The sequence below is a fragment of the Hakea prostrata genome, chromosome 2 (genome assembly GCF_041222555.1).
Source record: "Hakea prostrata isolate BN-2017 chromosome 2, UWA_Hpros_2, whole genome shotgun sequence".
Taxonomy (NCBI): Eukaryota; Viridiplantae; Streptophyta; class Magnoliopsida; order Proteales; family Proteaceae; genus Hakea; species Hakea prostrata.
Window position 1 is genome coordinate 4,976,876 of NC_142601.1, and position 140,066 is coordinate 5,116,941.

The 140,066-nt window shown below is 37.7% G+C and overlaps 13 protein-coding genes, 5 non-coding genes and 1 pseudogene across 20 annotated transcripts; 10 read left to right on the top strand and 9 right to left on the bottom strand.

The window, feature by feature from the left end:
* Positions 1 to 370: 370 nt before the first annotated feature.
* LOC149023402 (ankyrin repeat-containing protein At5g02620-like) lies at positions 371 to 5,471 on the bottom strand. The gene is made up of 3 exons (XM_089143947.1): positions 4,523 to 5,471; positions 4,032 to 4,441; positions 371 to 2,055 (listed from the first exon to the last, which is right to left on the bottom strand). Exons 1-3 carry the CDS (start codon positions 4,836 to 4,838, stop codon positions 1,180 to 1,182), a joined length of 1,602 nt encoding a protein of 533 aa, XP_089000073.1. The 5' UTR covers positions 4,839 to 5,471; the 3' UTR covers positions 371 to 1,179.
* Positions 5,472 to 7,024: 1,553 nt separating this feature from the next.
* On the bottom strand, positions 7,025 to 11,870 carry ITN1 (Ankyrin repeat family protein). Its single transcript, XM_089143946.1, has 4 exons — positions 11,636 to 11,870; positions 11,049 to 11,540; positions 9,620 to 10,029; positions 7,025 to 8,596 (listed from the first exon to the last, which is right to left on the bottom strand). Exons 1-4 carry the CDS (start codon positions 11,655 to 11,657, stop codon positions 7,766 to 7,768), a joined length of 1,755 nt encoding a protein of 584 aa, XP_089000072.1. The 5' UTR covers positions 11,658 to 11,870; the 3' UTR covers positions 7,025 to 7,765.
* Positions 11,871 to 14,126: 2,256 nt separating this feature from the next.
* On the bottom strand, positions 14,127 to 14,198 carry TRNAG-UCC (transfer RNA glycine (anticodon UCC)). Its single transcript has one exon. It is a non-coding gene; the product is annotated as a tRNA-Gly (tRNA).
* A 3,123-nt stretch (positions 14,199 to 17,321) lies between these two features.
* Positions 17,322 to 17,393, bottom strand: TRNAG-UCC (transfer RNA glycine (anticodon UCC)). The gene has a single exon. It is a non-coding gene; the product is annotated as a tRNA-Gly (tRNA).
* A 5,847-nt stretch (positions 17,394 to 23,240) lies between these two features.
* LOC149023406 (3-ketoacyl-CoA synthase 12-like) lies at positions 23,241 to 29,109 on the bottom strand. The gene is made up of 2 exons (XM_089142746.1): positions 27,690 to 29,109; positions 23,241 to 23,293 (listed from the first exon to the last, which is right to left on the bottom strand). Exons 1-2 carry the CDS (start codon positions 29,083 to 29,085, stop codon positions 23,241 to 23,243), a joined length of 1,449 nt encoding a protein of 482 aa, XP_088998872.1. The 5' UTR covers positions 29,086 to 29,109.
* A 5,631-nt stretch (positions 29,110 to 34,740) lies between these two features.
* LOC149023407 (U1 spliceosomal RNA) lies at positions 34,741 to 34,900 on the top strand. The gene has a single exon (XR_016171862.1). It is a non-coding gene; the product is annotated as a U1 spliceosomal RNA (small nuclear RNA).
* Positions 34,901 to 39,170: 4,270 nt separating this feature from the next.
* Positions 39,171 to 40,465, top strand: LOC149023408 (transcription factor MYB114-like). Its single transcript, XM_089142789.1, has 3 exons — positions 39,171 to 39,348; positions 39,527 to 39,656; positions 39,771 to 40,465. The coding sequence occupies exons 1-3, from the start codon at positions 39,228 to 39,230 to the stop codon at positions 40,240 to 40,242; spliced, it is 723 nt and encodes a 240-aa protein (XP_088998915.1). The 5' UTR covers positions 39,171 to 39,227; the 3' UTR covers positions 40,243 to 40,465.
* Positions 40,466 to 41,725: 1,260 nt separating this feature from the next.
* On the top strand, positions 41,726 to 48,446 carry LOC149023409 (putative pectate lyase 4). The gene is made up of 5 exons (XM_089143948.1): positions 41,726 to 42,203; positions 42,796 to 43,147; positions 43,212 to 43,422; positions 44,843 to 44,911; positions 47,712 to 48,446. Exons 1-5 carry the CDS (start codon positions 41,927 to 41,929, stop codon positions 47,946 to 47,948), a joined length of 1,146 nt encoding a protein of 381 aa, XP_089000074.1. The 5' UTR covers positions 41,726 to 41,926; the 3' UTR covers positions 47,949 to 48,446.
* Positions 48,447 to 50,972: 2,526 nt separating this feature from the next.
* LOC149023410 (exocyst complex component EXO70H1 pseudogene) lies at positions 50,973 to 52,889 on the bottom strand (annotated as a pseudogene).
* Positions 52,890 to 61,169: 8,280 nt separating this feature from the next.
* TRNAR-UCG (transfer RNA arginine (anticodon UCG)) lies at positions 61,170 to 61,243 on the top strand. Its single transcript has one exon. It is a non-coding gene; the product is annotated as a tRNA-Arg (tRNA).
* A 1,940-nt stretch (positions 61,244 to 63,183) lies between these two features.
* On the top strand, positions 63,184 to 63,257 carry TRNAR-UCG (transfer RNA arginine (anticodon UCG)). The gene has a single exon. It is a non-coding gene; the product is annotated as a tRNA-Arg (tRNA).
* A 5,918-nt stretch (positions 63,258 to 69,175) lies between these two features.
* Positions 69,176 to 73,345, bottom strand: LOC149023413 (large ribosomal subunit protein uL29-like). Its single transcript, XM_089143950.1, has 4 exons — positions 73,239 to 73,345; positions 73,011 to 73,146; positions 72,754 to 72,910; positions 69,176 to 69,712 (listed from the first exon to the last, which is right to left on the bottom strand). The coding sequence occupies exons 1-4, from the start codon at positions 73,240 to 73,242 to the stop codon at positions 69,638 to 69,640; spliced, it is 372 nt and encodes a 123-aa protein (XP_089000076.1). The 5' UTR covers positions 73,243 to 73,345; the 3' UTR covers positions 69,176 to 69,637.
* A 13,177-nt stretch (positions 73,346 to 86,522) lies between these two features.
* Positions 86,523 to 91,386, top strand: LOC149023414 (caffeoylshikimate esterase-like). The gene is made up of 10 exons (XM_089142790.1): positions 86,523 to 86,672; positions 86,784 to 86,816; positions 86,898 to 86,991; positions 87,086 to 87,118; positions 87,208 to 87,354; positions 87,494 to 87,624; positions 88,817 to 88,954; positions 89,085 to 89,183; positions 89,572 to 89,860; positions 90,969 to 91,386. The coding sequence occupies exons 1-10, from the start codon at positions 86,670 to 86,672 to the stop codon at positions 91,013 to 91,015; spliced, it is 1,014 nt and encodes a 337-aa protein (XP_088998916.1). The 5' UTR covers positions 86,523 to 86,669; the 3' UTR covers positions 91,016 to 91,386.
* A 1,814-nt stretch (positions 91,387 to 93,200) lies between these two features.
* Positions 93,201 to 100,788, top strand: UXS1 (UDP-glucuronic acid decarboxylase 1). Its single transcript, XM_089143951.1, has 7 exons — positions 93,201 to 94,274; positions 94,394 to 94,541; positions 94,679 to 94,758; positions 99,103 to 99,186; positions 99,307 to 99,381; positions 100,160 to 100,252; positions 100,347 to 100,788. The coding sequence occupies exons 1-7, from the start codon at positions 93,639 to 93,641 to the stop codon at positions 100,548 to 100,550; spliced, it is 1,320 nt and encodes a 439-aa protein (XP_089000077.1). The 5' UTR covers positions 93,201 to 93,638; the 3' UTR covers positions 100,551 to 100,788.
* Positions 100,789 to 106,589: 5,801 nt separating this feature from the next.
* Positions 106,590 to 109,360, top strand: LOC149023416 (protein SODIUM POTASSIUM ROOT DEFECTIVE 1-like). Its single transcript, XM_089142791.1, has 3 exons — positions 106,590 to 107,361; positions 107,517 to 107,592; positions 108,303 to 109,360. The coding sequence occupies exons 1-3, from the start codon at positions 106,762 to 106,764 to the stop codon at positions 108,449 to 108,451; spliced, it is 825 nt and encodes a 274-aa protein (XP_088998917.1). The 5' UTR covers positions 106,590 to 106,761; the 3' UTR covers positions 108,452 to 109,360.
* Positions 109,361 to 113,847: 4,487 nt separating this feature from the next.
* On the top strand, positions 113,848 to 115,398 carry LOC149023417 (dirigent protein 9-like). The gene has a single exon (XM_089142792.1). The coding sequence runs from the start codon at positions 113,925 to 113,927 to the stop codon at positions 115,008 to 115,010; it is 1,086 nt and encodes a 361-aa protein (XP_088998918.1). The 5' UTR covers positions 113,848 to 113,924; the 3' UTR covers positions 115,011 to 115,398.
* A 136-nt stretch (positions 115,399 to 115,534) lies between these two features.
* On the top strand, positions 115,535 to 117,832 carry LOC149023418 (putative flavin-containing monooxygenase 1). The gene is made up of 5 exons (XM_089143955.1): positions 115,535 to 116,001; positions 116,095 to 116,332; positions 116,449 to 116,624; positions 116,711 to 117,069; positions 117,151 to 117,832. The coding sequence occupies exons 1-5, from the start codon at positions 115,546 to 115,548 to the stop codon at positions 117,497 to 117,499; spliced, it is 1,578 nt and encodes a 525-aa protein (XP_089000081.1). The 5' UTR covers positions 115,535 to 115,545; the 3' UTR covers positions 117,500 to 117,832.
* An 86-nt stretch (positions 117,833 to 117,918) lies between these two features.
* On the bottom strand, positions 117,919 to 125,820 carry LOC149023419 (uncharacterized). 3 transcript variants are annotated; one of them, XM_089143952.1, is made up of 5 exons: positions 125,279 to 125,820; positions 124,613 to 124,689; positions 122,478 to 124,451; positions 119,538 to 119,721; positions 117,919 to 119,451 (listed from the first exon to the last, which is right to left on the bottom strand). In XM_089143952.1, the coding sequence occupies exons 1-5, from the start codon at positions 125,406 to 125,408 to the stop codon at positions 118,820 to 118,822; spliced, it is 2,997 nt and encodes a 998-aa protein (XP_089000078.1). In that variant the 5' UTR covers positions 125,409 to 125,820; the 3' UTR covers positions 117,919 to 118,819. The 3 variants fall into 3 exon arrangements, with proteins under 3 accessions (XP_089000078.1, XP_089000079.1, XP_089000080.1); XM_089143953.1 differs by lacking the exon at positions 125,279 to 125,820 and adding an exon at positions 124,825 to 125,228; XM_089143954.1 differs by lacking the exon at positions 125,279 to 125,820 and adding an exon at positions 124,825 to 125,228 and having other exon boundaries at positions 122,478 to 124,689.
* A 6,074-nt stretch (positions 125,821 to 131,894) lies between these two features.
* LOC149023420 (protein SLOW GREEN 1, chloroplastic-like) lies at positions 131,895 to 137,412 on the bottom strand. Its single transcript, XM_089143956.1, has 2 exons — positions 136,132 to 137,412; positions 131,895 to 132,578 (listed from the first exon to the last, which is right to left on the bottom strand). The coding sequence occupies exon 1, from the start codon at positions 137,238 to 137,240 to the stop codon at positions 136,197 to 136,199; it is 1,044 nt and encodes a 347-aa protein (XP_089000082.1). The 5' UTR covers positions 137,241 to 137,412; the 3' UTR covers positions 131,895 to 132,578; positions 136,132 to 136,196.
* Positions 137,413 to 140,066: the final 2,654 nt, after the last annotated feature.

Here is a 140,066-nt window from a genome sequence, read left to right on the forward strand (position 1 = left end):
CATCAAAGTCCAGATCACCTCCTAACAGTTTTTACCACATAAATTGGGGTGGGACCTATTAGGTTCTCATTTCTTGCTAATTTTTAATATTTACACAATGAACCCACTCCTATATATGTGGTCAAAAACCCTTAGAAAATAACAATGTGTTCCCATAAGGGGAGGTGACCTAAACTCTTCTTAGTACACCTCCTTCCTAATGTATGGTGAAAAAGAGTGAGCGGAGCACAGCCCCTTGCCCCTATTCCTGATATGCATTGAGATCACTTGCATCTAAGTAGAACGTCCGTGGTGGTGGCTGGGCATTCAATGGTTGGACGCCATACCCAGACGTAGAGGATTTAAATCTCTCCTAGTATAGTGCTGGCTCTGTCTGAAATCCAACATTGGATTTAATATTTCTCTATTGGTAGTTTTTGTAACGCCAATCATACCCTTCCTAACCCAAGAACCCAAATTTCACCAAGGCTTTGAAAACAAACTAGACCAAGTTGTTGAGAGTCTTGAGACCGAGACTATATTCGCTCCACCCGTCCACTCAATTTTTTCCTCTCACAACCCACTTGATGAGGTGGCCCCAGGTGGAGTTGTGTTAGGTGAGCTGTGAGAAGGGACAAATGGATAAACCGTAGGAGTGGGTAGAGAGGATCTGTATCAGTTGAAACCTCAACTGGATTTCTAGGTTTTGACTTCTGAGGCAGGACCAGAGATTGCGGTGGCTGCTTAAGATAATCAATCTTGTGGATAGATTTAGTATGACTGCTGCAGCATAGCACAATGATCTAAGAAAAGGTAATCCAAGATTAAGTCTTGAAGCGAAAGCAGCTGTTTACCATGTATATAAGATGCCAATAGATTGATAACACTACAAAACCAACTTTCCATCAAAAGAAAAGATGTCGAAGCTCATGCATCAAGATGACAAAAACTTCAATGATATATCCATTGATAGAAATTTATAGTTCTGTTACAGTGAAGTTTGGAGCTAATTCAACTGGACCATGAGTAAGGAACCAGCTTTGGCTGCAGTGTGGTAGAAAGTAGAAACTATACTACAAGTTACAAGTTATATCCAGAAATAGATGTGCTAGAGCAAAATAAGATAAGAGGCCCAAGAATAGACCTGAGATGCCAGATAAGAGGAAAAAAAATACACTCTGGCATTCTGAACAGCAGATCTCAGATTGCATACATCTTCTTATACTCACTGTTCAAAAGCTCTGAATCTGATAATATTGACATGGACCATGACTGAGACTTGCTGCTCATTGATGACCTCCTAATGTTTCTCAAACTTGAGGCATGCCTGCGGTCTGTAGCTACCAAATAACACATGGTACCCAGTGTTGTTGTCATGATTATTGTTCCTACAACAGTCACCACAATAGCCAACCACCTCTGAGTGCCAACTACAACAAATCCCAATGCCGAAAATGCCACAGACACGAGAACACAAGCCAACCACATCAGCTTGTTAATAATTGCCACCATTTTTTTCTTGGCTTTGCTATCTGTTACTACAATTGAAGTCTGAACCACCACGACAGCTAGGGATATGAAGAGGGCAATGGAATCAAAGACAAAGAAAATCACAAAACCTGCTTGATTAGCAACATTTGCTGCCCCAAGGGAAAGCTTGGGAGGTATCTTTTTAGGGTCATCAACAAACTGGCCAGGGACAGTGAAGATGGCAGCAAAAGCTACAGTGGCAATGAGGACAGCAACAACTGTGGTGGAGTTAATTGCATTGTTGAGCCCCTCGGCATGCATTTTGTTGAGTCGATGGGCAATACCCTTCATGTGTCTCCTTGTGTTACGGGTTTGCTCTAGCTGGTAGTGGACCTCATGCTTTATGTCACTCACAGTCTGTTTCAGTTCCCGAGCTGTGCCTGTCTGTGGTGGCTTGATGTCCCTGGCACTCTGAACACCATGCTCTTGTAGGATCACCACCAGTTCAGAGTGTCCCATTTTCTCAGCAGTGTCAAGTGCTGTTTCCCCAGATCTGTTGACAGCTTTTTTGTCGGTGGTGTTGTGATCTAGTAGTTTCTTTACAATCTGCAGAAGTAGTCTGTAATATCAGTTGTTCTGTTTAGACCAAGTGTATCACATTTGTTTTCCACCATATTATAGAAAATCATATACTGATGCAGAACCGCGTGGAATATCAAAGTAAACTATAAATTTCTCCAAGAGAAAACAAAAGATTGGATCATCCCTACAGGCATATGTATGAGAATCAACCTTTAATCAGAATGGATTCAAGTCCTCATCCCTCTAGAAACAGCTCCAACCAAGAAGATCTCTCAGAACAAAACCTTACCCAATGAAAGCACAGATTAACTATCATAGATGGAGACTTTCTTCTAGAGCATCAACAGGTGCTATGTCTATAAAACGAGTGCATTACAACAGATGAATAATTTCAATGTAGTAATCTTGTTATTGCTTAGATGGCTTGAGAGGCTTCTTTATGAGTATAGCTTAATTCTGAGTCTGCATTTAGTTGGTGGGTGGCTGTGTTTATATCGCAGAAAATAGAAACGTTTTCTAGACTTGCCAATGTGATCCTATCTGCTGAAAATTTTAAGGATTTGGACTAACTACAGCAAAGCATTTGACAGTCTCAGTAAATACCCATCACCTAATACGAATTTTAATGCTGAAATGTTGTTTTATGATGAAAACATCAATTATAAACATAAAATAATTTTAAACTCTTTCACCTGAATAAACCTAGTTATTCAACTCCATTTATGCTTCATATTCTTTGACAATCCATGGGCTTCTAGCCTTTATACATCAGCAATTTCAAGATCCAATTCGGTTTGGTGTAAAGTTATACCTGTGTAGAACCTTCCATCTTATATCTGATTTTTTTTCCATTTTATTGTTCTAAATTATGTTAAAATTTATTTCTTTATTTTGCTTTTGTTTTGGGAATAGTTAAGGTCATAAATCAATTCAATACATTGAGAGCTTTTACATTCCTCACTCACCTGAAGGTCATATTTGAAAAGATTGTACCTCAAGGATTGGCTACTTGGTCTAGAATAGGCTATTAAATCGAGAGAATAGAATATCTTCCTAATCCAGACTCATAAACATGGCATGAAGTCATCAAGTTTTTAAATGAATCATGGCATTGCCATGCTCAGACAGAACAACTGCAAGGTAATTCTGGAAACCAGGGTAATCACTATCTTTGAGAAATTCATGCGACCTACTTTATCACTTATACATGCATACACATAAAAAGCTAGAAGAATTACAGCTATGCCTGGGTGCGTAGATAGAATTAATAAGTCCATAGCATCAGAAGATTAAGCAAGCTTAAAGGAAATCAAACCGAGAATCCGCAGTTATGAACTAAAAGAATTCTAAGCAACTTGAGAACAATGTAAATTGATGATACTATCACATATAATGTACCTGAAAATATCCAGACACAGATGGAATACTGGGAAATCCAAATTAGAGATGTCAGATTTTGTAGAAGTCACAGTTTTCTGTTTGCAGACCTAACTTTTTGAGATACTTATGTTGTATCTTCTCGAGTGAATGAATCTATTTGGTCTGTATATTGATTGACTTTGGAATTCAATCTACTTGATCTATCCTTGAAACCCAGAAACTAAGGAACTGACAGGTAAGGAAAGAAAAGAAAAACAATCACTCGGTGCTATTTCTGGATAAGCCAATCAGCATAATCCATACTCAGTTTTAGATAAATGAGAGAAACCCCTAACTGTGATCCCCATACCACCAAACTCCCCCACCCCCAAATCCCCCTCTATTTCTCTAGCATAAGAGCAATCAGATGTAGACAAAGTACATGGAACAAACATTGCAAAAACGATCTTCAATGATGAGGCAAAACATAAATGAGAACAGTCAAAACTAACAAGAGAATTCATCACCACTCAAAATTCCAAAACCTTATTTTCTTTGATTACTTCTCATAGTCTCTGCTACTAGCTAATCTCTCATCCTCTATAGAGAGAAAAGTAAGCCAAGTTACAAAAGCAATTCACCTCAGTTCGAGCCTTTCTGCACGCTATATGCAATGCTGTGTTGCCCTTGTTATCCACCATATTAATCAAAGAAGGGTCTGAGTTGATCAGCTCTTCTACCAACTCAACTTTCTGTCCTTTCACAGCCATGTGGAGAGCTGTCTGCCCCTTCTTATCAGTCCGCGCGGCGATATCAGGTTCCTTGCTCAGAAGGGCCTTTACAACCTCCAAATGCCCATTTCTCGCAGCTGAATGCAGGGGGGTTTTCCCATTGTTTCTAGCTATGGAAGCCAAGCTGCAACCTTGTTCCAACAAGAAATTTACAACCTCAATGTGGCCTTGAGTCGCAGCCGTATACAAAGCTGTGGTATTCGAGAGATCAACCGTCAGACATAGCTCAGGTACAGCCTTCAGCAGCACCTTCATCACCTCTGTTGTGTGTCCAAGAAGAAGTTAATTAACGCTGATTAGTAGAAAGAAGGAGAACAGAGAGAATTCAATGGAGACAGTACCTAGATTCCCTTGCTTGGTTGCATTGTGAAAAGCATCAAAACCGTTTCGGGCTTTGATGCTTGCAGAATCAAAATCACAGTACTTGATCATCTCTTCCACCACATCAACATTACCGTATTCAGCAGCCACATAAAGGGCCGTTTCTCCCGATTGATTCTGTTTCTTCAACAGTTCTCTCAGTTCTTCCTCTGCAGTCCCAGTGAGGATTTCCAGGACCACAGGTAGGTTCCCAGCTCTTGCTGCCGAATGCAGAGGAGTGTCGTCGCGTTTCCCAGTCAATTGTTTCGTCATCTTCTTCCCCTGGGCCGACTCCATCGGAACAATTAAAGAATAAAAACCTTACTTCAATCCTAAAAAGCACAAGAAATCTTCCACACGATAAGCCCACTTAGATCAATTAGAAAATTGACCTGGGATTTTGAAGAACTGGGTTTTTCAGTATCATCGTCGCTTCATGTCTCCAGCCATATGAAAAGCATGACAGATCGACATACAGAATGGAACCCAGAATAGTGGAGAACAACCCAGAAAGAAAAAATCCAAATTAAACGAAAACATCAACAATTGAACAGATTACAGATCTCAACAGGTTCTACGGAACCAGGTGGCAACAAAGGAAGTGTCGGACAAAAACCCTGAAAGTAAAATATCTGACTATAGAAAGAAAAGATAGCAAAATGGAAGAGAGGTCAGTGGGAAAGAAACACCACTGAGAAAAGGCAATGGCAGCCACGGTTGCGGCGTTGGAGGAAGACTGACCGTTGACGGACGGAGCGTGGACATCTGGTATCAATACCTAACTGCTGCTGTGTCACCATCGCTATCCACCAGACCTTGCGTGTGGATCTTCCATTCGAGAGAGCTCAGATGATCTCCTTCTCTAGGCCGCCAGTGAAGGGAAAGTTAATGCTATCAACGGTTTAAAGAATAGGATAGGAGGTCGTTACAGTGAAGAGGTAGTTCTATAGTAATATACTATAAGAGTTGTATTTTATAGTTGAAGATACTTACCAGTTTCTAGAAGCTGCTAGAATTTATTTTTTTTTTTGGGAAAAAGCTGCTAGAATCAGTTAAGAGTAAAAAAATAGTACCTTGAAGATGGTATATATGAAGTCTTGTATCAGAGAATGCTATGCTGTATGAAATTTGAGTTGGTTAGTATGGTGAAGTTTGTATGTAATGAAGTCTTTGTGATGGAGAATGTGATGTTGAATCCACTGTCAAATGCTCTATTGAGTCAAGATAGATTCGAGAAGCAAGAACTGATGAAGAGGATGATCCACTGATCCTAACATTTTGGCATGAGTAGCCATAGCTAGCAGTTGGGTCCAATCCCTCCAGCAACATCTGAAAACCATGAAGTGAATTACACATGTTGACGCGTTTATGGAACACTTTAACGCTAAAGATGACTTCTAGGAGCAGCATTGTTTCCAAGCAAAATCAAAAGATGAATTGGTCTTAAAGTCCTCTACTTTTTGATTCGTCTATGAATTAAAAGTCGTCTTCTAATATTCTTACTAAAATTTTTTTTTGAGTATTCGTCTATGAGATAAAAGTCGTCTCCTAATATACTTGTTAAAAAAATAATAATTTTGAGTATTCGTCTATGAGATAAAAGTCGTCTTCTAATATTCTTGCTAAAAAAATAATTTTGAGTTGACTACTTGGAGAAAAATAGATTTTTTTTAGGTGAAACACTCGTCTATTGAGGTGCAGCTGTCGAGAAAACAACATTACATAAAGACTGTAACCAAAGAACGGAAATAAAAAATAACATTACATAAGGACTTTAACCAAGAAATGGAAATGAAAGATAACATTACATAAGCACACCTCAATCTTCTCACTTTTGATTTCTCATTAAGAATGATCTTGCTGTTGATTCCGGTTCAGATAAAATTAGAATAAGCTAACTCAGGTCCTGAATTAAGCGATCTTAGAATTAGATTCCATATTTAACCCAAAAAATAAGAGAATATTTTCATTCGAATCAGTAAAAATCCTTTGTCAGATTCGTTGTTTTTGAAACCCTATCTCGCTCATCTCGCTTCCTCAACGAATGACCTTCAATTTTAGAAAGGATGTTTAAGTGAGACTGACCAAAAAAAAAGTATCTCCACTCATTTCTATACATTTCTCTGCCGATAACAGATGGATTATTAAATAAATTCTCCATGTGATTTACAGTTAGTTTTCTTACAAAATTCCCTTTATCCAAAAGCCACTCTCAGAAGGACAAACGTCTGTTTGCGCCGAAAGATTCTCGATCACATGTTTCCTCTAAATCGCACGAACGGCACAGATTAAAATACACATTTTCATATTCCTAGGACATGTGTGAAACAGAATTCCATGTGGATTCCGACTCTCCAAATGAAACATAATTTCCATCCACACCGACGGCTTGGAAAACTCTCTCCCATCATTCTACCATTCACTACCCCACAATTCCCTAGTGGAGAATTCGGTGAACACGGCTTTATATGGACCCTACAAGAAATGGGTGGATATCATTGAAGCAAACAAAACCAAATTCCAATTTCTCAAAGAGATTAATAGCAAAAGTGGATTTCAGAATGTGACTTAGGATTCCATTATATGACCATACGAAACAAATCGGAACACAAAGCAATGAATCGGATTTGATGATTTCCATTTCTTTTTCTCTCTCCTTTTTTATGTGATTCCCTAACAGATTAGTGAGTTCTTTAACAACTTTCTACGCCTTTAGAAGTACAATACATCACTAACTTGTATACATGATTAACTTTTCCTACTCTGGAATTGGAGCACTAATACCAGCAGAGGCTACAGAAAGCAACAACACAAAGTCATCTCTTCCTACAGGAGAGAACCTTCAGGCAGACTTCTAATCCCTGATTCCAAGTATCAGTATTATATTGATACATCAGTACTGAACATTGCATAAACCGATACAACTGTTTGTATCGGCCAATAGTAATACATCCTTCAACTGATGACTGATTTGAGCCAATGTATCGTATGGGCATGGACCAAGACAGATATGAAGGCAGATATTGACACCTACAACCATAATCTCAGAAGGTAGAGTTCAGAGATGAGAAATCAACTCAACACATTTTATATATACAGCGTGCCAAAAACCCTACAGCATATCTTTTCCTTCTTTTTTGGGGTGGGGGGAAGAGGGATTGGTCAGGCATTGCAAAATGAACAGATATAAATCAGTACCATCAATGTAGAATCTGAGGACAAACCTATAAGGCATAAATTGGATTGACCTCAGACTCAGATAATTCAGAGTGATACCAGGAGTTTGACCCACTCCTCCTTGAATGCTTCTCCTTCTTTCTGATCGATCGGGTTCGCTTGGATTTTACTACATAGTAAGTCATGGTGCCAAGAACTCCGGCCATTATGACCCCGCCAATGACGGTAACCAGAATTGCTGCCCACTCAGAATGTCGGCCGACCACTATGTATGAGGATGCAATAAATGCCACTGATGTACACACTGAAGCCAACCACATCAACTTGTTAATCACCTCCACAACCCGCCTCTCTGATTTTGTCTCTCCTCTAACCAGCGTGATCTGTACCACGACGACTGCCAAAGACGTGAAGAGTGCAACTGCATTAAATAGGAAAAAGATCTTGAATGAAGCACGTTTCACCATCACTGCCATCCCATTATTATCATCTCCACCAGGTACAGTGAAGATAGCTGCAAATGCTACTGTGGCAAAGAGCACTGCCACCACAGTAACAGAATTGGTCGCATTATTGATTCCTTCCCTGTGCAGCTTTCTGAGCTCCTTGGCAATCCCATGGACATTCTTGTTGGTTTTTCTAGTCTGCTCCAGCTGAGTATGGACATCTTTCTTGATTTCTGTCACCGTCTTCCTCAGCTCATCCCTTGGCTGGTTTAGCTCATTTGCTCTCACAGCACCAAAGCGGGCCAAATATTCCTTTATTTCAGCGGATTCTTCAGAAAGAGCGAGTCCTTCAGCAATGTCAAAGGCCGTCTTGTGTTCTCTGTTTAGGGCGTTGACATTTGTGTCAGGAAGATTCAAAAGCTCAGCCACAATCTGCAAGATGAGAGAAACCTTAATTTTATTAATTACCAAATCTTAACTTCTCTTCCTATGCAATTCATATGGGATTTTCATTTACATGAGCACCTGATTACAAAAACTAACCAACCCTCCCAAAATAGATGGATGTTCTTACTCATTTACTACATAGAAAATCACTTATTCCCTCCCCCCTTCAAAATCACCGAAACACCCACCCCAAAAAATAATAATAACAATAACAATGAAAAGAACAACAAAGCTGGGTCATTGTTTGGAGGAACCGTAAAAGGTTCAGCTGCCCAGGGTACCCATATTCAAGTCTAGAGAACAACCAGGACCATCACCAAATTCACCTCTCAAAGCAAAGATTTAAACTGGTTTCTTTAGAGAGAGAGAAAGAGAGAGAGAGAGAGAGAGAGAGAGAGAGAGAGAGAGAGAGAGAGAGAGACTTTCAGGAACACCAGAATCATCTTCTTTGGGTAAAACGGAAGGCCAAAATTTGAAGATGTGGAAGAGCGAAGGCGAACTTTTTACAGATCTTCTGAAATCTGAACAGCATTCCAGCTAAAACTTAACAATTACAACCATGGAAAAGGAACTCGCTATTAAGAGTTAAAAACTCTTAGCAACCAAATTGTGAGCAAGTGCCAACTATGTTGCAGTAGCAAGTCGTAAATATGCCACATATGTCAACAATGTAAAGGTACTCACTGATTTTCTACCTGGTCCATAGGTGCTAATGCGTTTTTAATCAGTTAGAATAGGAATCACCTCATCATTGCTGCAGAGGGATTTCTAAGTTCCTTTTAGAGAAATGTTCACATTCAAGAAATCATATGAGTTGATAAACTGATCCGACACACAGTATGTTAATCACACTAGCTAAATAGAGCACCAGCTCGTACAAAGAGCACTAATTTACAAACTCAGATTATCAAGTATATATAAACAGATTAATAGTCAACCATTTTGATTATGTTCACATGCATCAAGAGAAAATAAGAAAGAAACATGTGCAGTGCTGCCAAGGAATACCTCTGCTCGCTTTTTCCTGGTGGCCACATGCAACGCTGTGTTACCAAGCTTGTCAGGGAGCATCACTATGGCTGCATCTGCATCAAGAAGTAGTTTCACCACCTCACAGTTTACCCCTTTTACAGCCATGTGCAAAGCTGTCTGCCCTTTCTTGTCAGTCCTCCTTGCTAATTGTGGATCCTTTTCTAGTAATGCTTTTACAATTTCTACATGCCCTTGTCGAGCAGCCAAATGTAAAGCATTTTTTCCATTGGAACGAGAAATCTCAGGCAGGCTAGGATCCTTCATTAGCAATTCATTAACTACCGCCGAGTGTCCTCTATGTGCAGCAGATACAAGAGGGGTACAATTTGAGGGGCCTAGTGTCTTGCTTAGTCCTGGTTCATTTTCTAATAGCACCTGGACAATAGCTGCATAACAAGAATCATGTCTGAAAATACCCAGGATCATCTTTAACATCTTAAAGCAGAAAAAACAGTTGATGACAAGCTCAAGTCTGTAGATGTACGCCCACCAAGCAATTCTCTAGTTACAAATAAATTGTACAGCAGTTTCCTTAACACAGAAGAAAAGGGGGCTGACCGGGAAAAAGGGGGGAAGGGGGGGAGCAACTGTTCAACAGATTACTGGGGAAGTCTAGAAATTGCATAAGAAACATCAGCAAACAAAATTCAATTTGGAGGAGGCTTTCACATTAGATATACGGATATAAAGAAGTTTCCAAACAAATGAATTGGATCAAGTATCTCAAACAACAAATCAAATAAACTTCTCGGGTTCTGATCCACTACACCAGCAATACAAATTGCATAACAATTAACAAAAACAAAGAAATTTGATATTTTAACTCAACCAATGATGCCACAGAAAAACTCATGTGCAGAAGAGGCTTACATCAACCCAGTGAACTGCATGTTTAGATTTTTAGGCCAAAGTGAGAAGATTATACTATAGGCGGAAACTAATTGATACACTCTAAATTCTCTGGCATTAAAAGCAACAGTTGCCAATATATTATTAGCCATGGTTAGACAAATTATGATCAACATCAAGAGGAAGGGCAGACAGATCTAATCATCAACACGTGTGTACAGAATGGAACTTTTTCTTAGTATTCTCTACAACATGCATACTTTCGAATCCACTCCCCATTTTGGATAAAAAAGCATACTTCGAATTCAAGCTGAGTTAAACAGGCGTTTTAAAGAAAAAATTTTCTACATAAGTCTGCAACCTCAAAGGATGGTTTTTCATTTACTTAAACAACAGAGTAAAGAAGTGCACAAATAGATCCCGAGGGGGAATGAACAATCAGTCCACTGAGTTGATTTAAAACTCAGTAGAATTTCAGCAAAAAAAAGGGGAAATGGTTTTTTTTTCCCTTCCCCTTACCTAAAGGACTGAAAAGAAGAGGCAATAAGTAGATTACCATGGTGTCCTTGAATGGCAGCTATATGCAAGGGATCGAAGCCAGAGCGATTCTTCTTATAAATGCATTCCTTGGTCGAATACTTGAGAAGCTCCTTCACCACATCAAGATGCCCTTTATCGGCAGCCGTGAACAAAACCGTCTCTTCGAGCTCATTGACTTCATTCACGACCGACGACCTAATCTCCGCCACCTCAGCATCAAAATCAGACCCACTGAAGGTACCGACCATTTGGGCACCGATGGCGGCAAGAATCTGCTTCACAGCCATCAGATCACCTCGCTGCGCAGCCAAATGAAGTTCCGTGTCATTATGCCGACCGGTGACCTGTTTCACATACTTCTTCTTGCCTGCCTGATCCATCCTTTTACCGGAATTCGAAAGAACAAGAGCCGGCGCCGACGAAGCCGCCGTCGGCGACGGAGAAGGCGAAGGCAGAGGCTCGGCTGAAGGGCTATGGCTTATACCCTTCTCCAAATCTCTCTCCCTACCTTTAAAACCACAAAAGACATAAAATCAACAAATAAGTTCTTAAAGATTTAGCAAAAGAAAACGTTTTTAAACGGAAAAAGATCTGTAAATATACCTTCTTCGATTTCCAAACCCATGTTTGTTCTTTGGAAAAGACCCTAGAATTTCATCTCAGGTGGAGAAGATGAGCTGCTATTTCTAGGGTTTTGAAGGAGGGAAAGAGAGAGAGAAGATAAGAACAGAGAAAGGTTAGAAAAGGAAGGAGCAGCGAAGGAACAAACGGCAGCCGATGACGGAAAATTTGTTAGATTTCGTTTTCTGTGATGGTGTTCTCTATTGTTTCTTCCTTCTTTTTCCTCACTTTCTCTCGTTAACGACAAAACGGCCGATCCCACCAAACTGAGGGTCCGACCGCGTTCGTGTTCTTCGTGTTCCGGTTCACTTTCTCTTTGTTCGGATTCTTTATAATTGTGATTCTTCTCCTTATTACCCCTCAACCCACCACCCAAAGAAAGAAAAAAAACATCACAGTTCTCTGTAGTCAACTGAGGAGTCTTGCCTACAAACCAGCAGATCTCCTCCGCCAATTTATCTTTTTTTTTTTTTGGGTTTCCCCAAATTTAAAACCCCGAAAGAGGAAGTTAATGACATAAGCATGTCTTTTATAAGATAGCTTGGAGTGAATTAATGGAAGATTCGATTACCAAAAAAAAAAAAAGAAAATTAATGGAAGATTCGCATCTTGTTTAGTCATGCCAGTGGTTCAAAATATTGATAACATATTGCCATATGATTCAGACCTTCGACATGACATTGTCAATAAGTCGACGAGATATCATCAATTGTCAACAATTGAAAATTTGTCACTGTCGGCACTATATGGGGAGTATTGCTTGAATTTTTGACCGAATTTTTGTCCAATTTTTACAAATTTTATCTCGAGAAGCACATATTTCTTCTATTTTACATTTTAAACCTATTTTGCTCTAATATTCAACATTTACAAGTACATTTTGCTTCTTTATTATCGACTATCACGTTGTTTATGTCGATCAAGCGAGATTTTGCACATCTGTAAATTTTTTCTTCTCCATAGATAATCATACTTCTCCAACTGATTTTAAATATAAATAATTACAAAAAAAAAGGGAGAAAATAGGGAAACGGGTTTTGAAAATTATGGAAAATCTATATAATATTTCTCAAGTGCTACCCATGTGATTTTATCGTAAGTTTTGATGTAGTTAGCCTATTTTTTTGCTAAAAATTATTTTATATTTAATAATAAAAATTTTATAATTAGGTACTTAGGTACATAATTGTTTCTTTATATAGAGATAATCATTTTTATGTTGTTTAGTGACTTATGCAATCATTTTGAATGCAATAGTTATCATGTCTGTTAGTGAGAGTCAAAGGAGAGCAGGTTCACAGGATAGACAAGGATAGCCACAGGGCCCATATTCACAAGGAGGGAGAGCAAGTTCACAGGATAGACAAGGATAGCCACAGGGCCCATATTCACAAGGAGAGCCTCTGAGACTAACACCAAGAAGGAGGACTGATCCAACATAGTGTCTATTGATGGAGATAAGAATGAAACACACCATATAATTTTTGTGGGAATAAAATCTACTCAGGTAACATCATTAAGTTTAAAGGTCACATCACCGGGAGTTCGAAGCATGTGATAATATGCACAGAGGCCCATCAAGATGCAGTGAAGGTACTTGATGGCCCTAATTTTATCCTTGATGTTTGAACTCAAAGAATTAAGAAAATGGACAAAGATATGGTCAATCAAGGAAAGGGCCAAGGATATGGCCAATTAGGATGGAAATGAACTTAGATTAGAATATATAGGGTTGGGCTTGAGATTGCAAAAGCCTAGCCTAACCCAACCCTATTGCTGCCCTAATATTGGAGGTGAAAGTAAATGTAATTTTCTTTTCACGAAACCATCTTTTAATTTTTTCAAATTTACAAAAGTTTACTCAATTTGCAGGCTCTCTGCCGGACACCCCCACAGCCGCCGGTAACCACCACCTGACCCTCTCTCTGCCGGCAACCACCTCCCACCTTTCTTGTGCCTGAAACCACCACTGCTCACCACACCCTCTCCATCATATGGTTTTATTCTGTTGTTTCTCATTTCAATCCCGCGAATTGTGTTTTCATTTTTGAATCTTAATTAGTTACTTGATCAATGAATCAATTTACTAGTGCTGGTGCTTGAACACCATTGAAACTAAACCACCAAGATCATATTTTTTTACCTCGGTGACTTCGATTTCACAACCCAAACCAGAAACTCACGTTATAATCTCTACTTGTGGGTTCAAACCCTAATCCGACCAAAGTGCAAGTTTTAAAACCCATCGCATGATCTTCTGAAAAATATCGAAGCTTCTTTAGTTCTCCAGTGGCTGGATTCATGAGGTATCTTTGTATCCTTAGTCTATTGTATCTTGATTTTATATGCTCTTTGGAGTAATCTGTTTGTTTATCCTGAGATTAAAAAACAATAATTTTATTTACACTAACTATATTTAATCATTTGTTAAAGAGGGATTAAGATTCTGATTAAAAACCGGATTTTAACAAAATGCGTCTGCCGGGAGTCGAACCCGGGTCTATTGCTTGGAAGGCAATTATCCTAACCGTTGGACTACAAACGCTATGGATGTCAAATTTTTGTATTTAATAACATCTCAAACTACTCCTCCAATCTATTAAAGCTCGAAGCTATTTAATCTATACATAAAGTAGTGTTTTTTTTTTTGGGATAGGAAAAGAGCTTAATAAATTGTGAGAAAGCTAATGTCAAATCAGTAACAAACAAACTTTTCTACTATAAAAAGAAAAAGAAAAAGATCAACAATAAATTCATTAGACATGGATCATATATTGGAGTTGGACACGAAATAGTTGTAATAAATGAATACAAAAAAGTTGATTGAGGTGGTATAACAAAGTTCAAAGGAGGCTTTAAATACCCTTGAGTGGAGAAACAATTTAATCAAGATTGAATGAATTAAAAAAATTAAAGGAGACTCAAGATAACCTTAAAAAAATTGATGAGAAAAGACATACATAGTGTAGTCTTTGTATGTACTATTGTCAAAGCAAAATGTAGCTCATTTTTTTTAGGTACAAAGGGGCTTTATTAAGCTGGGGGATGGGGATATTGATATGCTTCAACAAGAGTTGAATCAACGACTTCTTTACTAAGAGTGTTGGTTTCCCCACTAGAATAGTTCTATGTAGGCAAAATGTAGCTCATTTAAGGAGAGTATAACCAACCTAGAGGAAACTGATAAACCAGTTAGTAGTTCTTATGCTCATTTCATTGCCTTACCATCAAACTACACCAGCTATAAGGTGGCCGAAGCTTTTATGAATGATGTCGCCAAGCTCCATGGCATCCCACGATCGATTGTTAGTGACCGTGATCCACATTTTCTCAGCTCCTTCTAGCAGGACCTATTTCGATTACAGGGCACCACACTCTCGATGAGCTCTGCCTATCATCCCCAGAGCAATGGACAAACAGATGTAAGAATATTTCTATCCAAGATCGCATAGATCGATTAAAAACACCTTAGTATGATAATGACACAAGATGATGATGAGCATACCTTTCTATGGTTCTATTTGAGACGAAGCGCAGCGGAATATCTTCTTTATGTCTCCCACTAGGAACAAACTTGAGGTGGAAGTTGATTCTATGATCAACTTGATGTTGGATCTTCTCCTCTAGACTCCTCCCTATTCACTGGCTTGATGGTATATCCTTTCTGACTAAGCAGATGTGATTGTGATTATGATTAGGGTTTAGAGGAGGGACCTAGCATCCTTTATATAGGCAAATCCGTTAGATCGTCCATCAAGATCTAACGGTTCCTATTAGCCCACACTAGCCAGTCCATATAAGAGTTCTAGTAACCGTATATTACCCATATCAGACCAATAAGAAACCAAATCAAAGTGTAACACAATCAATGAAGCCCACCTTATGTGGAATATTCAATTAATATTCTAACAACAGAGGCCTTAAATCATTGTCTAGAAAACTATCTTCGTTGCTTTGTAAGTAATGAGCCCCAATAGTGGCTGCAGTTCCTCGCTTGGGCAAAATATTCATACAACACCTCCCATCCTTTTCTTTGGCTTGTACACCCTTTGAGGCCTTGTATGGGCGAGCTTCGCCAATGCTGGTTTGATACATCCCCAATTCCTCTTCTAATGTGGCAGTTGACTCTGAGTTGCAAAACTGTGACAAATTACTCTACACCCTCAAGGACAATCTCCGCCGTGCTCAAAGTCGAATAAAATCGCAGGCTGATCGCAAACGAATTGATCGCGAATTTAACACAGGGGACAAGGTCTTTGTGAAACTCCATCCTTACGCCAGATTACCGTCGCCCGTTTCATGAACAGAACCTCTCTCGACGTTATTATGGGCTGTATTTGATAATCCGAAATATAGGGAAGGTGGCGTATGAACTACAACTTCTAGTGGGCTCTAGGGTGCACCTAGTTTTTCACGTTTCCATGTTGAAGCCCTGGGTTGGAGATCCGACCTCCTTCACGGAGATCCCTACCAATCATTCGACACCGCTGCAACCCAACATTGTCCTCAACACCCCCAAAGTTATCAAGGGCGGAACCATTGTTGCTCAAGCTCTGATCCATTGGCAAGGCTTACCTCCAAAAGAAGCCACCTAGGAAGATATCTCGCAGCTTTGCTAGCAATTTTCAGCACTCAACCTCAAGGACGAGGTTTTTTCTGCAGACCAAGGCAATGTCACGAGCCAATAGCCAGGTGGCCTTGTTGTGGCAAGAACCAAATCAGCCAAGAACCTAAACCGCCCAACATATTTGACCGATTATACCACTTAGAAGAATTCTCTAGAAACCATGTAACCACCTATCAGTTTCTATAAGTTAGCAGAATACGGAATGAGAAAGGAACAGAAAATTACTCTTATCCTGTCTCTTCTCTCATCGTCCTGCTCTCGTTCTTTTCTTTTCCCTCTGTTTCTCAGATCTAGATCTAATTCAATTGAAGTGTGACAGAGTGTCTAAACCTTTCTTCAACAACTCCGCTAGTCTCATGATTTAAAGCTTCCGACAATTGGTTAATCAACCGAACAAACTCCTTTCGATCAACACTGATATCTAACCATTTGTTATAGACGGATTTTCGTTTTGATTTCGTTGGAATCTGTTGAAGCTACGCCAAATATGCGTTGATCTTCTCTTTTTAACAGGCGATGTCACTGGCATTTTGTCTCCTTCTTCCACAACCGTTTGCAATATCCAACCCTCGCCATAGCCCACCAGAAGTGAAGTAGGACTGAACTGACAAGTTCATCCCCTTTTTTGACCCCTCAATATGCAAAGCTTGTGGAAATCCGGGGTTTCTTTGCTCCGATTGTGTTTTCCTGGGTTTAAAAAACAGGGAGCTCTTGTGTAAATTTGAAAAAATTAAAATAAAATTTTGTAAAAATTTCCTTTCACCCCCATAGGTAAAATGATAATTTTAAATTAAAAGCAAACAAAAAACCAACATTAGATGTTTTTTGTCATATTTCAAGTATGGGCACATTGAAAAAACTGAAAGATTGGCCACTTGAGTGTGGGCAAAATGAAAAAAAAAATCCACTAATGTATGATATCAAGCAAGAAGCTGACCAGCTAAGAAATGGACGACAGGAGAAGAGCAAAAGATTCAAATGAAATTAGAAAGAATCAAGATTGGAACCCTAAGATTCTGATTAAAACCCGAATTAACTAAATGCGTCTGCCGGGAGTCGAACCCGGGTCTATTGCTTGGAAGGCAATTATCCTAACCGTTGGACTACAAACGCTTGTTGTTTCAAATTGTTTCATAAAATTTCAATATCCCAATTTGATGATTCCCGACATTCACGATTTAGGGTGTCAAATGCAATCTCACTACTGGCCCAATCTATTAAAGCCATGGTACCAAATGTCGGCGACATATCGCCGACACACGGCGATATGTCGCCATGTCGCTGGGGGGCGATACGACACCCCCCAGCGACATCGACATCGCCAGAAGTCGGCGATTTGTTCGAATTTTTTTTAGTTTCTCTCTCTTCTCTCTCTTCTCCAGAGCTTCTCTCTCTCATTTTTCGCATTTTTCACTATATTTTCGTCCGATCTTCGACATCTACGGGTACATCTTGCTTCCTTGTTGCCGGATATCACGTTGTTTCTGTCGATCAGTAGCCGTTTCACACAGATCTGAGAGTTTTTTCGTCAAACAGGTAACCATTCTTATCCAAGTAATTTTTCACAAAATGCATGCTATATGATGTTGGATGATTTTGAAATTAATATATGTTGAATACCATGTGACGATCTACGATTTCACGGAGTCGGAATTTTTTTCCGCAAAGTATTTAATTTTTTTATTTTTGTGGGTAAAAAATGATATTTTGATTATCTTGTATGATTACTTTTTAAGTGATACAGGTGGTTGTATGATGATAGAAAAAACATATGTGGAACTCCGTGAGCCGATCTATGGACTCACGGAGTCGAAATATTTTTTGACCGAAAAATAAGTTATTTTATTTTTCAAAAAATATCCCGATATTAATAAAAATATCAATAATTATGAAAAATGCAAAAAATAGGGAAAAATGGGGGGAAATGTTTTGAAAATTATGGAATAATTATATAAGTATTTTTCAACTGTTGTTGGTTGTGTTGCCCATGTGGCTTCATCGCCGGTTTTGATATGGGCAGCTATTTTTATAATTATATCATACATGCAATATTCATAATTTCATATATGATTGTTTATATGTGTATAAAGTATAAACAATTATAATGATGTTGTTATTTGTTAATGTTATTTGAATGCAAAAATCATCATGTCTGCTGGTGGGAGTCGAGGGGAACCGGGTCTTCCCTGTGGTGGACGAGGACAGGGACAGGGACAGTGGTCAAGGACAGGGTCGTGGACAACCCGAGAGATCGGCAGTAGGAGGGAGAGACCGACCAAAGATGGCAATATTGTACGGCTATTGATGGAGACAAAAATAAACCGAGTGTAATTTTTGTCACAAAATAATATACTCAGGTGGCATCGTAGGTTCAAGGGTCACATCACCGGGAGTTCAAAGGATGTGACTAAATGCACAGAGGCCCATCCGGATGTAATCAAGTTACTCGGGGATTTACAAAAACAAAAGGGGAAGAAGAAAGATGATCGAAGGAAAGTCAATAGAGCACTAGATGATGCAGGGTGCGGGGGCCGTCATCATATGTGGATGATTCAGATGATGATAGGGATGTTGATCCCGTTGATGTGGACAGAGATCGGAGGAGAGGGATATGCGGCGGGCCATGGCAGAGAGCAGACGATTGCACCATCGGGGAGCAGGATATGGCCGTAGCTAGAGCTACAGGAGCTGGTCCATCTAGGCCTCACGGGGGCTAGACCTTCCGATTCTCGGGGGGGAGGGGTGGTGTATTTGGCATGTTTGGCGATCACGTAGTCGGCGGGCCCCTCATACATCGTGGTTCGGGACTGCTCGATGCCACTACCACGGCAACCATCCGATTATCCACGCCGTCCGCACCCGACCATGGAGCAAGATCCCGATACATTCAGGGAGAAAAGGGGCCAAGCAGCCCAAGATATCTCGGTGCATGGAAAGGTATGGCAAAGAAGGTAAAGAAGGCAATGTCAAAGTGGATTTATTACAATCACATCCCAAAGAACACAAAGACAGGTCCATACTATACGAATATGATTGATACTATTGCAGCGGCAGGCCCCGGATATAGTGGTCCCAACCCTACGAGTTGATGACCACCCTCCTTCAAGAGGAGAAGCAAGAGTCACAGGAGTATATTGATAGTATGAAACCCTTTTGGGATACTTATGGATGCACCATCATGTCCGATGGATGGACCGCCCCGACGAGAAAGTCCATCATCAACTTCATGGTATACTGTGATTGGAGAACTGTCTTCTTGAAATCGGTGGATGCTACCGGTCATACGAAAGACCACAGATATATCATGGGTCTCCCGCAGGATGTGATCGACCAGGTTGGTAGGAAGAATGTGGTGCAAATTGTCACCGACAATGGCTCCAACTATAAGAAGGCCGGTGAAGTGTTGATGGCTTCACCGATTATAACCTTATGTGGACACCTTGTGCTGCACATTCAATTGACCTAATGTCGGAAGGACATTGGAAAAATCAGCATTGTCCACAACACCGTTGAGAGTGCAAGACAGGTAACCAACTTCATCTACAATCATAACGTTGCTTTGGCAATGATGCGGAGATCATGTGGAGGTGAGTTGGTGCGACTGGTCCGACAAGATTTGGCGACAAATTTCGTCGCCTTGAGCAAAGATGCAAGATAAGAAGTCGGGCCTCGATCCATGTTTGCATCGCAGAGTGGTTTGATTGGGCTGGATCCAAGTAAGATAACTATCTACTATTTCATCTTATAAATTATTATATTTATATTATGAGTTTATGATTATCTTGTATGATATTTATTGTCTATTGACTTAATGAGTTTGTGATAATTCAAGACACGACCAATGGGCGCGCGCACACAAGACACAATATCATCCGATGATTTCCGGAGATGTGTTATCGTAGTGTTGCGTACCATAGATCCTATAGTAAAGGTCTTGCGTATGGTGGACTCTTCCTTGAGGGGACCCACTATGCCACACTTGTATGCATCCCTTGAGCGTATGAAGGATGCTATAAAGGCAAGAAACCCTAGAGGACATCGGGATTTCTTAGATATTGTCGATGCACGATGGACAACTCATCCGATGCATCCTCTTCATAGGGCCGGTAAGTAAATATTCGGGTTGTTGATTTGTAGTTGTAGACTTGTAGTCTTGTAGACTTGTGGGCTTGTAGAATTGTAGGTATTGGTACTTTGGTAGTTGGTACTAATTTTAAGCTTTTTTAATTATGCAAAGATATTTTCTAAACCCTAAGTATCAATATAGTCAACATTTAGGGTTGGACACAAACCTATTGGATGCCCCGATACGGTGATAACGAAGTTGGAGCCAGATGAGATGGTCCAATCATTTTGCCACAATGAGGTGAGACATTGGGAATTTCAAACGATTAGTGAGTTGTATTAATTGTTTAAATAATTTAGATAACCAATCAATACTAATGATTGTATTATTGCAGATCAAATTGTTTAGAGATGCATTTGGGTCTTTTAGTGGAGCTGGTGTCAGACGGGGCAGAGAAACCATGGATCCAGGTTAGATACTTATATAGTTAGATCCTTAGGGCTTAGATGCATAAATGTTTTGAGTCTTTTGACTTTTGAGTTTCTAACTTAATGTTTTTGTGATAATGAGCTGAATGGTGGTATCTCTATGGCAATAGTTCATCAAACTTACGAAGATTGGCAGTCAGGATCCTGTCTCGGACTTGCTCGCCTCCGGATGTGAGAGGAATTGGAGTACATTCAGCATGATCCACTCCCGTGAGGAGGAACCGGTTGGGAAGCCAACGTCTAAATGACCTCGTATTTATTCACTATAATATGAGGTTGAAGCTGCAATATGCCAGGGAGCAGGCTCAGAATGAAAGGCAATACATCAATCTCGATGATATATTTGATGTTGCCGAAGATGACCAAGATCCCCTCACTCAGTGGATGTTGGACAGGGGTGAGCCGGTATTGGACCAACTCTGGAGGGAGGCCCGACCCGTAACTAGCTCAAGCTGCAGGGGTTAATGTGGGTGAGTATATGGCCACCGAAGAGGGTCAAGCACATGCAGAGGCAGCTGCCACCGCTGATGAGGATTGGATGATGGCACCGAGGCACGGAGGAGCCGCAGGACAACACTCCCGATGACACACTCTCGCCTAGTCGACCGGTGGAGATGATGATGGTGGTGGTGGTGGAGGAATTGGAGAGCGTATACATGTTCCACTACCGGAGACACAGGAGCCCCCACCCCGGATACACCGGGGAGAGTCATTTTGATCATGCCACTCGGGATTATGATCATGGTGGTGAGTATCGCCGTGGTCGTCAATATCCCGATACGAGGCCGAGCCACCATCGAGAGGGGAGCTGGCCATGACTATGTTAATCCTTGGGATGCGGCGATTGCGTCAATGGGGTCCATGAGCTTGGATGAGTCCGTAGGCTCCACACCAGTTATTGGCCTACGGGTAATTATGGTGTCCCTCTCCCTCCTTCAGATGGACAGTATGATATGGGAATTAGTAACCCCTCTAATTCTTCGTATCATGGGAGCTATGGTGTCCCCTCCAGTTCTTCGTATCATGGGAGCTATGATGTCCCTCTCTCTTTTCACAATCGTAGTCATTCGTACCAACAAGGGCATCCGATGGCATGCAAGACGTTCCTTGGCCCTATTCTCACTTCCCTCAAATTGGAGTTCTCACGGCAGTGAAGATGACCGCTATAGAACTGCAGTGAATGATTACTTAAACAATTTTCAATATCGTATGAGATGGGATGAGTATGTGAATTTGTTGGGGGGGCATCAATGGAGACAGTCTGAGTCAGAGGAATTCGATCCACCTAGGCACAGTACTTGGTACTGAGACTGAGAGTTTCAGATTTTATATGGTTGGATGACTTTATGTATTACAAAGATTTGTACAATGAATTGTAGACTTTATATGATTTGGTTTTATGAGTTTTTAGGTTTTTAGTTTCGGGGCTTTCGTCCGCGTATAGTAAGACATGGGTCGATTAAGAACATTAGTTTAGGTAATGTTTTAGATCAAAATAACACTACCAATGTGTTTATTAGCCTCAAATTAGGCTACACATCAAATTTCAGGTCAAAATGACCAAAAAAACCCATCGAAACAGGGGTTCAATTTTTCATCGAACCCCTACCAAAAGTCGCCCGACTTTTGGCAAAATTTCGACCGTGTGTCGCCGTGTCGCCAAGGAGCGATTTTTTTTTTTTTTTTTTTTTTTTTTTTTTGGGGGGGAGGGGGAATAGTAAAAGAGCTCTATTAATTGTGAGAAAGCTCATGGTCAAATCAGTAACAAACAAACTTTTGTACGAAAAGAAATAAGATCAGCAATAAATTCACTAGACATGGATCATAGAAATAAATGAATGACAAAACTAAGAAGTGTTAGATAAATAAATGATGATTATATTCGAGTTGGACATGAAGTAGTTCTAAAAAATTAATACAAAAAAGTCAACTAAGGTGGTATAATAAAGTTCAAAGGAGGCCTCTAAATACCCTTGTGTGGAAAAACAATTTAATCAAGATCAAAAGAATTAAAATAATTAAAGGAGAATTAAGATAACCTTTAGAGAATTGATGAGAAAAGACAGATATAGTGTAATCTTTGTATGTGTGGTGAGAAGAATCGAAGAAAGTATTATGCACTATCCCTTTCCGTAGATTATTCAAATTCCTAATCATGTTTTGGGGGGGGGGGGGTTCATTTAATTTTAAACCATCCATGTAAAAAGGGTTAAAGCAACTTAAACCGGAGAAAACTGGACCCGGCTCAGCGAGTTTCGAGTGCTTTTTCTTTTCTAAGCCTACAACTACATGAGTCGACTCTGAAGGTGGAATCTAGATTGATTGGTTGCATTTTCATGTCTCTTCCCAATTCTGAAAATGACAACTTTCTTCACTGCCAACCGTTATTTAAGCCTTCCTTTCTAATTAAGTCACCTTCAGAGCATACTTTCTTTTCTGCCAATCGCTATCTACCGCTTCTTATTTTCTCATGTTCTTCGGAAAAGCTTTGAAACAGCTCAATAAAAGCTAGTACTGTCACCGGAGTCAATCCACGTTATTGAGACGATGATGCAGCCACAGCGACAGAGGGTTTCTTCTCTTCTTACCGAAAAAAAAAAAAAAAAAAGAGGGTTTCTTTTCTTAATCTTTTGATTATTAGGCTTTCTTTCAATGTCAAATATCAGCAAATATCCTTTATTTATTTGAAGAAAAAGTTTAACATAAAAACAATGGGTAGAAAGGTCATTGTAGCTCTTTTTGGTATTGAGTCGTAGCTATCCATTGTTTATAAACATATGATAGGTAAACAACATAGAGTCGAGATTTGATATCATTATCCTAACGTCAGTTCTACCGCATATTTAGGAGGGGACCCATTTCCAAATTCTGACAAAATAAACTAGAATACGGATAGAAGAACTAAACTCAACAACATATGGATGTGGAATGTAAACAAATTCAAGTTTAGATCCTCTACATGTTAGGTCTATGTTTTCCTCACACTTGAGGAGTTTCATCCATAACAAGTCAGTCTCCAAACGTGCAAATCATAATGCCATTTAAGAGGGTTGGACCCACTACAAGAAAATAGATTTTTGGCTACCCTTTTTCCTGTAATTGTCACCATATGTTTATTTTTGCCGACGCTTTACCCAAAACCGTCGCCAAATATAATATTCAGTATATGGCAACACATTTAAAATGCATGGGAAAAAAAAGGTTTTGGGCGACGCTTGTAATAATATGTAGTGGAAAATAGGTATGTTTGCCTACAAAATCGTCGTAGAAAATGAATATTTGCAACACTTACAAAAAGTGAGGGGGAAAATATATTTTCAGCAACGCTTGATAGAGAGTGCGTAGAAAATACTTAAATTGGCGACGATTTTCTAAAAACCATGGAGAAATATATTTTCGGCGATGCTTTTTAAACTGTCTAAACTGAATATTCTGAATAGCTTACCCATTGTACCTACCATGTACAATATTGGTCACTTCCAAAACTAATATGTGATATGATGCCAATACAGAGAACCATGATGTTGCAGATTCATCACTGAAACATGTATCTTTTCCTAAATAACCTACGGCCATATAAGTGTTGGGTATTTGATTTTACCTTGTAATGAGCCTCTCTTGTGGGCATGAAGGGTGAAGACTTCAAATGCATAAACAAGAGGGAACTTCCACTACCCAGAATAACAAAAATAAAGAGAGAAGTTTCAAACCAATCAAGTTCAATTGTAGTATAATAGGAGAATCCAATGTTTGATGAAGATGTGATGGTTGAAAGAAAAATAAATTGTTCCAAAATAGTTTGAAATAATTTTGTAGAATAAAACAAAGTTCATTTAACAAAAGATCTTAAAATGACAACATCAATCTTATTTATGTGAGGTTTGAGTAGAAAGCAAAAGAAAACATGATTGATGAGATAAATGTGGGATGTTAGTAGCCAAACCTAATATGAAGACAAAATTTGGATTTATTTCTATTCAAAGTCGAAACTCTGGAAGCATCGCACCACCCTAACCTTACTTTCGGTAGCTTTCTTTCAGTGGTAGATGATTTTTTGCTTCATTTTTGTTAGATGTTTCTACTTTATTTCTCTTCATCTTTTTCTAATTTCTTTTTTGTTATTTCTAAAAGGAGATCAAAAAAGTGAAGCAACGAAGAATCAGTGAGTGGAGACAACTCCTTTGGTACAATTGAAAGGAATAAGAAGAAGAAGAAGAAGAAGACACCTAAGATTCCACACTCCGAGGCTCCTAATCCACTTTACAAAGCTATGTTTCTATAAAGATATTGCAAATTCTTTTATATGTGAAGGTGTAGATGATACTTCCTCATGTCTCTACAACTTTGGTTATTATTATTAACTTTTGTATGGTTTATATCATAAGAATGTGACTGTATCTATGCTAAATTGTTCCTCAGCTTGCTCTATATATGTGTAATTATGAGATTGAAAATGAATTTGATTTTTTTATTGCCCTTGGACAACTCATGTTTGGAAAGGTGGACTGTTGGGAATGAATTGCAACTGTTATATTTATCTCTATTTTTATTTTGGTACATAAAAAATAGTGCATACATATTAGGATTTTGATAATTTTAAATGTTACTTATCACTCAAGTATATGTTTCTTCTTGCTTAGGAACAATGACTATTTTTTTAATTTAAAAAACATTTTTTGGCGATGATTTTATTTCTATCGTCGTTAAAAGTAAGTATTTATGCCTAAAGTTATCTAAAGAACCGTTTGCCAATAGAGTTTTCTGCGATAATTTTAAACTGTTGCCAAAAATCCAATTTTTCGCTTTTAAAATATTCGTCGCTAAAAAGTACCCATGCATTGGTACCGACATACCGTGGCTCAAAAGCTTTTTAACCACGAATATTACCATCGCCAATAATTGGATTTTTGGGGATGATTGTTACCATCGCCGAAAATATTTTCCCTGTCGGTGCCAAAAAATTGTTGCCTATTTTCTGCAATGCCAGTATAGATGACGGACGTGTCAATCGTAGGTAAGCGTAGCCCTTTATTTTTTTTGACGGTTTTGTTATTTTCGGCTACACTTATGAACCACCGTCAAAAATGAATTTTTTTTTTTTTTTTTTGCAGTGGCCCTCTTGTCCTTTTTTCGGTTTAATGCTGGACCTCTTCAGTTCACCAGGAACTGTAAAACTGGTGGGCCGTTACCATTTATTTCCCTTCAAAGAGATTTCCTCATTCGTTCACACTTTATTGTCTCAAAAATCGATTTAGATTTATGCTATTAGGGTTTTAATGTGAACCAAATCTCTGTCGATCAAAAATCTTAAAAGAAGCTTGTGACTAAGGCTCTTTTTGGTATCAATTCTCATTCTCTATTATGCCTATTTAAAATAAATAAGTACAATAATTCATTTTTAGTCAAGAATGAAAAATGGTTTGGTGAATTTTATCGAAAATAAATTATGAAATGGAAAATAAGTTTGGTGTCAAGATAAAAAATTGTTAAAAATGATAGTAAACAAGTGAGAAAAGAAGGAAAAAGTATGGTTGTTATAAAAGAATGTGTATTGACTATTTTACCCTCATCTTACTTATAGAACTTTAAGTAAACTTACACAAATGAAGATAATGAAATTCTCATCATAATCCATAATGGACAAAAAGTTCATTATGGATTTTGGAGGTTTTTTTATTATTTTAAATAAAAATAAAATTCAGAATAGATGCCAAACAATTTAAAATAATGAAAATTTCTCATAATTGACAATGATAATTGATACCAAAAAGAGCCTAAAGCCAACAAATGTTATTCTCTACTGGATTAACATAACGAGTTACCATTTGTTTTTCTTTTTTAGGCTAACATCAGTCAGTTCTGAAAGTAGAATCTTGACTGATTGGTTAACTTCATTCCCATTTTCTGTTTCTACTGGATTAACATTTGCACTCGGTTCTCCATAATCTTTTGAAATTTTCTCACGTCCATTCTTGATTTCTTAAATTTTTTTCTTCTGGCCCACTTTTCATGTGTAAAATTTCAATACTAAACCAAAGTTTAAAGTACTGGTATCGAGTATCGTATCGGTCAATTGACTCTAAAAGATATATCGTCTTGTATCAAGTATTGTATCGCTCTAGCTAATGTATTTTAGTGTAATTCAACGGAGAGACGTATCGAAATGTATCGTATCAGTTGGGTCAAATATGGATACATATCGATTAGTATCATATGATATCGTGGAATATTTAAACCTTGTACTTAACCCCCTCATGGTAAATCCTGGTTCCACTTCCTATGCAAGATTGCAGAACTAGTTCATCCATAATTAAAGTTTCCAAACTCTTCCAAAAAAACTCACTGAAAGTTTCCAAAACGAGCAAGTCATAATGACATTTAAGAGGCCTGGACCCTCTTCAATTCATGGAACTGTGAAACTGGTGGGCCGTTACCATTTATTTCCCTTCATGCAGAATTCCTTATATAGTTTGCTTCGTCCACACTTTATTGTCTCAAACATTGATCCAGCTTTATGCCGTTAGGGTTTTAATGTAAACCAAATCCGTTTAATTTATTGCAAGCAAAACGATCAAAACCAACGAATTTTCTTTCTTGAAATCTATGTCGAGGAACTTTTGCAGTAGATTACAATTACAGTGAAGCAGAAAAATCTTAAAAGAAGCTTGTGATCAAAACCAACAAATGTTGGCATCTCTAATGATAAACATGAAAATTAATTAACTTCTCTTCCAGTAATAATAATCTGCTTCTTATTCTGTACCTGTACGTGTTTATAAACTAGCAACACGCTTAGCTAGTTAAAAGCAAGCAATTTCAAGAACAATACTGTACGTATAATGGTTCAAGCTAGAGTAGTGAAGGTTTCAGGGTTCTCATTCATGATCCAACCAAACTTCTCCAAGAAAGGGTTTACTAGGGTTTCTGGAGGATAGCTACCAATGCATTCTCTCCATACATTCTCATCTTCCAAATCTTTCATCACCTCCCACACACAGCTATTGCACTTGAACCCAGAACCAAAGCTTATCATCAAAACCTTATCACCTTTCCTGAGTCTCTTCTTAGCTTCCATGTAACCCAGAACATACCAGAGACTACTCGCCGACGTGTTTCCGAACCGGTGAAGCGTCATCCTCGCCGGCTCCAAATCAAACTCCGTCAGCCCTAAGCTCTTCCCCACACCATCAATTACAGCTTTCCCACCAGGGTGAAGGCAAAAATGATCAATCCCAGTCTTGAATCTCACAGTCGGACCGGTTTTGTGGGTTCTTCCGGCTCTACCCTTGCTAGAACCAGCCCGTGACACAATGACGAACCGGATCAGCTCCGTTAGGGGTAGGATCTTGGGAGCCAAGGATTTCAGGTTCTCAACGAAGGCTTTTGTTGCAGATCTTGGCAAATTCTTGCTAAGGTGAAACCCTGGTCGCCCTAGCTCGTCTTCCATCTGAACCGCACACGTGTGAGCTTCGTCACTGGCTCCTAAGTGGGTTCGGACCAGACACTTGAGCCGTAACATGGACCGGTGCCGGAGATTTGGGTTGTTTGTTAACAGTATAGAACAACCACCTGACCGGAAAAGACAATTTGCCAAGATCATGGACTTGTCGTTGCCGGAATACCAGTTGGGTCCGATGGATTCCGACGTAACCACTATAGCAAGTGCTTTCTTGAAACTCTTGAAGATGTTCTGAACGATATTGATAGAGACAAGGCTTGCACTACAGCCCATGCCGGAGAGATTGAATACTTTAATGTCTTCTCTCATCTTGTAACGGTTGATTATCCTCGAAGCCAGAGAGGGTTCTGTAGAAAGCATTGAGACATTAACGACGAGAATGTGGATCTCCGAAGGTGAAACTCCGGTTCGGTGGAAGAGTTTGTCGAGGGTGTCGTAGAAGCATTCTTCCATCTCAGAGATGCCATCGAGGAGAGTAGGAGATTCTTCCCTACCCAGAATGACGTTTCTGGGTGCGTAAGTTTCTTCACCAATGCCAGAACTAACGATGGTTCTCAACAAGAACTTGTATTCATTGATGCCCAGATTCTTGTTTCGCTTGATGATGTTGCCGCAGAATTCTGTGTCTACCTTTCTATCGTCGGAGGGCTTGAAGCACTCATAGTGAAGTATGTAGCAGTTGCTGCTGCTGCTGCTGCTGTTTTGGTCATTCCATTGATCCACCAGCTTGAGGAAGAAGGACACTATTAATGGAAGTGCAATTAGAACTGCTGTTATCATCAACAGCTCCATGGACTAATGAATGACTCTGAAAGAGAGATTGATTTCTACTGAATTCGAAGTTGATATATATAGAGTTGGAGCTCGTGAAAATCAGGAAAATAAAAAATAATAATCAGAGATAGAACACGTGAAGATTAATATCACGATTCACGAAGGCTCACCAACTTCGACCTTCGAATTATTAACGTTTGGATAGAGGTTCAGTACTGCATATTAATTGCACAACACTGAGTTACGGTGAGGATCGATGGAGCTTCAGTGTTACGCATTAACTGTACGACACCAAATTGCATAGAGTGAGATGGAACGAATGGTCCACTTATATGTTTTTCTTTGAATGAATGGTCGAGATTCTAACTTCGACCACCCGTTCAATCATGACCATATGCTGCTAAGTGCTACGGCATTTAATACAGCACTGAAGTTGAACCCTTAATGCTCACCAACTTGTGTGAGCTTATCGCTGCATTTATGGAATTTTTAACTTTTGAAAGTACAATACATGTTCATCTCGTAGACCCCAGTGAATGGCAGAATGGAGTTTCACAGAAACAAATAATATCACTCTCGTCTCTCTCGTCTTGATTGTGGAATTGGGTGAAAGTGAAATTGATTTGAGAAATGACATGAGCTTGGGGATGACACAGCTAAGGAAGTAAAGGAGAGGCATGGAAGGTCATTAATTTATGAATTATTGGGAATGGAATGGATGTTCAACTGCTTCCAGGACAGCTTGAGCTTTTCCGGTTACCCTGCACTTATGCATTCATCTTGGGTACAGCTTTAAGTGCCAAGAATGGACTCTCTTGTTTTCACAAATGCCATCATTATGGGCAGCTTGAGAAGGTGGGGGATCTGGGTAGGCTGATGCATCTCTTGAGTCCAGATAAGCTACCTATTGAAGCAGCACTCTGTGCTCCCCCGACGGCTTTACCACCATAAATACAAGGTGATGATCCGGATTCGCGTCTCTTGTGGTGGTGCTTATGGTATCTAGCATTGGCTGCATGCTGATTGTATTAAATTTCAAATGCACAAAAGAATGATTTGATTTGGGTGAAGGAAAAATCGGTTTATTTTACTTAAGTTGGTATATTTTGCACATGCTCTTTTGCTCAGTTGAAATTTAATGAAATTCACGTGACGTTAATCCAACGTTCGACACCACAGACACCACCATGTTAGATACACTAGCCAAACAAAATTCGAGAGAAGAAGGGAAGTACAGAGAGACAGAGATTTGCATACATACAAGATTTCCTAAGTTTTAATGCCTCTATATAAGAGGCTACTATTGGTACGTTAAAAGTATATCCAAAATGAATCACATATTCCATTTCTACCTTTTACATAGAGAAATGGATGCTTGGAGAAATAAAATGGACATATACTTGGGTGGTTCTAAGGTGTGGATTTATCTATGAGTATCTGTAGATGATCCAATTTTCGTTTGGTCAGGAATATAAAGTAGCACGCTATTGAAGCACGATAGAGTATCATTTCATACAACAATACAAAGGAGGGTGACAAACTGATGATGTGAGCAGGATAGAAATACACACACAAACAAAGAGAGAAAGAGAGAAAACGATTGCAGATACATTTATGAATAATCAAGTCTATTTTTCAAAATCAAAACATACAAAATATTAGAGAAATAGTGGTTAAAATATAATTCTCCGAAAATAAAATAAAATAAAATAATGTAATTATTGAAAAAAAAAACACTCAAATAGGATTATGAGAAAAGAACTCGAAGAAAGAGATGTCAATCTATCCAACCCCACCTAAAATGAAAAATTGTGAAAAAAGTTAAGTTGTTGATGATGTAGCCAAGCATAGAAAAACAATTAAAGCTAAAGAGAAAGTTTCTCATCCAACCATCTTACCATACGAAATGCCCTTATTAGAAGGACTTCTCTTTGGTCTTTATTTGCTCCTATGTTGTCAATGAATGATTCACGTGATAGTGAGTGGATGTTACATCCTATTATTTTCTATATTCATCATTTAACTTGCTTCGTTGTTCTCCTTCGTTAGGAGAAAGTAGAGACCATGATAATCTGACCATGAAAGTGTACCTATTAAAGTGTATCCTATAAATAATAATATACTCTTTATCAAGATAAACTGTACCAGAAAGAAAAAACTGTATATAATTCATTACAGCATTATGGGTTTTATTACCTTTTTTTATTTTAATTTTTTTCTTCAAATATTACCATTTTTGTTAAATGAGAAGAGAAAATAGAAAAGTTAGGTGAATAAGAATGAAGAGAGACAGATTGTATGGTGCCCATGCCAAACAAATTAATGCGTAGACTGTCATGAGAATCTCATCGGTCCGTCAAATCGAAATCTCAGCCGAGCTTTTGATCTCGACCCTTGAAATTTAACAGTTGAAATTGAAACTCGCTTGACTGTCATGAGCATCATGCAAAACAATTTTGGTTACAGAGAAGGTTCTCATTATAACAAAATAAAGAATTAAATAGTTCCTCCCACAATTAATGAGGTTGGTAGTATATATATTTTGATATAAATTAAGTTGAGCATGAAATATCTATGTATTACCATGATTCTAAGCCTGCATGCTCTCCCTTGCTCCCTCTATTGGTGGCCCCTCTTTTGAAATGAACCTTTTATCTCACTTGTATGATATGCCATCTTACACCCACCTCCTATTAGTGCCTTATGCTCCACATTGAAGAATCTATACTTATGGGTATTTTTCCTTCTCAGAGGAATTTCCTCAAACAGGTAGTCCCAGCCATTTATTTGTCCAAATGAATAATGCCAGTTGATCCTTAGGTGGCATCATAATCTATGACTTAAAAGAGGTACCAATATGGGCCAAGATTAGATTTGTCATTTATACTATAGATAAGCAATTACTTTTGGCTGACCCAATTAAAGCCCAGCGTCTTCTAGACAGTCCAACTAGCAAGAGTTGAGTGGAGTCGCCAATGATGGGTTAGTAAAGGGGTTAAAGGCTCAACCTCCCACGGGGAGGTCTTGGGTTTGCACCCATTCGACGACATTAATTATCTCCTGCTTGATCCCATGATTACTTGCTCAAATATTCTTAGCAGCTTGCAATACTCAGACTCAGAACAATGGCTTCTTCAATCTTAATTTCCAATAATATTATCATTATTCATGCATGCATGCATGCATTTCTCAAGTTGTTTCACTGGTTTCCTCTTATTCAGTTCAACATACAATAAGACAAGCAATAAGAAGAACAACATATATCTCTTTTCTTCAGTCTATGATGAGGACGAAGGGAGCTTTAGGGTTCCCCTGCCTCCATAATCCATGCAACGATACTTTTCCATGAAAGGGTTTACAAGGATTTGTCGAGGATAGCTACCAATACGGTCTCTCCAAACATTCTCATCTTCCAAATCTCTCAGCACCTCCCACACACGGCTATTACACTTGAAACCTGAACCGAAGCTTATCATCAGCACCTTATCACCTTTCTTGCTAGGGTTGCAGCCCTGGGCAAATTCTTGCTGAGGTGAACTCCAGGTCTCCCGAGCTCGTCTTCCATCTGAAATGCACTGCCGTAGGCTTCGTCTCTGGCACCTTGGTGGGTTCGCACAAGGCACTTGAGCTGGAGCAAAGCTCGGTTTCGGAATGTTGGATTGTTTGTTAACAGAATAGAACATCCACCACACCGGAAAAGACAATTTACAAGCATCATGGACTTGTCATTGCTGGAATACCTGTTAAATGTAGATTTCACTATATATATTATCGAACACTGATGCATATACATATATGAATGAGAGATTGATTTTTTTCGAAGATTGAGACTGTATCACCTACCTGTTGGAGGAGCACCATTGAACATGGCTCATGCTTCACGTTCTGTTGTTGTTGGAGGTGTGTGGGCAGCATCGGCCTTATATCATTTTGAATGTTGGATTTTTCTTTGTAGTTTGGGTTTGGGTTCATGAATAGTAGTTGTGGCTTAGCATTTCTAAGCATATGTATTGTCTCTTGTAATATAACATTTGTAACGAGTTGTTAAGAGCAAAATATAGCGTACTTTTTATTTCGTGAAGTTCTTGAGCTCTTGATCAATCTCTTGCAATAACGATGGCCTCTCCCCCCTCTATTCCTTCTTGTTCATTTTTCTTGTTTTGTTAATCTCATGGCAGCCAAGCAGACCTACATTGTAGGTATGAAGCATCACAATAAGCCCTCATCCTTCCCTACCCACCACGATTTACACAACCCACCTTCAATCCCTCTCATCCTATCCTTCGTCCCTTCTCTACACCTACACCACTGCCTACCATGGCTTGGCTGCTTCCCTCTACCTTATTCAAACAAAGTCTATCCATCAATCCAACTCTGTTTTGGTGTGTACAAAGTCTCACCATGATAAAAACTCTTTGTTTTCTTACTTCTTTCTTCTTCTTTATTTTTTTTATGTTGTGGGTTTTCTACAACTCAATTTTTATGGGGAAGAATGGACCTCCATGGTTCTTTGATGTCACCATTTTTCTGAGAGCAATAGACAGATATAGAGAAAGTAAATAAGAAAATCTAGCAATGTTTTAAAATAAGAAAAAGATGGAGAAGTAAAGATGGGCTTGATGCCGGTGAATAGATGTTCCATAGTGAAGAGAGAAGGAGAGAGACGGAGAAGAAAGAGCTTAAACGATAAGAATTGTCTAGGTTTTAGTGGGAAAACAAATCAGAAAATCGTAAAAAAAATTTAAAATAAGAAAAATGAGAGAGGGTTGGCTGAGCATCAGGCCAGGGAAAAGGCACATTAGAAGAGTGAGTGATCGTGTCCTTCCTCACCATTTCTTCGTTGCTGCTTCAGTTCTCACCCGTGTGAGTACGAAATCAACTCAAGTTCGAGGGATACTACTAATGGCATGAAGAAAATGTCTTAGGCTGCATTTGTTTGCTGGAATAAAGGTAGGGTGGGAAAAAAGGGATGGAAAAATTCTTGAAAAATGTGTAAATTTTTTACTTTTCCTTTAAATCCTAAAATGGTAGAGTGTTTGGTTGCTTGGGGGTGAGGAGTGAGTGGAGAGGGACAACGGTTCCTTCAATCACGGAACCTTGTAATGCCGATATGTTGACTCAACTTTCCCCCACCCCGAATGCTATCGATGTTTAACAACCCCACATATTTGGTGGGATTTTGTGGGAAAGTTGGGAAAAGTAAAAAAGTGGGACCCACCCGATCACTTTTCCAACGAAGAAATGACCTTTCCTTTCCTTTTCTTCTGAGGCCCTCGGGACCTCACTACAAGGATGTGGTGACCCATCCATGTTAGGTTTTTTTCCCAAGAGGCCCCGGACCTTCTGCAAGGAACAAACGCACCAGCCTTAGGGGGGAGGACCGGGACCAGTCCCCAAGACGGCGATTACTAGTCCTAACAATTTCAAGGTGTCACTTTATCCCATCATTCTAAGATTAGGGATGGGTATAGTTTATAATTCAAGATTTTTTATTTAAAAAAAGAAAAGAAAACATAGAAAATATAAACAACGTAGAATAAGTAACACAATAAGATTGCAAACTCAAGGGTAAATATATAATTTGCTTTAAAATCTTTTAATCCCACATCGGCCAAGTACTATAAAAGAGAAAGGAGGAAGGAATATAAATAAGGGGAAGACATACAAGAAAACATACTTACCTGGACGGGGTCAATGGCTGATCAAAAAGGGTCATGGCCTAGGTTGGTGACCTCCATTGCACTTGGGAGGGGTGCCCGCCTAACATCTCCCCAAGTGGGAGAGTGTACGTCATAATTTGTGGCAGCGGGGGGTCCCGCGTTCGCGGCCCCTACCCAATTTCCAAAATCCAAAAAAAATATTTGGCTAATGCTTGACCTAATGTTGAGATTTTTATTTGTAGGAGTTGTTGCAGTAGCCACGTAATTAAAATAACATTTTTTAGTTGTAAATATAATTTTTTTATTTATTTTTACATTTAAGTTAGGGTTTTAAAATTATATTTGAGACTTTTTAATTTTTTTGGATTTTCATTTTTAAACATTCTAGTGTGTAAGTAAAAAAAAACTAATTAATAACTTCTAGTAGGAGATCAAAGTTCAAATTTTTTTTGGAGTCAAAGGTCGCCTATTATGTAATATCCCTACTCCCACCTTCAAACAATCGACCTTGAAACTAGTGTGCCTCCTCAACTCTCCGCGTATACATTAAGGGTGATCCATTCCAACATTTAGTACGGTGAATAAATTAACCTCATACTATTATTATATCAAATACCAAACAATACAAGTATGTCATATTATTATTGTAGCATATTTAGCTAGCACAAAACGATTCTAAATCATATAAGGTCTGTCACGACCCGAGTTTTCATAGGCTTGGTGGGGCCCACATTATGGACATTTAATTAGGGCACGTGACAATTCCTTCCTTAAATAAACCGGTTTATAACTATTAAAACCAATGTTAAACTAAATATTCTTTAAAGTAACATGCCTGATAATTTAAATCATAAACATATGTACACAGTCTAAAGTCCTGTTATGCTTACATTTGACCTTACAACAATGTTTAGTAAAGTACATACAATTTCAAAAAAATATATACATTTACAGTTCAGTTAAACCAACAACAGTTAAGAAAAATGTTTCCATCTTCATCTTTAAAAGTACTATCAAGTGGTAGCACCTTTGCCCTTATCACATATCTGAGGACCTGTCAACATTTTCAATAGTGAGCTTTACAGCCCAGTAAGCAACATACACAACCTTGTAAGTAAGTCAAGCAATTCATCATGCATCACATCAAAGTCATATAACATTATGCATTTCCATTTTCATTTTGTCTAATTTATTTTCATTTATGTTATCTGATATTATAGTCTTGAGCCTAGGCAAATCCAAAGGATGCACATATCTTTTCACCACCGAAGTGGCTTCTAGGCACAAGGCCTTGTGGATTGCCATCGGCATAGACTCAATCTTTTCACTTTTCAGTCTTGCTTCATACCTTCCCATTTGGGTACATAAGTACCAGGACTTACGGAAGCCATTACATTTTATTCTTTTTTCTTTTACTCTTTTCATCTTCAAGTACAGTATTGCATTACCATGCTCTACACATTTCAATATACATTTTTCATTTCCATCATCATTTAGTATCATCTGTACACAATTCATGCAATTCAATCATTTAAATATGAGAGCATGACAATTCCATATCTGATAAGCATAAGCATCTTTTCAAATTCATAATTAACAGTTCAAGAATGCTATTAACATTCCAAGTCAAGCAGTTCAGTCAAATCATTAACCTGTCATTCAATCCCATGCATTTGTTCAATACACAAAGACACATATATCATGCACTTTCCATAAATTGCATAAATGAATAAATAGAATAGTCATTATGTTATCATGTGCATGTTGTATGTCTACTAAAAGGAATCACTCACTTAACATTTACAGGTTGGTCAATATTACTTACCTGTCCTTGCTCCATGTGTGCGTGTGTTTTGACCCTGGTTCTGATAAAATCCGCTTTCCCTCCGGTATTTCAAACAATTACTGGCTATTTCGAATACGCGAGGAGCCAACAGGGAATTTCTCCTTTTTATTTTATTTTATTTCTCTCTCCTTTCTCTCTCCTCCCCACGGTTTTCTTCTCTCTCCTTTCTTGTCTTCCTCTTATCTCTCCACTCCCTCTTTCTCCTCTTCTCCCCACTCCTTCTCTCTCCTCTTCTCCACGTTCTCCTCTAAGGCCTTTAATGGCTGCCTTTAATTTCTCTCTGGATTTCTTCACTTCCACTTCCACTCACTTCTCTTTCTCTCCTCTTGCACGTTCTGTCTCTTCTCTCCCTTATGCTCTTCTTCTCTGCTCTCTCTCTCTCCTCCTCCCCTCTTAATTGCTTGGTGCTTCTCTTTCTCTTATTCTGTCTTTTCTTTATCTTCTCTATCCTTTGTTTCTGCAATCTGATTTCTGCAAATCTAAAACCCTTCTCTTTTCTCTCCTTTTATCTCATGTCCCTTTTTTTAAGCCCCCACGTAAGTAGGAGGTGGGGGGGGGGGGGGGGGGGTGTCACCTTCTCCCAAAATATATATATATATATATATATATATATATATATGGGCTTATGGGCCCGCTGTAATATTTTATGTAGGGCAACTCTGAGGTGCTAATATTAGTACCTCTAGGTTCCGAAAATCATGCTGATCATTTCCGTATTTTCCGTTTAGTCTAATTCCACTGCTGTGGGATCCACAAGCGATATCTGACCTCGACCAAATGTCAATTGAATCTAGCCTCATTTAAGCTATCCTTTAACTATACTCAAATCATTTGATTAAACCATCAAATCAATTATCGAATCCGTTAATAATCTTAAAGACTGACACATTCACACACGATAATTAAATAATAATATAAAAAGATGCGGGGTATCACAAGGTATCCATGAAAAAAAAGTTTGGCTAGATTTTTTTCGGTGCCAACTGCCAACCTGATGCACCAACCTTCCTCCTTTACTCGGGCTTGGGACTTACAGCAAAACACTGGTGGAGTTAAATATTGGGCATAATGTTGGTAAGATAAAATTCATTTATATCATTTTACTCATCATTATCGTACCATTTATTAAACGGTACAACTATGTCATACAGTCTAACATATTTAATTGGTATAAATGTTATAGTTTTTCAGTAAATAATACACGGTATGAATTCACAATGTTATATTCATGAGGCAATCGAACTTTAATTAACATTGACATGGTGAATCGCCTTGAATGAAGAATTTGGATCATCACCCCTGTCGGGGAGCACAGAGTGCTCTCTCTTTTGTGTCCTTCAATTTCAAAACACATGGTGTCCACCCATTTTCTTTTTCCAATCTTTTTTCTACAAACAAACAAATATGATATAGATTTTAAATTAAGACCTTGACCTGAAGCTAAATTTTCTTTTTTATTGGCCATGATGATGCCAATCAGAGTGATTGGGGGCCCACAGGCCCAAGGGGATGGGGAAGATGTGGAGGGAACGTAGGATTGAACCACTAAACCCCTTGGACTTTATGTCTCTAAATAAAGGCTGCCACTCAAAAGCGCTATAAGCACACCCACAGTAAATATTTGAATATTTCAAATGCTTCAACTAGCTCTCCAGTAAATCTCAATTGGGTTTTCAGATATTTCTTTTCTCTATCTTACAAGTAGGAGATGTTGTTAGTAATTAAAAATAACTCACAATTGAGTACTAGATCTATTTTTCAATCAATTAATTAATAGAGACCAAAGGAAAACATGGGAAAATCCTTTGAATGCTTTTAAAAAATAATTTGGGGAGGATACCTCGTTAGGGGAGGACTTGGGTTCGCATATATATATATATATATAAAAAAAGCTCCCTCCATATGCACAAATCGTCAACTTAGCGAAACAAAAAATTTAATAAAATTTTGATTACGTTGTGACCTGCCAACGTTGGTACCACAAGCCCTACTACGTCATCAGAAATTTTGTGAGAGATCCAAATTCAAAAGAGTAGAACCCTAGTGCGATTCTGTATATGAGTGTGTGGTAGCAAATGGTACTGTGGTGTGGTTCCTTCGCAGTGAAGGATTGCTTCGTAGTCAATGGTGTTTTCTTACTCACGAAGTTTCATTACCTTTGTTCTAGTAAACTCCCCTGTCATTATCAAATATCCAGTTTATCTTATCCAGAGTCACTTCAGTAAGTTTGATACACTCCAAAAGCCACGGTTAGAGGTCAGAGGAGTTGATCTAGGCATCTTTTAATGGAACCCATTGAACCCAATCGGGTGATTTTGGTGTTCCCACTCCTCCATCATATGGCTAATGATCGTCCAAGTTTCATAATCCAAACCCACAGCCATCTCAGGTTCTCAACTCCCATCTCTGAACGCTAAAAGTGGGACATCCATCATGTAGTCAAAACCTTCTACGCCACAAATGGAAATAGAGGAACACAGGCCGAAACATGGATAAAACAGACAAGTTTATTATCTACTTGAGATATCACAGTGATCATTCACTGTCACTCGGTCGCTGTGAGCTGAGAGCTCGCTCTTCTTATTTAAGCTCGGCATTTCTACAAACAGGTTGGAGACACTACGAGAAACCATAATGTCTACCGCGTGGAGAACATGAAGGGACGTTACTCCGCTACTAAAAGACGCCCCTGGACTAAAGAAGAAGATCTTCGTCTCAAGAAATACGTGGAAAAGCATGGTCCAGGCAGCTGGCATCTCATTCCTTCCAGGGCTGGTATGGTGTTATTATTGTTCTTTTGTTTCATTATTACTTATACGTAGGGTTCTAAGAATTGGGAATCGGCCGATTCAAATTGAAATGGGTTTTGGTGATTCCCGATTCCATCAATCAGATAAAAAATAAAAAATATTATAGAGAAATTATAGTGATGGTCGTTGAACTATTCTTTCAGGTATTCAGAGATGCCGTAAGAGTTGTAGACTGAGATGGTTGAATTATCTGTCTCCCAACATCAAGTTAGGGGAATTTGGTGAAGATGAAGATGATCTTATCTTCAAGCTTCACAAGCTCTTAGGCAATAGGCAAGTTCTTTAATTTCTTCGTATATTATGATTCTTTTCTAAAATTTTGTTCTCTTTAGTTAATTCTCTCTGCATAAGATATTGAATAAGTGGGATATGTTATTTTGCATGTAGATGGTCATTGATTGCTGGTAGACTTCCAGGAAGGACAGCCAACGATGTGAAGAACCACTGGAATTCCCACTTGAGTAGAAAGCTTTCTGATGCCTGTGATGAGCTTAATAAGAAAGAAATCCCTGAGAGGGTTCAAGTCATAAAGCCAGAGCCTCGGATTCCTACCAAGGGTTATATACAGATTTGTTTAAACAAACACAACCCAGAAACTGAAGTGTCCATGATGATGACCCCTTCCAGGGTTATAAGCAAACCTGCAAGGTGTTGGGAGAGCTCGCGAGGTAAAGATGGGGAAGAAGTTTCTGGAGGCATAGATGAGGTAGTGAAGCAGAAACCAGCTGGTGATAGCCCTTGGGTTGATGGTATGGAGGTACTGTCACAGGCTGAGGTTGCCCTTATGAATGAAGGCGATGATCACTACTGGGAGGCCCTCACATTTGATAACTATGGTGATTGGTTTGACATGTTTTAGTGCCAGAACCTGGCACAGAGTGTTTTCCTGCTTCTTATTTGGTTATTTAAGTATTGAGAAGGGTATGGTAAAATGGTCTCCAATGAAAGATGACTTGTGTAGGTCGGTTTTGAAATGTATGGAAGCCAGAGAAATGTAAAGTAGCTAGTTTAGGGATATTATCATCCCTTTAAGTTAGGTCAAAGGGGTTGTATTGTAAAATAATTTTCTATGAGATCTTTCTTCCTATCCTGTATAAAAACATAAAATTCTAAAATTACTTTAAATCAAGTTTTATTTTCAGCTTTGGGCATTTTTTACTCAATTAGTAGAGGATAGGAGTGTAATGAGAATTGATAATGACTTATGGGATTAGTGTTATCATGGAATCTTGGGAACAATATTCACATAACTCGAAAGAAAAGATAAAAAAAAATTGAACAAAGAGATATGCAAGATTTTTATATGGGAATCCGTCAAAGAAAATGCTCAAAGTGGTCAAACATCCACTAAATTTAAAGATAACATTCAATTACACTGAGATGAGAGTTACATATTTATACGAAAACTCCCATTACGAGATCAACATTGTATATGGTGTCTTGCTCACCCTTTCCGTTGCATATTTTCGGTACCACAACCACAGCAATTCGAAATAGAAAATCTATATGAAAGAAAGACCTACCTGTTGGAATAAAGTTATCCATTGTTATTTGATACTTGCGCCGGCGGAGTGATTGGGTGAAAGTGCAGAGAGGATTCAACCCTCGGACTAGCCTCATGGCCGCCATGCTCGCCTTGCCTGGGCCATCTCTACAAGATAATCTAGGCTGTCAAATAAAGAATCTCAATGCAATATCGACTTCACCAAAATAATTTTTAAAGGCCTGAATTGACCTCAATACCCCAACGGTTGGGCTAAGGTTTAGGGCAAGCCCATCGTGTTGGCATTCCCTATTGGTAGGATCCAAGAATGATTAGCAAGTGAACTAGAGTGAGTTGGAAGGCAGTCGGCTTTTATGCTTAGCTGATCAAATTAATACCACAAGCAATAACCTTCAATCTTAAACACATAAAGCCAATTTCAACAATTATTCACTCATAACATTGATCCTATCACAGGACTAAGTGATGTATATCCATACTTGACTACCAATACAATATATTTTGATACATCTCTCTATTGAATTACACTAAAATATATTAACTAATATGATACAATATTTTATACGGGATGATATGTCTCTAAAAATCACCTGACGCATACAACACTTGATACCAATACTTTAAACCTCGTTTTTAACCTATTCCTATCTAGCTCGGTTTTGATGTGTACCTTATCAAAGTGTAAATCGAACCAGACCAGAACTGGTTCATATGGGTTCAGAATAGCTGAGCGGCGGTCCGCCGACATAAACCTTGGTTGGCCCGGCTCATCGTCTCCCATTTCTCCTTGGTACTTTTTCTGCAGAGGAGAATCAGTTAATCTCATCTTACCAAAAAAAAAAGAATCAGTTAATCTCTGACAGAGCGACCGAGCCAGGGGCAAACTGGCAAAGAAAGAAGAAGAAGAAGATAATCTTTCTAAATCTTAATGAACAACTGAAGCTGGCGTCATAATCGAAGTGTAAAATCGATTCTGAGCTCCACGAAATAATGAAGGTTTTATTGTCGAACATTGAATAGAGAGAGGAATTTGGTGCTTATGGGTAACGTCTGTGACTGTTTCGCGACCGACAGGTACTCCCGCAAGACTAGGAACAACGGCAGCAGCAGCGACCCCTCTAAATATGACCAGATTGGCAAGACAACTTCTCAGCCTCACTCTCACGCGCAGAGTTCAACGTCGACGTCAATGGCTTCTCTCCCCTACGCCGTTGTCGACTACAGCTTGAGGGCCTTGGCCGGAAATGCCGAGGGTTTCGGCCGTTTCGCCATTGGTGGTCTTAACGGACCCCTCTATCACGTCACCACTTTGGCAGGTTCTCTTCCTGTTCTTCCTCCTTTGATTTTGGTGTCTTCTTGGAAATGTCTTTCTTCATTCTTATTACAATTTGCATTTTGTTCTCTCTTTTGCACTTGGATTCTTGGTGCAATGCGGGTTTCTTTATTTTTTATGTTTTTTTGGCTTTTGTTTCCAATGCCGCTCTACCAGTCCCCTTCTCCCAGGTGTTGATTCTTTGAACATGTTTATCGCTGGGTGTATAAACTGTACAATTAGGCTATGTAGTCCCTACAATCAGCAACCTTATTTGCGAAGTGCTTACAAAATTATCCTAATGTGAGTGGGAGTATCAATTAGCTGCTTCACAATTCACAAAACAAAGAGAATAGGATTGAGGCATACTGTGATAATCACCAAGCTCATTAGAAACAAGTAGGAGTATGGTGGTAATGGAGTAAAGTGACAGCAGTAAACCATAGGAGGCACCCAGATCTATTCCTTTATTTTTGATGGGTGCAGCTTATGATTGGAAGGTTTGCCTAGAAAGAACTTTTGTTTTGAAATATGCTTGTCAAATTCTTGCTTCCTGTTATTTTGATTTGTGCATACTTAGCATTTCCTTTCTGTAGATGATGGTCCTGGCTCACTTCGTGATGGTTGTCGTCAAAAAGAACCACTTTGGATTGTCTTTGAAGTTTCAGGCACCATTGAGCTTCAATCTTACTTGAATGTATCATCATACAAGACAGTTGATGGCCGGGGCCAAAGGATAAAACTCACCGGAAAAGGTCTAAGGCTGAAAGAATGTGAACATGTAATTGTATGCAATCTGGAGTTTGAAGGCGGCAGGGGACATGATGTTGATGGCATTCAAATAAAACCCAAGTCAAGGCATATATGGATAGACCGTTGCAGCTTGCGAGATTATGAAGATGGATTGATTGATATCACACGTGAAAGTACAGATATTACTGTTTCAAGGTGAGGATAAGACCTGTAATTTGTGGTCAGATACTGGTTCCACATCTAACTCTTTACTTTGTAGATGTCATTTTTCGCGGCACGACAAAACCATGCTTATTGGTGCAGACCCCAGCAACACTGGAGACAGATGCATGCGGGTGACCATTCACCATTGCTTTTTCGATGGAACCCGACAACGTCATCCCCGTGTTAGATTTGGGAAGGTTCATCTGTACAACAATTATACCAGAAATTGGGGTATATATGCTGTGTGCGCAAGTGTAGAGTCACAGGTAATGATGAGTTTTAACCCCTGCAACTAAATTAGTTAAAGATAAGGAAAGATCTGCTGGTTTGTTGAACTTTCTCTTTGTGGTATGGTATTTCGTGCTTATGGTATGTGAGAACGGCCTAACTTTCTGTATATTTGGCAACCATCTTAAAATTTCTATATGTGGTAGCTCAATGCAGTTGACTTTATCCAGGTGGCCAAAAGGAAGTCTGTTTCTTGACCACTCTTTTTTATTTTGAAAATAAATTCGGATGTTTCTTGCATGTGTAACTAATCTGATTTGGGGTGGCAAGTGTTCTAGAGTTAAGTGATTGCCTGCCACACTGAACCTTTTTAGTAGGTGTAGGCTTAATGTTTTAGATCCTATTATATCTGTCCATTTTTGCTACTTGAGATTGATGTGCCTTTCTTACTGAATAGGTGACCAACAATCATCAAGTACCCCATCTCCATGGTCATAATAGTCATGGCACTAGGTGTCCAGGCATCTTTTCTGGAAAAGTGCCTTGCTTGCCTAGGAACCTTGGTGCTTTCGTGGCTCTGTCCCCTTTATTTATTTATGTATTTGTTTTTCCTCACTTTTCAATCTCTAGACAACATGAGCTGCCTCTATCATGCATTACAGTGGTTGGAACCACAATTTAACCGATGCCATGGCAAGGAATATTGTATGAAAGTGGAAAATGAGAACAAAATAAGCTGTATTGGTTTGTATCATTTATCTCATTGTGCTATGATGAATAGAAAAAAGAGGCCGGTGGATGAACTGTAGAATTTGAGTAAGTTTAGTAGAACTTCAGTTTCTCTTTTTCTTTTTATGTTTTATCTTTTACTTACATACATCTCTGGTAAAACTTATAATTCATTATCTTCTGATCTTAAATTTTCTAAGGCTGGTGCAACAGTACTTATGCAGTGTCAAGGATATTGAACTTTAAGATTTATTACACAATTATATTTGTCAGAGATTTAGCATTACATGACTATCTTCCAATTTTTTTATTTCCTTGTCTATTGCAGTTTCAGAATATATGATGTTTTATTTTGAATAGCCAAATTTCTGGCATAGGATACCAATTTTTGATGGCTTATGTGTGAAACTGCTGGTTTCTGAAATTAATAAGACCAATATGTACTGGACATGGTAGGATTTGGGTGCACACCTGCTCCAACCTGTAGACATACCAGGTCTGGTACATGGTGAGGTTATGACTTATGTGGCCTAGGTGGAGACACGGCTGTGACCAGGTTGTTTGGTTTCCCTGCATTACGTATCTGGCTAGAGAATCAACAAACGATTTAGAGAGGAACTGTCGGGTTGATGTTCGTAAAACCTTTTGTATTTACATATTGTGATGCATAGAGACATTTATGTACTCATTCCAGACTTTGATTTGTCTATTTGTTCATCTTTGAGCCAGATATACTCCCAGTGCAACATATATGAAGCAGGGCAGAAGAAGGTGGCTTTTAAATACCTTACAGAGAAGGTATCATGTTTACTCTACCCTTCCTGGCGTATCCATTCAAATTGTTTAATCTGATTGTTTCCTATTTGTTTTATTTTTTATTCTACAAATTTAAAGTGTGAGTTGTTCACTCCTTGCACTATAATATGACTTTCAGCATAACTCTAGGGAGACTATGAATCAAGAAATTAAAGGGTTAATAAAGGAAAAGGTGGGTTGAGATGCAATTTTTTCCAATATGCACTCCAAATCTGGATTTCTTTAATCAGTATAAACTCATATTCTAAGATAGGTTAGATTTGCTAAATGATGATAATTACTCTGTTGGATACTTATATATGGTGTTCAGGAGGAACAATACGGTGTTAGTTTAGCAATCTACCATACCCAACTAAGTTCTCATAGTTATGGCATGGCGCATGTCCAGTTTTGATAACACCTGGATTTTTTTTCAGGGTCAAATCAGATATTGATCAGTGTGACCAGGATTTTATATGCATACTGTGTATTGAGGCTTTATCTATAGACCTCTCAGGCCTTAAGCATGAGTGATGATGTTATGTCTTTGTAAGTTTGATGTAGGTAGTTGTCAGTGTTGATGCAGTAGAATCGTAGATCACATTAATATAGTCTGCAGGGGAATTCAACTGGTGAAAGTTACTTCTGGGCCAGTTATCGTAATAATTTGGGCAGATTGTAGGACATCGGTCAGTTACTACAAGCTTAACCAGATACTGTGGCCATTATGGAACCATGATGAGAGGCATGGGTAAATTCAGGCCTGCATTAGGTTGTACCATACACCTGGTTTTACAGCCTTATACAGTATCTAATAATATTGGAACTCTTAATTTAGTATCATGACATGGATGTGGAAACAACCTGGCTATTTATTAGGTCCCACTAATTTGGACCTTGAGCTCTATTAATCAGGGCTGCCAACCCCTGGCTGTGTACCATTAAAGGATCTGCCGAGTGTTGGACCTCATGAGTGGCATGTTGAATAGAGATCCCAAGGACTGTTTCTTTGTTTTGGGCAACCAAAACTGAAAGCTGAATGAGAAAAGAACCAATATCTTTGTACTCTCTTGCTATGGTTTATGGGGGAAATGTCTTCATTAACCCTAATCAAGAGAATTCCATCTAGAAAAACCACTACATAATTTCTGAATCTGCAAGATGCTACAATTATGTGACCCTATTCTGTAACCCTTCTTACAGAATTTTGCTTGTAATTCGTACCTTTCCGCAGTTGTAATTTCGAATGGACTTCTTTAGGGAATTAGGTTGGTTGTTGGTTGAAAAACTCTTCAGTAGGCTAATATACAGGAAATATGTTGTCCTGTCCTCATCCTGAACCTCACTTGACCCTTTTGGTTGGAGCAGTTTACAAGTATCGAGGCCAGACCAGGTAACTGTAACTGGGGTACAGAATCATCTGCAAGTGTTGTAATTGAGCTGGGGTGTGAAGGGTATCTGGTTCCTAGCCCGATATATATATGTATGTTAAATGCTTGTAGTTTCTACTACAAGCCTGACAGTATCTTAAATCAATCTAGGGAAAGGAAACAACACAACTGAGCAATGTCCCAACTAATTGGAGTCGGGTAAAAGTTACAGATAATATGAAATTAGCATTAATTGTAGTTTTGTAGTTGAAGTCAACAGTGTCCTGATGGAACTAGGTACTGTCCTACTAATAATGTGAAGGTTGGATGGTAAGCAAATGCATCATGAACAGAACCTTTAGCAACTAACATTCAAAACCAGTTTAAAACACTTCCATAATTTCTTCTTTCTTGCAAATCTTTGTGCTAGGAGCTAGGAAGAATACTAGCATATGCCAGCACATAACTTCACTCAAAATCTCTAGTGTTTTTGATATTCTAGATGAGGGTTTTGTGGTCTTGCCCATGTTGCTGTCCAATTAGCAAGGGATGCAGGGTCTCTTGAAGTAGTGTCTTTGAAATCATTGGAACCAGAGGAACACTATCATGCTTGACTGCTTCAATGATGTATGTTTCACGAAGAACATCTTTTAAAATATTGATAGAATTTACAAAGAAGGCAAGAAAACAATGCTGAGCATGTTTTCAACACCATTTAGTGCTAAACAGCTTATAAACGAAAGGTATGAAAGTATTGATCAAGGAGTTGTAACTAACTGAAAAACAAATAGAATTTCTGCTTTCCGAAAACAGAATTACGTAGCCACCTGTGATGAACCAAGAATATTCAGCTTTTATTAAAGTCCAAACTAGTGCTGTCTATTTTGAACTTGGAGTCAAACCTGTCAGGATTGCTGGCCCCAGTGCTAGGTAAGGAGGTTGATGCATCAGGTTTGCAGCTGACAACATAAAAAATTTAGCCATACCTTTCAGACCTTGCTTAAGTCCTGCACAGTCCTGCGCATTTAACGTGCAGGACTGTCAAGCGAAACATTCCTGGCTGCAGGATCAAATCTTGGTCAAGATTTCGATCTCAGTGATTGATATTCAACAGTCGAGATCAAAATCTTGACCGAAATTTTGGATTCATCTGAAATTTGGCATGACAATCCTGCGCATAAATGCGCAGGACTTTTATGTGCAGGACTGAAGCAATTTCCATACCTTTCAGCATGAATCCTTGACACATTCGAAATGTAGCTTATCCCATTTATTATTAGAAGACCTGGTCTGAGTTGGGCAAAAATTAGTTATGAGGGGGTGTGATCCCTTTGGGTGGCCCACTGGATGAACTTTCATTCATCAGTCCTTGTATACCAAAGTTTCATTTAAAACAGCTTCTCCATGATGAGACACGAATGATGTCCGTGCAGGCAGCAGACCGAGAAGAAGGTGGTTCAGGCTGCCTAAGGTCTGAAGGGGACCTGTTCCTTAATGGAGCTCAAGGCTGTCTATTGACAGAGGCAGAAAGGGAAAGTATATTTCATCCTAGTGAACACTATCAGACTTGGACTGTGGAAGCTCCTTCAGATACTCTAAAAGAAGTTCTCCAACTTTGTACTGGATGGCAGTCTATCCCAAGGCCACCAGAAACAGCAGCAGACTGCTAGCTTGCTCATTATACCACAATTACGCCTTATGTGTTACCCTTTTTCTATGTTCTCAATATACTTTGATCTGCAACTAGCATCCTTTCTCACATGAGATTACTTTTGACAATTTGGTTCCTTAATCTTATAGGTCACAGATTTTCAAATGTTATTAGATATAGTTTCTTTACAATGTAATTTGTCGATGCTGTGTAATTGGAGATGATGACTTGAACTGGTTGGATTGTAAATACAAAAAATAACTCAATAGGTTTTGCTTTCCCACTTCATCATTCCCCTGCAATTAGCATATAGCAAACATGTTACCGAAGTAACAGACTAAATGCAAGTGAAAACATGTCGATCACTATCTGGTACTTATTCTGGGTTAATTGAGCATCACCGATAGACCCCCTGCAGTATCTGCTAACCGGTAATCTTTCATGAGCCTAAACTTATGCTTCTTTCATGGCGAAGCCTGCAACTATCTATTAAATCACTGCCAGTAGAGTCCTGTCAGTACAAGCATGTTTTGACATATATGCAGGATACCATAAAAAGACGAGATAGACTTGAAATACTGCACCTGCTACTGTTAGCAGCGCATAAATGCGCATTGAAGTTGAGCCCGAGACCGAGCAGATTTGAATGCTGCACATTAAATGCCGCAAGTTGCGATGCGGGACTCTACTCTTTTGATTATGAGCGTGACAGGTACAAGAAGTGGATGTGTGGTTGACATTTGGCACCTAGGTTTGGCTGAAGTCACGGGTCAGGCCATTAGGGTTAGAGCCCTGGAGTCAATTGACCCTAAAATTCTAGGTTTCATGGTTGAGGGAGTCAAGGATCCTCCTTATCATTTCCCCCCTCTTTCTTAACCCACAAAACACCATGGAACTTTTTTTTCCATAGAACTTGAGATGTCTCCTTGTGCAGTCTTATTGCTCCCTGAACTTTCATAGGGATTGCACAACCTGCCAACGACCTGCACCAACAACTACAAAAGAAATGTTAATGCTTGATGGTATAGACCGTAGGCTATTCATACAATACACCATTAACCCTAAAAAATAAAAAAAAAATAAAACTAGCTTGGATTAGCGTAAAGCCTATCCTGAAGTTTTCCCCCTAATTTACAAGCCATAGATCTGTAAAGGAAGGTTTCACATATAATTTTGTGAAAAGCAAACTTCCATTGCTTAAATAAGTAGGAGTCTATCCTCTACAATCTCCGGATTCTCTTCCATAATGTTTATCAGAAAGAAACTATTACTTGAAAACGAGTTCAACTCAGCTTCTCCTTAACTACTATTATTTTTCAGTAGTAATGAAATTATCAATAAATTTTTTTTATTGGATGAGAATATATTATAAGTAGGTTGTAAATGATACTATCTTTTTTTTTTTTTTTTTTGGTAGGGAATAAAAACTTTATATATGTAACTGAAATCCCCGCGGGATCTTACACATTAGAGAGTCAAAAAGTAAAATTCAAGATAAGAAAGGGGGGTGGGAGAAGTGGTACAAGAAACGGTCCTGTGAGATAGCCGTTGATTTTGCAAGTGCGTCAGCTGCAAAAATTGGCTTCCGGGATGTAGGTGAAGGAACAGTCAGGAAAGGAAGTTGCAAGCCTGAGGATATCGGTGATGAGGTGTGAGGTTTTCCAACTACTGCATGATGAAGGCTGCAAAAGAGTGAAAATCAGCGATTGGTTGTCACTCTCCACTTGGATATGGGAGATCCGAAGGTCGAGGGCAAGATGAAGACCATGACGAATGGCAAGTGCCTCGGCAATGAAGGAGTCCTGACAGCCCGTGCCCTGGCCAAAAGCAAACACAACCTGATTAGAAAAGTCGCGTGCGAGACCACCAATGCCCGAGCGTTTCGGATTGATAAAAGATGAGCCGTCCACGTTTAGTTTGATCCTGCCTGGAGGTGGAGGTTCCCATCGAACAGTGGGGAAGTGTTCCTAGGTGAATGAGAGGCGAGAGGGAGGGGGTGAATTCATGGATCGCATGATATAAACGTGTCATGACATCCTGGCTTGGGAGGTTCGGAAGAGTATATAACCGTGGTATAATAGCTCCAAAGAGCCCACAGAGCGATAAGGGAATGAATAAACTGCAGTCGGTTAGGGGAAGGGCAAACAGAATGGATGACAAGGTCTCGAAGTTGGAGATCAAAAGGATGTGAGTGATCCCATTGATGAAGGTTAAGGGTATGCCAAAGATGGGATGTGAATGGGCACAGAATAAAGAGATGATGTGCTGAGAAATGATGATACCCACGGAGTCCACAGTGGAGCGGAACGTTACAGCCTCTCGCATGGAGCAAATCCACCGTGGGTAATTTGCCTAGAAGATATTTCCAGAGGAAAAGGAGGATTCTAGGGGGAGGGGGAGATGCTCCGAAGCCAATTAAGGCGGGGTATTGAGGAGGAGGGGGAGAAAGATGAAGTTGCCAATCTGATAGCCGACGGTGAAATTGCCCGAGGAAGTGGGTTTCCGGATGTGCGATCGGCTTGAGAGAAGAGCGGGATAGGGATCTTGAGAATATTGGCGCGGATATCATCGAGCCACCAAGCCAACACCTTATCCTTATTCCAGGAAGCTGTTGTGAAATTGATGAAGTTAGAAACTTTAAGAGGAAGGGGAGCTGCTGGAAAGCATCCCAGATCGGGGGGTTGATTTGAGACCCAATTGAGATTCCAAGGGTTTGCTTGGGAACCGTCCCCAATCAATAGGATGTGAATGTAGTATTACCTCTTTCCAACCAACCAGAGAGAGTCGAACTTGTGACCTACTCACTAAAAAGTGTGGGTCTTCGAAAATGAAAGACTAAATTCTAAAATTTCAAATTTAATGTTTACATCTTTACAAATAAAATGGCACAAGTATCAATGGATTATTGGAAAAACTTGTATTCATCATGCATATATACCCATTTAAAAGAATCTATCTATCTCTATACAAAATATAATTATTTAAGCATCATCTGAATTTGAGTGAATTTCCAGAGTCAATATAATGGAACGTGGATCACCAGCTAGAAGATCTTGTTTTTCCCTCGCGATTCGGCCGGTGAACGAGATGGAGACGGCGACGGCGACGACGACGACGAATCGCTCTTCCCATTTCCATGGAACAGATGGGATAAGTAATTCTCCAAATCATCGGGGGTAAACATGACATTTAATTCCAGATGGTTCTCTGTTCTCAATAAACCCCGATACTCGCCGTAGAACGCCCGATATCTCTGCACCACTTTCTCGTTTAACGACGCCTTAATCTCTTCCCTCAGCTTCTTTCCCTTAACAATCCAAGAAGACTCTGTTCTGTATGTCTGCTCGAACGCCGAATTGAACTTCTTGAAGCATTCTTTCGCTTCTTCCACTGAAATCGTTCTTGCCGTCGAATCTTCCGGTATGGCCGATAAGACCTTATTCCACCCAATCCTCTCGAAGCTCGCAGCGTATATTTTCACCTTCTCTTTTTGCTTTGACATCCAATCCTCTCCCAATAAACTCCTGAGATTGGATTTCTGAACCTTCTTCACAACGTACCCCAGATTGTTGGTGAGGAACAGATATGCCAAAGCAGGGTCTTTGTACAGCTCTGCCTTGCCGTCGAGTTTGCAGAGGAGCACCAGTATGATCCAAACCAGACGAATAGTTAACTCCGACAATGGGTTGTTGTTGGCGTTTGATCTCTCGAAGTAGAACTCCGGGATAGATGCATGCTTAGGCAATGGCCAATCGGCTAGGATGTCGGTGAGGATTCCACCGTATTCTGACAGGCGAGATAGGTAGTTCATCACGTAACGGGTTAGCGGATGAAGACCACCTCCTGGTGTTGGGGTGGATTTTGATGAATCCTTGTGAATGGCAGATTCCAAGTCCAATAACGCTGCACGAATACTGTCGCCGAGCATGATGAGTGAGTTCTGAGCGTGAGATCGAATAATAGATGTGGAATCAAAGGAGAAGATGAATTCTATATCGGGAGAGAGTTCGGAAATGAGTTCATATATTTCGAGCATTCTGGACGTCTTCTCCGGTGATTTTCCTTTATGATTCTTGGCCACAAATGCTGGAAATCGAAACAGATTCATAGCTCCTTCTTTAGTGATATCGGAGAAACAAGACTCCCTGATGGAAGCGGAAGTGGCGAAGACGTGATCGCAGACTATCCTTTCGCCGGAGAAGAGTGACTTCAGTGCAATCCTGACGGCGTTGAGCCAGGTTTTGATCTTGAGGTCAAGAATTTCCCAATCCATCTTTTGAATTTTCGAAGAAGAGAGCCGCTCGATTCCTAGCTTGTATAGAGCTTCGTCGGCGATAGATTTCCTCATTACCTTGTAGATCCTGATGCACTCCGTGCCGTAGCCGGAGGAGATCATGCATTCGGCGATTGACCTGAGATCCGACATGGCAAGTGCGGAGAATTGCTCGACCTCCGAAATCGATGCCCCGGCGGCCTGAATCTCTTCCTCGGCGTCGGCGTCGTCTTCGTAGTCGGAGATGCTCGATCTAGCGGATGCGCGGGAGATGCTGGATCGAGCGGATACAGATTCAGGATCGAGATGGTCGCGATTGGTGGAGAGATACTGATAGAATTCCTTCTGTAAACGCTTCATGGCGATCTCTACCAGGTTATGAGCTCGGACGAGCTTGGTGGAGGCGGAGTAGTGCATAGCGCGTTGCAGATACCTGACGGATTTGAGAAAATCCTTGGCTTCACGGCGGCTTTCGTGGAAGAGAGAGGTGACTTTAGCGAAAGAGGAGGTTTCTGGATTCCATTTGGTGATGATAGATTCTGCTTGCCTCAAGCTCTCTTCCTCTGATAAGGAACCGGTGCTTCTCGGAGGAAGAGGAGGAGGAGGAGGAGGAGGAGGATGCGAGGTTGCAGTAATAGTAGTAGTAATAGCAGAATCCATGGAGGTAGTGAAGCAGAGGTTCTTCATACAAAGACAATTAATAGTTTTGTGATTCACCATTTCTCCTCTGTGATTAGAGTTCATGATAGCTGCTTTCTGTGGAGATCACTCTTCAACTCGATCTGGTGTAAATTGTTTTTGGAAGTGAGAACTGAGAAGGTGATTTAAGAAGCAAAGCAAAGCAAATCAAAGCTCATGCAGATGCGTGTGCTTCTCTGCTTCTGGAGCTCTCACTCGTCAACTAGATCTGGTGGAAATGGAAATGGAAATGGAAATGGAAATGGTCTGTACTTGCTCTCTTTGAAATTTGAATTCCATCGATTAGCCTTAAACCCTATACATACTGAGCTCAACTCGACCGACCAAAAACCAAATCAACTAATTTGATTAATCAGAAAGACCGTTCCCTTGGACGGTGCATGGGTGATATGTTATCAAAATATAGTGTTCCCATGGAATTTGATTTAAGTAGTGGTAGCTAGATTACAAAGTCCTCGTCCAAGACAAAGACACAAAAAGACTAGAGATTTTCGTTATCAAAGTGTATACAAGGAAGTTTAGATCAATCTTCGGTGTATAATTGATGTGATGATCAGTCAGTCATGACTCATGGTTTTTTTAATTTGGAAACAACAATCACTTTCAGAATCATTACTTTGAAAATTTTAAGAGCGGTCAAATCTCACAAAATCGAATAGAAAACAATGAAGAATGAGACAGATTTTACCCTGGTTCACTTCAACGTCTTCAACGTGAAGTTACGTTCAATATTAGGTTTTTACTGTATTCTTCTCAAAACAGATACCCTAAGCCATAATTATTCATGGGTTCAAGTCCAAATTGTAAAGAAATTTTGAATAAACATGGACCCTTGTATCTATTGGCACACAATATGAAGCATAAACTATACTCAACAAAATTGGTTATAGAATCCCCTCTCTCCTGCTCTGATTTTACGAATTTCTTGAAATCAATCTGCCAATTCTTTATAGAAATGGAAATGTCCATGAAGAGAAGAGGAGAGGAGCAGAGAAGAGACGCGTGGGATTTGAAAATATATAAAAATTTTGAAAAATCAAAAGCCCCAAAACTGTTGGATATTTTATTGATTTTATGTTGCAAGAAAATCCTTGATTCCTAATGAACAACGCAACCGCCGAAAACGAAAAGAAATTCGCTTTCAAGATTATTGACCCGGTCAAGTCGTTTTGTGGCTTGAAAACTAGTACGTAAGGTACGTTTATATTTTCATGGCACGGATTCTGTACGGATTAAATTTAGGTATAAACTTATCAATCAAGACATTAAGGATATATAATAATACAAATACTTTTTCTAATATGACTAAGTTGCGTTTCTCTCATGTCATGTCATATCATCTCTTATGTCACATGTCATATAATAACTAAAGAGAGAATATTTTCTTGTGGGTTGACCAAAGACCCATAGGGGATGAAAATGATCGCCTTGCCTTAGTGGGAAAAAGAAAAAATCTAGCCTTGAGAAACAATTCCTCTCACGTGATATTTCAATTTGGACATGTGTTGCAATTGCACATTTGCACCCTAGTCCTAACAAGCAACCTTCTTCACAATTCATTAATTACTTTTGAAATTAGTAGTTATGGCAAAGTCAATCTCTTCATTCATTTAATTTCTGAATAGACGTGTGAATATATTAAACGATTCTAAATTTCTATCGTTAGATCTGTTGACTAAATCTGAATCGTCTGATAAAATTTCTATTTTTTATTATTATTTATATGTTAATTAAGATAACCTTCTACACTTGTTAAATTTTCAAAAAAAAAAAAACAATGCTCGATTCCTTCTCTATCTCTTCCTGTATTCCCTCTCCATCTCCATCGGCTCTGAAAATTCTTTCATTTGCATTCATCAAATTTGGATCATTTGATTGCAGTAATTCTTTTGTTGTCCTCGTGAAGAAGTGAAAAGGAAATTTTCATCTTCCCTGAGATCTCATTACTCTTTCTTGTTTCTAATTTCATCTCAAAGGATACAAACAAGAGATTCTCACATATTTATGTTCAGTGAATTTCCCACAAAAACCAACATTTTTTCCTTTAAGTTTCTCTAGAAAATTAGTTGTGTTGAACCTTTAGAAGAACTATATTAGAAAAGAAACCGAGGAAGAAGAAAGTGTCGAACAATGTAGAAAAGTATATTAGAGAAGAAATAAAGGAAGAAGAAAGAGATGTTATCGCCAACAAGAATCGGCAACTGGTGATATTAGGTTAAACTTAACTAACCCGTAAATAATGAGAGGAAAAAATAGGAATATTATTGGACGATTCAGATTTAATTTAACAAATCTGACCGTAAATATTCAAAGCCCATTTAGCTAACCTATTCACACGTCATTTGATAATTTATCAATTATTTTTATTTTGAGAAACACCATAAATAGTTCTAGTGTTTTTGGAAGCATAAACACATTTTTAAACATTTGATAAAACTTGTTTTTGGAAGTATAAACAATATGAGTGGGTGTTCGTCAAAATCGATTTTTTTAAAAGAAATTTAGAAATTGCAATAAAATTTACGAAATTTGTCATTGTTATTTTTAGAGTGTCAAATTCCATTAATGCCCATTTTAAAACTGTCACTTAAACCTACACCCAATTTTTTTCCTTTGAGAGATAGACTCAACAACAAATAGTTGTCGTGTTGAAGTGACATAGCAAAAAAATTTAATGAATTTTAATTATATTGTAAAAATCTTGTAGCGAAACAATTTTTGGCAAATTTCGCCAAAATTGTTCTTCGTTCTTCAATGGGTTATTAAATAGGTTCTAAAATCAAGTTGCGATATTCTATCTACGAAGTTAGAGGATTGCACTTCCTTTACATACTGTTAATGACTAAAATGGTCATTCTATATCCCCGGTCTGAACCGGCGGTTGCACGATCCGACCAGGTTCACAACCTAACAGGGTCCGACCAGGAGGTTCATGGTAGGACCGACCACACTAATAAATCCATCCGAATAGCAGTATGAGATGGCCTCATGAAGGTAGACTCCTACCACCCAACAACTGGAGAAGAGAGTTAGTTAGGTAAAAGGACTCTTCTAAAGAGTTACTCTCCTACAATAACTCAAAGCAGGGTTATTCCGAATATAACTCTATCACCATACAGGCATACACTATATAAAGACCTCTGGTAAACACTAGAGGGCAGGTATTCATACTTCTTGTGATCAATTACTTGAATTCTCTATTGAGTAGTTGAGATCATATTATTGGTACTGACTTGTTCGTCGGAGACGTATCTCGACCCCCCAAGGTCGAGCTCGTATCTTGCAGGTTCGTGACAGGGAAGGACGAGCGAGATTCCGTATCAACACATACTTTTACCATTCATTTAAATAAGACACAGAAGTCCTCCTTTGACCCTTAATGCCCCTGTAATTGTGATGGCACACTGAGGAATAACACTTGAAAAAGCTTTTTTTTTTTCTTCCCTCAAACAGTTTGGAGTGATTCAAGCTCTTAATTTCGCATAAAAAAATAATAGTAATTTGTCAAGGACAAAAAGCCTAATCAGAGAATCGATTTCTTGGTTTTTTTGCCACTTTTTTGTACCAAAACAGAATAAAATAGTCATAATTGAAATAAAGTAGACAATACACAGGTCTTAAAAATCACTGTAACGATGATAAGGAAAAACCTTGGGGACGATAGTTGTAGGTCCCATATTATCAACTTGAAAAGTTGGAGCGAACATTGGTTCCACCGGTGTGTATCCAAAGAAGTTGGCGTGACGAGCAATCATGTCCTCCAAGAAGACATGTAGTTGGGCTCCAGGTTTTCAGGTGTTGAGGTAAGAAGAGAGTTAACTGCAAAGTGGAAAGACTCAAGGGGGGGTTGTTCGCTAGTGTTTGCGACCTTGGACGCCACCATCCTCCATACCCGAAATGAAGAACCCCGAGACATCACAACTGCACATATTACCCACAACAGCACCTTCATTACCATCAGAGATACCCAAGCTTCCACCATTGTTTACATTGATGGAGTGGATATTTGAAAATTTGCACTTTTCAGTATGTTCAGTAACTTCGAGAGAGCAGGATCAGATAACAGTACTTGGGCCTTCTAGTTCTCTTTTTTGTCAGCAATAGTTGCATTTTTTGGACTTCAGATGACAAGCCCGGTTTGATTCCCACATCAACAGAGGTATCATTGACTGGCAGATTGTTGCCTTCACTAGCAGAGGGAGGCAGTATCACATTAGTTTGTTAATTCCTCTTCTGCATAAGCAATCAACACACCAAACCCAACAAATACATCCCTCTTGGTGGTTTTCTTACGTTACTCAACTTCATAATCATCAGCTTTCACAACTTGCTTCCCTTTCTCCTTGCTTTTGGCTAATAACGCCCCAAAGGGTAAGATCAGAAGACTGTACCCAAGTCTCAGTATTTTCTTCTAGCAGAGCAAAATTTAGATTGTAGTTGTTGTTGACATCTAAATTATGAACATTGAAGTTGATATTGCCCACAATGTTATCTCCCTAATTATTTTCTAGAGAATTAGAAGAGAAAGCTTGCCCAGTTATAAGGGATGCTTCAAGGAAAGCATCCACAAACTCATAGTCCAGAATGCGAACAGGTCCTGTCATTGGCTGCAACGCTCTAGCAAAAGAAGGTACAGGAGCCAGCATGGGTTCAAGGAACTTTCGTCCACCCATGATAGGAGCACCCCTCCGAATAGGATTAGTAACCACTTTTTTGTAAAACTCATTAGCATCAAAGCCAAGTTTAAGAGAGGCACACCATTCATACAAGTAACAAGTTACAGAACTCGGCTTCTAGGGTGATTTTCCCATAGTTGGTACAAATAAACAAAAGTTCATATAGAACATTCAAGGTAAACCACTCTCCTTCGACATTTTTTATGGAGATGGTTACCTTCACAGGTTGGTTGATATCTATCAACACTTTCATTCTAGCACAGATGATGGGCAAAACCAAGTCACGGAAGTTAAGTTAGACATCAAGAACATTGCCAACTGCCGAAGCAGCATTAAAACATTGTTCAAAGGCAAAACAACCAAATCGAAGTCGCGAAGTTGGGATCAAGACTACTATTGGAGGAAGCTTAGCCGTCTTCCTGTTCTCAGGAAAAGGCTCAAAGAGAGAACGCATTAAGTGGTTTCCAACCCATCATAGAGATAGAATAGCACCTTAATCCTGAGCTCATGGGTTGAGAACATAGCTCTAACATTATTACAGCCTCCACCTGCTACAGTCAGAGCACCCATATCCTTCCAGAACTCAGCCAAGCTACCATAAAGAAAAGACATTGAAATCGGTGTGAAGTCCAGTGCATACCCAAACAGGGTTCTCTCAAGAGTACCCGAAAGCTCATGTCATATCATCCTGTCTTGGCGGTTGGTTCCAATAAGTAAGCGCTTCATTATTCATTCTATCATGCCATAAAACATATAATAACTGAAGAGAAAATTTTCTTGTGGGTTGACCAAAGACATGTAGGGGATGAAAATGGTCGCTTTGCCGTAATGAAAAAAAAAAACCTACTTTTGACATTAGTAATTATCCCAAAGTCAATCTCTTCATCTCTTCGATTTCTTGAAGGCCGTTGAATTGTTGTTTGTTCTTTTTTCCTGTTTCATCACCTCAAGAAATTTTTTAGTGCCGAACAATTTTCAATTCCTTACGTAAAAAGTGATAGGATGGATATTAATAATTTTCAAACATAAAAATTGATAAAAAAAATAGATGATCAAAATAAATTCAATCAAACTAAGGACCCATTTGATAACTGACAAAGTATTTCTGTTTTGAGAAATACTAGAAATAATTCTACGTATTTCTTAAAGCATAAACACTTTTTTAAGCGTTCGTTAAAATTTTCTTTTGAAAATATAAACAATATGGGTAAGTGTTTGTCAAAATCTATTTGTTGGATCATTGGTTTTAAAAAAGAAATAATGTAATAATCTATATATATATTATTTATATAAGTTTCAAAAACGTTAAAACTCTATCTCCCTAGTTTTGTTTATAACACTTATTTGATTCTTATCTCTTTAAGACTCTTCTAAATATAAAGATTTCAATCCAAAGATTTTGGCGAACCGCATATATAATATTCCTATCCCTATATATAAAAAACGCCTTTGTACAAAAAAAATATATAATAATGGCAATTCCTTATATATAAGGTAACTTAATTTATCATATTTGTGCTGTCCCACATCGGATGGAGCTAATGATAATGTCGATCATATATATATGTATTGATTGCTCCTAACTGGGATGTATGCTCGTGGGAAAAAATTCTCTGGTGTGCACATTTCTCTGCAATGCACAGCACACCAGCACTTGACAAGTGGCATATTCTTAGTAAATTGCTCTACTGCATTCTTCCTACATGGGCGAGAGCAGCAGTTTTGTGGGGAAATTCCTGCATGGTAAGAAATATTGTATCAAACTCTTGTTTCCAAATCTCTTTCCTGTTTCATTCCAATTTTAATACGGTTTTGTCTCTCTTTTTTCACAACTTGATGCTGAGTTCTTCACTTTAACAGAAAAATAAGAAATACAATTCCAATTTTACTACGGTTTTGTCTTTTTTTTTCAGAACTTGATGCTGAGTTCTTTACTTTCACAGAAAAATAAGAAATACAGAAACGGGAGGATTAGATATCTGATGATTGCAAGTTAACAAAAAAGAAGAAAAGAACAATAAATAAATAAAATAAGAAGAAGATCAAGAACAAGAAAGAGGAAAACCTGCAAAATCCACCCGGCTCTAGCTTTTTATTTATGTTGTTTTCCAGAGGAGGTGTTTTTGCTACTTAAAAATGTATTCAAGAATCATTATATTGTTTCCATTGAGAACAACGGTGAAAGGGAATCAAACCTATTATTTTCGTGAAGAACAGCAGTGAGAGGTTTCAGAAGATGGATGGAACAACAAGGAAGAAGATGGAGTTGACGGCGGCAACACGATGGGAGAAAAATGAAAAGAAAAAAAACTTTCTAACACTCATATTTAGAATCGGGTCACCAAAAACAAAAACCGGTTATAAGATAGGTCAATTTCACTTCAAACCTTGTTTTCTAATCAGAACCATTTATTAAGAATATGCCAATTGTCAAATGGTAGTAGTGCACTGCTGTGCACAGCAGATGATTTTTTTTCGGTATGCCCGTAGAGAGTTGAATATGGATCAGGCTTAAGCATCTAGCTGGGCCAAGTTGGGCGCCATGGTCTGTTGACGGTTGTTTGACAATGTCTATGATGGAAAAAAAAACTAGAATAATAAAAAAATAAAATATTTGACTTTTTCATATCTTTATTTTTATTTTTGACCTCCTTCAAAAAGAGATTAGAGCTAGCGAATTGTAAATAATTAATAAAAATAAAAAAGTTTGTCCCCATTGGATTATGATCCAGAAAAATTGTACGATCAATCACAACTATTTCCCTTTAGAGGTGACCTTACGTACATATGTCATTCTCCTCTATAGATGTTGATACGATGCTTTCGGTATTCTAGTTCTAACAATTTTTAAAAAGATATTTAGAAATTGTAATTAAATTTAAGAAATATGTCATTGTTATGTTTAAAGTGTTAAACTCTATCAATGCCCCTTTTAAAACTGACACTTAAACCTACACCCAATTTTTGCTCCGAGATACCGACTCAACAACAAATAGTTGTGTTAAAAGTATTATGGAAGTAGAAATATTTAATGAATTTTAATTTACATTGTAAAAATCATGTAAAACGAAACAGTTTTCGGCAAAATTTTCTACTTCTTAAAGCAAGAAACACCAAAATTGTTCTTGGGTGGGTTATTGAAATAGATTCTAAAATCGAATTGCAATATTCTATCTATGAAGTTAGAGGATTGTACTTCCTTTACATACCTTTATTATATATTTAAGAAAATGCTCCACACTAGTTCATTTTGTGAGTGCTCATAGATGAACCTTCATTCTAAATTACTAGTTCATTTTGTTAGTGTTCAGAGATGAACCTTCATTCTAAATTATAGTAGAAAATTGTAATTTGGATTCATTGAAATGAAGTCTTCATCTCCTATCATGTCATTTGATTAGAAATTATACATATACCAACCTAACGCATCCACTCTAAGTGGTCCCTACACCAACATTGTGGGCTACCGAAAAACTACATCGATGCATTAAAATTTAAAAGGAATCGTTTTTTATATTTTATAAGTGGGTTGAATAAATCTCCACGATTGATTTTTCCCTCTATCCCTGCGATGGAAGATATAACAACAAATGGCCGCATAGCGCAGTGGATTAGCGCGTTTGACTTCGGATCAAAAGGTCGTGGGTTCGACTCCCACTGTGGTCGCTAGTATTTTTGTTTTTTTTTACAATATCAGGGCACAGAAACCAAACATGGGCGAAGAGAAAGAAATTTTCATTAAATTCTCATTAAGTTTGCTCTAGAGGCTCTCCCACTGGGGTCGGTCCTCCGGTCGTGTGTCTTCCCTCTCAGTGGTCGCTAGTATTTTTGTTTTTTTTTTTACAATAACAGGGCACAGAAACCAAACATGGGCGAAGAGAAAGAAATTTTCATTAAATTCTCATTAAGTTTGCTCTAGAGGCTCTCCCAGTTTACTGAGGGGTCGAGTCACCTCTCAGTGTCGTGTATCGAATGCGGCTTCCCAACCCACTCACCTCTCAGTGTCGTGTATCGAATGCGGCTTCCCAACCAACCACAATCTGCCCGCATTTGAACTATGCTTTGCAGATATCTAGGGCTTTGCTCTAATCCCTCTTAGCGTGGTATTTGCTAACTTGATCGTCAGACGCAACTTCCCCACCAACTATGGTCGGCCCGCTTCTAGGAAAAGTATATTCTAAGTTACCTATAAGTATATGGAAAAAAAAAAGGGGTGGAACAGGAGTTCTCAACATACAAATTACATTGATCCGTCACTACACAAAATGCAATGGAATCAACTACAAATGAACCAATTCCAAGATGTCTTGAATGATGTAATGGATCTTCAAATTAATGCTCTTCCAGTAATTTTGATAACCTTAATATTGCCACCATCAACAATTATTTTGGGGATGTTCAAGGTTTGAGCACAAAGTTGCTTATGCATTACATCCTAAGTATGTAGTTTGGAATACCCAGACCGTTGCTTCTACCTAGTATTTATAAAACAATACTGAGTTCTATGGTTAATTGGAATCTTTTATAATGCCCATTATACCGTTGGATCATAACTAATCCGATGGTCAATATTATAACATAAGTTGGATATAATTCAAATACCTCAACATGTTGAGCCTTAAAGCTCTTATGAAGCTTGCCTCACCACAAGCGCTTCGATCACAAGAAACAGATTGAGACCCACAACCTTGAGCAAAACAAAATTTCATTCGAGCTAAGGAGTGTCTTCCAATGCCTCTTACACCAAAATATTAGAGTAAGCAAGAAGAGCACCATCGAAATTAACTTTAATCCATGATTCCTCTGCAGCTCTCCACTTGATTTGAGGGACATCAACCTTGACATTGTTTCTTGATTGCACAGAGATGTATTCCTGAGTCAATCCACTTGGCAAAGAGAAGATATGAAATGAATTTCTAGGCTCCTTTCCATGAATGGTATCAGTGAAATTAATCCACAATGCCCAAAGCATGTTTAACTGCAGCAAAATAGAAAAAGTTGTTTTTGCCTTTTAAGAGTCCTATTTCCTCATTCTAATAGTTAGTAGTCCAATTTGGATGCTAAAGTTGCTAGTCTTTTGTGTATCTAATTTCCTCATTCTCAGTGCCAGATTTGTAAGATCTAGTGTAACGTAGAACACATCCTCTGTTGTGCACATATATACTAAATGATTGGCTGAAAAAACAAAGTAAATACAAGATTATTGAAAATTTTTAAATTTTAAAATTAAACTTTTAATCTTAGCTAATCATTTGGTATAAAAATGCACTATTGTGCACAACAGATGATTTTTTTCCCCAGCCACGATACAAACCTTGTGTCTTAATCTTTAGCCAATATTTTGATAGCGTTATTGCATTAAATGCAGTCCTCTGCTTTAGGTCCCTTTCCTAATGAATATATTGTAAACTGGTTCATGAATTTAGTTCTTCAAGGTATGTGTTCTTGTACTACCCAATCCTGAAATGGCCTTTGGCTAACCAATATTTGGTAACTATATTTAACCGTTATTTTTTCAGAAAATAATAAATAAATAAATAAATAATCTTAATTTAAGGATATCCATGTTGTGTTGGATTTATGCTGTGTTATTTAAAATAATATATGACCGCATAGCGCAGTGGATTAGCGCGTTTGACTTCGGATCAAAAGGTCGTGGGTTCGACTCCCACTGTGGTCGAGTTTTTCTTGACCTGAAATTTTTTTTTTAATTAATCCTAAAACAATGATGTGAAAACTCTGACATTTGTAGGACATCAATACGGGTTGAGCTAAATGGGCAGCACTGTGCTACGGAAGAGAATCTTGATCAAGATTCCGATCCCAACCGTCTATTTTGATTTACAACACTTTTGAAATGTACAATCGATATCAAAATCTTGGTCAAGATCTTGACCGTTGGCAGCACATGTTGCCGATAATTATCCAATCTAATAAACTATCCATGATTGTTGATTATTATTTTTCAATTTGTGATTTCGGATTTTCTAACTTTCCACTTATCAATTCTGAATATCAACCCTTTTAGATAAAAAAAAATATATGTTGTATCTAATTGTTTTTTTATAATTTGGACTATTGTCTCTGCATATTGATGGGATTTAGGGGTGAGTTCAACCTACTAATAAAGGTTAACCGATTCAACTTTGGCAAATGTCAAAATGCCACTTGATGAAATACCATTTAAAAATTAAACATATAATTTTTTTTTCTAAAACAAAAGAATAATTTATTTCTGATGCGATAATATTTCACCAAAAATGCATTTTCAAGCCAGATTTCAGACCATCCATTTATGGGGCCACTTAGATTGTTAAAAGGTTAAAAATGGTTAGGTACTTTTTTTTCTTTTTCGGATACAAAGACGGGGCTAAAAGCCAAATACAATCAGAAGAAAAACTTATCTCAGATTGAGACTTAAAACTGCTTGAAGGATCTCCTAAGATCTCAAAGAGGATTTTGAAATAATACCAAAGACGAACCCGAACACAGATGCATCTTTGACATCCAATCATCAGTTTTATTGGCTTCATAACCAACATCGTAGTACCGAACACTACCCACCTCTGCCACCAAAGCTTGAATTTCGTTTACCACCTTAAACCACCTTCCCTTCAACACGCGAATCCCGATCAAGCAAACTAATAGCTTTGTCGAGTCTAATTCAATCTGAATAAGTCACGTCCCCAACTCCATAGTCATCCTAACTCCTTCCGAATGGCACAAAGCTCCGCTTCCACCATCAACTCCACTTGCACATGACCAACAAAGCACCCAAGGAAAAGGCTTCCGACATCCCGAAACACCCCCATCGATTTGGCCATCACAATGCGCCCAAAAAGAAGCATCAACATTGCATTTAAAAGATATAGTCCGTGGGCATTCCCACCATACCGAACCCCTAAGCAAAGAGGATCTAGAAGTCACCTTGCTACACGACATTCATGCCTCAGACACCGAATGACAATAGAAGTCCACCTGCCTTTTGCCATCCATTGGTCAAACAAAATCTTCATCATGAGCCTCTTGATTACGCCATCTCCACAAGAGCGGTAGCATATACCAAAACTTCTCAAGCCAATTTGGTGTTATCTTAGTTAAAGAGCCACATATTTTATCCACCATCCAAGTTTCCCTTGATGAGCTAAAGGACGCCACACGGTGCTCAACCGACACCAATTGCCACCAAATATTTTTTGCAAAACATCCATCTCACAATACTTGAAGAACATCTTCATCAACTTTTGAACAAAAAATACACATTGTCGATGTCCCCAATCCTACCTTATACATTCTAGCACTTGTGAGGAGATGATCTAAACTCACCAACCATATGAAATAACATACCCGATACGGCACCTTTAACTTCCAAACCGAAGTCCAATATTTCTTAGGGAAAGCATTAGGACAGTAGGGGACAACATCACCAACCAAGATATCATAAGCTGAGCTTACCGAGAAAACTCCATCCGATGAAGGCAACCATAAAAATATGTCATTCCCATTCTCCAACCTAGGTGAGTTACAGCAATCCAGGCTATTCTTAGCGACCCCATCAATGTAGCGATTTAGTTTACACCACTTCCAACCACGCCTCCCATCTGTGACATCACTCACCAAACACATTAGCAACCTATTGGGGACCGGACCCACTGTGGACTCCACCAAACTAGTATTTGAGAAAATCCATTTATCCCACCATAACAAAATGTTTTTACCATTCCCCATTGAGATTTTCGAATGCTCCAATACTTGACAAGTGACACTACATAAACCTTTCCATAAAGAAGAATCAGCTCCAAGCGCCACAAAAGGCTTCCCTCTTGGAATAGAAGAATACTTAGATTTTAAAAATCGGGTCCAAAGAGAGTCTTGATGCAAGAATTCTCAAACCAACTTCATTAAAAAGGCGTAGTTCATCACTGACAAGCTTCTAAAACCCAACCCACCACCTTCTTTAGAGTTACAACACAAACTCCACTTCACAAGATGCATCTTTCTACGATTCAAGGTATCACCCCAAATGAATCCACGAGCAAGCTTCTCCACCTCATCCAAAATACCTTTCGGTACCACATTAGTTTGCATAGAATAATATGGTAAAGCCATCACAACTGACTTGGCAAGAATCACCCTCCATGCAAAAGACAAGGAAACCGCTTTCCACAATAACAAACGATCCTTAACTTTAGACACAATATAAGAGAACTTTCCTCTTTGAGACCTGCCACCCCAAAGAGGAACAGCCAAATAGTTCCCAAGATCACTAGTCTCAAAAAACCACAAGAATGAATGATGTCTCTCACCTCAGTCCTCAGTGGCGGACCCAGGATGCAATAGTGGGGGGGGCCGAAGAATGAAAGCCAGTAACCTTCCTATTTGGGGTCCCACCGCTAAATTATTTTATTAAATTAAAGAATAGACCCATATATATTTTGTGGGCCCACACATATTTGAAAAATGATAAATTATTGATAATGATATATTTTTTCACAAAATATGGTAATTAAAGCAACAATATAAAAAAATATATCCATGACTTCAACCTAAGTTATCAACCAAAATTTTCATTGGTGGAGATTAAACCAAAAATTTTTTTAGGTATGCAATCAATGGTAGTTAGTTACCTACTACTATACATTTTATTCACAATACAAAATCAAATAACAAAAATTGCGAAATAAGAACATTGAATATAAAATCAAATTAAAAAGAATAACAAAAGAAAGAAAACAATGAATAAATTGAGAAAGAGAAAGAGACTTAATTGTGGAGTAGATTTTTTCCAAATTTTCTTAAGCCACGCTTATAGAAGGGGAAGAGAATAAATAGGAAAAAAAGAGGATAGGGGAGAGGAGATAAGAGAATAAATAGGGATGAAGAGTTAGTTTTTAATTAGAAATAATATTTTGATTTTTGAATACCTAATAAGATTTTTTTTTCCAAAATTTCCTTTAACCCACGTTTATAGAAACATAAGAGAATAAATAGGAATAAATGACGAGAGAGAAGAGAGGGGAGAATAAATAGGGATTGATGGATTAGTTTTTTTTATTAGGAATGACATTGATACCCATCATTTTATATTTAAAAATTGTTCATAATATTGGGGGGGGGGGCCAAAAATAGTGACATTTCACATGTAGGAAGAGAAAAAATCGAAAAAATTAAAGGAATTAGGGAAATATGGATAAAATTTAAAAAAATCCGGAGGGGGCCATGGCCCCCTCCGGCCCCTTCATAGGTCCGCCCCTGTCAGTCCTGCTAATATTAGAAGATACCAAAACCCTCAACTTATCCACACTAACTTTGATTCCCGAAGCATTGCAAAATCTACTTAAGCAATTAAGGATGATTTGCATCTGATTGACGGAAGCCTCTGCAAAAAAAAATAATATCATCTACAAACATCAAGTGGGAAATTAGGGGTGTCAACGGTTCGGGTTGGGCTGGTTTTGGGTTGGGTCTAACTGTTTCGCGCTAAAAAACACTCAGCCCAAACACAGCCCATTAAGAAAATAACAGTTTCGGGCCTGTTTTGGGCCGGTGCGGTTTGGATTCGGACTAACTAACAGTTGGGGCTAATGGTTTAGAATTGGGTTTACTAACAGTTTGGGTTTGGGTTTACTAGCAGTATGTTTTAGTACCTTGTTGATGTGTGGAATTTATCAAGAGCATGTGAGCACACATAAGCATTTAGTTCTCTCCAAGTCTCTTATGTTGGATGTGTAAAACCAAAAACATTTTTTGATACAAAAAAATAAAAATTATAGAACTAATATACAAAAGAAAGTTGGCATCTTAATGAATTTTATTGGGTTGTTTCTGCTTATTCTCCTCCCCCTACCTGACACTTAAAAAAATTGATCAAAATAAAACATTAAAAGATTTTCAAATGATAATACACTTGCTAAATACTTACTAAGCCCATCTTCCAAATGGTGAAGGCTTTAACAGGCTTATTGTTTGCATATTCCAAAGCAAAACAATTAAGGAAAACAAAGGGATACTTGGGGGTTTTCCTGTCTTTTATATTTAAATTTAATTTATTTCTTTATTTATAACAGGTTTAACAGATTGGTTTCAAGCCAAATGGTCTAAGCTAGTGGGTCACACACGAGTTGGCCCCGACCAACCCAAACCAGTGTGGGCTGAGGTTGTTCAGCCCAAACACAGCCCATTAAGCTTCCGTTTGAGCCAGTTTGGGCTATAACGGGCCAGTTTGGTCCGATTTTAACAGTTCGGGTTAAATTTGGACATCCTTATGGGAAATACACAACTCTATCTTAAATTTAGACACACCGCCTCTCTTTGCGAAAAAAACCCTAGGCGCCATCAGGAGGTGGAGAGCCTCTCTCTCCTCCTCTCTCCGTCCCGTTTTCCGGTCTCAGCCTCCATCTCTGCCTTACTCCTTCTCTACCCGCATCTTTTCGCCTCTGTTGCATCTCAAACTGAGGCTCTCCGCCTCTCTCTCCTTCTCTTTCTACCTCTCTTTGCCTGAGGCTATCATCTTTTTTCCGTCCAATTCCGCCTCTCTCCACCTCTATTTTTCTTTCTCTTCTTCACTCTCAGCGTTTCCTCTGCATCTTCCTCATCGTTTTTTCTCTTTTCTATCTCTTTTTTCTCTATTTTTTTAATCTTTGTTTCACTGTTTAAAGCTTCCGGTTATAAAAAACAAAAAACAGACCGGTGGTTGATGCAAGTTTTGGTCATGTATTATGCGGATTTGGTGTTTTTTATGCTAGATTGTGTTAGCCTTCTGCTGCTAGTGGTGTCCATGTTTGCGGTTTCAAGATGGGAGTTCAAAAACAAGATCCGGTGCTTTTTGCTTCAACAACTGAGTTGGCGCCCTTGTGGCGTGTTCAACCGCCTTTGTGGCGTGCTCTGTTTCCGTTCTTGAGGCGTGTGGTATGTCAGCCCTTGTGGCGCGTGGTATGTCAGCCCTTGTGGCGTGTTCCGTTTTCGCCTATGAGGCGTGTGGTATGTAAGCCCTTGTGGCGTGTGGTATGTTCAGCCCTTGTGGCATGTTCTGTTTTCGCCTATGAGGCGTGTTCTGTATCCGCCCTTGTGGCGTGCTCTGTTTTCACCCTTGAGGCGTGTGGAATGTAAGCCCTTGTGGCGTGTTTATGTCTGCATCGGTGTCCACCTTTGTGGTGTATCTCCGCAAGCGATGGTGGTAAATATGTTTATCATACCCATTATGTTTTTCTGGTTCTATGATTATCACAACCAGTTTTCTGAAAATTTGTTGGGCTCGACCCATCCCTTAGCTCTTTTTTTTTTCCTTTTGTTTGGTGTTTGTGTTTTCTTTCATGTTTATGAATAAAGTGTTGAACTTTTCTGTTTCCTTTGACGGATAAATAACATTTTAGCATTTGTTTTCTCTTCTTAAAAGGAATATCTTGAATATCCAATGAGTTATAAAATTCAATTACATGTAATATTCTAACCTACGAATATTTATTAGAGTTATCCCAACTTTGCAGAACCTTACACATAATAAATCCAAACTTATTGGACACGTAAGAGAAAAAGCCCCAAAGCCACTAAAAAGAGGATTGAACACCACTTCTTTTCAAGGCCGAATATATGAGCCTCTTAGAAGGATTAACAGCAGCCCCCAATTTAAAATTAACCATGTGCAATAGGAATTACGTGTTGCGCAATTCTGAATTCATTATTTATGTCTGATTGTCTTCTCTCATATTTTACAATCTCTCATCTTACATTTTTCGTAATGATGTTTTTTTTACCCTGCTTTGTGTTCCATACCTCACTCTCCATGGCTAAACCTTGAACTCTGCCAAATCCATGGAGAATCAACGGGAGTTTTCTATCAAATATGATATATTAGTACCTCAGACCAAACGGAAAGAGAGTATAAATTCCAAAATGAAAACAAAAGAAAGGAGGGAGAAGGCTTTGGGAGAATAGAATGCTACTCCACGTAAAACTGGAAGAGAAACATTCTACTAAGTCTGAACTCTTGCACAGAAAGTACCAAAATTTCCATAAAAAAAATGAATCCAACTTTCAGCGTCTAAATAAATTCATCCTACTCTACACTTTGATGGCATACTTCCTCATTGGGAAATACCTCAGTTTCTTCTCTTCCCGAGGTGTCTTCAAAGATTCCTGCATGTAAATGAAAAGCAGATGATAAATTGCCACCGACTTGTAGTGATTCATATAACAAGCATGAAAATTCACAAACATAAATGAGAGCAGCAAAAGGTCAAATTCAGTAGGCGTGGGGCAGCAAAGTTTTGAAGGTAAGTCCCACATGTCATGGAGTGAGCCAACAAGGGTAGCCAGCCCCCCACAACACACTTCATTTGGTCACATTTTTGCCCAAATTTGTTTTTAGAGAAGGGCCCAGAGCAGATAGATTGGGGAGGTGAGAGGTTGAATGCCAAGGCTGTCCTTGGCCTTCCCAGCATTGAGGTCATCAGTGGAGTGACCAAAAACAATACGCTGATTTTTATGCAATGCGATGTAATGAAAACAAGGCAGCAATACTTGATGATGGCAAAGTCCATGACACTGCACTTCTAATTGGGGCTGTGTGGTTGCCTTTAATGGTGAGAGCAGCAACATCATGGGCTCATGTTCACTTTCAGCACGGGAATGTTACAAGCCAGAACATAATTGACTTCTTTCTGGACTCCAAAATTCACACCCACCTGCCTCAATTACCCACAAAATCAAGAAGAGCAGTGCATGCTCACAAAGGAAATGAAGTCACTGTGGCCAATGACAGAACGATTCATTTACCAGCCCCCAGATGGACTCCCAAAGTTGTCAAAGGCACCAAGTTCATCTGCCTCAAGCTGTGACTTAGGAGGCTGGATAACTTCGTCAAGTTAAAGCCCATCAGCAAAGGCCTCTTAAGTGAGGCTCAAGACCCACTTCAACAGAAAAAAGAAGAAGAAAAAAAAGGTAGATTCACTTTGAAAAAGGATATCCCCTTGCAAAAATCTGATCTGTGAGCTCTGAGACGGCACCCAACCATCAATCCCCAAGAATCCACAAATTTCAATTTTAAAGCAAAAACTTGAGATCCATGGGTACATGAATCGCTGGATGTTTTTCAACCAAACGATTTTAAAAACCTGATTTATGAATCTATGGATTTCAAATCCATGGATTCTTCCAACCAAACACACACTAAAGAATCCTACTAAAATTAGAGGGATTATGAAAGAAGTGGATAAAACACTGACATAAATTTGATAGAGATTTTCTAATAACTAAGAAATCTCACCCAACAGCTATCAAACAGACAAGTTGTAAAATCATATGACATTTTGACAATACTCCTAACCATTCAACTGCCCAACAGCCATCACAGCCAAGTTGTAAAATCATATGACATTCTAACAACACTCTTAACCATTCATCTCATCTCTAACTCAATGCAAAATTAATTTCACTTTACTCCATTTGCAACCAAACAACATAAAAAGGGAAAAAGAATTACCTTCACTTCACTTCACTCCCTTCCCTTTCACATTCCCCTTGCAACCAAACATACTCTAAAGAATCCTACTAAAATTATATGAATTATGCAAGGAGTGGATAAAGCACTAACATAAATCCGATGCGTCCAAATCCTCTCCACTCGGGTGCACCCTCCACCCAAAATTTTGTCTCACAGCCCACTTAACAATAGGTGGGGCCAGGGAACCTATGTTCAATGGGTTGTGAGACATAAAGTTGGGTGGAGGGTGGGAGATGGGTGGAGGAAATCTAAATCCAAATCCAAATTTGATAGAGATTTTCTCATGACTAAGAAATCTCACCCCAAAGCCATCAAACAACCCAAGTTGTAAAATCATATGGCATTCTGACAACACTCTTAACCATTCAATCTCATCTCTAATTCAATGCAAAAGGCTAGTTTTGTTTGCAAGGATAGAGACTAAGAATATTGAGAGGGAAGTCAGACTTTCACATGAAATACACATTTTGAATTATTTGGTTGCAATGGGGGTGGAAATTAGATTTTCAATGTTTCTCTATCAGGGCCTTCTTAGTTTCAACCCCATCTCCACCACTTCCAAAAACAAGACCGGATCTTCTACCATGGTGGATAAGGGGTCTGTGCTCCCCTCACACCTCTCCATCATACATTAGGAGGGGAGCCCACCTCTGGATTCTAACAAGAAAAATCAGAGGTGGGCCCCCCTCCTAATGTGTGGTGGAGAAGTGTGAGGGGAGCACAGACCCCTACCCTGAACAAGTAGAGGATCCGGTTTCTCCAAAAACCCCACTAAACGTAGGACTTAACAGAGAGCTATGGAACAATGAAGAGGGGAAAGAAAACTTTAAACAGTCAGCATAACACAATACAGCAGGAGCGAACCACAACAAAATCCAATATTATCACCCTATAAAAGAAGCCAAAGACACCATGTGCCCTGCACAGCCCCCTGAAGGGTTTTAGATGATTTTTTAACTGAAACCTAAGACATGTTCAGGCAAATTACTCACCTGCATCTTTGTCAATCATCTTATCTGTTTTCCTATATGTTTTTCTGTGACGTTTCCCAAAGTTCCAAAACCCAAATTCCATGCCCTCAAGCCCCTGGCTGCTACCACCCTTATTGAAACAGTTTTACTTCAAAACAGCGTTGAGTTCTAACAGCACACATTCACCGGCTTCATTGCTGGCTTCTTGTAGCACATCGCAGTGTTCAGTAGACACCATCAAGACCCAAATGCAGGGAATGGGCTCTTGCCCAGAAGATTGCTGGTCCCCTAGAAGACCCTCTGTTTTGGTAGAACAAAGGCCCTTTTGGCCTCTACAATGACATCGGCGGAAAGGGTCTTGCCGTCTTTGTGCTGATGAAATGATAAATCAGTAAACGGAAAAGTAAGAAATGACTATGTTCTCGGGTAGCTTCTCACCACTGGCAACCAAACGCCTTAACTTTACTCTGATTGTGGGTAACGCATACGACTCTCACACCCTTCTAAAACAAACTGGACCTAACTAACCGTTTCATCTCAGATCTAGTTCCTATCCCTTGAATAAGTTACTCAAGGGTATGTCTTTCAAATTTTTTTAGAGACAAATGCAAAAGTGTTTACGCTCAGATCCACACACAATGTTAAGTAAATAAACCTTTCAATTTGGCCTAACTAAAATAAGAAGATAAGCTCATCAAGCGTACCTGATGCTTAGTCAATCGCCTTCTTATTGCTCTGGTCTTCTTCGGACGCAGATCAAGAGGCAAAAATTTCTTATTCTTGTAGGCTTCCCTCAGAGCGGCTTTTTGCTTCTGCGATATCACGGTCAAGACCTGTGCGATTGAGAGCCTAACCACCTTGCTGCATACCCAAAGATCCATCAGTTTTCGAATACCAAAGAAACAAAAGAATTCGCATAAAAAACCATTTTTTTAAAAACGCAAGTAGAGAGAGATCGTACATCTTGGAAAGCTTGTTAGGTGCACCACCAGTAACCTTGGCGACTCGAAGCAGAGCAAGTTCTGCTTTCAGATCCTTCAACTGGCTCAATAAGTCTGTCTTCGACTTTCCTCTGAGCTCGTGAACCTTAATCCTTGCTGCAGATTTTCAATTCAAAAGACCAAAACAGATCGTAAGAACCGATGAGTAGATCAATGTATCGTAAACAGAAATCGGAACAACTACTTACCCATGGCCGCGGCTCTACCCTGCTATTCCCTCTCTCTCTGTCTCTCTCTCGCCTTCAATCGTCCAAAACCTAACAGCATATATCAAAGCCACCGCGTGATAGGGTGTCTTATTCTTCACCTTCAAAACCCTAATTGATTGATTCTACCAAAAAAAAAAAAAAACCTTAATTGATTGGGACATGGGCTGGGCTGGGCTGGGCCAAGTATGGTTGAGCCCACCACCATGTGTAGCCCGGTTGGGACTTCGGGAATTAGTTTTTCTTTTAAGCCCAATAATTCGATTTAGAATTGATTAGTGTGTTTGCGTTAAATCAATTTGGGGCGGGTTTGATAAGTCACTGAAAATAGTTTTTGGTGTATGCTACAAGAAATTAAAATAATAATAATAGCAATAAGTGAAAAATCATTTGATAAAATTATTTTGCTTTAAATTCTAGAAATTGAACTTTTGGCATTGAAAGAAGGATTGGATATTGTTCTTTAATATGGGGGCATGGCTATTGAAATGGAATACGACTCCCACCAGGCTATCTGCTTCTTTATTCTTATTCGAAGATTCAAGGAAAGTTTGGGAACATTATTAATGACATCCATCAAAGATCCATATCAAATGGACATGTCCGTTTCACCCACATTAGATGGGAAGGAAACCAAATAGCCGATTGGTGTTCAAGAATGTATTGTGATAAAATGGAAATCCTGAAAATCCTACAAAAGCCACTTCTAGAATTAGAAGAATTTCTTCAGACTGATATGTTGGTTTGACCAAATTAGTTTGTTCTTTGTTTTGTTTTTTGTTGGGTTATGCCTGACCCGTTATTTCAACAAAAAAAAAAACCTATTTGCTTTAGGAGATTTTTTTAACTTTAACTGAATTTTATGGAAAGTTATGTTTCAAGAAACATTTTTTATGCAACAATTACTTGTTGTTACGTCTATTTCTTGAATAAAAAGTTGGATGGTAGAGTGATAAAATTTACAGAGGGATATCATGAAATTTGACATCCTAAACATAAAAACCATAGAAGGACATTTCGGAGAATTTCACCCCAAAAATAGCAAAATAAAAAAAGGGGTGAAATCGATATTGTCTTAAAGTCATCGGAAAATCAACAATTTTCCACTGAACCAGTGAAAATTGCCGAAACTTCATCGTCGGCAACAGTTTTAGCGGTAACTTCCCCTTGCAACTGTATATCTGTTAACTTTCTCCCTAGTGATACGCTCTACATAAATGATCCACTTGCAACAATAGACCTAAACCACTTACCTTCTCTACCTTTGTAGGTTCCCCTCACCACTAGTACCTCGTTGTCCTTTCTCATGGGAATGGACCTCATGTTATTCTTGTTCCTCACGTCCAATGAGAGAGGAACACTCATCAGAAACCAATGGACACTGGAAGCAACGGTGAAGTGTGCCTTTCGACCCTTGCGTCTGGAGCATTCAATGGAAGAAAAAAGCATAAAGTGAAACGGTTGAAATAATAAGAGCATAAAACCCTATTCCCCAACTAAACCCAAGAACTCCTCCACCACACACCCTCGTCCACGAAATCAAAAGCAAGTGCAGCAACTACCCAAATTTTCACTTTAATTTCGAAATTGCCACTGCTACCTACCCAATGAGAATACTTGAATGTGGATTCCGACTATCGATGAATATACAAACAAAAAAAAAATAATCCTTGAAGTTTATTGTATCATGGATGTCATCGAGAACATATGTTGAGGTTCTGCAAAATACCGGCATATTTCGCCGAACTTTCATGCCTTGATAAGAATTCTGCTAAAAGTCTAAAACCTTGTTGATAGTGTTTTCGATTCCAAAGGTGCATCTTATCAAATGCCTAAGAACTTATTTCTGCTTCCATAGACAATCAAAACCGTTTTCATGTTTTTTTTGAAGCAGAAACACTTGTGGGTATCAAATGATCCTTACATTGTTTGGAATATGCTTTTTTTTAGTCCAAACAAAGGTGGGTGGAGACGTAGAGTGAACCAATAGATTCTTTTTGTTTTGGTAATAAGGTAGCATTATGAAGAAGTAAGCAAACTCATGGAGTAAAAGAAAGAAAGCTTTGCAACTGTGGATCAAATATGGGCCACAAAGTCAAGCTTGCAATCAACAATGCTCTCCTCGCGGGGGTGTCTACAGTTGCACTACACTTACTTGAAACATAAGCAAAGTTACAGAAGATGAAACTATACTGTAGGATTGCGATGTCCTCCACACATTCTAAATACCAATTGGAGCAACACCATGCCCATTGAGAGTAATGCTAGCACTCTTGTTTTTCTGTTTCTTTCCCCTTATATAATTAAAATGACTTCTCAATCTAGTTATTTGCAATGCATGGGATTACGAGTCTAAATGCTCTGCCCCCAACCTGCCCGTGCTCCATTCTTCTACACTTACATGAGATGTAGGACCCATAGACACAAGTTCTGCCTATGTCAGGCAAGACAGTGTAGGAGCCACCCTCATGTGAGTATGGGGAGGAACAGGTAAATCAATGGCAAATGATTACACTTCTAAATAAAAAATGTTTGTTGACACCTTGGAATTACTATATTACATTAGTGTACCAAATGAAGTTCTAAAGGGTTCATGAAAAATATATTATCAATTGATTATTCATAAATAAAAAGTTTATAAATATAAATAAACTAATAGTATCAATTTCAAATAGATGATATAATTTGGTTTTATGAAGATTCAAAAAGAAGTATATATTTAATGATTTTCTAACTTTTAATTAATAAGGAGGGTAGAATTCCTAATTTCAAATTAATGGCATTAATGAATACAATAATTAAATACAAAAGTAAATGAACAAATTTAACTTCATAAAAATCCAAAAAATAAATAATTTTATACTTTTCTATTAAAAAGAGGGTAGTATTATTAATTAGAATTAATGACAATATAATAATTAAATACAAAAGTAATGAACAAATTTCATTTCGTAAAAAATCTAAATTATTTGTTTGTAATAATAGCATGATGAGAAATCTCTAAATGTAGGAATCTTGATAATTTTCTCCACAAGAAAGATTTACAAGAGAAGCAAATGACAAATCTTGCCTTATAAGAAAACTAAATTTTGTGGTTAATCTTTGTAACATGATCATTTTGTACAATTAAAGATTTATCACAACTTAAGTATGTATCTTTGATCTTAGCCAAAAGGCTGAGAAAGGTATTAAGTATGTATCTTTATATAATAGTTTGATAGTATAACATGATATGACAATATGATAAAACTTTTTTTTTTTTTAATCTAATGAATATATTGAATCCATATCTTAATAATTATAGTAATGTCAATCAAGATTGATACTAAATATTGCTAGCACAAATCTAAAATTGTGATAAAAAAATAAAAAATAAATAAAAAGAAGAAGAAGAAGAAGAAAACTGAAAAATTAAATTAAATTTATCTAAAGAGTGAGACTGACAAAAGAAAAAAGAAGCCAAATTTCGCATTTGACATCCTTACTCTCAAACAAGTACAATTAAAAAACATGTACAAGTTGCAACACAAACAAAAACATACCTTTGGGTGCAAGAATTAATTAGATAGGACGATGCACAATGGGATATTCCCCTCCTCCAGTCCATTTTTACCGCTATTGAAGTAGAAGCAATCCTTACATTCCCTCTCTTGTTTATCAATACAAATGATTCATGGGTTTGGTACAAAAATAGAAATGGTAAGTTTCTGTTAAATCTGGATATTACCAGTGTTTGGTTATGGCAAATGCTCAAAGTAATTGTGCTTCATCATCTACTCATTCTATTTTTTGGAATCAAATTTGACAAATCCCTACCCTTCCTAAAATCAAACATTTTCTTTAGAGAACATCACATGAGGCAATTGCAATTGGTAGTTCTTTATTTACTAGAAGAGTCACTCTTGCCCCTTTATGTTTGATTTATGATCATTGTCTTGAGAATGTTGGTCATGCTCTTTTCTTTTGTTCCCATGCAAGACGTTGTTGGGAACTTTCCTCTCTCTGCATTAATATGGATGATTTCAAAGGTGAACATTTTCATGAATGGATGGAATTTATCCAATCAAAGTTTAAGGGATGTGGGGATATGGATGGAGTTAACCAATCTGGAGTGCTTTAATTTGATGTACTTGGAATACTATAAATGCAATTATTTTTCGTGGTATTTATGCTTCCACACATTACACTATGAATCACTTTTCCTCTTTATTGGCAGATATCCAAAACTTCTTGAACATTGCTCAGGTCCCAAATCTCCATGAGTAGCTCATTGTTGCAAACCACCTAGGAGATGCTATATGTTTTCAACTTTTTGTGGATGGTTTGTGGGAGTGCAACACTAGAAAGGGAGGAAGAAGCTGCATTCTCTGGGACACTAATGGAACTTTTATTGCTGCACAATGCAACCATGGTTTTGGAACTTCTACTTCTTTGATGGAACTTCTTGCTGTGAGAGATGGCCTACTACTTGCACTATCTTTAGGAGTATCTCAAATACAAGTGAACTCTGATTGCCTACCAATCGTTTTGGCTCTCCAAGGCTTTAGCTCTTCTTTAGATTGGTCTAGTCTTAGTTTAGTTTCTAAAATTTTTAAGATTGTCATAGACTTTAATGTGGTTCTGTTTGATTTTGTTTTTAGGACTAGCAATGTTTTTGCTGATTTTCTTGCTAGGGGGCACTTGTCTTTCCCTCTCTCGATCTTAGTGGAATATCCCACCTTTATTCATGGTTGATGTCTCTTTGTTGGCGTCCAGGTTTCCTGGCTTACACTATTTTTCTTAATGTTATGACTTTTATTTGTTGACCCAAAAAAAAACATAACTTTGTGATTTGAAAATTGTCCAAGCTCCTATAATTCCCTTTGCCCAAGTAAGAATCCAATGCTTAGTTGCTTTGTTTTGTGCATGGCTCCAAAACTCATTTGTCCTATCTTCTTCTAAATCTTTCTAGCTTACCTAATTAATAATTTGTTATAACAAAATAAAAATATCAATAAATGATGAATAAAGTAAATAATCTAAAAAAATTTAAGTTCTGACTCCTAAAAATCATCCAAAGAGTTCTGTTAAGGCAACCTAGAGGGGGGTGAATAGGTTGCAACTAGTGGACTTGCTAAATTTTTTTTGGTTTAATTATAAATACAAAGTAAATTGTAGATTTCAATAATAATTAAGTAATGCAATAAATCCACAAGACAAGTATTTTATAGTGGTTTGACTTTGCAAGTCTAAGTCCACTCCTTTCTTAACCTCAAAAGAGTATTCCAGTAGTGATTCTCTTTCAATACAATAGATAAAGATTAAACCCTTTACAATCTATGTTCAATAGGGCAAGAGCACATTTTACAATATTTGTTTTAATTAGAGCAAGAGCACCCTCTACCAAATTGTAATCAACTTAGATTAGAATTGAACAATCAATACAATTTGAAGAATTTGAAGATATTACCTAACAAAGGGTATGACACTTTAAATTTAACACTTGGTCAATCGTCGGATCTTATTGGCGGCTGCATGTTATGAACCGTTTAATCTCTCTCAAAGATACGCTCCAACTCGATCACTCTTGTTTGGCCATGAGTCGTGCACGAGTGGCTTTCCATGTTTTACATGACCTAGGCTCTTATATGAGCCGTCCACAGGAGATTCTGAGACACCTTGCCCCTAGGATACGTGCCCAATTATCCTAGTTTGGTGTCAACCTAACCGTGTCGAACCCAACTGGTTATCATGGGTATAACAGTTACTACTCATCCATCCACAAGACCATATAATTTAAATACATTACGGAACTTTTTTGATTCCGTGAGGGTTCGAACTCTTAAACATACTATTAGGCGCTTTTCCCCCACCTTACAATACTAATTTAAATCAACCATTATTTAAAACAACATGCACCATGTGATTATTTAGATAGAAAAGAATCACCTTAGGGTCATTTGGCTTCTTAATTATAAAGAAAGGCAAAATGAGCATTAGACAACGAGTTATAACAACTACTTAATATGTTAGAATTGAAGGAGAAAATAGTAGTTTCATAAATAGCTAGTTTAATTACAATATATATTTTTTTGGTGGACATTCAACATAAGAATATGGGATATCAATAATATTAAAAGGCAAAAAGTAGACTAGCAAAATGTTAGCTCAGTCGGCAATGACTCCTCTTAATAAAGAGGTTACGTGTTCAATTCTACCTGGCTGTATAAGTAATAGGTGTTAGAATCACTAGTGCTCCCTTGACGCTTTTTGAACTAAAAAAATATGGCGTGGGACTCACGCATGAATAATTATAGAAATTTGTAGAAATGGGACATGACCCATTGTGGATCTCCATGGGCCCCCCTGATTTTTGCTGTCAAAAAGCATTGAGGGAGCACATACTACTCCCTGATGGGGAGATGATCCGTACTCATGTAATAGTCCTCATTCTCTAAGGGCCTGTTTGGTTACATGAGTCTGGAGATTTCAAATATGTAGAGTTATAATTTATAAAATTAGATGTTTGGTTGTGGAATGAAATCTGTGGATTCATCCTAAAAAAATGATCGACCGTGATTTTTGTGAATGTGCAAATGTATAATTTTTTTGAAATCTCTGGATTTCACCTCTTACCCATAAATCTACAGATTCACGTTTTTAACGTAAAAATATGAATCTCTAGATTTCATGAATCTAAAGATTTGTACAATCAAATGGGTATAATTCTTAGATTCATGAATCCAGAGATTTCAAATCTCTGGATTCATGTAACCAAACAGGCCCTAACTAAACCCAATAACTCCTCCTCGACACACCCTCATCCACAAAATGAAAGGCAAGTGCAACAACCCACAAATACCCAACTTTATACTTTAATTTTGAAATTGCCACTGCTACCTCCTAATGAGGAGACTTGAATGTTGATTTTGACTACCGATGAATATACAAGAGAAAAAGATAATCCTTGATGTTTAGTATATCATGGATGTTGTCGAGAATATATATTGGGGTTTCGTGAAATACCTAAGAACATATTTTGATATCTTAATAATATATGATAAAACTTAATATATTTTTTTAATCTAATGAGTATATTGAATCCATATCTTAATAATTATAGTAATGTCAATCAAGATTGATACTAAATACTGCTAGCACAAACCTAAAATGTTGATAAAAAAATAATAATAAAAAAAAATTTGAATTTATCTAAAGAGAGAGACTGACAAAAGAAAAGGAAGCCAAATTTTGCGTTTGACACCCTTACTCTCAAACAAATACAATTAGAAAACATGTACAAGTTGCAACACAAACAAAAAGAGACCTCGTGATTTGAAAATTGTCCAAGCTCCTATAATTCCCTTTGCCCAAATAAGAATCCAAATGCTCAGTTGCTTTGTTTGGTGCATGGCTCTAAAACTCTTTTATCCTATCTTCCTCTAAATCTTTCTAGCTTACCTAATTAATAATGTGTTATAACAAAATAAAAATATCAATAAATGATGAATAAAGTAAATAATCTAAAAAAAATTAAGTTCTGAATCCCTAAAAACCCTTTCAATCTATGTTTAATAGGGCAAGAGCACATTTTACAATCTTTGTTTTAATTAGAGCAAGAGCACCCTCTACCAAATTCTAATCAACTTAGACTAGAATTGAACAATCAAATATAATTTGAAAAGAATTTGAAGATATTACCTAACAAGAGTTGTGACACTTTACACTTAACACTTGGTCATCATCGGATCTTATTGGCAACTGCATGTTATGAACCGTTTAATCTCTCTCAGAGATATACTCCAACTTGGTCACTCTTGTTTGGGCAAGAGGGTGCACGAGTGGCTTTCAATGTTTTACATGACCTAGGCTCTTATCTGAGCCGTCCACATGAGATTCTGAGGCACAACCTCGACCCTAGGATACGTGCCCAGTTATCCTGGTTTGGTGTCAGCCTAACTGTGTTGTACCCAACTGGTTATCATGGGTATAACAGTTACTACTCATCCATCCACAAGACCATATAATTTAAATACATTGTGAAACTTTTTCTGATTCCGCGAGGATTCGAACTCTTAAGTCTTAACCATACTATTAGGCGCTTTCCCCCCACCTTACAGTATTGATTAAATCAACCATTATTTAAAACAACATGCACCATGTGATTATTTATATACAAAAGAATCACTTTAGAGTCATTTGGCTTCTTAATTATAAAGAAAGGCAAAATGAGCATTAGACAACGAGTTATAACAACTACTTAATATGTTAGAAGTGAAGAGACAATAGTAGTTTCATAAATAGCTAGTTTAATTACAATTTTTTTTTTGTGTGGAAATTGAACATAGGAATATGGGATATCAATAATAATCAATAATATTAAAAGGCAAAAAGCAGACTCGCAAAATGTTAGCTCAATTGGCAATGACTCCTCTTAATGAAGAGGTTACGTGTTCAATTTTCCCTGATTGTATAACTAATAGGAGTCAGAATCACTAGTGCTCCATTGACGCTTTTTGAACAAAAAAAAAGGCGTGGGACTCATACCTGAATAATTATATAAATTTGTAGAAATGGGATGGGCCCCCTTGATTTTTGCGGTCAAAAATCATTGAGGGGAGCACATACTGCTTCCTGATGGGGATATGATCCGTACTCATGTAATAGTCCTCATTCCCTAACTAAACCCAATAACTCCTCCACACACCCTCATCCACAAAATGAAAAGCAAGTGCAAATGTGCAACAACCTACAAATACCTAAACTTTTTACTTTAATTTTGAAATTGCCATTGCTACCTCCCAATGAGGAGACTTGAATGTTGATTTTGACTACCGTTGAATATACAAGAGAAAAAGATAATCCTTGATATTTATTATATCATGGATGTTGTCGAGAACATATATTGAGATTTTGCGACATACTGGCGAATTTCACCGAACTTTCATACTTTGATAATGACTCAGCTAAACCCTGCTGATAGTGTTTTCGATTCCAAAAGCACGTCTTGTCAAATGCCTAAGAACGTATTTCTGCTTCCATATAAAATCAAAACCGTTTCTCATCTTTTTTGAAGCATAAACACTTGGTGGGTTATCAAATGATTTACATGGGGGGAGGGGGTGTTGAGACGTGGAGTGAACCAATAGATTCTTTTTGTTTTGGTAATAAGGTAGCATTATAGAAGAAGCAAGCAAACTCATAGAACAAAGGAAAGACAGCTTTGCAACTATGGATCAGATATGGGCCACAAAGTCAAGCTTGCAATCAACAATGCTCTCCTCGCGGGTGTCTACTGTTGCACTAGACTCTCCTTGAAACATAACAAAAGTTACAGGAGATGAAACTATACTATACGATTGCAATACCACTCAATTCATTCTAATTTCTAAATACCAGTTGGAGCAACACCTTGCCCATTGAGAGTAATGCTAGCACGCTTGTTTTTCTTTTTCTTTCTCCTTATATAATTCAAATGACTTCTCAATCTAGTTATTTGCAATGCATGGGGATTACGAGTCTAAATGCTCTGCACCTGCTCGTGCCCCATGCTTCCACACTTACGTGAGGTGTGGGACCCACAGACACAGGTTGTGCCTATGTCAGGTCGGACATTGTGGGACCCACACTCATGTGAGTGTGGGGAAGCACAGTAGATCGAGGGCCAGAGATCTCTTTCTTCGGGATTACACTTCTAAATAAAAAAATGTCTCTTGATACCTTGGAATTACTATATTACATTAGTGTAGCAAATGAAATTCCTTCATGAAAAATATATTATCAATTGAATATTCATAAATAAAGTAATTATAAATATAAATAAACTAATAATATCAATTTTAAACAGATGATATAATATGGTTTTATGAAAATTCAAAAAGAAGTTTATATTTAATGATTTTCTAACTTTTAATTAATAAAGAGGGTAGAATTGCTAATTTCAAATTAATGGCATCAATGAATACAATAATTACATACGAAAGTAAATGAACAAATTTAACTTCATAAAAAATCCAAAAAAGAAATAATTTTATACTTTCCTATTAAAAAGAGGGTAGAATTGTTAATCTAAAATTAATGACATTAATGAACACAATAATTAAATACAAAAGGAATGGACAAATTTCATCTCATAACAAATCTAAATTATTTGTTTGTAATAATACCATTATGGGAAATCTCTAAAGGAAGGAATCTTGATGATTTTCTGCACAAAAAAATTTACAACAGAAGCAAATGACAAATCTTGCCTTATAAGAAAGCTAAATTTTGTATTTGTAATAATTTTGTGGATAATCTTTGTAACATGATCATTTTATCTAATGAAAGATTTATCACAACTTAAGTATGTATCTTTGATAGTATAACATCATATGACAATATGATAAAACTTTTTATTTTAATCTAATAAATATATTGGATCCTTAACTTAATAATTATAGTGATGTCAATCAAGATTGATATTAAATACTGCTAGAACAAACCTAAAATGTTGATTAAAAAAAACTGAAAAATAAATTTTTTTTTTCTTTATAAACTGAAAAATAAAATTGAATTTATCTAAAGAGTGAGACTAACAAAAGAAAAAAGAAGCCAAATTTAGCATTTGACACCATTGTCCAAGCTCCTATAATTCACTTTTGCCTTTGTTTGGTGCATGGCTCCAAAACTCTTCGGTTTTGTGTTTTTTTTTTTTTTGGTAATAAATTTAGCAACTGTTCAGCTAGTCACACTTGATCTAACAAAATCAATAGAGGCAGTGTTCTTAAAAGATACTATTTGCATTTGGTTTTGACGAGACCAATGATATACTTGCAAATAAATAGGTTGTCCTTGGATGGTTGGGGCCTCCTCCGATGATCAAGTTAGTGCCTTATACAACAGGAAGAAAGTATAATGATACGGCAGTAACAGAGAATTTTGGTTACATTTGCCTTGTTTGGATTCGAGGTATTTATAATGTTACCTTAACACTTGGTCATCGTCAGATTTGATTGACGGCCGCTTGTTATGAACTGTTCAATCTCTCTCAAAGATACACTCCAACCCGGTCACTCTTGTTTGTGTGTGAGGCATGCACAAGTGGCTTTCCATGTTTTACATGACCTAGGCTCTTATTTAAGCCATCAATAGGAGATTCCAAGGCACAACCTTGCCCCTTGGATATGTGCTCGGTTGTCCTGGTTTGGTGTTAGCCTAATCGTGTTGGATCCAACTGGTTATCATGGATATAGTAGTTACTACTCATCCATCCACACGACCAACCCCCCCCCCCCCACCCAAAAAAAAATGAAAAAAGAGAAGAAAGAAAGAATAAAAGGAGAGGTGTTGCTTACCTAAAGAGTCCAAATAAGTTGTTTGTTAAGAAGAACAATGCGCTTCCCGATGGTTCCTCCCCACACAATAATAGTGGGGCCCACTTATCAATATTAATAAAATAAATCATAGATGAGACCCTAAAATCAAGAGAGGCAAATATTGTTATTACTTAGTTACTAGTCATTTGCCCATAGTCAAAGAGTCATCTACCCATAGTCAAAGAGGCATTGCTTACCCAAAGAGTTTGGATAAGTTCTCTGTCAAGAGTGACAATGTGAGTCAATGGTGGGTTAGTAAAGCGGTTAAAAGCCCAGACTCTCAAGGGGAGGTCTTGGGTTCGCACCTATCTGGCGACATTTCATTTCCAGATTTAAAAAAGCACCAGTATATAAAAAAAATAATTAAAAAATAAAAATAAAAATAAAAAAATAAAAAAACTTTCCACACAATAATGGTGGAGCCCATCTAGAATCCATTAGAATTCCACTTATGATTTATTTTATTAATATTAATAGGTGGACCCAGGGGCAGAGCCAGGATTCAATATAGGGGGGCCGAAGAATGAAAGTTCAGATTGGGGAAGCACTAATGCTTTTTCGCTACACATATTATGTGGGCCTTTATAAGACCCATTGGGGATTTCACCTATGAATTATTTTATTTTATTAAAGAATAGACCCACCTATATTTTATAGGGCCCACACATATTTGACAAAAATAGGTAAAGTATTGATAATGATATTTTTTTCAACAATAAAGTAATTAAAGCATCAATACCAAAATAAAAATAAAAAAATACATATGACTTCAACCCTTAAAAGTTGGATGCAAACCAATTTTTTTTTTTTTTTTTTTAAATAAGAGATGCAAACCAATGATAATTAGTTACCTTACTACCTTTAAACATTTTATTCAAAATATAAAATCAAATAACAAAATTTGCAGAAGCAATAAAAAACAAAGAATATAAAGTCAAATAAAGAATAACAAAAAAAATGAGAAAAAAAAACAATAAATAAATTGAGAAAGAGAAAAAGTACTTACTTGTGAAGAAGATTTTTTCTCAAAATTTTCTTAACCCACGCTTATAGAAAGGGAAGAATAAATAGAAAAAAAGAAAGAAAAAAAAAAACGGAAGAGAATAAATAGGAAAAAAAGAGGAGATATGAGATATGAGAGAATAAATGGGGATTAAAGAGTTAGTTTCTAATTAGAAATGACATTTTGAATATCTAATAAGATTTTTTTCAAAATTTTCTTTTAACCCACGTTTATAGAAAGAGAAGAGAATAAATAGAAAGAAAAGATGTGAGAGAGAAGAGAGGGGAGAATAAATAAGGATTGATGAGTTAGGTTTTAATTAGGGATGACATTTATACCCATTATTTTACCTTTAAAAATTGTTCTCAATATTGAAAGGGTCAAATAATGATATTTTACATGTGAACAAAAAAAGTAGAAGAAAAAAAAAATTAACATAAAAAATACAAACATTAGAGGAATTATAATAAAATTTGAAAAATTTCGGGGCCCACGGCCCCAGCCCCTTAGTGGCTCCACCACTAGGTGGACCCTATTCCATTGTGTCGTGAGAAGGCGTTTAGGGAACACATTGTTCTCTCCTATGAGGAACTGATCCAAACTCTTACCTAAACTAACTTCTCTCCGAGTTAAAATTATGAGAACATCATGGGTTGACTAAATTGGCAAAGATCAAAGCCTAAGCTGGCCTTGATAAACCGTAGTCAAAACAAAAAAAAAAAAAAAAAAAAAAGAAACAACGAAGAAGGTTGACTTTGTTGGCAAAGACCAAACTGAAAGTCGCTTCGATAAAAATTTTGTTTCAAAAAAATAAAAATAAAAAGGTAAAAAATAAAATAAAAAAATAAAAAAATAAAAATTATAACTTATAAGGCCATGACGAATCGTATCTCCCTCTCAATCTCACCCTTTCTCTCTGCACATTCCCATTCCCAATTTCTTCTCCTCTTTCTTCGCTTTCCATTTATATCTTATTGATAATTGCCATTATAATACTTGGGTGATTCGAGTTAGTCTCTTTCTCTTTCTCTCTCATTTCCAATTTTTCTGAGGTTCCTCCGCTTCTTCTTCCTCATGGTCAGATTCCTCTACTCCTCACAGCTTTTGCGGTCAACTCTTTCTATTTAACCATGTAAGAATGCTCTTCTTATCGTCTGATTTCTAACATTCCTTTCTCTAAATGTACAGGCAATAGAGACTGGAACAATCGGATTCGACGAGGTCAATCAATTTCCTTCTTGGTTCATGGGTTTTTTTTCTTCTTCTTTGTTTTTCCTTCAACTAAGGCAATTTGTATTGCAGGAATTCATAATTAATTCTCGGGAACTCAAACTCTATACGTGCAAATGGGTTCCTGCAAATACAGAACCAAAAGCTTTAATCTTTCTTTGCCATGGTATACCCACATCACCAACTGCTCGTACTCTGTTTTTTCTATATTGGTTCTTCTGCTAATCCATCTGGGTTTCTTGTTTTCTTGGTGTTTATAGGATATGCCATGGAGTGCAGCATCTCAATGAAAGGTGAATGGAACAGAATGAAGCTTTTAATTTTCGTGTTCATGACTAGATTCAAATTCCAGATGTTCTAAATCTCTGAATCGATGATGCAGGTACTGCAACTCGACTTGCAAAAGAGGGTTTTGCAGTTTATGGGATAGATTATGAGGGGCATGGGAAATCAGCTGGCCTGAGCGCTTATATCCCTTGCTTTGATGATCTTGTCAATGACTGTTCTCGCTATTTCACAAGCATTTGTGGTCAGATTAAATTTCCTTCTTCCCCATAATTTTTTGTTTAATTAGTTATCTCCTGATTCTGGTTTAGGAGATCTCTTGTTCTTATTTATATCAACTAAACTAGTAAATGAAGCACTTTCTTACTTCATTATCACTGCAGAGAAGAAAGAGAACAGAAGTAAAATGAGATTTCTCTTGGGAGAATCCATGGGTGGAGCAGTGACTCTCCTCTTGCACAGAAAGAAACCTGAGTATTGGGATGGTGCAATCTTGGTTGCTCCTATGTGTAAGGTGTGTCTCTGCTCTCTCTTCAAGCCCTTGCAGTATTTTTATCTCCATTTGGACCAATTTGGCTTTGGAGTTTTCTCAAGTAACCCTCTTCCAATCTCTCTTATCCAAATAATCTATTTTCTATGATAAAGTATAATTCAGTAATTACCAATATATACAAAAATGTATTTTCTTTTACATCCACCTAGCTTTGAGGATTGAGTCCCCATGATGCGTAGAGGTATGTGTTTCTCTCACACTTATTCACCACGCAAATAGGGCCCACTAGGAGGCCAACCCATTTTCTCTATATGCAGAGGTGGACCCTATCCTAGTTGTGTAGTGAAAACGTATGAGGAGAACACATAGGCAAAGGATCGAGACTTCTAAGAAGAAGATTGGTCCCCAACAACGATCTCGTTTTCTTCACTGTCTTATTATTGAATGGATCACTTTACTTGTACAACTTATATGTCTTGTATTTCTTGAAAAAATTGTTTCTTCTTCCTTCTTTTTTTCTTTTAAGTCCACCTAGCTTTGAGAAGAGAGTTCCAACTTCCAAGGATGCGTAGAGGTATGTGTTTTTCTCACACTTTTTCACCACGCAAATACGGGGCCTACCCATTTTCTCAGGTATGCGAGGTGGACCCAGTCCTTATTGTGTAGTGAAAAAAATACGAGGAGAACACATATCTTTACCGTGATGGGTAGATCCACGGTAGAGGATTGAGACTTCTAAGAAGAAGACTAGTTCGCAAGAACGATCACGTTTTCTTCGCTTTCTTATTATTGAATGGATCACTTTACTTGTAAAACTTCAATGTCTCATATTTCATGAAAAAAGTTGTTTCTTTTTCTTTTCTTTTTCCTTTTAAACAAAAGAAAAGTAATCGATTGATGAGATTTGACATGATACTTATTGAGATCGATAATATTAATGAGATTGATATTCAAATATTTTTTTCTTAGAATGTATTGATTTGACCCTGTAAATGAGACAACCAGCCAATAGCATGTTGCCGCCACAACCTTCTATTTTTTTTAGAAAATCTCCTAATCTTTCCTTGCCAAATTCTATAAACCATTTTTTCAAAGTCTCATTGTCAAAGCCTTTAAACATACCATAATCAAATTTCTTCAAAATGTCCAAATAGTTGATAAAAAAATTGAGTTCTTCCATGTCTTTTTTTTTATGTATGATTGTGAAACACAGATAGCAGAGAATATGAAACCACACCCAATTTTGATCAGCATATTGGATCAGCTCTGCAAGATCATTCCAACATGGAAAATCATTCCAACTGAAGATATAACAGACATTGCCATTAAAGAACCAGAAAGGAGAGAAGAGGTATATATACAGATAGATTAATTAATGCAACAGAATATAATTTAATGTTTAATTACTTAAAACTTTTTGTTTAGTAGAACATAACCATCAATTTAAGAGATATAATGTGTTATTTTATGCTATTGTTCAGGTCAGGTCAAACCCTTTTTGTTATAAAGAAAGGCCTCGCTTGAAAACTGGAAATGAGCTTCTCAGAGTTAGCTTAGATCTGGAGCAGAACCTTCACCAGGTCCCTTTCTTCTCATTTCTTGATCTTATCTTGATATATTATAAGATAGAAGTAAAAGTCAATGATAATTTAAATATCAAAAGAGTAAGATCTGATGCCAGTGGACCCTCAGCTAGAGTGAACTTGAAGGGTTTTCTTTCCCTCTTATGAGTGTGATTTTAGCAAACACCATCACCCTTCTTTCCCTCTTTTGAGTGTGATTTTAGCAAACACCATCACCCTATGAAAAGGAAAATTCTTGTTGAGATCAATTAAGAGATTCTCTCACCATCCCATATGAGAAATTAGGTCTTCTATCTCTAATTAAGTTTTTCTATAGTAGGAAACTCATGTTTGTTTACTCTATAGAAGCAAGGACTGAAAGCTGATGCTTGAATTTGATGGATAGGTCTCGTTGCCGTTCTTAATAGTGCATGGAGGTGACGACAAGGTTACGGATCCTTCCACAAGTAAATTGCTATACGAATCGGCAATAAGCGAAGACAAAACTTTGAAGTTGTATCAAGGGATGTGTCATGCTCTCACATCAGGAGAGCCCATCGAAAACATTGACTTGGTCTTTGCTGATATCATCGAATGGTTGGATCGTAGAACAATAGCAGTTGAAAAGTCCTTTCAATGGGAAATGGAGCAGAAAGGTGGATATGACCCTCGAATCCAGGCTCTCAATGTCCAAGGCAAGACTTTGCTTGTAGATGTATAATCTAGGTTGTCTTAGCTCTTTTTTCATAATGATAGATACACCATATAGATAATAAGTACTGTAATTCATCATGCGTACATACAATGATACATACATGGTAGCATACATAGACAAGTAATAGAAACTTGAATGATGGAAATAGCAACAAAACTAAAATATTCAACCGAGTTGCCCTTCACCCAGGTGATGGAAAAACATCATCTATTATATACAACAGTACACACATATGCCAAATAACTGGCTCAGAAAGTAAAGAAACTACAATGTTACTGTGGATTTTTCAAATTTAAAATCAATCTTTAAATTTTAGCATGTTATTTAGTATTAAAAAGTGTATTGTTGTGCACAACAGAGGATTTTCCCCCAGATAATAGAGAATTTACTTTTGCTTAATGGAAAACAGCTCTTCAGGCATTGAATATCGTAGCTGAAAACTTTGTTCATTAAGATAAAGTTTTCCTCCATTCATGATGAAGAAAGAACATTTACATCTTTATGTTTCATTTGGTGGTTAGATGGGGCTATTCAATAGTGTTAAAGTGTTGTTTTCACATACCTTCAATTTTCTTCAAAAAGAAAATTAATTATTATGACAACAACACTTTTGAAATTCAAAACAATATTCTTACGTATAATTCAAGTAAAATTTAATGTTCTTTTTCTTGGAGTGTAAGTAAATAGGTGAAATGCAAACTTTTTATCATTTAAGTATAATTTTCAACTCAAACTTAATGTTGTATACATCATTAGAAGGTATTTTCTTATTATCAATCATGAGATAAGATTTTCTTTTAATAGGGTTGGTAATCCATAAGATATTGTATTTAATATTGGGATTATACTCTCCTTGTTTAATTCATTGGAGTTGATATAAAGAATAGGCTTCAGGAACATGGATCATATCCATTATATATTATCATGATAGAATATAGTTTCATATCCAGAAAAATGGTGAAAGAATTCCTCCTATATATAAGTATGAAAAAAGTGCAGGAAGCTTTCAAACCTATATTTTGAGGAATTGTCTGATAGTTTTAGATTTGATTTGTTTAAATTCTAAGTGGAGAAGTGGTGCATTGCAGAAGGAGGATTTTCTCGACTACGTCAATGGATAAAACCAAAGCTTTAATCATGTTCTTCAAGACATTTCAGCTACTGTAGAGTTGCAGAAAAGAATTTCAGAAATTTTCCTTGAGCTGTGGAATCACTTTTTAATGTTTCATTAGATTGCATGGTGGGCTCATAATGCAAATGTTGTTGTATTTGCTTCCTTGAGTCATTGTTTTGTCATTAATATGTTTCAATAATTGATACATGAAAATTGTTCAGAGGAAAATAATAAAAAGAATTTTTTTTCTTCTTCAACTTGCCTTAGAATTTTATTTTTTAATAAACAATTTTGATACCAACATACTTGGATCAATTAAAAGGAAAGAAGAGGAGATTTATATAAGTTCGCGTCAACATAAAGTTGTGCATCCATAAACCATAGACCATAAATTAAAAGATTAAAATGATGAAGGAGGAGAGAGATGCAAAACCGGAGAAGTCCTCGCTGGAGAATGTTGCCGGGGTATTAGCTACCAATGGAGATTCCGACGCTAAAATTAGTCTTTCAACTGGGGTTTAGATTCGGCTAGTACCAGGGTTGAGTTTAAGGTGTGCAAAAAAGTTAGCATGAATGAACCTAAAAAAAACAAAAAAAACTATATTTGCATATAATATCCTTGAGTTTTTAATCTGGACTGTCAAATATAAGTTTGATGACGTGGTCGAATTTGACTGTCGGCTGCTAACAGCAGCGGCTATGCAAATAAAAATCCCTCTCTCAAACCTTAATGTAATAACGATTATTGCTTAAGAACAAACATAACAAACTTATTTTTCATTACATAAATTAGTTTCAACAAATGTCACCAAACCATTTTTCATTATTGACCAATAATGAATCTTGTAATTATTTCTTTTAAATAGGCATAATAGAGAATGCGAATTGAGACAAAAAAGAGCCTTAATTGTAACGGTTGAAATAATTAATTGCCACATGTCACAATCCTAGATAGGAACTATAGGAAATTTCAAAAGGTGAGAATTGTATACAATATGAACCCTATTTAAAACAACATGGACCATGTGATAATTTATTTTAGAGTCGTTTGACTTCTTAATAATAAAAAAAGGCAAAATGAGCATTAGACAACAGAGTTATAACAACTTAACATCACTAGAAGTGAATGAGATAATGATAGTTTCATAAAGAGCAGGTTTAATTAGTAATTAAACTATATAAAAAGAATTTCTTCATAGGAATGGGATATCTATCAATAATCAATACTATTAAAAGGCAAACAGAGACTACCCAAATATAGGCTCTACTGGCAATGACCCCTCTTAATGAAGAAGTTACGTGTTTGACTCTCCCTAGTGATACAGGAGTGAGAATCACTAGTGCTCCTTAATGTTTTTTGAACTCCGAAAAAAAAAAAAAGAGGCTTGGAACTTATACCTAAATAATTATAAATATTTGTAGAAATAGGACATGACCCATAGTGGGTTTCCATGGGGAATCCGGATCGTCTCCCCCGACAGCTATTGACCACAAATTACAGGGGGTCCACAGAATTAGCGTGATGAGTTTTTTTTTTTTTAAATTTTTTTTTTTTAATTTTTTTTACTTGTAAACCCCACATAGTTTGTGGTTGTAAAGCCGTTGGGAGAGCAGAGAGTGCTCCGTGTCGGAGAGATGATCTACACTCTTCCATGAATCCGGATCATCACCCCGTCATGTACTCCCCGACGGCTTTATTACCCCAAATTCTATGGGACCCACAGATAAAAAAATAATAAAATAAAAAAAAGATCTCATCACTCCAACTCCTAGGTCCCCCTGTATTTATATGGTGATAAAGCCGTCGAGTGCTCCCCTGAGCACATAATGCTCCCTAGCGGGGAGGTGATCCGTACTCCTATAATAGTCTCCACCAAACCCCTCAAAATAAATATAAAAGCAACCTTTTTTAATTATTAAAAAGTGGGGTGATACATGCTGGCAGCCTGGCAAACGATGGAATGCCCAGTCAGAATTAAAATCCAGGTTGTGTTTGGTGGAGCTCGGATCCGGACTCTATTTGGTGAAGGCGGTTTGACTTTAGGATAACGGGTTGGTTAAGTGGAGCAAGTTCCTGACCCGAGATCCATCCCGAGACCCGAGGGAAAAAACTCTCTCGTCTTCCAAACGACTGACCTAAGAACTCGATGCGGAGTCGGATCTTGGATATAAAATTTCAGAAAATCATGCCCTTAGGTTTCTTTCACTCTCTCTCTCTCTCTCTCTCTCTAAAGCTTCTTCCCAACTTCTTAACTGCTTTCCAAGAACCCCGAAGCTGAGATACTCTGTTATCAAAAACCAGATGACTCTAACCTTCACAATTCGATTAAACTCTCTGAGTTTTCCGATTTCGTAGAGAAAAAAACGAGTTTTTTTTTTTTTTTTACCCTGGTGTTTCTCAAGATCTGATCTTCTCAGGTAAGAGAATCACAAGAGAGAGAGGGAGAGGAAGAAAGGGGAAGAAATTAGAACTTAGTTTCTTTCCTGATTTCATTTCGTTTTTCTCCTTTATTGAATTTCGGAATCCGTTGCGTCACATTCGCTCATTTCTTAATCCTTCTATCTGAGAGAGACTCGAAGAGAAATTCAAAAGAGCAACTGAGCAAAACATAGAAAGCTCGTTTTAAGCAGCAGAAAGGCGGAAATGAAACAGCTTCACAAGCAATTCAGCACGAATCATCGACGAGATGAAGAGATCCCAACAGCAGCATCTCATGGTGATCCTTATTCTCCCAAAGCCCTAAAACACCCAAGGTCCTTACCTAGATCTATTAATTACCTCTTCAGAGAACAGCGTCTCCTCTTCATTCTTGTAGGTATTCTGATCGCCTCTACCTTCTTCATCCTTCAACCTACTTTATTGAAGCTTGGCCCTTCTGACGCCGCACACGCTGAAGCTGCCATCCCGAGAAAGTTGCCGGTTGCTGTTACCAGTCATGAGCAAATTGCATCTTCGTTTCGGAATTCTAGGCCGGCGACGGCTGGGAGAATTCCGGCGGGGATACAGAGACGCCAATTACGGATAGTTGTCACAGGTGGTGCTGGGTTCGTAGGCAGTCATCTGGTCGACAAGCTGTTAGCTAGAGGGGATAACGTGATTGTTATTGACAATTTCTTTACCGGAAGGAAGGAAAATGTGATGCACAATTTCCAGAACCCAAGGTTTGAGCTCATTCGACATGATGTGGTTGAGCCGATACTTTTAGAGGTAGATCAGATTTATCACTTGGCTTGCCCGGCTTCACCTGTTCACTACAAGTTCAATCCTATCAAGACAATAATATCCTTTCTGAAATTCTCCATTTTTTTCTTCCCTTTTTGATTGATGTCGGTTCTTTGAGCTGAAAACATAAAAAGTTTTGGGTGGTTTTGTTATTTTTGATCCTTGACTATGATTACAAGACAAATGTGATGGGAACCCTGAACATGTTAGGCTTGGCGAAAAGAATCGGAGCACGGTTTCTGCTCACGAGCACAAGCGAAGTTTATGGGGACCCACTTGAGCATCCACAAAAGGAAACTTATTGGGGAAATGTGAACCCAATTGGTGAGCTACCATTTATGAATCGCACTAAGTTATTTTTCTTGTCCATCTTTTTTTGCTACTTATCTATGAATCTGTATTGATCATGTATACTTTCTCTGTTTTTCTGTGAAGTATTTTGACTCTCTTGTCTTGTGTAGGTGTGCGGAGTTGTTACGATGAGGGGAAACGGACAGCTGAAACTTTAGCGATGGATTACCATCGAGGTGCTGCAGTTGAGGTAAGTGATGTTGATATTGCTTGTAGATGAGCTCTTTTAGAATTTTGCTTGCTTTTAAGAGAATTAGACCCCAAGGTAGGCATCAGATTTCTTTGTGTTAATCGTCATTCGGTATTCTACTTTTATTTTTGCATGTGTGTGTAAACGTTCTACTTTTTTGTTATTTCAGCTTCCTTGTTCTCCCTGTTCTTTTGATTTGATGTTCACTGGTCATGTTACCTTGGAGGCGGTCCACATTTTTGAGTCTTTAGTTTAGTTGGTTCTAGTGTGAGTAGGCTTACAATCCCATCTGTTCTTCTAGGATCCCTTCATTTAAGATACTGTGATAATCAACAACTTGACAATGATGTAGTTGCAGTTGCAGATTCAAAGTGTTCTGTTTCTAGAGTACTTTCCTAGATTTTACTTCCCTTTCGTCCTTGAGCCTTGAAAATATTTCCAGTTTAATCACAGTTGTGAAGGCATCTTTTCCTGGACTGGCGCCATTTATTTTAGCGTCCCCCTCCTCCAAAAAAAAAAAAAAAAAAACTGGTCGCCTAGGTGCCAGTGACCATCACTCAGTCAAAGTGATGTAATCCTAGTCGGAGTGATTGTCAGTGATCATGTCATTTATGGTTATTATCATTTGCTGAAGGAATAGTTGGCTTATACCACAAACTGCATGGGGATGCATGAGGCATGAGTGATGATTTTTAATTGGAAGTTGGGACATTGTTGAGTCACTCTCTCCATTTTAAGCATGCTGTTTAACTCCTGTAGTTAATTTGTTAAATTTCCAGTTTCATTAGCTGTTCAGGTTTTCTAGGTTTGGAGAATCTTGTGGTAGTTAAGTAATTGAAGATAGCCCCTTGAATCTGTCAGTCATCTGACATATCAAAATCTCTTGATCTTCTAAAAGAGTTCGGAAGATTTGAGTTTCAATTGTAATATATGTTCAATATTTTTGTCATTAGTGACTCAATAAAACAGGAGCTTATTAGTTCTATGTGTGCCATTTGAAGGGGGAATTTTTCAGAAGATTGGTTTGAATTGAGTTATAGTTGTGAACCCAAGAAGTACCTAGTCTCTCTCTCCCCCTCTCTCTCTCTCTCCCCCTTGCAGTTAATGGATGCCATTCAGTGATCAACATCTTCTCATTCTGCTTCATCTCAACACCATCTCTTGGACTGTTGCATTTATTGGGTGACTTGGGTCATATTCCTGTACTTCACAACCTACTGTTCAGGTTCCATTGTGTTAGCATTCTAGAGTTCAGCCATATGTTATAGGACTACCCTTTAATGAATTTTGAGTGAAAAGGGAATGAAAAAAAAAAAGAGAAGGGGGAGGGGGGTTGTTACAATTGAGGCCTTTTAAGTGGGAGAGGGGTTTTCAGCCTTTTGTCTATGTTTGTGAAATGATTCAACCTTTTCGACTTCTGAAAACTAAAGGCTTGACAAGGAATGAGTGAAAATAAAAATGTGCATATTTCTGCTTTGAAAGGGTTCTGGGGCTTACAGTTAACTTGTAAGAAGTGATTTTCCTGCTATAAGCCTCCAACTACTAGATCTTGGATGTATTTTGTTTTGAAATCTCTCTCTTGGAATAATCTATTGCACAAAGTAGGTTTAGCCACCTTAATGCAAAATTGACCTTGAATGAGGGAAACCAGTGGGAGATCATTTGTAGCAAGGATCAACACAGTAAGAATAAAAAGATTGAATATCTGAAACTTCTCATTTTTTTTTTTCTTCGTAGTATACATTTGAAATAAGTACGTCAAGAAAAGGATAGGAAGAAGTGAAGGGGAAGGTGTGAGGGGTGGAATGGGATTGTAGGGGATAGGTTATAAGCCTTGGGTGTCTGACACAGTCCCTATACTCCTATTGCAGCTGTTGGACAAAAGTTTTCCCAGACCAAGCACTTGCAAGCAAGCAATAGAAAATTCCATGTTTGAATTCAAGTACAATTGATGGGGCTTGTTCCTGGCCCAAGCTGCACTAAATAGAAAGGTTCACAAATAGAAACCGAATGATAATGGAAACTAAATCCAACTAGAAGGAAGCAAAGGTCTGAAATAGAAGCTTAGAAAATAGAGATTTCTAAATAAAAAAGCTTATCCTGGTCTGTAAATTCAAAATTAGAAAGTCCTAACTTGCTAAACCTTAATTTTAAAACTCTACTCCCTATTACGACCACGCTTGGAATTAAAAATAGAAAAAAGGCAAACCATAAACTAAGATAGCTAAACAAAAATAAGGACACAGCTGTGTATGTCACAGTAACCTCAACATCCTAGTGATAAGGCCAAGCCATTCAAATTGTTCTGGAAAATCCAAGCCCCTCATGGATATATGACTTGCAATGGAGATGAGTCATGATAAGGTGAACATGTGTGATAGATTCTGGAGGGCATGGTATAAACCTCATTTTAACTTGGGTTTCTATATTTTTGCATGCAAAGTGAGGGGCCTATTGCCTCCTTATCCTTTGTGATTCCTCTTCTGCATGCCAAGTGAGGAGTCTTTTTCTCCTTTGTTAGGAAGGATCAAGTTTCTTTGTTGATTTGTCAAGGTTAGCCTATTTTTTGGTGACTAATTGGATGGCTTGAGACTTGAGAGGAAAATAAACAAAGGACATTTAGACGCTCAAAAAGGGTCAGTCCAGGATATTTGAGGCTTATTTAATCTTGAGAACAGAAGATGGGCTTCTACTCTGGTGACCATTGAGATGTATCTTTGATTACTTTTGCAGAAATTGAGATCTAGTGGCTTTCTCTGCTTTAGCACAGGATCAGATTCAACACATATAAGATCTTCATTCACCAATATGGACAGAGGTTTTTTATTGGAAATCAAGGGCAGGCCTGTAGAGGTGGTGTTTGTATAGTATGTGATGGCTAGATTCTGTTGGTGTTTTCAGCCATATTAGCCATGCTGACTCAGTTATTTAAAGGGTGTACCCAGTGCATGAGGCTGCTTAGGAAAGAATCCCCCTGGGCGCTGGCCAGGAACTTTGCTTTCAGTTTGCCCTTTTACCCAGGGCATGAGGGTCCTGGCACTCTGGGGTCTGGACAGGTCATAATATATGCAGCCTTATCTGTATTTTCACACGGAAACTGTTTTTAAGGTTTGGACCCATGATCATTTGGTCACAGTGGAGCAACCTTTGCTGTTGTTACATAGGCCCTCCCTCCATACCGACTCCATTATTAACTAAAAACAATGTGGGGGCTAAAGGTTTCTTTTGTTTTATGGATTAGTTACAGTTTATGCAAAAGGGGCTTCTAATTGGTCGTTTGTTAGTTTTTGGCCAGTGTGGCACATAGGATCAATTTTTTTTAACCACAAATGGATGCACACCTCAAGACTTGAATATGAGGCCTTTCCTTTAACCTTAGGTTGGTTTGTGCAACTCACCTAGACAATTCTGTGCAGATTCTTCTTAGTAGGTTAAGTTCCCACTATACTGTAACGCTGATTTCTGTACTCCAAGGATCAACTCCTTTTTTTTTTCATATTGTCCTTCCAGTACATTAATTTTCTGTGATGTTTTGACTGTTTAAGATAGTAACTAAACAGCTGACATTTTATTTTTACTTTAGAGGTTTAGCATTTTGATTATTTTCTGAAATCTTTGATATAAGAATACAGAATTTTAATTTTGTTGTTGTTGCAGGGTAAACATTTTATGCTATTTAGATTATACTTAGAAGTCCTCATACCCTGTTTTCCTGGGTTTACCAGATCAAAGCGAACATATTGTGGTGCTTGCTTTTTGATAATTTCTTCTATCACTGGGGCCACTTATATGATGATCAGCAAAAACTAGAAGAAGAGCTTTAATATCAAAGCACCGTATCCTGTGTCAGTGTGTTCATATTTGATTATTTCTCCTCTGTTTATTGTTATAGTAGAGATATTATATGTTTTGAAACCAACTATCAAGCTATACTGCATAATAATGTTAGAGAGAAACAATGGATGAGTACAAAAATCATGTTGATGTTTTGTGCACTTTGGCTTTATTTTCCCAAGGCTTATATGACTCTTATGGTTTTCGATATGATTATATGAGGAACATCCTCCAATGTATAATTGTCTCTCACTTATGTCCTGCATATTTGATGCATTTTCATCTTAGGGTCTAACATAAATATTTTGGTAGAAAGGTAAGCTGATGATGCTAGTAGGTACCGCGCCCATGCCTTTTTACATTAATTGTTTGCCATTATTTAATAGTACTTAGAAGTCCTTTGTTTTCTAATTCTTTCCCTCATATATATGGATATTCTGTATCCTTGCAAAAGTGCTTGAGAGAATTTATTAAGGGACAAAAGGGTAATCTGAGGTTTGGCTATTGCAGGTGCGTATTGCACGTATTTTCAACACTTATGGACCTCGCATGTGTATAGACGATGGACGTGTAGTCAGCAACTTTGTTGCCCAGGTTGGTTCTCTATGGCATCTCCTTGCTGATGGCTTCAATAATGTGCCAAACTAATGAAATTACAATATTTGGGCATCCTACCATTTAGAAGATCTTCTAAACTACCAATATCTTGCACAGGTCCTTCGTAAACAACCAATGACAGTGTATGGTGATGGAAAACAAACACGAAGCTTCCAATATGTTTCTGATTTGGTAATCTCAAATTTATCCTACTGAATGTTACATTTATACATGCTACCTTTTTGTGTTGGATTAGCCAAGTTACTTTGTTGCATCTGTTGTCTATCGACTATGTCTGCTGTCTTTTCTTCTTGATTGTATAACCAATTATTTGTGGCAGCCACATCAGTTTAATTGTCAATTATATGCATGATGGCATGATGGCATGATGCCCACTACTGTGATATGGCAGTATCTTATATCTGGTCTGTCATTCATTACATTAATAAATCTTTTATTATGAGCATAAGAGAGCGAAAATATGTGTGTTTTTCCCCTTTTTTTTTAACTAGTATTATTATTTTTTTATTTCAGCTGAAAACCATTCTTTTAACACTTAATTCAAGAATAGATGTCAACTTTCCTTTGCCCTCTCTTTACCTGAATCTCGTGTTTTTTAATGGAAGGTCAGTGTGTCTTCCAGTTGCCCTTTCTGGTAAGTGTAAGGGCCATAACATTGTGGTAGGTATTTCTGACAATGAAGAAACATATATCCTGTGTTTTGGTGAAATAAAATGCATGTTGCATTTGTGTGTTACCAAAAAACTATTTATCAGTATTGGTGGCTAATTTTTCCTCTATTTCTCCATCTGATTATAAAATGGATGTTCATGACTGCCATTGTGTAAGTGGTCATATCTTTCTGAATCTGAATGCAATGTTTCTGTTTGATGTCAAGAAAAATTTAAGAGACTGTCAAAAAAAAAGGAATTATTGACACTAAATAGAGGATTTATGTTTCATCTGTAAGGTTGATGGACTGGTGGCACTAATGGAAGGAGATCACGTAGGGCCATTCAATTTGGGTAACCCGGGCGAGTTCACCATGCTAGAGCTTGCTGAGGTGGGCAGTTCTTTGGATGACTTATTGAAGGCATAATTTTCTCGCTTAGCCTGAAGTTCATTTTGCAATTGATTACGTTTTCCTGTTGATGCAGGTTGTCAAACAGACGATTGACTCTAGTGCATCCATTGAGTTCAAACCAAACACTGCAGATGATCCACATAAAAGGAAACCAGATATCTCCAAAGCTAAAGAACTACTGAATTGGGAGCCAAAGATCCCACTGAACCAAGGGTTGCGTTTAATGGTTGCTGATTTTCAGAAACGTATCCAGGAGGAAGGGGAAGGTCTCAAATAAGATAAGGCAGCTACTTTGTATAGTATGGGAAACATGCCCTGATCCCATGATGAGGATTTTTCTATTTTTTATTTTTTGAACAAGTTAGCTGTTCCTCCAAGAAGGATCTTTTTTTTGTTTTATTATTTTCAATATCTTACTTCCTTGTCATAGGTTTCGTCTTTTGTCTCTTATCTAGTGCCCGGAAATATTCATCATTTTTCACTTCTCCTCATTTGCTTCCGATGAGCATTTGTCCGGTTCTAGTTGGGTCATGGTTGTTTTTTTTTTTTTTTTTTTTTTTTTTTTTTTTTTTTTTTTATTTATTTCTCTATGTATTTTTATTTTACATTTTTAAGCTTTTGCATGGGGTCCCACGGCTTTGTGCATTCCAGGCTTTTGCAGCTTTGTTTCAGGTTATGTTGTTTTTGGAGAATTAGTCCCATGAGCAAGTTGAAGTATGATGAAATGCAGTGTGCCCTAATTGACCCTGATTCTAACCTGATTGTCATTGCTTGCCGACAACATGAGATGGACACCTCTGGTGGTAGGTTTTGATACTTAGGTTGACGAGCAGCAGCAGCGAAATTTTCAGCACCTTAGGCAGAAAATCCAGCCCAGCTGTAACCCAATTGTGCACCAATGAGTTGTCATCATATCACGTAATGAGTTTAGGGCTTGTTTGGTTACATGAATGTAGGGTTTTGAAATGAAATGGATTTCAAAGTGTTTAGATTTCAAATCTATGCATCTGGTTTTAAAAAATTAACTGGTTGGTTAGCCTCAAATCTATCAAAGTTCATAGAGTTTAGCTAGGTTACTCCGCATGAATCTACAAATTTCAATTTTATATTTAAGGTGGAATTCATGGATTTCACCCAATACCCAAGCCAATAATTGTTTAATTGATGTTTTTAGGTAAAAAAGTGAAATTCCTAAATTTTATGAATCTTTTATGAATCTAAGGATGTTTTTTTACAACCAAGCAACTATAAATCTCTAATTATTGATATTCAAATCGATGATTCAATCAACTTATATGGTGATTGATTTAGCTGATTTTACCATGTTTCCGACTTTGATGAGTCTAGCTATTCCGGATTGAAAAGACTCTAGTTTTGAAAACTTGAGCAGACACAAATCCTCTGGTGAGGGCTCAGTGAGGTGATCACTATGGAGTCTTGATCACCTTCCTGTCCGCTGATGCTTTTTTACCATATATAATGTACTAATAAAATAATTCAGAGATGAAACTTGTAGTGGGGTCCACATGAGTTCCATACCATATAATATGTACAGTGAAAAAGTATTAAGAGAGCAAACATTGCTTCTCCAACGGGGAGGTGATCTGAATTCCCGACTCATCACTCTGAAGTGTTTCAATGCACAAAAATGAGGGTGACAAAAATCAATTTTTTTTTCAAAAAGAACCGGTCTTTTTCCTCCGGGTGCACTGTATATTTCCAAGTTTTTATCGTTCCATTCCGAAAGTGTAATGTAAAATGGAGTAATTATTGTACTACAGGACCATTTCCTCTCCCCGGTTTCAAGATTTTGTAAACTCTGGGCCGGTTGTTCTTCCCTGTCTTTGAATGAACTTTTGTCTACGTACAAAATAATAATAATAATAATAATAATAATAATAATAATAATAATAATAATAATAATAATAATAATAATAATAATAATAATAATAATAATAATAATAATAATAATAATAATAATAATAATTTTTTTTTTTGTAAAATGAAGTAATTTCCGAAAGGAAATGAAAACTGCATAGATGGCTAAAAATAGGAACAGTTCTTCCTTTCCAACTCATTAAAAATTGTGTGAATTGCAAGAGGCTAGACCATTCAATTGAGATAATTTCTTAGAAAGGAACAAGCTAGTTTCTTCACCATTTTGAAGTTATCATTTAGTTTCAAGCATCAACTTGCTACAACAGGATAGGAGAGGAAAGCAGCTGGTGACAAAAGAAGACTCCTGTTTGCATCATTGAAAAGGATTTTCGAGATCTTAGAGAAGGCTCAATCTTGAAGAATTAGAGTTTGGATCGTCCATGCTTCTAAATGATTTTTTTTTTTATCATATAACAAGAATGGGATCCACGTAAAGTTTACAGAGAGTTTTACTTCTGATTTATTTTGTTAACGTTCAGAAATGGGTCTAATTATTACTATATGGTGAAGAAGTGTAAAGAGAACACAAACCTTTATTTGAACGGATAGAAAATCATGCTCAAAGGATCACGAATCATCCAAGGTCCCAAACTTAAATCAATTCTTTCTTTTCCTTTGTCCAAAAAACTTAAATCAATTCAACATCTCAACAGTCTCCTCACGTGTTATTTCTACAGAACTGATTAGTTTTCGTGTGGCACTAAAATTCAATCCAAAACTTCAAAGCATTACGTGAAAAGAACTTTCTCAAATCAGTAAGTAAATTACAAAGTCATAAATAGGTTTAGTCATGGAAAAGTGACCTAATCAATTGAAATTTTAGGTTACGGGTTACTTGGGGCATGCAGATATGTTCATGACAGACCAAAAAAAAAAAAAAAAAAAACCCTAATCATCCAAACTTCCCATCAACAAAGCTAAAATGAAAACTACTTTTTGAAGAAAGACATTCACAAGCAAAGTCATTGACAACTTAATAAAGGTAACCCATAAAAAACTAAACCCAACCAAAATCAATCATGTTCTTGTTAATGATCTGGTCCTTTCTTCAGCTTCTTCCACCGTATCCATCTGTCTTTGAATTATTAATTCATAATCTTGATTATTGGTCAAAAAAGGTGTAACAGCACCACCGCCCTTCAAATCCACAATGTTCATTTATCCAGTTATCCACTTAGAACGCCACCTTTATATGCTTTCTTCCCTTCCCACTGATACAGGTTTGATCCAATACTCTTTCCATCCTTTAAATGATCAAAATAATAACCAATCCATCTCAACTTTAGAGTAATCAAAAATGGAGTCTATATTTATAGATGCATGCATAGGTATTTTTAATTTTTTTTTTTTCTGTAAAAGAAAAAGGGCAAATACATTAAATAAAACTGTGGGAATGGGATTAAAAGGAGGCTAATAATAAGTTTTGACATGATTAGACTCTTAAGGGGGAACCCCACTTAGTGATACAAGTTGGAGAAAAGAAGTGCAAAAGGGTTGTTGGCATGCTGGCAGATTAAAGCCCAATGAATTAATATCTCAAGCAAAGTTCAGAACTGATAGGCCAAACCATGGAAAAAATTGAGATGAAAAGGTGAAGAGAAAGGGGAGTTGAAACTTGAAAAGGATAAGAGAAGGTAGGTTAGAAGAAAATAAAATAATTGAAAATTTGTAGAGAGTTTGGAAGAGTACCCATTAACTAACAAGAAACCCACATCAAGAAGAGAGAGAGAGGGAGAATTATAATAAGATCACGCACCCAATATTAGAAATGGAAGAACGAAAGAGAGGGAAATGGTTGGTCAAGGAAGAAAGCTAAGGAACCGTGAATCTTTTGAACACTGTCAAAGTGTCAATGGCGTGGTTTAAGGAGTAAGGAGGGATTGCAAGCAGGCAATAAAGAAAGAAAGCATTAGATTCGGTAAGATTTTGGACAAGAACATCAGATGTGAGAGAGAGAGAGAAAGTGGCAATGTGTCCCATTCGTCCACAGAGACCCAGAAACTATTTTTCCCCCCTTCCCTATTGGGAACCCAAAAACTTCAATACATGAACAGAGATCTCCTTTAGCAGACCAAGGCTGTAAGCTTAGGTTGGGGTTGAAGGGTTTAACCTTAAAAAATGAGAGTTCTTCTAGCAATTGAGAGGTTGGACCCCATCAAACACACCCCATAGGATCAATGATGATATTCTCCTAACCATGGTTTTAGTGCATTTCAGAAGACCTAAGCAGGTTGAGATTAGTGATAATAGCAGTGAAGCCCCACACCTAACGTAATAAAATGATGGTACATCCTGAAATGATGGAAATTATTTGCATTTGAGTTCACACTTTTTTCTGCAAAGCTACATTAATTTGAACTATTTTTTTTTTTCTATTTCTGGCAATCTTGTAACTGCTTTGATTAGGTCTGTTTGGTATTGAAATGGTTCCATAAAACCCCAAGCCAAAGCTGACCTGAGAGAGAATCAGTTCAAAATCATGGAAGTTATAACAGTAGTGTTACAGCATTAAAAGGTTGCTCAGTTGGTAATGACTGGTACTTTTTAGCGACAAAATCATGGATTCGACTTTCCTTATGATATATGTAATAGTCTCTACCGTAATACAAATATACAATTAAAAAAAAATGTTAGTAGAGTTAGTTTTAGGTATCAGATACCAATTTGATCACAATTGATTCCACACAGACATGGACAAATGATCTACAGAGAATAACAAAATTTGATGGGTTTGATTCGTACCATGATGGAAGATTCAATCAAAACCTTATAAAAAAACAGCAAGGAAATTAAGATTCATGAAGATTTAGGGTTTCCTGCCGATTGTGGATTTATTATTTAATTCATGGATTTTATAGCTTCATCATGGTTTTTGTTTCCTGCCGACTGTCTTGACCTTTTGGGGTTGTCCATATTACCTGAATCCCAGATTTCATGGTTCTTCATCAATCCAACCACTAAGTTTGTCTCTCAAGCAACCATGAATATTAACTAATTGGGTACTTTAAAAATGTAACAGTGAGGAGTAATTGTAGGCCATAGTGCCATACCATAAATTAAGTTGAGATCAATTTAAAGCTTAGCAGTAAATGAAAATTTCTTCTTTCTTTTTAAAAATTTTCATTGAACCTTAAATAACAACAATTTAATGGAAAGAAATGTGAATATAAATATACAAATCATATGCTTGTGTATTTGACAAAAACAAATGAAAATTCTGGATATCAATATATAATGGCAAGTTCAAGCACAAAAACACCCTTATTCTATAAGGATGTAGAATTCTTTTCCCTAAATTAGGGCAAGGAACCTATGGGGGACAGCCAACCGACTGTAAATCTATAAGAGTAGCTTTTTTTTTTCAAATGGTTAAAGATTTCTGTGGTAAATAATTTTTTTTTTCTCTTCATTATCAATGCTGGTGTTGGATATGGTAGCATATATGGTACCTTACAAGAAAGATAACGAGGTCATTTTAAGAGGAAAAAGAAAAAGAAACATCAGACACATGAAAATGTACGATGCAATCAAATGTAATAGCCGATCCATGTACGATTGTGAATTTTCCAGCTAACTATGTCTACAACAAAGACTCAATTACATGTTAATAGTAAACGGGTCAAGAAGTTGGAAAGGGATGCTTTGGAGTGTTGTAGACTTATGTTTCTCTAATTTTAGTCATTGAGATTTTGGTTATCAGATGATATAAAGACTTGTTGTTGTGTTTCGTTTTTCACTTATTAGATAAGACCGACCTTCTAGCAATTTCTTTCAAAAAAATTTTGTTTTGGAACTGAGATTCATTTGAGCCAGCTTACGCACACCACAATTATATCTTCAAGAAGATGGTTTTATATATAATTTAAATATACAATGGGGGTTTTCCCCCGACTCCAAAAAGATTTGAACTCTTACCCTCATGGTATGAGAATATTTTTCTTCACTACTAGTGGTTTTTTTTTTGATGTACCAATATTCATTTCATAGAACAAGAGCAAGACAAAGTGTCAAAATTACATAGATCCAACAACCAACTAGTGGAATTTGGCCAGAAGTTCTCTCTGTCAAGGTAACTACATTCCCAGTTAGAAAATGAATAACTGCATTGCATCCCTAGGAACTATACTTTATCATCATTAACTGATGCCCTTACTCTATAATATAAAAGAATACCCTTTTAATACTATCAATTAGTTAGATCATTAAGGTGAGGAGATTCTCTCTTCCCCCCATCAAAGGAGATGAAAGTGGGTCCCAATTTGCTAATTAAGTACTCAAGTAATAACAATAATAGCCACATTATCATCTTCATCATCAGAGGTTAAAGCTTGAAATAGATTATTCAATGTCTTATCCCTAATGTTGTCTCAATAATTCAAATTTTGGGGACCAGAATTGCTTTTTTCTCTCTCCACTGTCTCAACCTTAAAAAAGAAGCTCATGCTAGCTCACCTGGAAGATCTTCCATCTTCTCCTATATGGACTCTCTCTTGAACATCAGTTGTTGTAGCTAGTAGCAATTGCATCTCTAGTAAGTAGTTGAATCAGAGATGAAAGGAATCGATCTCTTCTGTGCATCTCCAGCCTCCACAGCCATCTGTGTAAGCTTGGACAAAAGCTCTGTAGCTCTACAAAGTGGTCGGGCAATAGATCGCCACAATCCCCATGTCAGGGATTCAAGGAGAAGCAGCAGCAGAAACCATCTCAAACCACCATATTCTCATTCTAATTCTCACTCTCGCTCTCAATCCAAGCCACCCACAAAACCCAAATCTCACAATCAAAACCAAACCCAGAACAAGACTGCAAGGAAGAGCTCTGCTAAAGCGACTGATCTCATTAGCCCACCTGGGTCTTCCAGGTATCTCTTGAGCGACACCTCTTTCCTTGATGCCTATTCGGATTTTGATCCAATCTCTGCATTGGTTCCTGTTGTACCCTCAAGACCCCTTTCTCTCAACCCTCATGATTCCCCCGCTCTGAAACCTTCTCCTTCTTCTTCCTCTTCTTCTTCAACTCCCACCTTTAAGCCCTCCTCTTCCTCTAGATCATCTCTTTCATCACCACCATCTCCTGCTCTGAAACCACCTTCTTCAACTCGTTCTAGTGATCAAATTAGTCCAACTTCTTCAGCTCGCTCACATGAACAGGTTAGTCTCTTCTGAATGTATTTGTTGTCTTTTTCCTTATTATTTATTGGGAGAGGTTCTCCATGCTGTTGGAGGGATGGATACATACATAGAGACTGATCATGTCTTAGCCTACCCCTCTTGCTCAAATCAAAATGACTTCTCATTTGTTGCAGGTTGTAGAATTGAAGGTCTCTTTGCACTGCAAGGGCTGTGAAGGGAAAGTAAAGAAACATATCTCCAGAATGGAAGGTAAACCTTCTTTCTAGAAAAATATTTGTAATTCCCTTCCAACCAAACAAAGTCTAATGTTCCTTATTTTTATACTTAAAATGTTATTTCTCATATAAATTCTAAAACGTTTTTCACTTACCACATAACAACAACAATAAGAACAAACATTGAGCTAACTAAATGGTGCTGGAAACATAGATTTGTGTTTTCAAATCAGTTTTGTTTTGAATAAGCTTATCATCTAAGGTTATTGAATCCATGTAGAAAGAGTTTGGTTGTTTTTCTATAGTGCCAACTACCGATCTGATGCACCAACTCTTCTCCTTTATTCAAGTTCGAAGCCAACACAAACACTAGTGAAATTCTTACCATATAAGCAAATTCCAATTAATCATGCAGTCTCTATCACTAAAATAATAAAAGAACCAACGAATGGACATCAATATGGGGACCGAGCTAGTTCATGTGAGCTTTTATTAAGTTGTGGAGATGTTCAATTCATTCCTTTGGAGAAAGTATTTGGTTGTCATCATATTCATGATGCCCTCAATAGAATAGACCAACTTGAAATGATGCTCTTGTCATTTGGAGTCATTTATATATGTTTTAGGGTTTCTATGCATATGTTTGAAGAAGAGGTTCCTTTTGAATTGGATAGTAACTTATTATTTTGTTATATGATGATGATGTTAACACTCTTATTTTCATATCTTGATTGATATAAGCAGGTGTGACATCTTTTAACATAGACTTTGCAACGAAGAAGGTAACAGTGATTGGGAATGTAACACCATTAGATGTGCTTGCAAGCATTTCAAGGGTGAAGAATGCACAGTTCTGGCCTTCTCCATCACCACAGGTTATCTCTAGTTACTAATAGAAACAAGAAAAGAAATAATGAAATCTATGAAGTAATAGAGTTTATGTGTGTAGTTTGGTATAATTGTATTATGCTAAAGACCAAATTTGGTTATAATAATATAATTTTAGTAGTCTGACATGCTATCTTAGATTTCATAATTATCCGAATCAGATTCTGATTCCGTATCTCTTTAGTTTAATATCTACAAGAAGGAGGCAAATCAAAGCAGCTTTTTGATTCACTTGAACTCTGTTTTAATAATTTTTTGGAATAATATTCTTAGTTATTATATATGGTTTAAAAATCATATACTTTAGCTTTTTCAAAGGTATTAACTTTCCCTTTATGAAGGTGGTCCAAATATTAATCAAGTGAAAAATTAAAAAATTTGTGATAAGTATTATTCGAAAGAGGGTTTGAAAATCACAATGAACAATTGAGCCACAATATTAATGTACATATATAAGTATAAGAGACTATAATTGTAATCCAAATTCAAATCAGATGAGTTATGCAATAATTAAATTTACCAAAGTGGTCTAAAGAATGTCTTTTGCAGAACATCAAAAAGATGTTTTTACCAAAGAACAGAAACATAAGCGATAAAATTGGTTCCCATTGAAACCGTACAACGAGTTTATCAAACACTAACTTATTCTAATAGTGCTTTAAAAATATTTTCAAGACGGATTTACCAATCGCTCATTGCCAATCAAAGAACGGTCTTTTAGCACAGAAACACTAAAAAATGGTTTTGCATAAGAATTGGTCTCTTAAAACAGAAATGTTACCAAACGCATACTTACTTGAGGGACCTTGTTAAAAATACAAAAGAACAAGACTCAAACATGTCTTTCATCGTCCAAATACCTTGGGCTATTTTTACGATAGTCATGTATATGTAACTCACCACCCATCAAAACCTGATATTTTCTTCATCTAGGTGTTATGTGAAATATAGTTACTCGACATCACAATGTTAAATCTTGGCTCCGCCCATGAAGGATTGGATATTATCTTTACATTATATCTGTTTCAATCTATGAAGGTGAGAAAAGAAAAAGAAAACTTAACTAAAAAAAGGTATATACTAAAAGATGATTTCAGTGGCTGTGTATATTGGTAGCAGATGGCATGCAAGTCTTCAACATCATATCCTTTGCTGATACAGAAGCACCAGTGCTAGCTTTGCAGGTTTAAACTTTTCTCCGGCCCTCTTGGCTCTGGGGTGTTGCGTGCCCACCATTCATGAATAATGACTACAGGTTAAAGCTTTTACAAGCAGTTGTCCATTTCTTGGTGGGGTTTCTTCTTCCTTCCTTTTTTGAGATTTTGGAAGCTTGCTTTAGAAAGTGGAACTTTGCTTGAGCGAGTGAAGACAATCAAAACCAGGTAATCAATGTGTCGGTCATATATATTAGCTTTTAGATCTAGAAGAAAGTAGAATTCCCAATTCCAATCTCTTCTTGTCGATGCTTTTGCTGGTAACTTTAATCTCTTTGGCTGAAACATGGAATGGCTAACATGAATATCAAGAAACTCTGGAATTTTCTTTTTAATGATAAAAGGAGAAAATGCATTCAATTAAAATAGTCTTTACAGTTACAATTAAAGGTGGAGAGTCCTATGAAGTTGCTCTCAACCGAAATAGATTGGATTGCATAGAGAAAACTCCCAATCAAGTAACGTGTTAGACGGGTGTGCCAAAAGCAGCTTGAAATGAGTTCAGATTCACTATATGCAGGGGCATAACCAGGATTTAGCATCGAGAGACTCCAAGTGCTGATACTTCACATGTAAAAAGAGGGCAACTCTGGAAGTTGGATTACGTAGAGAAAGCTCCCAATCAAGTAGCATATTAGATGGGTGTGCCAAAGCAGTTTGAAATGAATCCAAATCCACTATATACAGGGGCATAACCATATGATTTAACGTCGAGAGAGGCCAAATGTTGATACTTCACACATGAAAAGTGGGCAACTTTGGAAGTTAGATTGCGTGGAGAAAGCTCCCAATCAAGTAGCATATTAGACGGGTGAGCTAAAGTAATTTGAAATGAGTTTGGATCTGCTATATGCAGGGGCATAATCAGGATTTAGCATTGACAGAGGCCAAGTGCCGATATTTCACATGTGGAAAGAGGGTTAAAGGGAAGATTTCAAAAAGTTGAGAAGAGGAGGGAATTTTCAAAAAATATGCCCCCTAGCCCTAGGGAAGCTCCACCTTTGTTTATCCTTTAGGTTAGAGGTTTGTGCTTCTCTTACACCTCTCCATCACATATTGGGGGGAGGCCGTCGATCTTCACTAGGAGAAAGGGTCAAGGAAAATTTTAAAATAGGAGGGAAGGGAGAACTGAAAATTAGGGGCGAGGGGGGGTAAGTCCTGAACTTCACACTGAAAGAGGGCAGGAAAGTTTTAAGAAATTTTTGGTGGCCCCTGGCTCGGGGGTTCCCTCCCGTTTTTAATAGGGTTGAGGTCTTTGCTTCCCTTATATCTTTTCACCACATATTAAGAGGGACGTCAACTGAGTCCCACATTTGATTCACTTTGCCTGACGGATAGAGGAACCAAAGTTATTTGAAATTAGGCCCACTTGGTGTGGGGTTTAGAGTTGGAAATAGGTATTGATTGCAGCCTTAGGCGTCGGACCCAAGCTCAATAAACTCGGCCCACATATTAATTGGGTGGGCTTAGATTACTAACGAAATGGGCCTAAAATTCCTTCTTCTTTTTTTTTTTTTTTTTTTTTTTGCCATTTTTCAAAGGATTACAATTTTGGACTTCGATGGATTTGGTTACCAACCACGCAATGCAACCTAAACCACTTCCCACGTCCTTCAAGATATGAGAAATTAATGCAGTTCACTTCCTTGATCGTCATAGAATTACGTAATAGAACAGAAATGACCAGGAGCACGAGCAGGTACTCTTCATTAGAACCGAAGGCCAACTTAATGCTTCACTTTTTCATGGCCATAACCATCTTCAACCAATCAACCTCAGCTCGTCTCCTCGGCGATTCATCGTTGCACCGGCAGCCTCCATATAATCAGCAAAGCTCGATCACCTTCTTCATCCGAAGCGTGCTCTGCAACCCCCACCCACCTTCTCCTCCCCCAAGGTTCAATTCCACTACTGCTACTCCTACTACTACTACTACTACTAATCCTGGAGGAATCGGATCGGAATACCCAGTTCCAGAACTCGACCCAAACCCAACCACCGGCACCTCTTCTGGCATGCAAAGCTCCTTATCGTTTCCAACTGCGACACTTGAAGGGCTGGATTTGGGAGCTGTAACACCTATTGAGGAGGAGTTGCTGGAAGGTTTGGATAATGGGTTGCCATATATATATCTGGGTAGAGCCAAAGGAGCTTACGTTGCTAGCTCGGATGATGGAAGTAGTCACATGATGGCAATGACTGCAAAGTTTGCCGACGGAAGAGGTGGCGCTCGTGGTGTTGGTGGTGGTGGTGAATCAAAGGACAGCTTGAGTTTCTATGGTATTCATAGAACTGATGCCCATGAGTCACATATCTCTGTAATTGGTGGTTCGGGAAAGTACGAGGGTGCAAATGGTTATGCGACTGTGAAGGCTGTGAGGTTAGGCTCCAGGGACAATAGCACCACTGCCGGCTCTGCCACTGCCGCCGCCGTCGCCGCCGCCACCACCACAACTGCCCCCCTGCTTCAATTCACCGTTTACATCACTTATTAGTTGGCGTTTAGGGCTTTCTTATTGTCATTAAAAGGAACCTTGAGAGTTAGATTATTGATTTGGCTGAATTTATATTAAACTCCATCATGGATTTTTCCTTCATATTTTTATTCTTTTCGACTTTTCTCAAAATCCTCATTACAATTTACAACCAAAGCAAACATCATCAGTGGTTAGAATCTTTGATCGATCAGCGATTCAGTGCTGAGAAAGCTGGTGATTAAAAATACTTAATGGAAAAATCTGGGCTTGCGAAGGCAAGATCAGATAACCACCTAGTCGCCTTGAATATTCACTTAACAAAATATATAAATCATACTGTTTGATTTTTAAATACATTGATCTCTAATTGTCTCAATTTCTTGTTTATTGGTAATCACAAATAACAAATCTAGATCTTCTTTAATGACATTTAACTACGTGTCTACGTGTACATGTTCTCTCACTATTCATTGGGTGAGAAGTATAAAGAAAGATACTCCATCTATTATGATTTTTTTTTGGGGTGAAAGTGTATGACAAGTTTGAACTCAGATAACGAGAACCAACACTACTGGTTTTAATCTCCATTGTCTCCACTTAATTATATGCACCACATACGTGCATTTTCACTATTCCAGAAATTGCTTCAATTCTACGCAGGATTGTCTTGGATCGTCGGATCCGAAATTTCAATCGAGATTTCGATCTCGACCGTTTAATATCACACGCCGAGATCGAAGTCTCAACTAAGATTTCAATCCGGCAGTCGAAATTGTTTTGTTTGACAATCCTGTGCATTAAATGCACAAAACTGAAGTAAGGTCCCACTGCTCCACTGCAAACAAAGAAAATACTAAGATGAATCATAGGACATATGTACCAACTATGAAGGCCAACATCCTTGTTAGGGTTAGCTAAATCTCAAAGATATATAACACGGGCATAAAATTGTTCACCTATAGAACTTATTTTATTAATAAAAAATAATAAATAATAAAAAAGAAGAAAAAGAAATGGTTTTCATTTGTCTTTTAATTAAACCTCAACAATATGAGAGTTGAGGTTGAATTTGTCTTTAGCTATATATTTGGGGTTTTTCATTCCTTTTCAGACTAACAATCACATATGAGAGTTCAAACATTACACATTTCTAAGTTTGAGATGATTTCAAAAATGACTTTAACCGAAGTTCTATGACCATCCTCATACAAGTATATTCAATCTAGTGTTAACAACTAAACGATAATCATGTATACAAATCTGGAGGAAAACCCACAATTAATGAAGTTTTTATTTAAAGATCCAACTCTGCTAATAATGCTAGCTAAGCTGGTCACCCTTTACTCCACAGTTAGAATAGATGTATTCCATATCAACCATTTCATGTTACATATATCTTTCTTGTGATTTGGACCCTATTGGTGGGATAGTTATATGACTTGCTAACTAATTTCACAGGTAAATTGGGTTGGATATTTTTGTCAATGGACAAACCAACCACCCCTCTATCTATTTGTGCAAATGGTTTTGGTTTCACCACCAAAACAAACTGTCTAACTTCATCAATTATCTAGAAAAAATTCCGATTAATTAAACAACTCCATTAGCTCCACTCATGCTATCCTCTCCACTTCTGGGTTCTGTGATATAAACAATAAACAACAAACTGTACTATCAAAACCCAGCTTAATTAGTAGAAACTATAAATATACCAGCTGAGGTTTCTTCCTTAATTCATTCCACATTCTACAGATTTGATTCGATTTCTTCACTTGCTTCCCTCGACAATGCCTTCAAAGCTCGAAGCCACACTCTGCCTCCTCCTCCTCGTCATAGCCCTCAGCATCGGCTGTGTCCACTCAGCTCGGAGCCTCATTGTGGACCCCACATCACCACCACCACCACTCCTCTCTGATCCTGTCGCCACTACAGCACCACCACTAGCGGCGGCGCTGCCCACCGTTGCTCCGGTTTCATCCGTTACCACCCCCGCAACAGCAACAGCACCAGCTGCTTCCGCGCCAATAGCGACGCCGCTGCTGCCACCCACTCCTCTTCCAGTAGCAGCATCCTCACCTGCTGCACCTTCCGACGTGGCAACGATACCTGTTGCTGACGTGTCACCTGTAGTGGGTCCCACAACAACCACCACACCACCGGCGGATCCGTCATTGTCCTTCTTCATGCACGATATCCTCGGCGGATCACACCCATCGGGTCGGGTGGTGGCTGGAATCGCCGCGAGCATGGGAGTCAACAGTCAACTACCATTCTCAAGACCCAACACCGCCATATTCCCAATGAACGGCGGGATCCCTCTCCTGAACAACGGTAACAACATCAACGGCCTCAACGACAACAACATTCCATACCTGGCCGGTCTCGGCGGCGCCTCGAGCACCTCCACCGTCATAACCAACAGCGGCAACAACAACGCCGTCAACGGCGGAAACAACCTTCCCTTCGTCGACGCAGGGCAGCTACCCACAGGAGCCACACTTCAGCAGCTCATGTTCGGTACCATCACGGTCGTCGACGACGAATTGACGGAGGCGGAGGATTTGGGTTCGTCGGTGATTGGGAAGGCACAAGGGTTTTACTTGGCTAGCTCCGTCGAAGGAACTAGCCACACCATGCTTATTACGGCTCTGTTTCCTTCCGGCGATGCTCATCAAGCCCCAGATGACACCATTAGTTTCTTTGGGGTTCACAGAACGGTGGCTTCGGAATCTCAGATAGCCGTCGTTGGAGGAACTGGGAAATACGAGAACGCCAAAGGATATGCAAATATACAAACCCTGCAACCCACCAACGATCACACCACGGATGGGGCGGAGACGCTTCACCAGTTCAGCGTTTACCTTTCCTACTAGCTACATTCCATAAATTAATGTCTGCCCTGTTTCCACCACACGACAATCACTGTGCTTGCTTAGTGTTTCTTCTTCTTCTTCTTCTTCTTCTTTAATGGTGGAGAGGGTATTTGATTGTGAACTTCCATCGGATTGTGCCATTTGCTTTCCAGTCCTGGTACTAAACCTGAATTGGGTATGCTTGCAATTTCAATTTATGAGTCTCATTTCATTTCTAAATTTGTTTGCTTTGATTTCAAATCAAATAGTATATATTTGAACTTTGATTTGACGGGAATCCTTCTGATTCATGGCGGCAGTGTGAAAGATTAAACTATAGCTTTCAGAACAAACGGGTAGCAAACGTAACACAACAAAATACCTGTAACCCAAAGCCACGCGTAGGAATGTTTTTAGAGTCCCCAACGACAGAACTTCCTGGTGCTCCACCTCATCCACTTTACATTATTGCATTTTGTCATCTTCTGTCCATACCGATTATGATCGATTTAATTCGCAGCTCTCTTATCTGAAGTTGGGCCTTTCATTTCAAGAGATGGCGAAGCAAGTGGCGATCGTCGGTGCCGGAATAAGTGGCCTTATCGCATGCAAATACGCCCTCGAAAAGGGTTTCCGGCCGATAGTGTTTGAAGCTAGAAGCAGCATCGGTGGGGTTTGGACTCGAACATTAGAGACCACCAGGCTCCAGACACCCAAAGAGCTCTTTCAATTCTCTGATTTCCCATGGCCTTCCACCTTGCAAACCTCATTCCCTGATCACAATCAGGTCTTGGACTACATCCAAGCTTATGCGAATCATTTTGATCTACTTCAACATGTAAAGTTTAATTCCAAAGTCATCTCCATTGAATACGAAGGTGCATCTGAAGAAGAAATGCAAGCTTGGGATCTATGGGGTTGCATTGGTCAAGCTTTTGGTCCTGGGGGTAAATGGAACGTTACAGTACTTAATGGAATATCTTCTGATCAAACCAATGATGAAGCCACTCAGGTACGCATTGCTTTCAACAGATTTTGAGTTTCTCCTAGTAATTTCCAGCTACCCATTTCTTGAGAAATGGTTGATAAATATCTAAAAACACAGGTTTATCAAGTGGAATTTGTGATCCTCTGTGTCGGGCGATTCAGCGATCTACCAAATATTCCAGAGTTTCCACCAAATGAAGGGCCAGAGGTGTTCGATGGTAAGGTGTTACACGCTATGGACTACTCTGATATGGAGGACGCTAAGGCTACCGAATTGATCAAAGGAAAGCGAATTACCATTGTTGGGTTCTCGAAATCTGCACTGGACATTGCAGCAGAGTGTGCAGATGCAAACGGTGAACTGCTCACCATATCTATTTATGTGTTGGAGCAGCTGTTGTAAATGACTTCTATTCTTCTCTACATCCATTTATGTTCTTGATTCAGGCTTTCTCTGTTCTTCATATTGCAGGAACAGAGCACCCTTGTACGGTTGTATATAGAACTGAACAGTGGAACGTTCCTCATTACCTTCCATGGGGGGTACATATTGCATATCTGTACCTTAATCGTTTCTCTGAGCTTTTGATTCATAAACCTGGAGAAGGTCTCCTACTTGGTCTCCTGGTTACACTTCTTTCACCTCTGGTAATTTGCTAGCTAAAATGCTTCATTTTCCCTTCAATGAAAACTAGTAGTTTCCTCCATTAATGAAACCTTTATTCAATTTGCAGAGGTGGGTTTTCTCCAAATTTGTGGAAAGCTACCTTAGATGGAAGCTACCCTTGAAGAAGTATGGTTTGGTACCCAAACACAGTTTCTTTCAGCAAATAGCTACTTGCTTACTCACAACTTTACCAGATAATTTCTTTGATAAAGTCGAAGGGGGGAGCATCATATTGAAGAAATCAGAAAGAATTGGCTTCTGTAAAGATGGGCTAGTGATTAATAAAGACTCTCCTCCTCTACAATCAGATATAGTGATTCTTGCCACTGGATATAGAGGTGATCACAAGATCAAAAACATTTTCAAGTCACCTTCTTTTAGAGAACAAGTAACCGGGTCATCAACCACAACAGTTCCACTCTACAGGTCTCTAGCATCATCTCCTCATCCCTTGTCTTCCTAAAAGTTGCTTATATTTTAACTCTATATTATATACTGTTCATTCAGGGAATGCATTCATCCGAGAATACCACAATTGGCAATAATTGGATACTCAGAAAGTGTATCAAATTTATATACTTCGGAGATGAGATGCAGATGGCTTGTGAATCTCCTGAATGGTGATTTCAAGTTACCTAACATAAGAGAGATGGAAAAAGATGTGAAGAGATGGGAAAATTACATGAAGAGATACACAGGTAAGTACTTTAGAGGATCTTGTATTGACATAGTGCATATTTGGTACAATGACCAGCTATGCAGGGATATGGGATGCAAACCCAGAAGAAAGAATGGATTTCTTGCAGAATGGTTTGAACCTTATGGTCCTCTTGATTATGCAAATCTCTCTGCTTGATGTTAATACAGTCACGGGAGGATATGCGAGAATGAAATAAGGAAAAATGAAGGTGTCATTTGGACAATCCTATGTATTAAAGAAATAATTGGACACAGAGAATTAGATGCTATGCATTTTTGTATTCTGTATTTTTTTTTGGTTAGAAATCTTTGTATTTTGTATTGACCTGGGTAATACATACAAAATGAGTTTCTTAATATGATTGTTACACAGATGGAATATAAAATATGAGGATATAGTTTTCTGATCCTATTTATACGAGAAAAAAATGAATGCACAATATCCAATTAATACTTAAAAGGAATGTGCAATTGGAGATGGGAAATACACAAAATTATGCACAGTTAACTCTTGAAATCAAAGATCGCCAAATTCGCAATGATCCTTCAAAATGTCTCCTAAATTCGCACAATAATATATTTCATAAGCAAAGTCTCCTAAATTTCATCTTATTCCTTATTCTGCCAATTTGATATAATTTTAAGGTGTTCATGATTTTTGTCAATAATCTTGGGCATTGCCTGAAATTTTTCTCAACTAAATGGAACTAAAGTCCACCCTGTTGGTCCAGCAGCAATGATGTTCCGCCATCAGACCTTCAGCTCAAAGTTTGAGTAGGCAAATGCATGAACTTTTTGAGCTCCAAGTTTGAATTTGCACTAAACTGAACCATTCTAAAGGTTAAGAACACTCTTGAGATAAACTGAAATTTTGATCTTAGGCTTTAAAGCCTGCTGGATCAAAGGTCGAGGATCTTTCTAGTTTTCAACTCAATGAAGCTTGGATCCAGAATATACACCATTAGCAGGTTGCGCATCTACCCTTAAGCCTATCAGCCATGAAGAGCAGAGCTCCTTAAGAGCATAGTTACACTTGTGTCTGCAACCCAAGAACTCCAACGGAAATATTGTTCCAATGCTGTTCCAATGCATCACAGTTGAACCCTGAAATTCACAAGGCAAGTTTTAAACCTTCAGTGCTCCATGTCAAAGATCTTTGCAGTCATGCTGAGTCATAACATAAGCATAACCAGAAACTGATGTGGATGACTCCTATTAATCTTTACCAAATGGGGGGGGGGGGGAAAAGGATTATTCAATTCCAGAACAATTCCAAGCCATAACCAATTTATGTTTAGGATAATAGTATGAACACACTTCTCATCTGTTCAATTTACATTCAATGTGGAAGATTAAATTTATTATTATTAACTGCATTCTCAGCTACACACTCATTTCAATACAAGAATGTATACTCCTCCAGCTACAAAATTAGGACAGAGGAAAAATAATAATGAACCCTTGAGGTAACAACTCTTTACATACTAATTACCTCCTCTATGAGTTCATCAAGTATCAATTTCTCGATTCCCTTACTCACCATATCAATTTCATCCCCTAACTCCAACCAGCTCATCTCTATCAACAAATCCTTTTCCAATGCTTTATTACTTCCCTTTTCTATCTGGTTCACCAATAACTTCCAAAGCTCTTCCACAAGATACTCTTCACGCCATGGAGCTAATCTTCTTCTTGTGGGCATCACCCAAGGATAAGGGTCCATGCATGGCTGAAAAATCTCCATTAACCCATGGTTCAGACGATCAAACAACAACCTCCTTTCTGACCTTGGCCATCTCAATTGCTCCCCATACTTTTTCTCTAGCTTCTCAAACGCCTCAAGGCCTATAGGGATTTCCAGTGACTGAAAAGCAGACAAAATCCTTTCCCGATTCACACGGTTCAAACCTGAGAAAACAAGCACATCATTAACATAGAAGTAGTCTCTATTCTCTTCGATCCTCAATATGTCTGAATATTTGCCTTTCTCTTCAGAATGATTCACAGATTCTTCCCTTGTCTCTTCATCACTTGAGACGTTCATTGCAAATTCATCTCCACATGGGATTGAAGTCTCTGATTTGAGAAGTCGAAGCTGCATCCGAAGACCTGAAGTGAAAAGATGAAGAGTGAAACAATTAAAGTTTGCATGCATGATTTATCTGGAAACAAAGAATCTGTATCAGTTGACTAACCATTTAGATCAGCGCTAACCATCCCAAAGCTCTCAGGACCAGATGACACGTCTTCCGCAAATGGCTCTAGAACTGAAATTGGACTAGGCTGATCAACATCTTTGATGCTTCCTGGAGATTCTGGTTCAGGTAAAGAACAGTTAGCAGAGAACAAACCTTCTTCCGTGGATTGATCTGGTGCTTCCTGAAACATTATTGCATTAATTAGAGAAAGCAAGAGCTGAAACACACATCTTTAAAAGAGAACATGAAAAACAAAAGGAGTCATCAAAAAACGCATCATTAGTACATCACATGGATTGAAAAGAAACATACTTTTGTTAGTTCCAACATTAGTTGTCAACATAACAGGACTTGATTTTTATTCATTTGAGGAAAAATAAAAACATATAAGAAACATAGCATAAGCTGAAATGGTTATGTAAAGAAAAATGAGTGGTAAAACTAGAAATATAAAATAAGATTCTAAGAAAAGAACAAATTAATGCCAAGTTAGGAAGAGCTACACTACATGATGAGTTGTGAAGAAGGCTGTTTCAGGTGGCATGGACACATGTATGCAAGGGTGATTTGACTCAGAAGATCCAGGGGCAGACTTAAAATGATTCTAGGAGAAGTGGAGAGGAATATTGTAGATCAAAGAAAATGAATCCCAAGTAGCAAACCCATTTAGGTGGCATAAGGCTGAAGTTTTATATGGTTAAGGAAACACAAAAGTTTTATCACGAACTTGTTGGAAGAGGAGAGGCAGAAAACAGATTCCCGGGTAGTTGGCATACAGAGGGTCTATTACTACTGGCTTGGCAGGCTGGCCTTCTATTAAACATGGTAAGGCCCACTGGCAGATGAGTAAACCAAAGACCCCTTCTCCAAGAGTTAACTCAATGAAGCTGTTCACTCAATCGTGGAAGAAGTAAGCATCAGTTCAGTTGTTGAAAAGTACAGTTGAGTTGATTCGAAAGGCATGTACTCTTCAAGGATGATGAGGCTGGAGGCTTTCGGATGTAAAAGTCCTCAGTCATTTGTTTGATGAATTGCCCGATGTCTTGGTGAGCATTGATGTTTTGAAAAGATTCAATTTTTTATAATGACATACTTTTCATTTGTGCTACTCGTCAGCTGATGAGCTGTCACCCCCTTTAGATTTGAAAGACATTATTGATACGAAGCAAAAAATCATCAACAAAACAGAGACAAATTTTCCAGACTAACTAAATGTGTCCAAATGAAAATGATGATATGTTCAGTAATAAAATAAGGGCAGACAATTCACTTCAGGCATAATAGTTTCATGTTTGGGATTAAGTTCACCTCACTATTTGAGTTTACATTTTCACAACTCTTTCCTCCCCCACACCCAAAAAGGAAGAAAAAAAAACCAACCAATAACAACAACTAAGGGGTGGAAGATCATAAGCACCCCACTCCCCCACCCAAAAGGGGGAAAGTCTTTGGAAATAAAAACTGGTAACCACTTGAAAGTATCAAAAAGTGTGTAACCGAATGCACAATTCCAGAGAATGAAATAGTAAGCAACAAAAGGTTTCCCAATCCTGTTCCACTTTATGAGGGAGAGGGAAACAGTTATACTAGATCAATTATTATCAAAAAAGGACACAAAAAATAGAATTCGTATAAGACGGACTGTCTGAGTGAACAACGGTTTCAATTAAAAACATTTGGGGGGGGGGGGGGGAAGCAATGGCTTAGGTCTGTCTCACTTTGACCATCTCCCACTATTACATGAATAACTATCCCTAGAATAAATCACAAATGAAAGTAAACATTTCAGCAAAAGAACTCCCTGATAACTACATCTTATACACCAGTAGAGAAAACCATCATCCTCAACTAGAGGAGATGTACAAGGCAAGTGGTCGATAAGTAAGGATTATAATGTTTAAGCTTAACACTAGGTTAACCAAGGGATGTTCACAATGCAGGGTCAAACTAGATGCAAGAGAGACTAAAATTAGCCAGTGCACACACACACACACACACACACACGGAGAGCTCTGCCATTCCTCACTATTTATCCAAGATATGGTGAGAGAGGCCTTTGGCGTCCCCTCTAGTCAAGGATTGGGGTCACGTAATCAATCAACATCAGGAGAAAAAAGGTTGCCCAACTGAACAAAACATTAGGGAATTTCAACATTTACAGGCCATGGTAAAACTTCAGTTTCACTTTCTACACCAAATATTAATGCCCACATGTAGCCAGTCATTTCACATGGAAAAATAAAAACAGTGAAGTTAGCCCAAAAAATCCTCGATACCAAACAAAGATTAAAAAAGAAAAAGGAAACAAAAAAGCCTCCCACAAAACAACAATTTCCCCATTATTAAAATCTATGATTCTAATTTACAGGTAAAAAAGAAGAAATGTGGATAAAATTAACATAACCACTAAATTTCCAATTGCAAAGCCAGTGGGCATATGAAAGACCTCATGATTGCAATAAGATTCTGAACATAAAACTTCATACTTGTAATATGATTCTGAATATCAATATTCGTTTAAAAAGTTAACCTGTAGAGTATTTAAATCCTTTTAACATTATAATTCTAGAAAACCAGGCATGTCCTTCATCCACTGTAATTACTATTCATTTAGATGTGAGCATGTTGGTTTTTATGTCTTTTGACATGCTACTTCTAGAAAAGAAAGGATGTACTTGCAACATGTCCATGTGTACAGAGAAAAAAAGTTCATTAATCAGTAGACTTCCATGAAACCCCTGCTTCCAAACACACCGATTTTTTAACCTCCATCAGTACATCTATGATGTCATTCTTGAATTGATATTTTCAAACAAACAGATAAGACAAAGCTAAGAGTTGAAAAAACTTGAGTGAACACAGAAAATGATAACAACAAAATGGTAACAAGCAATACATTTGCATGTTTAAAAAGGATATTTAAGAAAGAACCCAAACCTTTAGAATCGATCCATTAGCACCCTGATTAGGGAAGTCTCCAACAGTATCTAACATGATACAGGCAGTTGATTCAGGCAGTTGCTCTTCTATAGTCTCACTAGACCAGTTCATATCCTGAGTCTCCGGAACCTGCACTTCTTCAACAATCAATCTCTGATCAGCTACATGAGAAAGTGGTTCACAAATAACAGGTTTTAGATCAGCATGATCTGTCTTTACTAGATTGTCTTTAAGTTTGTCCAGGCTCAAAGGAGTTTCTCGTTCAGCACAATTATTCTCCCTGTTTGCTCTAAATGAAGAGAAAGATTTTTCATTCTTGGATCTTAGGTCCCTGAGGAGGGAATCTTCTGTGTGGTTGGAACGCCTTATTCTTGACCTATGCGACCCCTCATTGATAGCTTTTGACATCGCACAACTGTCAGTCCCTAAAACTCTAAGGCCAGTGCCTGATTTTGAACTTCCAAATACAAAAGACAAAGCTGGAACAGACTTAGACCGTCGATGATCTCTAGAATAGTCATCTTTCCAACCATCTCTGCTGCTAATACCACTTGGGCTTCCCCACCTTGCTGTTCCATCATTCCTCCCCAAGGCTTCACCTGATCCAGAGGTGAGTGGCTGGATTTCCCTATCAGGCATAGCAAGCATCTCACCAAGTGTGCTGCGACTGCTGCTCTTACCAACCAATCCCACTTCTTGAGACTGGCTAGTCATCTTCCACCTATCTGAGAGTCGTTTTTTTGCTTCCATTCCTACAGATGACTCAATTGAACATGAAGATGATGGGCTGTACTTGTTTTTTGGGTCAAGAGGATGTCTAGAAGCTGGTGGCACATCATCCAATTTATTTTTAGAATCCTTCGCTGACACATTGTGTGATTTATCATCCCCAGCATAACCTCTGAGCCCTAAGCTGGACAACCTTACAGAACAGTTGTTTGCACCTTCGCTTCGTTGTCTGATCATCTCCTTTGCGATTTCTCGGGAACTTTTAGGTCTACACCTCATATTGTTTGATGAATCTTTCCTATTCCACACCTCTGCAAACAACTGATGAATCTCAGAACTTTGAGATTTACCATTTATCCTGCAACGTGACTGGAAGCCAACAGAAGAATTGGACGAAGCAGATGCTGATGTACTTTGTGCCTTTTCAGCATTAGGCTTCAAAACAATAATCCTGGTAGGAAGACTACGGTCCTTATCATTCTCTTCAGATTGAGATTTGATAATCTTTGTCGGGTTGTAGGCACCATCTCTACTCTGGCCATGGCAAAACTCTTTCTGGAGTGAGTTCCGAGCTTCCCACCCGTCAATTTTGGAGTCTGCTGTCCAGCACATGTCAGTGTGTGCATTTTTTGGAGCATTTGATGATTTTAGGACTGTTATGTTGGAAAATTGGCAAGGGGGTGAAGCCTCATGGAGATCAGAGAGATGTTTCGTGAACAGAGAATCCGGTCCTTGAAGAAATTTTTGTAAGAGATCCTTGTCGGACACTTTTAGTGCATCATGGAATTCTTTTGATTGCCGAAGCTTCTCATCAGTGGATAAACGTTTTGCATCGATGAAATTTTGCTCTACAAATGCCATCCTTGTGTTTCTAGGTTTAGCATTTTCTAACCCCTCAGGAACTGATTGGTGACTCACTTTCTCTGCCTTAGATGTTTCCAGGACTTCAAAGACATCCTTAAATTCTATCTGTGCCTTACTTTTCTTCTTTCTCAAGGGACGGCACTCATATGATGGCTTATTCTCTATAGATGCAGTTTTCTGGAGGTATTTTTGTGAGAAAATTTTTGGTTGCTTATGAACAGGCTGCTGAGGTGGCAGTGCATCAAGACCCATTAATCTAGCAATTACACTTGGAGGACGTTGCTTGGATTCCTTATCTTTTGACGGCTCTTCCATTAATGGATTCTTTATCTGAGTCCCACAAGCTTGTTTTGAAGAACTACTCAAATCAAACATAAACTAAAAGGAACACAAAAACAAACTTGAATTAGACCAAGAAAGATATTCTCCAATTATGGGGGAAAAGAAAATAGAAGCGAAGTCCACCAACACCAGCCAGACTGGTTGTTGAGTCTTCATGAAATTAGATAAAAGAAGTGGAACCAGGACTAAGGTCTTACTGAATCATCTCCGCTGCAAGAATTGGAATCAGATGTACCATTCGAAGAGTCAACTGATATCCTGTTCTGCCAATCTCCTGGAAATATACACCATTTTATTATTGCCAAAATTGTAGAGGAACAAGTCCGAAGCTGTCAATAAAACTAGCTCATAATCTTAAGAAGACAGCAAAATACTAAAGCACCAAGAAGCATTGGAAAGAAAATATTACATTCAAACATCAGAAAACCATTGTAAATAGAAAATAGCAAGCTGAAGAACTCTAATAACATTGCAGTCCATAGAGGAGATAAAAATGCAGATACAGCTTACAGACAGAAGGTCGAAGAAAAATGGAAAAGATAAAAAAGGGATCCTTTGGGCATTATGTTATGTTTACAGAAAATTGGAATCATGATTTACGAAACAAAACGATTCACCATTGCGAAAAGTAGAAAAGCAAGAGAAAAAACAACATCAGATAGAAAGCACACATCACTGATATGATGATAGCTCATTATGACCTTGAAAATCATTGATTGAAATTAGACATAATCATGCTAAAAGCAGCATCATCAGTATACAATTACACCCAAAGCAAAACCTACTTTTCTTAAAAAATAATCGACCATAGAAGAACTCTAGCTCCCATAAACGAGAGAATTTTAGAAATGATCTGATCTGACCTTCAGGAAGAACACTTGGCGTCAAATCAAGATGAGCTCCCAATTTCTTATGAGATAGGTTTCTGATCTTTGCTGCTGTACATCCATGGGAAGCTCTTTGCCCACCATGCCACCTCTGAACTCTCTCCATACTCAGATCAGATCAGATTAGATATAATAAAAGGTCAAAATCTCGATCTTAGGTCACGAACCAAGGTCTTTCTCGAAAGATGTGTATCTTGAGAATCACGGAAGCATCCGAGAAAGAAAGAAACATGGCATCATGGCAAAAAAATCCATGTTTTCCATCTTCTTTAAACCTGATTTAAAACGGAAAAAAAAAATGCAGTAAAATTTTGAAAAGGCATATGGTAAAGATAATTGAAATGCAGAGAAATTAACGGGATGAAGAAGAGAGGGAAAGAGAGGTGAAGCAGGCCTAGCCTTGGCTCCTCCGCGTCTCTGTCTTTGTCTGTGTCTCTGTCTCTGTCTCTCTCTCCTCCATGGCCATGGGGGACCTTGATCCATGTCTTCCGGGTACGCCATGTCGCCATTAATCCCTGAAAAGCCGTAACAGGAGCGTCAGTTATTAGGGCTTTTTGAATTTTCAAATACTATGTTTAACCCCCCACCCTTGCGCGGGGAAACTACGCTAGTAACTGCAAGCCAGGTCACGGGTCACCCTGCTCTAATTTTCCTCTTTTTTGGGGGTAACTTGGGGTGCGTTAAAATCGAACCACATCGGCCCGTTATAACCCGAACCAAACCTTAATAGGCTGTGTTTGAGCTGCGGGTGGCAGAGTTCGCACCAAACCGCAACCCGTTAAAAATTATAACCAATTTTGTAATTTTACATTAAATAGTATTTGACCTATTATATTACTACTAGGTAGGTAGCTGGTATAGACAATTAAAAAAATTAAGTAGGAATTCAAAAATCAAATAGTTAGTCTACTATTTAATATCTAAGTTCTTCATTTTCATTAGCAATTTTGTTTTCCATAGAATTTTGGCTTTTGTTGTAAAATGTTCAATTGTTTATTTATGTTATTTTTCTTGCACACCATAAACCGGTAGTTAATCCAAGTCTAAACCGCCAGTTAACCCAAACGCAAACCATACCAAACCATAACCGGCCCAAAACCGTTATTTTGTTAATGGGACGTGTTTGGGCTAGGTGTTTTTTAGCCCGAAACTTTTAAGCCCAACACGAAACCGCCCCACATAGTTGACACCCATAGGGTTAAATAACAAAATTGAGTTATTCTGAAATAGTAGCTAACGGACAAAAATGTCCTTCCGATAATTATAGGACGTATCACCACCGCACACGTGGCAACCCTTTATTTAGTAACCCGACATCCTGAATTATATGTATTTATTTGATGGCATGAACTTGATATATAACCCCAAATGCGTGGAATATACGGTTGGTGAGACCTCTTAAAAAGGGTAGGATGGTGTGGTGGGACCATTCTCATTAAATTAAGGCTTCGCTTATTAAATTTTAATCAACCAGCATCATCATCAAGTGACCTTTCTTGACCTTAATTTTTTTTTTTCTCTTTTTTGTGGGGAAAATCACAATTGCTTCAGTTTTTTATTTTTATTTTTTATTAATGTTGTATGCAAAATCTCGATAAGATTCCGATCCAACAGATCAAAATGTACCACTTGACTGTCTATTTTTTTTATTATTATTATTAATTGCGTAAGACTGAAGCACGACTCTATCAAGTGAACCCAGCAGATGTACTTGGGTAGGTAAAGACAACCGGTTCGGTCCCAATTTGCTTACCTAGATCTCATTAATTGAAACTTTATTATTTTTAATTTATCTATTACCACCATAGGCTTGACTAAATATAATTAATTGAAACTTCATTATTTTTAATTTATCCATTACCGCCATAGGTTAAGTTTGTCACGTTTATTTTCTTTGATTTTCTTATTCGTAATTGAGGTTAAGTGATAAGATATGATTAGTAAAATATACCATTTTTTGACCCAAGAAATCCAATTTTTTTATTAAAAGACTGCATCAGAAAAATAAGAAGAGTTTAAAAGTCAAAAAGCCCTAATAACTGACGCTCCTGTTACGGCTAACAGAAGAGTTTAAAAGTCTTAGATACCTTTAATCTAAAAGAACCCAATCATACAAGAAAATAAGAAGAGTTTAAAAGTCTCTTTGATTGCAGATGATGCAATCCAATCCGTGGATCCATAAGAAAATTTTGAATTGAAATTTGATCATAAATGCATCATTAGTAAGTTTGATCAAAATTATAAATGATCTAATCCACCAATAAAATTAAAAGTTTGAGAATTTTGTGCATGACATTGTACATGCTACTTATTTTTAAATTAATTTTTATTTAAATTATTAGAAGATTCAATAACAACCAACAGGGATTGTTCCAAGTAGTAACCAGCTTGGTCTGCTTAAGCAAGGTTCCGGTATCGAAACCTTGTGGATGCAAAAATCCCCGTTGAGAGACTTACTCACCACAGCCAGGTGTGCGACCCAGGTCGACCACCGAATTAGTCAGCGCAAAACCAAAATAATTTAATCTATAAACAGCATCGTTGTAGTAAATATCATAATGTTAAAAGAATCATTACCACAAGACATAGAGGGAGAGGTCATATGAGTCATAATGTTTCGCCCCCTGGCGAACCAAAACCAGGGGGCGAAACGAGATTAAGTTAATATCGCCGGAAAATCGGCGATTTTCCGATTTTCCAACGAATCACAAGAAAATGGCCGTTGAAGGAGAAGGAGAAGGAGAAGGAGAAGAAAGAAAGAAAGAAAGAAAGAAATCCAGTAATGGCGACTATATCGCCAATCATTGATATTTTGATGGAATCCTACTCTCTCTTTTGTTTCTTGTTATTTTCTCTCTTTCTTAGCAGCAGCTTTCTTCCCCTTCGATGGCTTTGTTTCTGGTTTCCCTTCGACCTGCTCTGTAACCGGAGGATCGGAAACTAACTCCACAACAACAGTAACTTCAATTGAAGAAAATATCACACAATTGAGAAAACAGAGAATAAAAAACACAAGACACAAAAATGAAAAGGAATTACTGGACAGAACAGTAACTCAAGACCCTCCATGAATTCTTCGAGACTAGCCACCGAGCACTAGCAACAGCATTATTAGGGTCGGGTTTCTTTTCGACGAGAAGGCACCCATGTGCGACAGTAAAAACTTCAAGGATTACTGAAACCAAGGGCAGACAAATCAAATGATGGGAAGAGACTCTGACTGCCATTTTCCCCTTCCCTGTTCAACTAAATCATCGCCTTTCCGCTTGCGAAGTAAGCTCTGGGACTCTCCACGCAATCCAATCTGACCTTGCCCCAAAGCAGCGATATTTATCCGAGATATCGACTACATCGTTCCTTGCGTATGGGTTCCCTTTTGATGATTCCTAGGTAAGACCTCTTATATCTTATCCATCATCTCACAAAAGGGTTTAAAACTTAAAAGTATTAGCAAATAATAGACTACATCACTTTTTATAATAAATAAAATCTAATAAATAGTAAAATAGTAACAGAATATACAAATTAAACTCTTTTCTTTTTGGGTATAATATACAAATTAAACTTCTGGGAGTATAAAATAATAAAAACACAAATTTACAATACATAGATATATCGTGGGTTGTTTACCACCAAAAAAAATAAAGAAAAAAAAACCAGGGAGCAATCATTGCATTGAAAATTTGTTCGTTCATCAAGCGAAAAATGTCCACATGATTAATGAGAAGCAGAAAGAGCTATGCAAGACGCATATGGTATGAGAATATTAGCAAATACGCGAGAGTTTGAATTCAGTGTTGTGCAATTAATGCAAAGTATTATGCTGCGAACGGTCGAAATTTCGATCTCGACCGAAATTTTGATCTAAAGTGTTCGTTTCTCAAAAGTGTAAAAATATACTTTTAAAAAATGGACAGATGTTACGCATTAATTACACAGCACCCAAACAATTTCCCAAGAAATATTCCCACACTATCATGCTAACACATGAGATTCAGCCATCATGTTAAAAAGTAGGTCTATTTAAGACAAGGGAATACAATATAAAAATTGGTTTTAAGCAAAAAAAAAGAAAAAATTACACGATTCAATTAATGAGATAAACCCCTATAATCCCAAATAAACAAAGATGAAGAAGTGGAAACTAGAGTTAAAATGGAAATAATTGATTTAAATCCAAAACATAAAAGCAATCACACGATTCAACGATTCAAGTTCATGATCTAATTTCTCCGACGAGCACCCAAAGAAAATTAAAATGGAACTCGAACGAGTGGATAATGAACCTAAAATTAGAAACTTCTTGTTCTTTATCAAACTCGTACTCAATGATAGAGGGAGCTTGCGGCTTCGGTTGTAGTGAGATGGTGAGAGTGAAGGCAAGAGACAAGAGAGTCGTTTGCTTTAGGGCTTAAGCTTTGGTCGAGGAGGAAAGAATGACGAGAATCTTCGCTTGCTTTAGGGCTTGAGAGAGACTAGGAAGACAAGAGAGTCAAGCAAGACGAGAGTGATTTGGGAAACACCATTTTAAGGCTTTTGATAGTAGAATATAAAATGACGTCGATACCCTGATTCACAGTCAGTTGCTCCTTTGTGCCCCACATTTTCACATGGAAGTGTACCCGTGCCCAAGAAGCTTCAATTTGGGGCTTCTTGTTGGCACACATTTTGTGTGCCAAACACCTGGTTTAGTACACTTTGCTGAACTAACATATTTTTTTTTAAACCAGTTTACCATACAAGATTTTGACAACTTTTGTGCCCAAATGGGCAAATGGTACAGAATATGTGTGTCGAGAGTATTGCCATACAACCTCTTCTTCAGCATTGTTGACAAAAAAAAACCTCTTCTTCACCACACAATAAATAAAACCTCAACTTGTCAATATAGAAGTCTATACTATCCTCGTACTTTTCCACTGTACAATAAGATGAGGCTCATGTGAAGCCCACAAGAGATCTCATCTCTAAAATATTTTAATTTTTTTTTTACCAATGGCCACCTTAAGCGGATAGTGAAACTCTAGTCTTTCCCCTAAAGTTGAAAAAATTATTTGTGAACCACTTTTGACAAAATGCAATATAACTCGGGATTTGTTCCCGTAGATCAATTTAGTGTTGGATTTCCACCACCTGGATATACTTCTATAGTTCTATTGTAATTCCATTTGAAATCCCTCATCTTCCTCCTAGTGGGATTTTAATTTGCAGCCGCTGTCAGTCAGGATTTTGTCATGTATGAAAAATTAAATTGGACGGCTGTGAAAAAACCTGTGAAAATGTATATGTAAATATAAAATTTTAATTTTACATTCAATGGTTTAAAATTTTTAAAATTTACAAAGTGAGGTCCCTAAGCCATGGCTTCTTGACCTCAATCGTTCGGCTGCTCTACTACTTTCGGTTCTTGAAACTCCCTCTCTATTCCTCCATTGTCCACCATTTTTAGTGTTTCTTCGAGTTTTCTTGTCTCTCTTTTGTAGTCTGTGGTTCTTGGAGTTCTCTTTCTGTACTTTAATTTCTCTGTTTTGTTTTTTCCTCTCTAGGTTTGTAGTTTTAAGTTTTAATGGCTAATTTTCCTCCCAACTTAGAGGATGGAGAACTATGGCTTCCTTCTAACATTTTTTCCGACGAAGTGACCCCAAAGATTAGCCCCAAATTTCCATATGAAGTGAACTACATGGAAGACCTTGCTCAACAGTTCGCTACTTACGCCTTGCTGGAACGTAGCCGAAACGCTATTAAACCTTGTCTAGATTTTGTTTCAAGCAAGGTTTAAAGTATCCCACGATACCATATGATACTAGTCGATACGTATCCATATTTGACCCAACCGATACTACATCTCAATACATTTTTCCATTGAATTACACTAAACCCTATTAGCCAAAGTGATACAATATTCGATACAAAACAATACATCTCTTAAAATCACCTGATCGATCAAATACTCGATACCGGTACTTTAAACCTTGGTTTCAAGCTTGGAGGTTTCCTCTGAATCACGTTTTTCTCTGTTTCTTTTGGTATTTGAACTCAATTATGAAGTTTTGGTTTTGATGCAGAGTACGCAGCAAAGCCAATGCATTGCATTTACTTGAGGACCATCTCCATCCAAGTCGCAAAGACCTGAGGGATAGGGATTTTGAAGTTCAAGTGAGGGTTTGAAAATTGGGGAATCAAGTCAGGTAGACTTAGGGACTTCACTTTGTAAATTTAAAAAATTTAAACCTTTAGAAAAAAATTAAAATTTTATATTTACATATATATCCTCACAAGTTTTCTCACAGACATCCGATTCAATTATTCATACGTAGCAAAATATCCTGACCTGCAGCAAATTAAAATCCCTTCTAGTGGCTGTGTTTCCAGTAGGGGACAGGTGGTGGGTGATTTTCAATAAGCTGCCATGTAAGTAGAAGATGGACCACCTAAAAGTTGGGGATGATTTATGAGAGGTTAATTTAGTCATAACACCCCTTATAGGCAAAATGGTCATTTCAATTTCAAAAGTTAATTTGGTTAACAAAATGAATAGAGTAATATAAAAAATAGGTCACCAGCCACTTAACGGACCAAAGTTTCACCCCAAGTAAAGTTGGCCACGGCTAAAAAAACTCTTTATTTTATCAACACCCAAAGGTGGATACAAACTGATGGAGATACCGAGCACACACCCCCTTCATAACTAAGATTTTGCCTTGTGAACATTATAATATCAATAGCATTCACCTTCTATAAACAAATTTTCCAGTTCATTCGCTGCAGGAAAGTAAAGTCGCAGCACTACTGAAACCTTTGTAGCAATAACATAGAACTAACTCCCCTCGAAGAAATGAAGAGCACAATCCAGTTCATCACCAATGTCACTAAACAGAAAACAAGTACCAGTATGACTCTCAGTTTGAGGTTTGACCATGTAAAGCTTCCCTTCCCATCCATCTAAATTATGTAATTGAAGTTCCAAATGCTTCCTATGAATACAAATACAGGGTCTTGCTGGAGAAGAATTAAATGAACACCGGGGCATGGAAATCCAAAGGCATCAAAATTAATTGGAAAAAAGAAAAATCACGTTCAACAGATCTAAACCCAGGTATAAATTAAGAAAGAAAGAAGGAAAAAAATCACCAGATCACCATAGCCACATCCAATGCCTCAAACAGTATCAGCTGCCCCTTCTAAATTCCTGAGACAGGTTCATCATGTAGGTCAACCCTAGTTCTCTCTGGATTCCGTTTATTCCAAAAGCTCCTTGTTTCAATGTAAAAACGGGCTGAAATTATAGAAAGGCACAATATCAGAACATCAAGAGTTACAGCATAGGTCACTATTTTCTGCCAAAATCATGTTAGGGAAGCAAAAATATTTACCCTGTTTTGTTTCATTTCTACACATTTAATTGGAAAAAGGAAGAACTGAATGACCATAACAACTTACGAAGGCACTAATGTTCCTGGCTAATGTAAAATGAGATATCATCATCAAAGTTCATTCTGAATTAACATGACAAAGGACCCCACTTCAGCTGGCCCAAGAGTTTTCATGTAACAATAATGTATCAGTGTGCAATGAACACTTATGATCCAATTCACACCCATTTGATCTCACAAAAATGAACAAAACAATTTTTTTAAAGACTTGCCCAATGGTTTTAGAATAAAGAAATCATACTGCATTTTCCTCAGCATACATCTATGATCTTAACTGATATGCTGATAATCTAATACAACCGTCACCGGATGGGTTTCCAAATCAAAACCCCAATATAGACTGAATTTTCAATCTCCAATATTAACACCAAAACAACAGGAAATATAGTTAACAGGAAGTGTAAAACCCATCAAAAGATGGGAACAATCCAATGAGTGGTTTATTAGTGATTTATGAAACAATTATCTCAGAAAAACAATCTCACCAATAGTAAAACAAAAATTAAATTTAATCCACTCAAGAATTGGATTAAACTTGTTCTAATTATCAATCTCAACAATCTAATCCAACCCCAGGGTAGTACGGAAATGAGATGGTGGGATCAAAACTAATTTAGAAAATCCACATTCTAAAATAGCAATTGTGCAGATTTGGAAGAAATTAAAGAGCTATCAAATATCAACCCAGGTTGAGTAACTCCCGGGAATGTCCTTTAAACCCTCAAAGTTTGGAGCTAATATGACCAGCAGAGATCCCCATGGAAAAAAGAACTGAAACCAGGGATCCACCGGACATATTAAAACAAAGATTGAGGAGACCAAACACACCAGAAGAAATCACCAGTAACAGCAAGTACAACAATGACTAAATTGAGGAACAAAGATGAATCGATAGAAAGTAGAAATAATACTTGAAATGAAACAGAAAATAGAAAAATGATCAGATGAGTCAAGGAACTGAGGCTTCCCACCTGCAGATCACCTTGGCTATAAATCGGTTCTGACACAAAAAAATTTCTGTTTCTGTATTTAGGAATAATTTTGTACCAGCAAATGTTGTATGGTTAAACCTAGTTAAAAAAAAAAAAAAAACTGTTTCTGATTTGACAAAGAATGAGAATAAGTTGATGAAATGTCATATTCAAAAAAGACCAGATAAGAAAATCCACAGGGAAATAGCAACTCCCAAATAAATCAATAAAAATCTAATAAGTAAAAAATAAATTCAAACTAAACAGAAGAAATTGCGCTAAGGCTAACCGACATATCAGCTCTCAGAAACGCAAGAAAAAAGAAAAGAAAACGCTGAATGGGCATTACAGTCAGGTGAAGCAGAAAAAGATTGAACAGATCAAGGATCAGCATATAGCAAACAGAAACCAACCATAGAATAGAAAAAGAGTGGGCTTTTTATAAGAAGAAGATTAAACCAAGCGATAACCTCTGGGTTTAAGACAAAGGATAATCATTCCTCAGAAGAAGGGGTCGAATTTCTAAAGAATTTCACACTACCAACTTCATTCTTCTCTTCAAAATAACCCCCCCCCCCCTAAAAAAATTATAGAGCATTTTTTGTTTCATACAAAAGGTAACTCAAGTTTCACGGAGCTTTTTCATTGAATAAGAAGCAGGATACTCGAGGTTTCAACAAGAAAGGGCAGTTGATTAGGGCTTCAGCGAGAACCACAGAAGATTTACTGCTACAACATCACTGAGAACCAACAGATGCTTCAACAAGGTGACATGGTAGAAAAACATTTTATGCAGGACAGGATTCATTATGCAAGACATTTTTTTTTTTCATGGATGAATTTTAAGATAGAACTTGGAAGGGGTCCATGTTCATGGAGTTACAACCATAGTTTTTGTGAGTTGTGCCACAGAAATGAGTTTCTTACAAACAATTTTTTGGTGTTCACTGGACTTTTGGTGCCAGGTCATCTGCTAAATTACAGTTGTTTTCTACATTTGTTGACCAACCACCACAAGTTATAGTTGTTATACACCATAAAGACAAAATATTAGTTGTTATAAACCTTAAAAAACAAAAACTTATAACATCTCATCCTATTGCATAACAGAGATCTAATGAGTCCTAGCACAGCAAGCGAGTCACAGATAGCCATCAATGTAGATAACTTCAATCAGAATTATAAAATAGTTCCATTTCAATAGGGAGCCAAAACCAGTAAAATCAGTAATCATACCATAAGCAATTCAAGTCATATTAACTACAGCAAGCTGAAATGAGTTTCCAGATCTAGAATGGATAATTCAGATTCACTCGTGTACTTTAGCAGTAATATGGGCATAGTTGCCATTCTTTGTTCTTTATAAATGAGTAACTGAATATGGCTGTATCAGGTCAATAGCTAGTTGTAATTGTAATCATCAATGCCTCATTTTTTTCTCCTTAATTCCATTTTTTTAATGTATTTCTTATAATGAATTCAACTGTTCTCCCTATTGCTATTTTACATGACTGTTCAACAAATATCAAAATTTCTCGATGCAAATTGAAAACCACCCCTGTTTCAGTCAGAGAAAAAAAAGGCATAGTGGCATATGCATGCTCCAGAAATAGAAATGCAGTCCACTGAGTTGCTCTCAATGATCCAGTCAATCAAACCATGTATGTGGGTCATCCCATAAATAAACCTGTTATCGATTTCTTCCCAGATTGCCATAAATTCAACATAAGGATTTGCATACAAAAGAAGCCAACAACACCAAAGGCAGTCCCAATCTAGGCCAAATAGATCCAAGTAATGGCCCGTTAACTCCCTACCTGTATTTGCTGGACTAACACTTAGTTTCACAAGTCCTCTTCTTACACAGTTGGCAATTAGCATCCCTTAATAGGAAAATAAATACAGTCAATTGCACCTTAAGAAAAGTTTGTTGATGCACAGAAGGAACAAATTAAGGAAAATAGTAAGCAACAGAAGACTAACCAAAGCATCTGGAATAGCATACGGCCTTTCACTGACCAACCCAAGTGTTATAATAAAGAGGGAGCCCATGGTGCCTCAGGCCACAGGATCTAAAATGACCTTCCAGAGGCTTCATGAAGGTAATTCAGATGAACGTCAAAATCCTCCGGAACAAATTTTATATGTGTCTTGAGTTGGAGATTCAAAAGTTTTACTATAATAACAGTACTAAGCATATAGAACATAAAGAAAGGAGACAAATTTATGGATGCCCAACAGATAATAGACGGCAGCTAAAATTCACTGATGATAGAAAGCAGCTATAAATTCAAGACACACTAGTCGAAAAACGTGCATTTTAGCATTACAAAATTGGTTACCTTGATGAGAGCTCCAAATCAGAAGTTCTTATACAAAAAAAATAAAAATGCACTAAAGCTGAAAAGCAACCTATACAACTTACCCATGCTGATATTGATGAACCCGTACAAGAGCTCTAAGAATAATATTCATTTCTCAGCTCTTAAATCATGTTCTGCGATTCTCAGCCATCTGAGAAAACGATTTGATGGCAAGCATGTTCTCATCAAAGTAACGAGCATATGGGTGCTCTTTTGGCACGAGTCGTCGATACTTCTGGAAGTGTTTATTCGCCTCATCTTTTTTCTGCAGCAAAGTGTAGATAATTCCCTGACAGAGATACGGTCGAAAGTCCCTTGGCTCTTCCTTGACAAGATCCTCATAAACCTTCAAAGCAACCATATAATCACCCTCGATGACCTTAATCTGAGCCATCAGCAATTTAAAATCCCTCAAATTCTCCTTCTTCCTCTCTTTCTTACACTTGTCCATAGCACTTTCGATCCTTTTCAAGATATCTCCCAATTCACCCGACTCTGATTGGGCGGTGGCCATTACAAGGCCATGGTAAGCTTCAACAAAAAGGGGATCCTTGGAAATAATATCTTCGAACCCTAAATTAGCCGATTCAACATCTCCGCTGTAACTCAAAAGATTGGCTTTCATTAAAGTCCATTCCCTCTCGGAGGGCTCGATTTCGATCAACCTATCAACCAACGAGATGGCTTCCTGAAGCTTGCTTGCTTTTATCTTAACTTCCATGAGGGATCTGAGCCCCATAACATCGTCGGGATTGGAATCCACATACTCTTCCAGGGTTCTCTCTTTTTCTTCGTCATTGTCTGTTTCGTATGTGCCTTTGGCAGATTGAGCAGTGGGTTCGGCGGCCAAGGCAGCAAGCGCAGGCTTACTGAAGCGGTTGAAGAACAGAGCGGTGGCGGCTAAAGCAATGCATGTTGTTTTCAGAAGAGAAGCGAGTGGTTTTAGGATTTCAATAGGGTTACGAGAACACTGGAATTTTTCTTGTGGTTTAGAAGAGATTTGTGGTTTAGAAGAGATAGGTGAAGAGGAAACTCTGATAGACGTTATCGACTTCGAGAATTTCCTCAGCGAGGAGACAGAGGAGGAGACTGGTTTTGCGAACGATGGACGATGATGGAGAGACACATGAAAAGGGTTTTGGTAGCAATGGAGGTTCGCAATGGAATCCATTTCTGGGGGAATTTGGCAGCTTGGCTTAAGCTTTGTTCTTGCCTTGTAGCACTCTCTTGTACTGATTAGTCAAGCAGAACAAGAAAGAGAGAGAAATCTTCGCGGCGGAAGCGAAGAAGACGAACTGAAAGCATAAACCCCGAAGGCAGTGTTTTTGGGTAAAAAAGTAAATACACACACTTGTTCACAAGATCGGTCAACATGTCAACATTAATCGCCCCTTGCCTTCCATTCTTCACGTTAAAGATGCCATGTGATTCGATTTCCAAGATGATTTTAGGGCTGTTTGGTCAGATGAATTCAAATATCTGGGTTTATGAATAGGAGATTTATATCCGTTTGGTTGTAAAAATTTCTGGATTCATGAAATCTAGAGATTCTTATCTTTTTACACTAAAAAAGTGAATCTGTAGATTTATGAGTACGAGGTGAAATTCAGAAATTTCATCCATACTATAAAAAAAATTAAGTGTTTTTGTATTCACAAAAATTAAACATGAATCCACATATTTCATTCCACATGTTCAGTTAATCAAACAAACCAAACAGTTAATTTTATGAATTATGACTCCATAGATTTGAAATCTCCAAACTGATAAGGGCCTATTTGGTTACATAAATCTAGAAATTTCAAATCTTTAGATTCATAAATGGAAAAAAGCCCGCTTGGTTGTAAACCCCTAGATTCATGAAATCGAAAGATTCATTTTTTTACACTAAAAAGGTAAATCTGTAGATTTATGAGTATGAGGTGAAATCCTGAGATTTCACCCCCACTTTAAAAGCGCTATACATTTGCGCATTCACAAAATCACATTGACAGAACTCTCCGATCCACATATTCAGGTTAACCAAATAGTTAATTTTATGAACCATGACTCCATAGATTTGAAGTCCATGGATTTGAAATATTTAGCTATTTGAAATCTTCAAACTCAAATAACCAAACAGGCCCTTAACAAGCCTCTCCTCATGTTAATTCGGGTATTCCTTTATTAGGGCCTATTAGTTACATGAATGAATCCAGAGATTCGAATTCATGAATGCGAGATTTTTATCCATTTGGTTGTGAAAATCCCGGGATTCATGAAATTTGGATATTCATCTTTTTACATTAAAAACGTGAACCTATAGATTTATAGGTATAGGGATGAAATCCTGAGATTTCATCCTTACTATAAAGTGTTAAACATTTGTGCATTCATAAAAATCACTTTGACTAAACAATTTTTTAGGATGATTCCGTAGATTCAAATTAACCAAATAGTCAAGTTTATGAATTATGACTCCATAGATTTGAAATCTCTATATATTTGAAATCTCCAAACTCATGTAACCAAATATGCCCTCATATTCTAGAACAATTTTCTATTTAGTAGGTGAAAGGAAAGGAGCAGATCTGAAAAGCGGCAGATGAGTATCATTTGTTAGTTGAAACTTAAAACATGCAACTACCATTTTACTGGTGAAAAATAAAACAATAATGACGCCATTAGTCATGAGTTGGGACTTTATAGATAGTTAGATTTTTTTTGAAAGAGAATTCTTCTACACTCAAATTCAAGAGTGAGAAATGTATATTAATATTGTTTGAATCATAGAAAAAAATTCAAAGAAACCTCAAGTTTCAACCAGATGAAAATGGAGAGACCTAGGTGGGAAACTGAGAAATTTTGAAGAAACTTAGGACTTTTTTTGTGCAAGTTTCGATATGAAGTTTCAACGGGTTTTAGGGAGTATTTTAAGGTGGGACTCTGCATTTAAGCTAATTAGAGTATAAATAACACGTTAGATGTATTTTGCTAAAAAAATCAATGTAGATATGTCATTTAATGTACATAACATCAATGTAGAATTGTTCGAGAAATACGTTATAAACTTATCTACTTAAGTACATAACATTCAACATATAATTTCTAACTTCAAAACATCAAATGCAAAGTAAGTAACAATAAAAGGAAAGTACAACTTAGTGCCAAGAGGAATGTCTCGATGGATCTATCCTGTGAGCCGAGTAGTACTATACCTGTAACATCCTCTCTTCCAACCAACAAACATAGACATCCCATGACATTTTATGCCTATGGTTGTCAAGGTAATCGACAAATGTAACTTTATAAGTCTGGTCATCAACATGCCTATAAGATAACCAGTCTGAATAAATTCACAATTTAGATAAGGAAGTCTTAATGGAGGGGGTATTTGGGGAAACATGAAAGAAACAAAAATTGAAAATATGAGAAAGCTACAAAACGTGCAAGAAAAAGTCTCAGGTTTCCACAAAATTTCCCAAATTTCCCATGAAATTTGAGAATTTTTTTTTCTCTCATGAACCAACTGACCTAGCTGGGTTGAACCAAATTTCAACAGGTTTCGATCAAATTTTGACGGTTTCGATCGAAACTTAGGATTTTTTTCGGTCCTCTAGTTTTTAGTTTCGAGACTCCCAAAATGGGAAATTTTTTGAGGGAATTTCATTCTATGGTTTGAATTACAATTTAAATATTTGAATTGCAAATTACAAATTGTTTACAATCAAACTCTACAACTTGTTGACACTTTACTCATAATTCAAACTCTTTTTGATCAGTTAGAGATAAGATCAATCAAGGATATAGTTAGTTACAATGAATTTGAATTCAAATACTTATCCTTTACATAAACAACAAAAATTTAATGATCATTTCTTATTAAACAAAAAAGGGTAATTTTCATCTGGACCCCCTGAGGTTTGGTCCATGTCATTTTTAGTCCAAAAAAATAGACACTTTGCATCTGCCTCCCCTGAGGTATTCAATAAGATCAATTAAGGACAATATGTAATTT

Coding starts and splice junctions, on each gene's coding strand:
- LOC149023402 (XM_089143947.1), bottom strand. CDS start 4,838: ATGGAGTCGGCCCAGGGGAAGAAGATGACGAAACAATTGACTGGGAAA. Junction 4,442..4,522: donor AACCAAGCAAGGGAATCTAG/GTACTGTCTCCA, acceptor GACACACAACAG/AGGTGATGAAGGTGCTGCTG. Junction 2,056..4,031: donor GCAGAAAGGCTCGAACTGAG/GTGAATTGCTTT, acceptor CTACTTCTGCAG/ATTGTAAAGAAACTACTAGA.
- ITN1 (XM_089143946.1), bottom strand. CDS start 11,657: ATGGGTTTGGAAATCGAAGAAG. Junction 11,541..11,635: donor GGGTTTGGAAATCGAAGAAG/GTATATTTACAG, acceptor GTGGTTTTAAAG/GTAGGGAGAGAGATTTGGAG. Junction 10,030..11,048: donor TGCCATTCAAGGACACCATG/GTAATCTACTTA, acceptor CTTGTTATGCAG/CTATTGTCCAGGTGCTATTA.
- LOC149023406 (XM_089142746.1), bottom strand. CDS start 29,085: ATGGAGCTGTTGATGATAACAGCAGTTCTAATTGCACTTCCATTAATA. Junction 23,294..27,689: donor GAACCCTGAAACCTTCACTA/CTCTAGCTTGAA, acceptor TGAGAAAATAAG/AAGCGGTAGATAGCGATTGG.
- LOC149023408 (XM_089142789.1), top strand. CDS start 39,228: ATGAAGGGACGTTACTCCGCTACTAAAAGACGCCCCTGGACTAAAGAA. Junction 39,349..39,526: donor TCTCATTCCTTCCAGGGCTG/GTATGGTGTTAT, acceptor CTATTCTTTCAG/GTATTCAGAGATGCCGTAAG. Junction 39,657..39,770: donor CACAAGCTCTTAGGCAATAG/GCAAGTTCTTTA, acceptor TTTTGCATGTAG/ATGGTCATTGATTGCTGGTA.
- LOC149023409 (XM_089143948.1), top strand. CDS start 41,927: ATGGGTAACGTCTGTGACTGTTTCGCGACCGACAGGTACTCCCGCAAG. Junction 42,204..42,795: donor TCACGTCACCACTTTGGCAG/GTTCTCTTCCTG, acceptor TCCTTTCTGTAG/ATGATGGTCCTGGCTCACTT. Junction 44,912..47,711: donor TTAAATACCTTACAGAGAAG/GTATCATGTTTA, acceptor ATGTCCGTGCAG/GCAGCAGACCGAGAAGAAGG.
- LOC149023413 (XM_089143950.1), bottom strand. Junction 72,911..73,010: donor CCTAACAAGCTTTCCAAGAT/GTACGATCTCTC, acceptor TTGGGTATGCAG/CAAGGTGGTTAGGCTCTCAA. Junction 69,713..72,753: donor GGCGATTGACTAAGCATCAG/GTACGCTTGATG, acceptor ATTTACATGCAG/GAATCTTTGAAGACACCTCG.
- LOC149023414 (XM_089142790.1), top strand. Junction 87,119..87,207: donor GTGCAGCATCTCAATGAAAG/GTGAATGGAACA, acceptor TCGATGATGCAG/GTACTGCAACTCGACTTGCA. Junction 89,861..90,968: donor CCAGGCTCTCAATGTCCAAG/GCAAGACTTTGC, acceptor GGTGCATTGCAG/AAGGAGGATTTTCTCGACTA.
- UXS1 (XM_089143951.1), top strand. CDS start 93,639: ATGAAACAGCTTCACAAGCAATTCAGCACGAATCATCGACGAGATGAA. Junction 94,275..94,393: donor TCAATCCTATCAAGACAATA/ATATCCTTTCTG, acceptor GACTATGATTAC/AAGACAAATGTGATGGGAAC. Junction 100,253..100,346: donor CCATGCTAGAGCTTGCTGAG/GTGGGCAGTTCT, acceptor CTGTTGATGCAG/GTTGTCAAACAGACGATTGA.
- LOC149023416 (XM_089142791.1), top strand. CDS start 106,762: ATGAAAGGAATCGATCTCTTCTGTGCATCTCCAGCCTCCACAGCCATC. Junction 107,362..107,516: donor CAGCTCGCTCACATGAACAG/GTTAGTCTCTTC, acceptor CATTTGTTGCAG/GTTGTAGAATTGAAGGTCTC. Junction 107,593..108,302: donor ACATATCTCCAGAATGGAAG/GTAAACCTTCTT, acceptor TGATATAAGCAG/GTGTGACATCTTTTAACATA.
- LOC149023417 (XM_089142792.1), top strand. CDS start 113,925: ATGCCTTCAAAGCTCGAAGCCACACTCTGCCTCCTCCTCCTCGTCATA.
- LOC149023418 (XM_089143955.1), top strand. CDS start 115,546: ATGGCGAAGCAAGTGGCGATCGTCGGTGCCGGAATAAGTGGCCTTATC. Junction 116,002..116,094: donor CCAATGATGAAGCCACTCAG/GTACGCATTGCT, acceptor CTAAAAACACAG/GTTTATCAAGTGGAATTTGT. Junction 117,070..117,150: donor ACAACAGTTCCACTCTACAG/GTCTCTAGCATC, acceptor CTGTTCATTCAG/GGAATGCATTCATCCGAGAA.
- LOC149023419 (XM_089143952.1), bottom strand. CDS start 125,408: ATGGAGAGAGTTCAGAGGTGGCATGGTGGGCAAAGAGCTTCCCATGGA. Junction 124,690..125,278: donor GCCAAGTGTTCTTCCTGAAG/GTCAGATCAGAT, acceptor GTATATTTCCAG/GAGATTGGCAGAACAGGATA. Junction 124,452..124,612: donor CTTGCAGCGGAGATGATTCA/GTAAGACCTTAG, acceptor TGTTCCTTTTAG/TTTATGTTTGATTTGAGTAG.
- LOC149023420 (XM_089143956.1), bottom strand. CDS start 137,240: ATGGATTCCATTGCGAACCTCCATTGCTACCAAAACCCTTTTCATGTG.